Source organism: Centroberyx gerrardi, chromosome 6 (genome assembly GCF_048128805.1).
Source record: "Centroberyx gerrardi isolate f3 chromosome 6, fCenGer3.hap1.cur.20231027, whole genome shotgun sequence".
NCBI classification, from domain to species: domain Eukaryota; kingdom Metazoa; phylum Chordata; class Actinopteri; order Beryciformes; family Berycidae; genus Centroberyx; species Centroberyx gerrardi.
In genome coordinates, this window is record NC_136002.1 from 32,827,482 (window position 1) to 32,945,230 (window position 117,749).

Genomic DNA, 117,749 nt, shown 5'->3' on the forward strand with positions numbered 1-117,749 from the left:
CATTATCCCAACTTTGATAAAGTACTGGGGAGTCTCTTTTAATAGTGATTCTCAATCCTCTATGTACAACTACAATAGGTTCATTGGTGGAATGGCCAGGTCTATCATAGCTTAACCGCACGACGGGTTTCACTTGTCTTCGGGCGGGACGGTTACAACCAGACTCGGCACTACTTTGGGACTGACTAGTAGAGGGGAGCTCTCCCCCTTCTGGACCTGTGTGCACCACAGTGTCCTTTGGCAGTTGCTGAATTTGCTCTGTATCTTGTCCTTCCAAGATTTCATCCACATCCTCCTCAGTATCCACATCAATGTCCTCTTCAACAATGTTATGCTGAGTTAGTGCATTTTCCAGGGGAACATCTACACTCAGGTGATCCGCCAGCAGATCAAGGGCCAGTAAGATGTCCTCCCTCCGGTCAGCAGGTAGGTTCCAATGTTCTTCCTCGTCGTCCGAGGGTTCCTCCTGATTTGGATTTTCAATTGACTGTTTATTTTGATGCGAGCGCGTCTCGGGCCTCTGTGGTAGACGCTTCATCTCCACATCTGAGGGAAACCTGACCAGATACCCTATGGGTAAAAGGTGGTCCCTATGCAGGGTCTTGACCATTCCTCTTCCCTTTTCAGGTTTTACTCTGTACACAGGTAAGTCTGGTAATTTTTCGACAACAACGTAAGGGTCAGAACGCCATTTGTCGCCAAGCTTGTGCTTTCCAGGCAAGCCCAAAGCTCGGACGAGCACGCGATCTCCTTTCTCCAACACTTGGTCTCTCACTCTGTTGTCATAGTACCTCTTGTTTTTGTCATGTGACTTATTAGCAACTGTCACTGCTAACTCATATGCCCTTTTCAGGTCACTTTTCAGCTTGTCAACATACTGTAAGTAGTCACTACAGTTGTCTCCATCGGGAGAAGTTCCAAAACACAGATCAATGGGCAGACGAGCCTCACGCCCAAACATCAAGTAGTATGGAGAGTAACCCGTCGCATCGTTACGGGTACAGTTGTAGGCGTGGACGAGCGAACTGACATACTGGCTCCATTTTTGTTTTTGACTGGGTTGGAGAGTACCGAGCATAGACAAGAGCGTTCGATTGAAACGCTCGGGCTGCGGGTCACCTTGGGGGTGATATGGACTCGTTCTGGATTTTTTGATGCCTAACATTCCCAAGAGCTCTTTGATGAGACGGCTCTCAAAGTCACGCCCTTGGTCAGAATGAATTCTGGACGGCAGGCCATAATGCACGAAAAATTTCTCGACCAGCACCTTGGCGACGGTGGTTGCTCTTTGATCTTTTGTCACATAAGCCTGTGCATATCGGGTAAAGTGGTCTGTTACCACAAGAACGTTGGTCATACCCTTTGAATCAGGCTCTATAGACAGAAAGTCTATACACACCAAGTCGAGGGGACCACTGCTGGTTATCTGTTTCAAAGGTGCGGCCCTGTGAGGTAACGTTTTACGAGCAACACACCGGCCACAGTTTTTGATGTACTGGGAAATGTCAGAGGCCATTTTGGGCCAATAAAATCGATCTTTCACCAGGTCAGTGATGCGGTCAACTCCCAGATGGCCAGAATCATCATGAACAGACTTAAGCACTCTAAGACGGTGTTTACTGGGGAGGACTAGTTGGAAAATCTGGCCGCCCACCGGTCGGGTGGTTTTCCTGTACAACAGGCCTGACTTTATCAGAAGCCTGCTGCTTTCTCGTTGCAGCAAAGCAACATCTGGAGTGTGGCTTTGGGAGGTCGGGGCCCAGACTCCACTTTGTACAGCTTGTTTGGCGACACCGATGTCTGGGTCTCCGTCTTGCGCCTTGCGCAGCTCCTCGTTGCTTAGCTGGTCCAAAGAACTCACCCCGAGCTGAGTGGATAACGCATAAGCAGGGGGGATGGCAGTTGGGGGAACTCCCAATTGGTCTATGAGACGGTTGGGCAGTTTAGATGATTGAGTGACACTAAAGGGGCGACAGAGAGCCTTAACACCTGATTGAGGGATGTGTCTCCATCCATCGTTCTCTTCCATGGCATTCCGGGACAACCAGTCAGCATCCACATTTTCTCTGCCAGGCTTATACTTAATGTCGAAGTCGTAGGTAGTTAAGTTAGCCAACCACCTATGGCCAGTAACGTTCAACTTCGCCGTGGTGAGAACATAGGTGAGCGGGTTGTTGTCGGTTCTCACCGTGAATCTGGCACCATAGAGGTAATCGTGGAACTTATCCACCACGGCCCACTTCAAAGCCAGAAATTCAAGTTGGTGGATAGGGTAGTTTTTCTCGGCTTGACATAGCTTACGGCTAGCAAATGCCACAGGTCGCAACCCTTCAGGGTATTCTTGATTGAGGACCGCCCCAAGCCCGTCCATGCTGGCATCCACATGTAGGATGTAAGGCTTTGTTGCATCGGCAAAAGCCAACACTGGAGCACTGGTAAGACATTGGATGATTTGGCAAAAAGCATCAGCACAGGCTGGGGTCCAGCGCTCGCCAAAGGGCTCAGATGGTCGAAAATAATCATTAACATCGGATTTGGTGGGTTTCTTCCCCTTCCTTACAGGAGGGTATCCCTTCGTTAAGTCAGTAAGAGGGCGAACTATGGCTGAGTAGTTCTTGATGAACTTGCGATAATAACCGCAGAACCCCAGAAATGACTGCAGCGACTTCAAGTGGGTAGGTGGCTGCCACTGGGCTACAGCCTTGATTTTGTCGGGGTCGGTTGCAATACCGGCTGCAGACACTATATGCCCCACGTACTTTACTTCAGGCTGGCAAAACTGGCACTTGTCCAGTGAAAGTTTTAAGCCGACCTCTGCCAGTCGGTCAAGTACGCGCAGAAGACGTTCTTCGTGTTCTTCCAGGGTGCGACCAAACACGATGAGGTCGTCGAGGTAAACGAGACACTGAAGCAGGTTCATATCTCCCACTGCCTTTTCCATCAATCGCTGGAACGTGGCAGGGGCCCCGGTGATGCCCTGGGGCATCCGCTCAAACTGGTAAAACCCAAGCGGGCAGATGAACGCTGTTTTTTCCTTGTCCTCCTCGGACATTGCGATTTGATAATAGCCAGAGCGAAGATCAAGCACAGAAAACCAACGGCTTCCCGTGAGGCTGGCCAAAGCATCATCGATCCGAGGAAGGGTGTATTGGTCAGGTATGGTCTTCAGATTAAGGGTGCGATAATCAATGCACATTCTTATCTTACCATTCTTCTTCCTAGCTATCACTATGGGAGAAGCGTACGGGCTGCGGGATTCTTTGATAATCCCTGCAGCAAGGAGCTCCTGTAGATGTTTGCGGACATCATCGATTTCTGCGGGAGCAAGACGCCTGACTCTCTCTCGAAAGGGGCTAGGGTCTTTCAGCCTAATACAATGCTCCACTCCTTTCGCCAAACCCACATCCCACTCGGACAAAGAGAAAACCTCAGGCCGATCAGCCAATTTTTGAGCCAGTCGGTTTCTCCAGTTCTCTGGAATGGGAGAGTCACCAAAATTAAAGATAGCAGGGTCAAGTGTGCTAGAGGGGGTCTCTACCTGCTGCAGCTGGGTGACAACTTCTGCTTTGTGCACATAAGCGATCACTGTGCCTTTGGGAATGGCTTTTGGTTTGGCAGACTCGTTTTTTAACAACACTGAAAATCTGTTGCAATCCATCTCTGCGGAGAGTAAGACGCAGGGGGGCATTAACACTCCAGCTGGAAGTGCTCCGTTGGAAGGAGTCTCTACCACGAGGATGCTATCTTCGATTTTCTCATTACATAACACTTTACAAATAGCTGAACGCTCACTACCAGGAGGTACAGTAAGAGGTCCAGGTCCACTCCACTTAACTACAGCCAGGGGATCACTACGAGGGAGGTGTGACTTGGACTGGGTAGGTAGCTGTGTAGCTACACGCATGGTTCGAGCTAGCTTGGGGTCACCATGAACCTCACTGGACTGCGGGGCATGACTGAATGCTCGGGCATTGGTGCCAACGATGAGTGGCAGCTTTTCAGGGCCATTACCTTCTGGGCAGACTAAAACAAGCACCACCTTAGGCTCACACTGATCACCATCTTCGAGAAACTGTATCTCAGCTGCAAGGTAGCCTTTATATGGGTAACTAGCCTGACTTAGGCCCCATAGCTCCAGGCTTGAAATGGAGTGAAGCGGTAGATGGGACAAATGCTTGTTATAGTAGTCTTCAAAAACAATTGACACGTTAGAGCCACCATCCATTAAAGCGTCACATGTGTGTCCTTCAATTATGACTTTCCCAATGCTAGATTCACCTACTAAACCTTTAGGGATGTATGCTGGCGTGCTGAGCCCTAGGGAACTGCGGTTGAGTTGGCCTACATGTCCTGTTTGTCCAGGGGAATTGGTTGGGGGACACTTTTGGTTTTGTCTGAGCTTTTGGTTGTTTCTGATTAGCTTGCTTATCACTTTGGAGGGGTTGTCAGGGCCACTGCAGTTTTTGGTGATGTGGCCATCCTCTCCACAGCGGTAACAAAATACACTCTGGCCATCTGTAGTGTTACTGCTTTTCCTAGGTTTAAAGGGGTGTTTTGCTCTAAACCTATGGGGGTCCCTTTCTCTGGGGGTCTCTTGCATGGCTGATTGCTCTCTGAGCTGATTTAACAGCTGCAAACTAGCCACTTGTTCCTTCAGTGACTGCACTTCAGGATCAACATGTAACACTGAGGGTTTCTCTTTGACTGATAGCTGCTGTACTTTAGCTTCTAAAGCTTTTACTTGGCTCTTAAGAACATCTACTTCAGCAGAATGGGCTGTACTGTCCTCTACTGCACGTACTGTGTGCGCGCTTGTGGTGAGATTTCGTCTAGTAACCTTCTGATCTTCCTCTACTCTGATCTCGCTCAGTAACTCCATGAAAGAGGGAGGGTTCCTCAACCTCTCTTTAAGACGCAACTGGAGTAGCAGGATGTCTGATTCTGATGCTGCACCTCTTAATAACTGCTCGGCCCGTGCACGGTCTCTGGACGTAGGAGGAAGGCCTCCTTTCTGAACAGCTTTGGACAACGCCTTTTCTAATCTCCTTAGATAATCTGATAGCCTCTCACCTGACTTTTGTTGCATGGATCTGAACGCAAAATAAAAATCTTCACCAGACTTGGTGATCCCAAATGCATTTTCCAAGGCTGCTAAATAATCTTCTGGACGCGCATCTGCATCATTGTATCGCACAGCCTGGATTATCTCAAATGCTGGACCTTTTACACTCTCAACAATCCTTTTCTTTTTCTCTTTTACAGAACCGTCACACTCATCCAGCATTACCTGTGCCTGCTCAAGCCAGTTTTCAAGGGTCTCCTCTCCTGCAGGTGTGGGCATCACTCCTGAAAAAACACGTAACCTGCGGAAAGCATTGTTTTCTAGTGGGGGTCGCATTGTTTTTTCCAGCAACTCTCCCACAGCACGAATGATGGAGGTTGGGTCTGACTGTGTGGGTGCACTTTGCTCAAATAAGGGTTGGAGATCATTCAGTGATTTACCTTCACGTTGCAGCAAGTTCAGCAACTTCAGGGTGAAGTCATCAGGCTGGGCGGTGGCGCGTGTGAGAAGGGTCACTTTCCATGGGGTTCCACCATTAAGGGGGTAGATCTCAGGGGGAACAGTTTTAGGGTCAACTGGGTTTTGGCACTCACAGAGTATCATGTCTTGCTGTAGCTGTGAGACTGATATTTTAGCTTTATAGCGAACTCGGCCGAGGGCTTTTACAGCTTCCAGTGACTCTGTTATATCAGCTACAACTGCCTCTGTAGGTACATTACTCAGTATCAAAGCATTGGCTGGATCTACTTTTACATCATCACACCATTTCAGTAGCTCAGCTAGTAGCTCGGGGTTGGGTGAGTGAGTCATTATTGTATGTGAGTTTGATCTTGACTACTTAAATTTAGTTACAGTACAGTACAGTATACAGTGAACTAATCCCAGCGGTGCCTCCATTTATGTAACCCCAGTCCCATGTAGCTAGGAAATATTGACTAATTGGGGTGTTGTAGTACAGTGGGACGGGGCCTGAGTTCGTCTAAAGATGGCGCTACCTGTGATAACTGTGATAGTGAAATAAAATAACTTGGCGGTGCCTCCAACAACTTTTAAGAAGTAAACACAAAATTTGGTACTTCCCCTTTAAATAATAAAAGTTCACTTTAACCTAATTTATATTTATCCAAATAGTTTTACCCTTATAATTACAACACAGGATTTAGTTGAAACAATCAGAAATATTTATTACACAGTTAATAATTGGATTTAGAAATTAGTTAACCAGTTCACTGTTGACCTTTAAGTATGCATGTATAACAGTATTCAAAACTCTCATATAATGCACTGGAAGGTTTGATACACAAATGACCACGGTTAAACCCACTGAGAGAATGTAAAATCAAAGTGACCAGGTCAATTCAAATGTCCACAGCCCACACTCACACACACATACACACAGGGCTATTAAATGTAAACGAAAATAAAAACGTTGCAGGCCCGTTCGATGCTTGGGAGCGTGGAGGCCAGAAACGAATGGCCACTTCACTGGGTTTTAACCAGCACAAACAAAAAAGCACGTGCAATGTGTTAGTGTACTCACGAATCCTCACAGTCAGAGATGGAGATGGGGGGAAAAGGGGTAAAGGCAAGGTGCAGTTTCAGCGGCAAGGGGGCGGAGCGTGCAGCAACACGGTGCGGAGAAACCACGCTCAAGTACAGCAGCTACAGTCTCTCTCCACGGTCCAGGGCTCTCCCGGTCCTCACTCTCTCCCTCTTATGGCAAATGTCCGGTCCTGAATCATACAATTCCTCTTAGTAAATAAGCTACAGGCCTATTCATGGCGAAAAACCCCACATAACGTATCACACGAATTAGCAATTGCTAACTACAATGCAGAATAAACAGTGTGAAGGCCTATGAGGAGGCTAAGCTAAAGGCTAGCGGCGATTAGCAACTCGGCTCGTTTATACACGTTACAAATAAACAATAGCACCGAGCACATTAAAACACATGAATTTACCTCTGGCATCTTCACAGAGTTCACACACATCGACCACAGGACGACTCTCCGTCAGTCTTGGAAGTTAGGAGTGTTTTTACTTTTACAGTTTACAGCTATCCAACTCGGACGCCGATAAAAGCAGGCTCTGCTACCGCTAACTTTGCTGCGGCACGTGGGTGACGCTAAGTCCCTCCTACCTGAGCAAGGTGAGGACAGGATTGGCTCTACAGACATACAAAGATGGGAGAATAAAATAAAAGATGCTTCACTACCCCACAACAATCGAGGTCTCCTTGTGCTGACGTTACCCATGAATGATTTTTAAGATAACACCACTCTTTTATCTCTGACTTGTGACTGTATATAACATGACTGTTTAACATTTTATAATTCAACATTTTTAACATATTTACACTTCATGAACTATTATGTATTACCAACACAAACATTTTAATATCTGTATATGAATGAATGAAACTAATAGCCACAGGGCTACAGTTACAACATATATAGAATAGACAGGATTGGTAGAGGTGGGGGTGTTGCCATATATGTCAAGATTTGTTTTAATGTATCTATCCTCTATGCTATTACTATACCTAAATGCTTTGAAGTTATTGCCCTAAATAGAATTTGGGTCTAACAATTCTATTGTGGTGGTAGGGATCTATAGGCCTCCTTCAGCCGACTCTTGCTCCATAGCTAAACTGGAGGACCTCCTCTCTCAATCAGAATCAGAATCAGAATCAGAATCAGGTTTATTGCCAAGTAAAGTTCACAATACAAGGAATTTGCCTTGGTATGTAGGTGCATACAATAAACATGGAGAAAAATAGGAAGTAGAAGTAAAAAGCACAACAAGTACTGTAGTCAAGTCAAGAATATAAATATAAAAAATAAAAAACAAAAAGAGATATTTACAATACAGAATGTGAAAAAAATATATATAATAAAAGAAACATGTGCAATATATCTGCCATTGAAGTGTAATGGAAAATGGGAAAGCTGTACAGTTAGTGCAGGGATGTGCAAAAAATTGGCCAGAGGAATGTTTACTGTACAGAATGTATAAATAAATAATGAACGCATTGAGTCAGATGTGGAGACTGTACGTTTCTGTAGCGTGTAGTGCCTATGGGGGGAGGGGGCGAGGCTCCGTGTCAGTGGGGATCCTGGGCCTTGTTGATGAGGCCAGCTGCGGACGGGAAGAAACTGTTCTTGTGGCGTGAGGTTTTGGTCCTGATGGACCGCAGCCTCCTGCCAGAGGGGAGTTTTTCAAAGAGTTTGTGTCCAGGGTGGGAGGGGTCGTCCACAATCTTTCCTGCTCGCCTCAGGGTCCTGGAGGCGTACAGGTCCTGGAGAGATGGCAGATTGCAGCCAATCACCTTCTCAGCGGAGCGAATGATACGCTGCAGTCTGCTCTTGTCCTTGGCCGTAGCAGCAGCGTACCAGATGGTGATGGAGGAGGTGAGGATGGACTCAACGATGGAGGTGTAGAAGTGCGCCATCATCGTCTTTGGCAGGTTGAACTTCCTCAGCTGCCGCAGGAAGTACATCCTCTGTTGTGCTTTCTTGGTGAGGGAGCTGATATTCAGCTCCCACTTGAGGTCCTGGTTGATGATGGTGCCCAGGAAGCGGATGGACTCCACAGTGTCGACTGGGGAGTCTCTCAGGGTGATGGGGGTGAGTGGGGCCGGGTTCTTCCTGAAGTCCACAACCATCTCCACTGTCTTTACAGCGTTGAGCTCTAGGTTGTTCAGTCCGCACCAGGACACCAGGCAGTCGATCTCCCGCCTGTAGGCTGACTCATCCCCACCAGAGATGAGCCCAATGAGGGTGGTGTCGTCCGCGAACTTCAAGAGCTTGACAGACTGATGACTGGAGGTGCAGCTGTTGGTGTACAGGGAGAAGAGTAGAGGGGAAAGAACGCAGCCTTGAGGGGAACCGGTGCTGATGGTCAGAAAGAAGCTGATGGGGAAAACACGTCAGAGACGTGAAGGCAGAGCTGAAGTCCACAAACAGGATCCTGGCGTAGGTTCCTGAGGAGTCCAGGTGCTGGAGGATGAAGTGGAGGGCCATGTTTACTGCATCGTCTACAGACCTGTTGGCTCTGTAGGCGAACTGCAGGGGGTCCAGGAGAGGGTCAGTGATGTTTTTGAGGTGTGACAGCACAAGGCGCTCAAATGACTTCATCACCACAGATGTCAGGGCGACGGGTCTGTAGTCATTAAGTCCTGTGGTCCTTGGCTTTTTGGGGACGGGGATGATGGTGGAGGTCTTGAAGCAGGCTGGTACGTGGCATGTCTCCAGTGAGGTGTTGAAAATGTCTGTGAACACCGGAGACAGCTGATCAGCACAGTGCTTCAGGGTGGATGGAGAGACAGAGTCTGGCCCGGCTGCTTTGCGGGGGTTCTGTCTCTTGAAAAGCCTGTTAACGTCCTTCTCCAGGATGGAGAGAGTCGTCACTGTGGTAGGGGGGGAGGGGGGCAATGAGGTGGGCAGCTGTGGAGAGGTGTCAGGACTGTCCCATTGTCTTTCAAAGCGGCAGTAAAACTCATTCAGGTCGTTGGCCAGGCGCAAGTCGTTAGCAGAGTGGGGGGCTCTAGGTTTGTAGTTGGTGATCTGTCTGAGCCCTTTCCAGACAGAAGCGGAGTCGTTGGCTGAGAACTGGTGTTGGAGTTTCTCAGAGTACCGTCGTTTAGCTTCTCTCACCGCCTTGCTAAACCTGTACTTTGACTCTTTGAACCTGTCTCTGTCCCCACTCCTAAACGCTTCTTCCTTCTCCGACCTTAGCTGTCTGAGTTTGGCTGTGAACCAGGGTTTGTCATTGTTGTACCTCACCGTGGTACGTGATGATACACAGCTGTCCTCACAGAAGCTGATGTATGACGTCACAGCCTCTGTGTACTCGTCCAGACTGTTGGTAGCAGTCCTGAAAACCTCCCAGTCAGTGCAGTCCAAGCACGCCTGAAGATCCTCCACAGCTTCACTGGTCCACTTTTTTGATGTCCTCACCACAGGTTTGCAGAGCTTTAATTTCTGCCTGTATGCAGGAATCAGGTGGATCATGACGTGGTCAGAGTGTCCCAGTGCAGCGCGGGGGACGGCGTGATAGGCACTGCTTACTGTGGTGTAACAGTGATCCAGAATGTTCTCCTCTCTGGTCGGGCATTTAATAAACTGTCTGTATTTGGGGAGATCATGGGTGAGATTTCCTTTGTTAAAGTCACCGATGACAATAACTAAGGAATCCGGGTTTGTCCGCTCCACACACAGTATCTGGTCGGCGAGCGTGCGCTGTGCCTCCTGCACTTTGGCCTGCGGTGGAATGTAAACACCGACCAAAATGAATGAAACGAACTCACGAGGGGAGTAGAAGGGTTTACAGTTGATGAAAAATGATTCCAGATCAGGAGAACAGTGCTGTAGAATCACTGACACATCCTTACACCATCCGCTGTTAGTATAAAAACAGATACCTCCACCTTTCGTCTTGCCGGAAAGTTCCTTGTGGCGATCCGCTCTGAAGAGTTGGAATCCTGCCAGCTGCAGCGCAGAGTCCGGTATCGATCCACACAGCCACGTCTCCGTGAAGCACAGAACGGAAGATGAAGAAAAGTCTCTGTTCTTCCCCAACAGTAGCTGAAGTTCGTCCAGTTTGTTTCCCAGTGAACGCACGTTAGAGAGAAATATTCCCGGTAACGGTGTGCGAAGTCCGCGTCGGCGGAGACGCACAAGCGCACCGGCGCGTTTTCCTCTCCTCCGGCGTTTCACTGTGTTCACAAAGGTGAGTGCACCTTTGACCAGAATGTCCAGTAATTCCACAGATGGGGCGATGAAAGTGGGAAATAAATCCTCAGATGTTGAATCCCTGATGTTCATGAGCTCTTTTCTGGTGAAAGAGCTCCTGGTGCTATAGCAAAACACTGAATTTACGAACAAAACAAGACAAAACAATGCGCACCAACACACCGAGGCAGCCATCCGCGGCGCCATCTTGGTATCCATCCATGTTAACTCAGAAATTATAATCCTGGGTGACTTTAACCTTGTTTGGTTATCTAACGCTTCTGAACACCTTAAGGAATTGTGCAGCAATTTGAACTTTTCACAGTTGATTACTGACCCTACCAGGCCCAATCCAAAAAAATCAAAGAACTTCCTTGCAGTTGTTGATAAACATGCACCTTTCATATTGGATGGATTTTAGACTTTCTGACAGATAGATCACAGTGTGTGAGAGTTAACGGTGTCTTCTCAAACAAGCTCCACTCATCCACTGGTTCACCCCAAGGATGTGTACTCTCTCCCCTTCTTTATATTCTTTACACAAATAGCTGTCAGAGCAAGTTTGAGAATAGACACATTATAAAGTTCACAGATGATTCGGTTATAGTTAGCCTGCTGAAGGGGAGGGGGGGGGGACAAGATCATGGGCCGGTTGTTAATGACTTTGTGTCATGGTGTAAGGAGTCTTTCCTTGAACTGAATGTGTTTAAAACCAAGGACATGATTATTGATTTTAGGAAGTCAGCACCCATCCCCAAACTCACAGTTATTGAGAGAACTGAGATTGATTTGGTGGATAACTACAAATATTTAGGTACTGTGTTTGATAATAGCTTGTGCTTTCAGGCTAATGCAGATGCCATTTCTAAGAAGGTACAACAACGTCTTTACTTCTTGAGAAAAATGAATTCTTTTAATGTGTGCACCAAAATCATGACTCTGTTCTACAGAACTTTTATTGAGTCAGTGCTGTCTTTTTGTATTGTGGCGTGGTTTGGGAAGCTGAATCTGGCCAATAAGAATAGGCTTGGTCGGCTTGTCAGAGCGGCCAGTAAAGTTATTGGGGTGAACCAAGCACAGCTCTCTGACCTTTACGATCGGCAGGTCGTAAGGAAGGCCTGTGCCATATTGGACTGTCCTGACCTCCCCTGCAGAGGGAGTTTGAGCTTCTACCTTCAGGGAGAAGACATAGAGTTCCAACTCAGAGGACTAAAAAATTCAAAGACTCTTTTGTTTGCACTGCAATTAGAAGGCTGAATTTGCACAAATGATTGTACTAAGCACTTTCTGCACTCAGCAATTTGTTCGTCTTTTGTCTTCACATGAAGTGATCTTGCACTGTACTGTATTGTATTGTTGTCTCTGTGCTCTGTCTGGTATGTTGTCTTTCATGTCCTATTTTATGATGGATTGAATGTGTTTTTAATACCTGGCTACAACTAAATTTATTGACTTGACTTGACTTGACTTGACTCAGTATGCAATTGTTTTAACTGAGTTTTGTTCTCTTTTGATTTGTTTCACTCTGCTTATTTTCTTTTTTAACTTTGTATCTCGACATCATTGCAAATGAGGGAAACCTCAATGATTCTCGAGGCTTAAATAAAGGTTTGAATGAATCTTCATGTGCATTCATCTCCAGTAATTGTATCAAGTGGAACTCCTATGTGCCTCTGTGTCTAACCCTAACCCTAACCCTAACCCTGCTGTTAAAGAAACCAGATAAAGTGCAGGAACTGGAACAGTTGTCTCTGTCTGTCTTGCTTCTTACCCAAGCTACACTGAGAATGAGCAGTAAAACCAGCCTAGTTTGCATCAGTTTTCACACACACTGAAGACCTCCCCCAACTTACCACAAAGACCAGTTAAAACATTAAAAATATGTACCAGGCGGTGGCATTCATAAAAAGCATGTACAACAGTTTCATTACCAACACAGAAAGTCACGTTCACTCCCCATCCCCAGGTTAACCTGGGCTAAAAAATTGGTTGGCAGGGCGCCATGAACGACCCTCCACTGTAAGTCACCAGACCTTTTGGGGAGAGGAAGCTTGTAAAGCACTCTCCACCTAAACCTTCCAGGACTCTGGTCCTCTATCACAGACTCCCACTGGTGTTCCCTGACATCCTGTAAGGCCCTCAGGCTCTTCACCTTAACACAGGCTGCATACAGAGCCTTACCTAAAGAGCCTGCCTGCCTAAACCTCCCCAGGCTCAGAGTGGAAAAACACTGCAGCCTCCCAGTTTCTAACCAGCCCCCATTCTCTACAGACACCTGCAATTCAGGAAAATCAGGAGAGTGTGAGAAAGAGAGAGAGAGAGAGAGAGAGAGAGAGAGAGAGAGCGAGCGAGAGAGAGACTGTAACCACCATAAAGCCTTCATCTGTAAACATCAGAAAACACAGATTGACCTGCTAGAACCTAAACTCAGGTATTCAACTCCCAGCCACAAAATTCAAAGAAACTGACATCTCTAACAAACATTTATGTGATGAGTATTGGCAAAACGAAATTAAAGCAAACAACAAATTACATTGTTATCAAATTCTTAACAAAGATATTGACTTGGCAAAATACTTTATCAATATAGAGCAATTTTACAATAGAAAACCCTTAACCATGTATAGACTGACGGGCCACAGTCTCACCATAGAGGTTGGACGCCACAGAAAAACATGGAGGCTGAAAACACTGTAACTCAGGACAGATAGAGGATGAACGGTATTTCTTACTCTCCTGCTCAAAATACCAACATGTTAGAGACAAATATTTCCCTAAATTGGTTGAGAAAATATCCAGATTCCATGAGCTAACCTCTGAAGAGGAAGTCTGTATCCTATTGGCAAATATAGAAAATATAGAAACATCCCAAATAGCTGCAGACTGTCTCCTCACCTGCCACCAGTTCAGAGAGAAGACAGCTTTTCTATGCCTAAGTCAAGTGTCAATATTGATCTAGGTTCAGTTCTTATTTGTTGAAAGGATAATACCAGAATATTTTTTTCCTGTCTCCATTATCTCTCATGAAAAGTCTAAATCCTCTGATGTATTTCCACAGTCAGAAGCTCCTACTGTCTGTTCTACTGCAGGTTTGAACTCATAGACTCCCATTGTTTTCCAAAATACATTAAAAAGCTCAGAGACAAACTGCTGCCTTGACTAACGTAATACATTATTATGTTAACAGCTCCACTATAGCAGTTAGGGGGGAGCTGCCTTGCTGAAGGGCACCACAGTAAAAGAGGGGGATTTGAACCAGTGAGCTTCCAGCAACAAGCCCACTTCTCTTCCCTTTAGGATGCCATTGTCCTGGATAACTTTACAGTTCAGTCCAATGTAAACCACTGACTGTCACTGTGACAGAGGAAGGAAGAGACTGGAAACATTACTGTCATAGTTGATGTCATTGATGGTGTTACCTGAGCAGGTGATCTGCAGGCTGGAAGAGGAAGAGTCAGACCTTGTTGATACACACTCCATCAGTGTAGACCCAGACTGAAGACAGAAAGGACTGATCATCCATACAGATCTTTCTGAGGAATCCTCTCTCCTGTCTGTTGAAACAGCAGAGCCACAGTCCAGCTGTCTACACACTACAGCTGCTGACTTCAGGCTCCAGTCAGAGAACCAGTCATCCACTGGTTTCCAGTCTCCATGTTGTTTCATCTCCAGTCCACCAGCACAGCGGCTGGCTCCTCCCACCAACCTGACATCATCAGACTCTGAACAGAGACAAGAGAGTAATTATTAAAAGAAGTAATTTGATTTTAAATAGACAGCTGTTTCAGCCAATTCTCCATTTCTGTTTCTTTTCTCTATTTACCTGTTGAATTGTGTTTTTCTTCAGCCTGGAGTCCTGAGCAGAAAAAGCAGAAAATAAATGAGTTTCATGATGTGATGACTTGTTTTTTCATGTCATTGTCATGACTCATTGTCCATGTCACTGTCCAGTCCACTGTTTGTCCCGGCAGCTGTCGCACGCTCAGCCATCCCTCTGGGACTCGGCCCGCCCGAGGTTTCTAACAGTTTTTCCAAGTTTTTCTTGGGAGTTTTTCCTTGTATGCTTCGAGGGTCTAAGGCTGGTGGTGCTGGGTAGGTTAGGATATGTACAATAGGTGGGCTTGCTGTGTCTTGCTCTAACTTGCTATTGTGTGTCTTGTGTTTGTTTTGCTTCCATAAGTTTGTGTTACATCATTTTGTTCTATGATTGATTGTTAAATCTGTTGATCAGTTAGATCTAGGTCGGCTCTTTCTCTGTAAAGTCCTTTGAGACAGGCTTGAGATGAAGGTTATAGAAATAAATGAACTTGAACTGAAATCAGAGCCGTAGACAAACTAAACACTCAAGGAGTACTGGAGGATTTTCCAGCAGCTCTGAGGTTTGAAAACTAAACCATCTCAATTACAATGCACAGAGATTATGGACTGAACTCAGTTGTAAAGGTCACTTAAATCACCTATCCATAATTTGACTAGTTAAATATAAATAATGAAATGAACCGACTGGCCGATGTTCCGGGAAGCAGCTGACGGTGACATCAATGAATATACAGACTCTGTCTCTGGCTATATCTGTAAATGCATCGATGACATCGTCCCGAGAATCAACATACGGACATTCCCCAACCAGAAACCCTGGGCTAATGGTGATGTCCGTGCTAAGCCAAGAGGGACTACAGGGACAAAGTTATGATGTGTTGCACAGGTTGCGCATGTGTCCATGTGTTGTGATGCACTTATGTGTGTTGCTTGTATTTTTACTGTGTATGTCTTTATGTGTTAACTTGTGAAGCACTTTGTGACACTCATCTTGAAAGGTGCTATACAAATAAAAGTTTACTTACTTACTTACTTACTTACAAAGTGGAATCTACCTATCATTGCTCTGACCCCAGACGCATGTGGAGTGGATTACGCTCTATCACGGACTACAAAGGGAGAAGCAACGGTGATGTTCAGCTTTCCACCTCATTAGCAGACGAGCTCAACACCTTCTACGCTCGTTTTGAGGCGAACAACACCACCCCTGCTGTGCGGTCAACTGAGGGCCTGGACCATGGCATGCTAACTGTAACTGTAACCGACTTGAGGATATCACCTCAGATCCAGGGCGCATGCTCATGCGGCGACCGGCAGTGGGTTTTTTCGGCGTCCTATGTTTTATGTTTTTAGTGAGTTTGTGCGTGTTTTTTTATGCTTGAATGCCTATGATCGTCATGAACAAGTGCTTTTAGACATTTTACTATTGATCTGCAGTGATGGAGCTTTTAATTATCGCTGCCTTGTGGACTTTGATCAACTTAACTCTCGTCTGCAGCGGGCTCACACTTCATTCGCCGAGGATACAATATACTAGAGACTTCCTGCTGCAATGGGATACACAGAATCGAATCACCGGGCTAACGCTAGATCTTCAGTTGCCCGACTTCATTCGAAGGGATTACAACAAAACTCCGATCTGTGATCATTTGAGTTGAGTTAAGAAAAGGAAGCGGGGGAAAAGAGGAGGTGTCAGACTAAAGACTAAAGGCCCTGACACACCAGGCCAACGGTCGGCCGTCGGCCAATGTCGGGCCATCGGTAAGCGTCTGTGTCCCTAGTTTTTGCGGTGTGTCCCGCACCGTCGGCACTAGTCGGACCCTGTCGGCGGCTTTTCGGCCGATTGAGCGTGTTGAATCGGCGGCGGAGCCCGTCGGTGAGAGAGATCACTCTGATTGGCACGAGAAGAGAAACGGAAGTGACGAAAGCAAGCAAACGACGATTGCAACTTCTTATCAGACATATTCTCGATTAGAAGTAGTGAAGCCGTCTGTGATGAGCGAGAGTGGTGTGAAAATGGTAAGCAAACGCTGCTTTGTTTACGGTTTGTATATCCGCAGTCCTAGGTCTTCCGGTTTCCCTTTTTGAATGACGAATACAGACTACCGCCACCTGCTGGTATGGAGAGTTATTTCCCCTCACGCAGGCGCAGAACGTACGTGCTAGTTGGCCGTTGGCCGTGTTGGGCCAGGCCATGTGGTCAAACAAAGGAAAGGCCTACATGTAAGATTAAAAGCCTAAAACACCGGCCTAGCAAGGGAATCAGAAACCTGAACTCTAGCCCACCCGCTGGGCTGGGACCTTAAACAAAGGAAAGCAGCGCCAAAATTCCAACAGGCCCTGAAGTTCACACCTAGGTGCGAACTGGCTGAAACCCAACCTCTGGTCTCTCATTGGACGAGACTCAGGCGAGCCCCGGGATGTCCCCATGACGTCACCAAGAGTATAAATTCCAGAGATACCTTTCCTCATGGCCCCTTATTGCGACCCCGTTGCTGAACAAGGTGGTACCTGAAACGTTCGAACTGTTCTTTTGTTTAGCCGAGGCGCAGTCTTCAACTCGCAGGACGAGACCAGACTGTTTAGTGTTAGCTATAATACTGTTGGATCCAGAAGGATTAGACTAGCTGTTTGTGCATCCGGCATTCTAACTCCTCACACGCACTGCCGTGTGTAGCAGACCTGCAGAAGTGGACTGGAAGAGAATACAGCTAAGGACACTCCTTCCCTCCAAGAAGACAACGTAAGGATACGTTTCTTCAATCAGGTCGACTTCTGGCTGACATCTTCGCTGCCTACGAGGAAAGCCGGCTGGCCGTTGTTCCGTGCACGGAGAGATAACGGTCCCGCAGATTCTCCAGGGAAAACCCCTCGGATCGATAAGACGGACTCAACCACACACCAATCACTCGAGAGTGTGTTCAATTGCATGCCGCTGAGCTTGCATCCGTGCTAGTAGCCACCATAGAGAGCCATTATACTGCATTTTACCAGTTCAAAGACCAGTAACCCGGCGTACTATTTCCAAGTCATACCCCGAGTTCCTGTGTGGTAAAAGGCTATTGTTGTGTCTCTGGACGGCGAGTAGAATCTCTAGGTTTACCCTGAGTGTTTCCCCCTTATTCTCCCTCTCTCTCTCTTACTAACCCACACACACACACACACACACACACACACACACACACACACATCCCATTACACATTCATTGCTACCTAAGAATTAGATGGTGTTGGTTTAGCTGCCTAACTCCAACTCCATCTTGGTTCCAAAGCCCCTTTTGTTCAAACTGCGCGGTCACAGCCGCCATCTTGAACTCTCGCGAGACGTTCCACTCATGTGGTCACGTCCGCCATCTTGCCCTCTCTCTCTCTCTCTCTCTCTCTCTCTCTCATCTCTCTCTCTCTCTCTCACACACACACACACACACACACACACGCACGCATCCATATGTGCCATATACTGTTTGTGCCTTTATGCTTGCTAGTTAGACCTATAGTTATAGTTGTATAATAGTTGTTGATTAACTGCAGTGTTATTGATTATTGATTGATATTGCTAAAGTTAAATAAACTCCATTATACTTTTAAAGAGAAGTTGTCTGTGATTCCTTGTGCATATGTGCTGTAATAACGGCTGGTTGTGAGGGCCTGTGTCCGAATTCACCCTTCACTGTTTACTCATAAATGTACAGTGGTACTTAAACACTGTCATTTGGGGGTGAACAGCCATTTTGAGACTGTATTGAAGGTTCGGTTATTGGTCCCTGATTCCAGGGTGGTGCCCCGTTAATATTGACTCCCGTCAATAATTTTATGAATATTAATAATTTCACGATTATTAATTATTAATTGCTATTAACCAAACCTGCCCCTATCAAAGCCCAACAGCCGTTATTCTTTGCGGTGTGTTCAAGTGCAACTTTTTGGACCAGACACAGGCGACGTGAGGCGACGCAACAGTCGGCCTTCGTCGCCGCTGGTTCTTTGATGTCGGTTTGGTGTGTCAGGGCCTTAAGGAAACAGCAGCTCACCCGTATTCCCCTGCCCTCCCTGGTTATAGGAAACATCCAGTCCTTACGGAATAAACTTGATGAGCTACAAGGAAATGTTCGATTCCTCCGGGACTACAGAAACAGTTGCGTCATGGCATTTACGGAGTCTTGGCTTACCGAGCAGGACTCGGATAGCGATCTGTCTATAGATGGATTTGGTACTCCACTTCGCCGGGATCGGAAAGCTGAGGTAACAGGAAAATCTCGTGGAGGGGGCGTGCGCCTCTATGTCAGTAAGCGCTACTGTAGCTCTGTGACTGTCAGAGAAAGACTCTGCTCACCTGATGTTGAACTTCTATCGGTGTCGCTCCGTCCATTCTATTTACCCCATGAATTCTCACAAATATTCATAACAACTGTGTATATTCACCCAAAAGCAAACCCTGCCACTGCCACGAGCACTGTATTTGATGTAGTGCAAAAACTACAGTCCATTTCATCCGAAGCACCAAATCTCATACTTGGAGATTTTAATCATGTGTCCCTAAAAAAGTCTTTGACAAACTTTTACCAATATGTAACTTGTCCAACCAGGCAGAATAAGACGTTACATCTCTGCTATGGTACAGTTAAGGGAGCATATAAATCAATCCCCCTGCCTCCCTTAGGTTCTGCCGACCACAACTGTGTGCTTCTTCTCCCTACATATAAAACTGTCCTAAAGAGAGAAAAAATCCAGACCAAAGAGGTTAAAATCTGGTCTGAGGAATCCACTGCTGCATTCCCACCAAAAAGATTAAGGTTTACCCCAATAATAAACCTTGGATGTCTAAAGCAGTTAAGTCTAGTCTACAGAAGAAGAAGCTGTCCTTCAGTCAAGGAGGAGCTTCTGAAATAGATGCAGCCAAAAGGGAGGTGAAAGTGGAAATCCTAAGGGCTAAACAAAAGTATAAAACTAAAGTAGAGAGCAAACTGGCTGAGAGGAACCTTGCCTCAGCTTGGTCTGGCATGAAAACAATCGCAGGCATACAGCAAAGCAAGAACAGAACCAACATTACTATGGATGGCTTTAGGTCAAATAACGAATTTGCCAACGCTCTTAATAAATTCTACCTGAGATTTGATCAGTTTGACTTTAGAGATGAAGTCGAGGGACTTAGATGTAAACTTAAAGATAATCAGCACTTCGTCCTGGAGCAGAGAGAAGTTGAAAAGTCCTTCCTTTCTCTAAAGATAAACAAGAGCCCTGGTCCTGACAATATCAGTGGCAATTTACTGAAGTCTTGTGCAAGGCAATTAAGTTCTATCTTCTATGATATTTTCAGTATGTCTCTGAACCTACAGTGTGTACCTAACCTGTGGAAGCAGGCTGTGACTTCAGGCCGGTCGCCCTCACTTCTCTTGTAATGAAAACCTTTGAAAAGCTTGTGAAGACAGAGCTTGCAAGGGAAACCGAGCATGCACTATTTACCTATAGGGCACACAGAGGAGTTGAGGATGCTACAACCTCTACTTAACCTTTTGTTTAAACACCTAGAGGGGAATAAAACCCATGCTAGATTGTTATTTATTGACTTTTCTTCAGCCTTTAACACCATCCAACCCCACATTTTAGCCATGAGGCTGACAGAGCATTTTGAGTTGAGTCACAATCTGGTGGGTTGGATATTGGATTTTTTGATAAACAGAACACAAAGAGTGAAGGTAAACGGCATTTTAGCAGATTCATTATGTTCTTCTACTGGCTCACCCCAGGGCTGTGTTCTCTCACCCTTACTTTATATTCTGTACACAAACATGTGCCAAAGTAAGCATGAGAACAGGACCATATTGAAATTTGCAGATGATACAGTCATTGTGAGTCTGCTACACGATAATGAGTCCAGCGATGGCCCAGTCATTGATGAGTTTGTCACTTGGTGTGACAAATCATTCTTGGAGCTAAACATATCCAAAACAAAGGATATGATCATAGATTTCAGAACTCATGCTTCAATTTAAGATACTACGATCATTAAAGACCAGGCTGTGGACTGTGTAGAAAGCTACAAGTATCTTGGGACAGTCATAGACTCTAAATTGACCTTCGAGAAGAATTGTGAGGCAGTGTGTAAAAAGGGACATCAGCGTTTGTTTTGTCTCAGAAAACTGTCCCGTTTTCACATTGATAAAACCATGATGACCCTCTTTTATCGGGCTTTTATTGAATCAATCCCTTGTGTCATGGTTTGGTAACCTGTCTCTGCAAAACAAAAATTCTCTAAACCAAATTGTCAAGTGGGCTAGTAAGCTTACAGGTGAGTCTCAACTCAACCTGTCAGTTCTTTACTCCACACAGCCGCAGCGTAAGGCGAGCTCTATTCTTCCAGACTGTTCCCGTCCTTTACAGAGCGAAGTCCAGCTCCTTCGCTCCGGCCGTCGGTTTGTGGCCCCGAGGTGGAGAACAACAACAACAAAACCATACAGAAATACTTTTGTACCTGCAGCCGTTGCACTACTAAACAAAGCACGAGATGATGCACTTCACCCATGCATGGCACTTTAAGCTTTTGAGGGAGTGTGTGTGTGTGTGTGTGTGTGTGTGTGTGTGTAGAAGCACTTTGTCATGACCTTCTTAGGAGTTTTTATATTTTACTACTATTCTGAAATTATAATGATACTTGTTTTAAAGTATTTGTTTTGATGTCTTATGAATCTGTATTGCTGTGATGTCTTGTTTTTAACTTTGGATTGCTGAATCTCCCGTGTGCACAACAAATTTACCCTTGGGTACTAATAAAGAAACCTTGACCTTGACCTTGACCTCGATATCATTCAAAAAGGTCCGCGGTGAGAATCGGCAATCACACCTCCCCCCCGCTGCCCCCCCAGGGCTGCATGCTGAGCCCCCTCCTCTATTCCCTGTTCACCCACGACTGTGTTGCAAAGCACCGCTCCAGCTGAGCTCTCTTATCACAGAATCTGTCACACACACACTTGTGTGCACACATACACACACACACTCTCTCTCACACACACTCTCTCTCTCGCTCTCTCTCACACACACACACGCACACACACACACACACACACACACATAAATGCATACATGCATACACACATACACATACATATACGCACGCACACACACACACACACACACACACACACACACACACACAGCCTCTCTCTCTAACAGTGAAGTTGGACCAGTTGATAACAGTTTTTTTTTCCAATGGTTACAAGCCTGTCTCAATGCTAGACTCACTTTTTCAAAACTCTTCACACTGTCAGCACAACAGAAGTCTCTGCGGACCAAACTGTGACGACTCTTGCCTCGCTTTAACACAAAATGCATCGGTTTAACACAAAAGACATTCAGCGACCACAGCTTTCCAAATTCTTGAATTCTTTTCTCTCTCAGAGTCGACCAGCAGCAGAAGCATGTGTATCTGCAGCCCGTTCTGCACATGCTCACATACTCTGTTCAAAACTTACATTTACGTTCAAAACCTAACATGCATTCAAGTGGACAGCAATTTGCCATCCCATTCCATTGAAATACATTCAAAATCCTAAAAAAAAAGATGGTTATGGAGACAAATAGTGAAAAATTATTGATTGAAATTATGTAAATGAGACCAACCGCAGAGCAACATGAACAGCATCAATATGGGATCCATATCCAGTCAGTCAGGAGTCTGAACCAGCCTGTCTGACTGAACCAGCCTGTCGGTCTGAACCAGCCTGTCTGACTGAACCAGCCTGTCTGACTGAACCAGCCTGTCGGTCTGAACCAGCCTGTCTGACTGAACCAGCCTGTCTGTCTGAACCAGCCTGTCTGACTGAACCAGCCTGTCTGACTGAACCAGCCTGTCGGTCTGAACCAGCCTGTCTGACTGAACCAGCCTGTCTGTCTGAACCAGCCTGTCGGTCTGAACCAGCCTGTCTGACTGAACCAGCCTGTCTGACTGAACCAGCCTGTCGGTCTGAACCAGCCTGTCTGACTGAACCAGCCTGTCTGTCTGAACCAGCCTGTCTGTCTGAACCAGCCTGTCTGTCTGAACCAGCCTGTCTGACTGAACCAGCCTGTCTGTCTGAACCAGCCTGTCTGACTGAACCAGCCTGTCAGTGTGTCTTCTTATGTAACTCGGTGTCTCTTGGTCTTCTGTCTTTCTGTTTTCCACTCAGCTCTCCTCTGCTAGTCAGATGTGTCGTTTCCTCTCCATCCTTTATCTCCTCATCAGCTTCATGTTTCTCTCTAACATCAGTACGGACAGGAAGCTGCTAGCAGTAACCACAGTGACTTCCTGTAGCTTCATGATGTCTCCAACATCTAAAGTCCACTGTCCATCATTACTGTCCACCCCCCCCCCACCCCCACCACACACACAATGACTATCAAATCATTGAGGATATGTTTTAGAAAATCCAAACTAGTGTCAGACCCCAGTGTAAATCCTTCCATTTATTTGTATTGGGATGTTGAGTGATGCTTATCTTAGTTCCTGCTTTGAGCAACATGAGCTGTTTGTGGTTTGGTTTAGGTAACTCAACTCTACAGCAGTGCCATGATGCTGATGGGGTTTATTCCAGGTTACATTACTGCTGTTTAGTGTTAGAAAAGACCACAGACTGATAGTACTAATGCTACTACTACTATTACTACTCATAATACAGTACAGGTGGTAATGAGATGGGACTGAGATGGGAATCACCTGTGGTTGGTCTCATTTACATCATTTCAATCAATATTTTTTTAGGATTTTGAATGTATTTCAATGGAATGGGGTGGCAAATTGCTGTCCACTTGAATGCATGTTAGGTTTTGAACGTAAATGTAAGTTTTGAACAGAGTATGTGAGCATGTGCAGAACGGGCTGCAGATACACATGCTTCTGCTGCTGGTCGACTCTGAGAGAGAAAAGAATTCAAGAATTTGGAAAGCTGTGGTCGCTGAATGTCTTTTGTGTTAAACCGATGCATTTTGTGTTAAAGCGAGGCAAGAGTCGTCACAGTTTGGTCCGCAGAGACTTCTGTTGTGCTGACAGTGTGAAGAGTTTTGAAAAAGTGAGTCTAGCATTGAGACAGGCTTGTATCCATTGGAAAAAAAAAACTGCAATAATAATAATAATAATAATAATAAGAAGAAGAAGAAGAAGAAGAATCATCATCATCATCACATCATCATTACTCTGGATCAGGAAATACTCCAAATGAAGTACTCATACTTGTACTCTATTTTTACTGTGTGTCTCTATGGCCAGCAGGTGGCGCTGTCTACTCACATTTCTCAGCACCTTAGTCCACTGAGCATCTCTATTTTACAATAGAACAGAACAGAACAGAACAGAACAGAACAGAACAGAACAGAATAGAATAGAATAGAACAGAACAGAACAGAATAGAATAGAATAGAATAGAATAGAATGGAATAGAATAGAACAGAATAGAATAGAATAGAATAGAATAGAACAGAACAGAACAGAATAGAATAGAATAGAACAGAATAGAACAGAATAGAATAGAATAGAATAGAATAGAATAGAACAGAACAGAATAGAATAGAATAGAACAGAACAGAACAGAATAGACAGTTACAGTATACAGTAATATAGTAACACACAAATACTTTATTTCAACACTTGAATGTGTTGGATATGTGAAGTGTTCTACATACAAAACATAATGTAGTAGGATAAAAACAGTTTCTGTAAAAAAAAAAAAAAAAAAAAAATTGAAAAAGGATACAGTAAAAAAAAATGAGGCTGCATCCTGCCTCCTGTTTGGGTCGGACACCTCGTCTACATCACAAGCCAAGACTGGTCGTCTCTCAGTTCTGCAGAAGATCTAAAAACATGATGTGATTGGCACAGGGTACACGAATATTTATATTTTTCAATATGAAATGACACATTACTGTAACATTGGCCAACCATCACTGAGTAGCACAGGCCTACTGATGTGTAGGACTACTACTACTACTACTACTGCTGCTGCTGCTGCTGCTACTACTACTACAGTATACTACTACTACTACTGCTACTACTACTACTACTACTACTACTACTACTACTACTGCTGCTGCTGCTACTACTACTACTACTACTACTGCTGCTACTACTACTACTACTACTGCTACTATTGCTACTACTACTACTACTACTACTACTACTACTACTGCTACTACTACTACTACTACTACTGCTGCTGCTACTGCTGCTGCTACTACTACTACTACTACTACTACTACTACTACTACTACTACTACTACTGCTACTATTGCTACTACTACTACTACTACTACTATTACTACTGCTACTACTACTACTACTACTACTGCTGCTGCTACTGCTGCTGCTACTACTACTACTACTACTACTACTACTACTACTACTACTACTACTACTGCTGCTACTACTACTACTACTACTACTACTACTGCTGCTACTACTACTACTACTACTACTGCTGCTACTACTACTACTACTACTACTACTACTACTACTACTACTACTGCTGCTGCTACTACTGCTACTACTACTACAGTATGCTACTACAGTATGCTACTACAGTATACTACTACAGTATGCCACTACAGTATGCTACTACAGTATACTACTACAGTATACTACAGTATACTACTACAGTATACTACTACAGTATACTACAGTATACTACAGTATACTACTACAGTATACCACTACAGTATGCTACTACAGTATACTACAGTATACTACAGTATACTACAGTATACTACTACAGTATACTACAGTATAAAGAGCAGCAGCATGGTGCAGACAGGAGGCTCCTTGCCTGTTCTCATGTCTGAATGTCTGGATGATGGAAGCAGCAGTGAAGCTCAGGTTGGGCTGGACTCTCTGCCCAGACTCCCTCATGCTCAACCCATGTGGACCACATGGTGGACCGAAGTGACCCGGATCTCATCTGAGATAACTGTTCTCCTTGTCCTCTTTGTCCTCGTCCTCCTCTTCCTCCTCTTAGTGTCACTCCTCTTCCTCTAGCTCTCACTGCAACATTGTTCTCAAAAACAAGAGAGCTCACCTGTGGCCTTTTTTTATAGAGCTAAAGCTCTGATTTCTGAGTGAACAATTCAGATATTAGTGTTTATATGTGTGATGAGTGGATGTGGCCAGTTGGTAAATGAAGTGAAGCATTTGGGACGGGTTCTGAGATTGCAGAGCTGCAGAGCCTCTGCTCTTTGGTTTTCCAGTTTTATTTCAAACCTGGAAACCCAAACACCAAACCTGGAAGGTTTTTTTTCAATTTACAAGTTATGGTCCTCAAGTCTATATTTCCTAAGAATGTTTCTTTCTTTAACTTCATGAATGCGAAGGTATTTGGCCAATTTCATTTGTCTGTTAACTGTGTGATAGTGCTGAAGTTTATTCTGGTTTATTCCACTTATCTGTGTAGCCTGTTTTAAGTGGAGGTCAAGGCACTTTATTGTGTCTCTTGGAGTGTGTTGGTCTCTAGGTGTGTGTTGGAGTGTGTTGGTCTCTAGGTGTGTGTTGGTGTGTGTTGGTCTCTTGGTGTGTCTGTTGGTGTGTGTTGGTCTCTTGGTGTGTCTGTTGGTGTGTGTTGGTCTCTAGGTGTGTGTTGGTGTGTGTTGGTCTCTAGGTGTGTGTTGGTGTGTGTTGGTCTCTGGGTGTGTGTTGGTCTCTAGGTGTGTGTTGGTGTGTGTTGGTCTCTAGGTGTGTGTTGGTCTCTTGGTGTGTGTTGGTCTCTAGGTGTGTGTTGGTCTCTAGGTGTCTGTTGGTGTGTGTTGGTCTCTAGGTGTGTGTTGGTCTCTAGGTGTCTGTTGGTGTGTGTTGGTCTCTAGGTGTCTGTTGGTGTGTGTTGGTCTCTAGGTGTCTGTTGGTGTGTGTTGGTCTCTAGGTGTCTGTTGGTGTGTGTTGGTCTCTAGGTGTCTGTTGGTGTGTGTTGGTCTCTAGGTGTGTGTTGGTGTGTGTTGGTCTCTAGGTGTGTGCTGGTGTGTGTTGGTCTCTAGGTGTGTGTTAGTGTGTGTTGGTCTCTTGGTGTGTGTTGGTCTCTAGGTGTGTGTTGGTCTCTTGGTGTCTGTTGGTGTGTGTTGGTCTCTAGGTGTGTGTTGGAGTGTGTTGGTCTCTTGGTGTGTGCTGGTGTGTGTTGGTCTCTAGGTGTGTGTTGGTGTGTGTTGGTCTCTAGGTGTGTGTTGGTGTGTGTTGGTGTGTGTTGGTCTCTTGGTGTGTGTTGGTCTCTTGGTGTCTGTTGGTGTGTGTTGGTCTCTTAGTGTGTGTTGGTCTCTAGGTGTCTGTTGGTGTGTGTTGGTCTCTTGGTGTGTGTTGGTCTCTAGGTGTCTGTTGGTGTGTGTTGGTCTCTTGGTGTGTGTTGGTCTCTAGGTGTCTGTTGGTGTGTGTTGGTCTCTTGGTGTGTGTTGGTCTCTTGGTGTCTGTTGGTGTGTGTTGGTCTCTTAGTGTGTGTTGGTCTCTAGGTGTCTGTTGGTGTGTGTTGGTCTCTTGGTGTCTGTTGGTGTGTGTTGGTCTCTTAGTGTGTGTTGGTCTCTAGGTGTCTGTTGGTGTGTGTTGGTGTTTTGGTGTGTGTTGGTCTCTAGGTGTCTGTTGGTGTGTGTTGGTCTCTTGGTGTGTGTTGGTCTCTTGGTGTCTGTTGGTGTGTGTTGGTCTCTAGGTGTGTGTTGGAGTGTGTTGGTCTCTAGGTGTGTGTTGGAGTGTGTTGATCTCTAGGTGTGTGTTGGTGTGTGTTGGTCTCTAGGTGTGTGTTGGAGTGTGTTGGTCTCTAGGTGTGTGTTGGAGTGTGTTGGTCTCTAGGTGTCTGTTGGTGTGTGTTGGTCTCTTGGTGTGTGTTGGTGTGTGTTGGTCTCTAGGTGTCTGTTGGTGTGTGTTGGTCTCTAGGTGTCTGTTGGTGTGTGTTGGTCTCTTGGTGTGTGTTGGTGTGTGTTGGTCTCTAGGTGTGTGTTGGAGTGTGTTGGTCTCTTGGTGTGTGTTGGTGTGTGTTGGTCTCTTGGTGTGTGTTGGTGTGTGTTGGTCTCTAGGTGTCTGTTGGTGTGTGTTGGTCTCTAGGTGTGTGTTGGTCTCTTGGTGTGTGTTGGAGTGTGTTGGTCTCTAGGTGTGTGTTGGTGTGTGTTGGTCTCTAGGTGTGTGTTGGTGTGTGTTGGTCTCTTGGTGTGTGTTGGAGTGTGTTGGTCTCTAGGTGTGTGTTGGTGTGTGTTGGTCTCTAGGTGTGTGTTGGAGTGTGTTGGTCTCTAGGTGTGTGTTGGTCTCTTGGTGTGTGTTGGTCTCTTGGTGTGTGTTGGTCTCTTGATGTGTGTTGGAGTGTGTTGGTCTCTAGGTGTGTGTTGGTGTGTGTTGGTCTCTTGGTGTGTGTTGGAGTGTGTTGGTCTCTAGGTGTGTGTTGGTCTCTAGGTGTGTGTTGGAGTGTGTTGGTCTCTAGGTGTGTGTTGGAGTGTGTTGGTCTCTAGGTGTGTGTTGGTCTCTAGGTGTGTGTTGGAGTGTGTTGGTCTCTAGGTGTGTGTTGGAGTGTGTTGGTCTCTAGGTGTGTTGGTGTGTGTTGGTCTCTAGGTGTGTTGGTGTGTGTGTTGGTGTGTGTTGGTGTGTGTCTTGGTGTTGACATGCTGCGGAGGTCTGATACCAGCTGGTTCAGAACCACATTGTAGGGAATGCTGGTTTCAGAGAAGGGCTTGATATTTTAATGACTGCTGGTCTGATTGATTTAAAACATAAAGATAAAAAGGACAGGAGAACAGGATTTTATTTGTTTGCCTATTAATTCAAAGTCATTATTTTGTCATTTTTTCCCTCCGTTACAACTAAACAACAACAGCAGATCCAGAAACTGGTTCTGGATCCAGATAGAATCAGCTACAAAAAAAACATGCATATTAATCATGAAACAACTGTTAGCAGTTTTCAAATGATACCTTTCATCTGAATAAACCTCTTGGACTGTTGGAAAAATAATACAAATCTGTACAAACAAATTTTTAGAGACAGAATTGAGTTCAGTCAGTTTGAGTCTCAGATCAGCAAACAGTCGATGACCGAGAGAGTCCGGTCCAGATCCAGTTTCAGGACCTTTCTGAAGCAGCTGTATGAACTGGGTATCGCTGGAGAGATGAGTCTCACCTTTCAGTTCAGTTCTGTTACATTTCTGTCCAACGACCACAGAAGAAGAGTCTGCTCAGACACAACAGACACCCTCACTCCTCATTCTTGTCCCTTTTTCCTTTTCTTCTTGCTCTTCTTCTGCACACCTTCCTCCTCTTCCTCTGTGGTTTTTCTCTTTGGCTTCCCCTCCTCCACCCGCTCCATGGCGTCCCACACCTCGTCCTCCTCCTCCTTCACCTCCTGCACCTCCCCCTCCTGTCCCGCCCCCCCCTCCTCCTCCTGGTCCAGGCGGCTGGACAGCAGCAGGCAGTTGAGTCTGGACTTCAGGTAGACTTTGTGCAGCAGCGTGCGGTCGTCCAGGCTGTGGATCCTGAGGAAGCGGTCCAGGCCGCAGGAGGCCACCAGGGGGCGGGCGGGGTGGCACTGCAGCGCCCGCACGCCGCCCGCCAGGCCCTTCAGGCAGCCGCACACCGCGCCCCGCCGCAGGTCCAGCATGGCGATCTGGCCCCGCGTGTTTCCCACCACCACGCTGTGGCCGGCGGCGGGCAGCGACAGCGCCGTCAGCGGGTATTCCTCGTACTGGACCTCAAGGACCGGCCGGCGCTGAGGAGATGACGGGTCGTACACACGCACCTGACAGAGGACAGACAGAAAAACAAATATTATACAGGTGTATGATGAAGGATGTTAAAGAGGAGCTAAACCCCAAACCCAAATCTGTGTAACGCCTGACATCTAAAGGTGAAAAACATGCTGCTGAAATGCCATCTGCTATTGGCTGATCTTTGGTGCCAGGTGATGATGTCGCCACCTGTTGTACTCTATAGAGGGCGACATCACCTGGCACCAAAGATCAGCCAATTATTTCATCAAAAGCAACATTTAAGACTTTTGAAGAGCTTTTTAATGCCGTCTTCAACTGAATTTGACTTTATTTTGATTACAAAACAAAATGAAGAAACCAAGCTGTAAAAGCAGCCTGTTTCTGACTGAACAGCTGATGAAAGATCTGAAACTAGAAATGGGCAGAACAACAAAAAGGAGAGCAGGAACTTTAAAGTAAAAAGGGACATGAAGTCCAACTGTGTTTAGTAAAGCAGAAGAGTGGACATGCAGTGCAACGTCATTACATCTCCAATATTAATGTATAAGATGTATGCCGAATGGAAGAGTAGAACCTAAAGACTCCAAAAAGGCCTTAAGTTCCTTTCTACCAAGTGTTTACATTCGCCGATAAGGAAGGAAACTTTAAACTGCTGGATATTTGAATGGAGTCTGGCGTCAGGTTCTCTCCCTACGGGCTGGGCTTGAGTGTAGAAAACCAGAGGAACTTTGATTTAAAGTGGATTTCAGTGAGTGCAGACAGACCTGGTGGTGGCTCGTGCAGGTGACCACCTTGTCGGACCCGGGGATGAAGGCCATGTCTCTGACCCACTCCGGCTGCCGTAGATCCAGCCAGTCGTTCCGCAGATTCTTCGCCGCGAACACCGGCTGCTCCGGCCGCTCCAGGTTCCAGATCTTCAGCCCGTTCTCCTTGCCGCCGGTCGCTACTTTCTGCCGGTAAGCGGGATTCTGCGTCATCCTGCACACGCTCTTCCCGGCGTCCACCTCCGCCACGTGCGAGCTGCTCTCCTCCTTCCACACGCGCAGCTTCCCGGACTCCACGCACGTCACCAGGGCGGACTCGGTGACGGCCAGCCCGGTGAAGCCGCCCTCGGCCGGGTCTCCGCAGCGCCGGGTCTCGGTGAAGACGCCCTTCTCGGTGCTGAAGGTCTTCACGGTGCCGTCCACGGCGCCCAGCAGCAGCTCGCTCTCCGCCGGGTCCGCCCAGCACAGCGTGCGGACCTCCTGGTCGCGGCTCAGGCTGCTCATGTGGCAGAAGTTGAAGGCCTGTTTTCGGGCCAGGCTGACGCCCTTCAGGATGCCGGTCTCCGAGCCGAGCCACACCGAGCAGATCCGGCTCTTATCGGCCATGTCAGACGGCAGATGGCAGGCAGTCGACCCACCTGACATCAAATTCAAGGACTTCTTTGGGGAGATTCCAGGCAGGTTTGGGGTGAGACATCATCACATTGGTCAGAATTAAACATCACATCCTTGTCTCTTTTAAAGCACTTTCAAGGCAACCCATTTGCTTTTCAAAACTGACAAGGATTTTCAGGCCTGTGGAAAACCTGCTACAGTTAAAGAAACGCTGTGTTAAGGCAAAGAATACATGAAAAATAAACTTCAGGAGAACGCTCTACTGCCTGCTGATTTTTTCTTGATTCTAGGGACAGTAAGGTAGCCAGCGTCCTGCGATCGGAGGGCACGAGGGGGAATATAAGGGATGATGAGGTCGCATAGATATGATGGTGCAAGCCCATGTAACGATTTATAAGCTAACAGAAGCACCTTAAAGTCAGATCTGGCTTGAATTGGGAGCCAGTGAAGGGAGGTTAGGATTGGAGTAATGTGGTCAAATTTTCTAGTTCTGGTTAGTATTCTGGCGGCAGCATTTTGCACGAGTTGTAGTTTTTTAATACTGCAGTTAGGTAGGCCAGAGAGTAAGACATTACAATAATCGAGTCTTGATGAAACAAAAGCGTGAATTAAAGTTTCAGCATCCGTCGTATTTAGCAGGGAGCGAATTTTTGAGATATTGCAAAGGTGGAAAAATGCTATCTTTGTGATTTCCTTAATGTGAGCATCGAAAGAGAGAGCTGAGTCAAAAGTAACGCCAAGGTTTTTAACTGTGGGACTCTGGGTAAATCCCCAAAGTTTAGAGAAAGCTCTGCAACAAGAGGCAGATGGGTTTTTGGGCCAACAACTAGCATCTCCGTTTTGTTGGCATTTAGTCGCAAGAAGTTTTGTGACATCCAATTTGTGACAGCGATTAGGCATAATTCTAGGTTTGTAAGTTGTGAACGGTCGTCAGGTCTAATTGGTATGTAAATTTGAGTATCGTCCGCGTAACAGTGAAATTTAATACCGTAGCTGCGGTAAATTTCACCAAGAGGTAGCATGTAAATGGAGAAAAGCAGAGGCCCCAGCACAGAGCCCTGCGGTACGCCAAAGTTAACTTTAGAGTATTCAGATATAGTATTTTTATGTGAGACACAATGCGTTCTATCAGATAGGTAGGAATTTAGCCAGGAAAGCGCAGTCGCGGATGCCAACGTGGCTTGCTAGGCGGTTTAAGAGAATATTATGATCGACTGTATCGAATGCCGCACTCAAATCAAGTAGGATAAGAACAGAAGAAGAGTCGGAATCTGAGGTGAGGAGTAGGTCGTTTACCACTTTTGTGAGAGCAGTCTCAGTGCTATGGAGAGACATAAAGCCAAATTGAAAGGGTTCGAAGAGACTATTACACGAGAGGTAGTCGGTTAGTTGGGTAGAAATTATTCTTTCCAAGACTTTAGAGAGGAAGGGGAGATTGGAGATTGGTCTAAAGTTATTAAGAACATCAGGATCGAGGTTACGCCAGAGGAGAGAGAGGTGTTAATGATATTGAGTAGGGAGGGGCCTAATATTGGGAGAAATCTAAGGAGACAGTCTCAAATTGCAAGAGTACGGCGGTGGTCTCTAATGCGTCTAATGCACGATTAGGAGAGGGATCAACGCCTTCGGTGGGTAAAGAATTGCTAATCTCATCTCTAATACAGTCGATTTTGTGATTGAAGAAATTAAGAAAGTCATTTGCAGTAAATTGAGAGCTCGCTACAGGGGAGGGTTTGCAAGTAAGTTTTGCTACCGTGTCAAATAGAAACTTGGGGTTATCTTTATTAGTGTTAATAAGATCTGAGTAGTAGGAGGCCCTAGCAGCGGAGAGCGTACGCTTGTAAATCATTCGGCTATCGCTCCAAGCTAGCCGAAAAACCTCAAGTTTGGATGAGCGCCATTTGCGTTCCAGCTTTCTACACGCCTGTTTTTATGCACGAGTTTCATCAGTAAACCAAGGCGACGGTTTCTTTAGACGGCGGGTCTTTATGAGTAGGAGCGCAACAGAGTCAAGCGAGTCAGTTAGAATAGAGTTGAAGTTATCCGTGAACTCGTCGAGGGAACCGATTCGTTCTGGGAGAGAGGCAAGAGTTTTAGGTAGGAGATCAGCGAGTTTTGCAGTTGTGGAAGTATCAATACGGCGGATGCTGTAGGTATCAACTAGATTTGAATGTCGACCAGGCAGGACAATTTGAAATTTAATGAGATAATGATCTGATAATGCCGGTGGATACGGCAAAACTACTAAGTCTGAAATGTTAATACCACGAGCGAGGACTAGATCAAGAGTATTGCTGTTAGAATGGGTCTGTTCGTGAACCAACTGCGTAAAGCCAAAGTGTCAATTAGGGACGAAAAAGCTTTGCTAAGTGGATTAGTTTTACAATTTAGATGAATATTGAAATCACCGATAATTAGGATGTTATCCGTACGAATTACAAGGTCAGAGAGAAAATTGGAAAATTCTTCTAAAAAAGATGAATAGGGCCCAGGAGGCAATAAAGGATGATTAGGTAGAAAGGCAGGATACCAGAGTGGTTAAGGCCCATGCTAATTAGAATGGACGGGCGCATAGTGAGCATCTCACAAGATGAGAGTTTATTACTTAGATCTGGTGAAAGGTTCAGACTCGAATTGAAGATTAGGTCAACGCCCCCACCTTTCTTAGATGTCCGAGCGACATGCGAGTTGGTGAAATTAGAGGAGGAAGCTTCATTTAATGGAAGAACATCATTTGGCTTTAGCCAGGTTTCACATAATCCCATTATGTCAATACTATGTTCTTCCGCCAGACTGACTTCCTCCACTGCAGAAAGGCTGGAACACACTCAGCAGGACGGACACTTCCTTTTCCTCAACCACTTTTTGTCTTTATTCAGTTTTTTGAGTTACAAAGAACAAAAATCAAAACAGAGAAAATATAAAAATTCAGCTGTATAACACTGTTCTCTTTAAAAAGCCAATTTTAGTAGAAAAAGTAGAAAAGTTTTAGGTCTGAGCTCTTAAATGGGTTTCTTGGGCCCTGAGCTCATCAAGATCGGACCATGCAAACTTTTAATTCAAGAAAAATCTTCAACTAAAAAAATGAGAAAGTTGAAGTTACACAAGGTGTTTACAGGACAGAAGTGATAAGTAACAAAATGAATAATAACAAAATAAAGCAATACACAAATGAGTGTTGTAGATGTGTTTCGCATTTAGCTGACAGTCTTATCCAGACCTGGGTCGGACCAAAACCACCAGACCGTCTCCTCTCTCCTCTCCTGTGTGGTAAAGTCGGTGGAGGTTCGGACCGTCACAGCCAGTCAGTACAAACACTCATGAAGATGAACGATAGACTCTTTCAAATCTTTTCACAAGTTTGCTTTTCCTTCCCAAGTCTGCTGACTGAAGCTTCACACAACATCACAACACTAAGCTTACACATCTAAATCAATACATTTGAAGCACATAATGATCTATTGTACAGAGATTTAAAAAGAGAAACAAGCTTTCCAGCCTCAGATCTGCAGGCTGGTCTAAAAATCAAAGTTTCTCTGAAGGTAAAAGCCTCTTCTTCTGTTTTCAGTGTCTCTACCAACCAGTGGAAAGCCCTCCAGCTATGAGCTGCCAACATGTTGCTGCTGACCTGTGGAAACCTCTTATCTCCAAAACATCAACTTTTCAGGAATTAAGAAAAGCAGCTTTGTTTTTAGCTTGACCACCATGCAGTTTTGAGTTTATCTAATTGGTTTAGAAAAGGTTTCATAAACTCAATGGTTGTAGAATTTTCTCAACCCATAGAGGAGCATGTGACACTTCAACTAAAATTAAAACAGGAAATACACCAAACTGAGTTAGGAGGTTTTTCCCCAACAGTGACAATATATGTTATATAGGAACAATATTTCAATTTGGCAGCCAAGCGAAATGACTAAATTGCTAAAATGACTTGTTACTTGCAGACGCAGCAAAAATAATTTCCTCAGGATCTTTATCACCAAGATTTGTAGACGAGCTTCTCTCCTCCCAGAGGAATGAATGGAGGCTGTAAACAGAGCAGGACTCCTGCTGTCTGTTGTCAAGCCTTCACCAACTGACATGGAGGTCAGTATATATGGTCTACCAAGGTGATGCACCACTGTTGATATGTTTGTTTTGCTCTGTACTTTCTGTTTTTATTCATTTCTTTATAGAGATTAGTATTTATTTTTCACTCTGCTGCACTTCCTCTTGCACTGTGCAAACTGCAGGAATCAGAGATCTCTACCTCCCCAAATTCAAAACAATATGCGCATGTTTTGAAAACCTCCCAACAACTGAAAAACTCCAATACCTTCTGGTAGAGAAAAAGGAGTTTGGCACTACTGCAGCCCAGTCTGTGTCAGCCTGTCACACTGACCCTGTCACATCTTTATAGAAATTGATCGACTGTTAATTAATTGCTGTGTATTCGTTGATATGTCAGTTGTATATGTAAGTTTGATTACTGTTATTTGAATTTGTTGTCTTCGCTTTGGAAATATGTACTTTTGTATTTCATGCCAATAAAGCACCTTGAATTGGAAAAAATTGGAGAGAGAGAGAGAGAGAGAGAGAGAGAGAGAGAGAGAGAGAGACACAACTACTGCTACTGACTACTGACTACTGACTACTGCTACTGACTCCTCCTGCCTTGCTCGGGGAGAATCCCTCTTCCTGAACTTCCTCATAAACAGGAATGTTGTTGCAGAAACTTCCTCTCTGGGTTTTTCCCATCAGCACACATGAAAATCCTTCTCTATTCATCATTTTAACTCATAAGAGGATTCAGTTCAAATTTGAGAAGGTCCAGTCACACAAATTAGATCCAGATTAATGGCTAAGCTAATAAAGTTATTCATACGTGGATATCATTTGACCATTAAAACATTAAATGAACTGTGTTATGACCCTGGGTCATAATTTGTATTTGAGTGTGTGTTTTTGTTGTTTATCCCTCCCTGCCTGAGGGTGGTGGTGTTCACCCCGTTTGTATGTTCTCCAGTTTGTTGAGTTGCAGGTGGCGGCTGGTGATTGGACGGGAGACTGATGGCGCCTATTTTAAAAAGGGCGTCTGTCCGATGCCGGCTCACTCCTTCTCCTTCCTGGCTCCCAACCGGACCGTGCTGTGCCACATGAATACTGTGTTGACCTAGTGGTGTAGATTGACTTTGTTATTAAGAATGTAAATAACTTTTGGAAGAGCAGTCCCGGTAGCCATAGGGGTGAGAAGCCTTTTTTCTTTGTTTTCTTTTCTCTTGTTTCTGATAGGGAGGCAGGGAAGCTGATTGTACTTTTGTTTTCGTTTGCTTAAGTTAGGTAAGTTAGTTACCTTTTTTTTTCATAGATCGTTTTGTTTGTTATTTTGGCTGTGCTCCCCCCGACGTTTTGCTACCGTATTGAAGAGTGATTAAATAAATCAATTTTGTTTGGACTGCACCTGCTGTGGCACTGGTCATCTTTGGGAGCTGGGAAAGAGGGGAGTCACTTTTATGCTATGCTCGGTTTTCCCCTAGGCCGGGCGTAACATAAATTGGGGGCTCGTCCGTTGTTTTCTCATGTTTCGTCGGGTAGGTTCGGTAGGTATTTTGACCTATTTTTGTTTCATAATTTTGGTTGACACTTTTTTCTTGAGTGGCACTATGGATTTCGATTTGGACAGTTTTGCAAGAAATCCTAGTTTGCAGCAAGTGAATAAATGTAGAAAAGTGGATTTGATGCTCATTGCGAATTTGTTTAATGTGCAAGTGCCGGTAAATGCGAGGAAAGAGGAGCTGAGAGAGCTCGTGGTTGGGAAGCTGGAGGAGGGGGGTTTGCTTGAGGGTTCATCCACTCCAGAGGGAGAAGGGAAAAGTGACGTGGAGCTCCGAGGTCTAGTGCCGCCCGTCACTCCCACTACTCCCACAGATCCTCCTATTACGTCGGGGATGGCGGCTGAGGAGCTCCGGCTGGCTCTCCGCATTAAAGAAATGGAGGTGAGAAATCGGGAGTTGGAGGTGGAGGCTATGCACCTTAGGGTGAAGGCTTTAGAGCTGGAACGCCAGCCTAGTGTTGCTCCCCATTCACCTGTCATGCAGCAAACCCCGTACTCTCCCCGTGGAAGCTTCGATGTGAGCAGGCACATTGCACTGGTTCCACCTTTCAGGGAGTCTGAGGTGGACTCGTATTTCAACGCATTTGAGCGCATTGCAGCCACTTTGAATTGGCCAAAGGATGTTTGGTCATTATTGCTTCAGTGTAAATTGGTAGGGAAAGCTCAGGAGGTGTGTGCCACCCTCACAATTGAACAGAGCTTGGATTACGAGATTGTTAAGGCTACTGTGTTACGTGCATATGAATTGGTGCCTGAAGCATATAGACAAAAATTTAGAAAATGTGAAAAGAGTGTCAACCAGACTTATGTTGAGTTCGCGCGTGAGAAGGGAGTGCTTTTTGATAAATGGTGTCACGCCAGTAAAGCTAAGAATTTCGCGCAGCTGCGAGAGCTTGTGCTTCTGGAGGAGCTTAAAAAGTGTTTGCCAGAGCGCATTGTCGTGTATTTGAACGAACAAAAGGTTGCGTCTCTCGCTGGAGCTGCTGTTCTGGCAGATGAGTTTGCTTTAACTCACAAGAGTGTTTTTCCATCTCTCGTGCGTCGCGAATCCCCGGTACGTGACAATAGAAGAACGCGTTCACCAAGAGTTTCTCGGGGCAACTTTTCCCCCGGGGGTGAAAACCGTGCGTGCTTTTATTGTCATGAACCTGGCCACCTCATTGCAGTTTGTCCTGTGTTACAAAAAAAAGAACAGATGAAGGGTAAAGGGCCCTCTGCTGTTAGTCTGATTCAGTGTGGGCCAGTCGCTAGCCAACCTGAACTTTTGACAGCAACCTTGCCAACAAAAGAAATTGACGATGATTTCAAGCCTTTCGTTACGCAGGGTTTTGTTTCTCTGACTGACAATGAGGTGGACAGGGTTCCCGTTACTATTCTGCGAGATACCGGTGCGAAGTATTCCGTGGCTCGACGTGGTGTCCTGCCTTTTTCCGACCAGTCGTACTGTGGTTCAGACGCGTAAAACTGAGTGTTTTACGCGTGCCGCTTCACACAGTGATTTTCTCCTCCTCCTTTGTGTCTGGTACAGTGCGAGTTGGTGTGCGTGATCAGCTACCTGTTGCAGGAGTAGATTTCATCCTCGGGAATGATTTGGCTGGTGAGAAAGTGTTTCCTACTCCCGAGGTCACTGAAACCCCCACTGCTGATGTGTGTGTTGTTGCTCCCGCTGCGCTCGATTTGCCTCCCGTTTTTCCGGCGTGCGTCGTGACGCGTGCCCAGGCTCGTAAGCTTGGTGATTTAGTGGACCTTTCCGATTGTTTTTTTGAACGCGTCTGATGATCCGGTCAGCCCCTCTTCTGAACCTGAAAGTGTGCCTGTTACTGTGGATGTGTTGCCTAATAATATGGATTTGTGTTTGGCAATAGATAAGGATCAGCTTATCCAGGCTCAGCAGTCAGATGGTACATTGGCTGCATGTTTGTCTGCAGCTCAGGAACAGAGAAATGCTTCACAGCCAGTGTCTTATCTGTTTGATGAAGGTGTGTTGTTGCGTAAATGGTCGCCTGTGTCTGGGATGGAATGTGATGTGGTCTCCCAGGTTGTTGTGCTGAAAGAGTTCCGGCTCCAAGTGTTAAGTTTAGCTCACGATCACAGTCTGTCCGGCCATTTGGGGATCAAGAAAACATATCATCGGGTGCTCCGATATTTTTTCTGGCCAGGGTTAAAATCCGATGTCACCAAATTTTGTCAATCTTGCCATGTTTGCCAAATTACTGGAAAACGAAACCAGGTTATTCCTCCGGCTCCTTTACATCCGATCCCGGTAATTGGCGAACCTTTTGAGCATGTCATAATAGACTGTGTCGGTCCCTTGCCAAAAACCAAGACTGGTCACCAGTACCTGCTTACCATCATGTGCGCAGCCACACGTTTTCCTGAGGCTGTCCCGTTGCGCACGTTGAGGGCTAAAGCAGTGGTGAAAGCCTTGGTTAAGTTCTTTTCCACTTTTGGTTTGCCCAAACGCATTCAAACAGACCAAGGATCTAACTTTATGTCTAAGGTTTTTTCACAGGTGATGACAGAGTTGTCCATTAAGCATCAGATCTCCAGTGCGTACCACCCAGAGAGTCAGGGCGCACTGGAGAGATTTCATCAGACGTTGAAGTCCATGCTTCGAAAGTATGGTGCTGGGTCAAACAGGGAGTGGGATGAGGGTCTGCCACTGCTTCTGTTTGCCATTCGTGAAACCATACAGGAGTCTCTTGGGTTTAGTCCGGCTGAGTTGGTTTTTAGGCACACTGTGCGCGGCCCGCTACGTTTGCTGCGGGAGAGGTGGCTTGCAGACAAACCCAGCCCCGCGCACAGCATTTTGGACTATGTGAGTTTATTCAGGGAGAGGTTGCACACGGCTTGTGAGCTGGCACGCAGTTCCCTTTCCGCTGCACAGTCTAAAATGAAGAAACAGTATGATAAGAAAACACTCAGTCGCAATTTTCAGTCAGGTGACCGTGTTTTGGTTCTGTTACCTATTGTTGGGTCCAGCCTCCAGGCAAAGTTTTGTGGTCCTTACGAGGTTGAGCGCAAATTGAGTGACACAGACTATGTAGTTAGTACGCCGGATAGGAGGAAAAAGTCCCGTGTGTGTCACATCAATATGTTGAAGCCATATTTTGTTCGTGAAACCTCCGAGGTGCCAACTGTGAACTCTGTGCCAGGTGTCTCTCCTGTGGCGACTGTTGTGTCGCCATCCTACAGTCCCGAGGAGGACGGGTTGCGTGGGCAGCCTGTTTCAGTTCCATGTGCGCGATTAGAGAATTCAAAAATTCTGAAAAACCTGGAGGAACATTTGTCGTATTTGTCTGAGCCGGCCATAAGTGATGTTTGCCATCTTATTCGTTGTCACGCACCGTTATTTGGTGATAAGCCCACCCAAACTACAGTCTTGCAGCATGATGTAGATGTTGGTGACCATAAGCCCATTAAACAGCACGCATACCGCGTCAATCCGGTAAAAAGGGCTGCAATGCAAAAGGAGGTTGAGTATCTCCTGGAAAATGGCTTTGCTGTGCCAAGTTCCAGCCCGTGGAGCTCACCCTCGCTTTTGGTTCCGAAATCGGATCAAACGCCTCGTTTTTGTAATGACTTCCGTAAAGTGAATGCCGTTACTAAGCCAGACTCATTTCCTCTGCCACGTATGGATGATTGTATAGATTGTGTCGGGTCAGCCAAGTACGTCACTAAGTTAGACCTATTGAAGGGTTACTGGCAGGTGCCCCTTACACCTTGTGCATCTGAGGTCTCAGCTTTTGTTACTCCTGACCATTTCTTACAGTATACCGTTATGCCATTTGGGTTAAGAAATGCTCCTGCCACTTTCCAACGGTTAATGAATACAGTTCTTTCTGGTGTCAAAAACTGTGAGGCGTACTTGGATGACATTGTGGTGTATTCTTCCACCTGGGCAGAGCATGTAGACAGTTTGCGAGAAGTATTCAGTCGTTTGAAGGGTGCTTCTTTGACTTTGAATCTGGCTAAATGTGAGTTTGGTAAGGCTGTAGTCACTTACTTAGGAAAACAAGTAGGCCAGGGGCAGGTGCGCCCCCTGTTGGCCAAAGTTGCAGGTGGCGGCTGGTGATTGGACGGGAGACTGATGGCGCCTATTTTAAAAAGGGCGTCTGTCCGATGCCGGCTCACTCCTTCTCCTTCCTGGCTCCCAACCGGACCGTGCTGTGCCACATGAATACTGTGTTGACCTAGTGGTGTAGATTGACTTTGTTATTAAGAATGTAAATAACTTTTGGAAGAGTAGTCCCGGTAGCCATAGGGGTGAGAAGCCTTTTTTCTTTGTTTTCTTTTCTCTTGTTTCTGATAGGGAGGCAGGGAAGCTGATTGTACTTTTGTTTTCGTTTGCTTAAGTTAGGTAAGTTAGTTACCTTTTTTTTTCATAGATCGTTTTGTTTGTTATTTTGGCTGTGCTCCCCCCGACGTTTTGCTACCGTATTGAAGAGTGATTAAATAAATCAATTTTGTTTGGACTGCACCTGCTGTGGCACTGGTCATCTTTGGGAGCTGGGAAAGAGGGGAGTCACTTTTATGCTATGCTCGGTTTTCCCCTAGGCCGGGCGTAACAACTGATTGGATTTGCTTCAAAGAATGTTATAATGTGTTTTTTAGTTAATGAACAGTGTGCTTTAAAAAATCTGTGCAGGAAGTTATGGATATTTGCTAAGAATTGTCACAACAAAAAGTGTTAAATATAAGTTTTTTCTGTTTTTACAACAACAACAAAAAGATAATTATGCGTATTTTGACAGCGTTCTCCCTCAGAGGAACAGAAGTGGCTCTGTAAGCGGAGTCATGCATTCAATAAAATAACAATAATCATCATAAAACTAAAGCGCTCATATTTAATCTTCACTTCGCTGCTGCTGCAGGATCAACTCTGATTACCATGACGCATGAGGAAAATAACATGTTGCAGCAAGTTTCTGCTTTGACTTGCAAATTATCACCGCTGTGACCCCATTACAACCACATCAGTGTTTCTGCAGCTCTCTCTCTCTCTCTCTCTCTCTCTCTCTCTCTCTCTCACACACACACACACACCCCTCTGAAGTTCTTCCTTATGTGAAGATTATATAGAAGGAAGCTGCAGAGCGTATAGAGAAGCTTTCTGCAGCCGACTGGCAGACGGACAGACAGGTGAGTGCAGGTGACTGATGATCACTGATCCTACTGCTAACTGCTTACAGTCTGATAATAATATGATGATAATGAACATTTTATTTATTTATTTGTAGCGTAGCTTCATCTACCGGCTCTACCTTTTAAAGTAGGATTCTGCAAAACTTGACTCTTAAGTTTTCAAATGTTCAAGTGTTACTAAGACTTGATTGGACTCATAAACACTGACAGTGTTGATTTGAACACTTTCAGAGTTAAATTAACTGACAGTTTTATTGTGATTATTATTTTTTTGGATTTGTTTCACGAGGTTTGAGTTGTGAATTTAAAAAAATAAGATCTGAGAAAATGCAATCCTGTGATGAAAGTCTCTCTCCTGTAACTATATTAAACATCTAGAAATGAGAAAAATAATTGTGTATCGTTAAATATGTTTCAGAGCAGATTTTTATGTAATTTCATAGAGGGGGACAGCGGGAAATTTAGCAACATGACAGTGTTGCTGTGCAGAAACATCCTAACTGCCTCATTTCACTGATCAGAGTCGAGATGATCTAAACTGGATGTTTTGGATGTTTAGAGGGAATAAAATGCAGTGATGTGACTGAGTTACAGTGCTGGACTGTGTTGAGAATGAAACGCCTGCTGATTAAGTTGTAGATATTTCTTTATAAGTCCTGCTGTGTAATCATACAACCTGTCTGTTGCAGACGGGAATCTGTAAGGAAGTGATTCTGATGAGGAATGAGCGACGCTCCTCCCCTCTTCAGCAGCACTCAGGTTGGACATTTTATTTTTATTTCTGCTTTAAAACAGAAAAACAGGTTGAAAACAGAATCTCTGCCATCTCAGAAATAAAAGGTGAAATGTTACACCGCTGAAAAAAAAAGAAATAAAGTTAAAAAAAACAACAACTCAATGTTGTACCTTGTTTTTGGAGTGAAAAAAGAAAGGCAGTCTCACTTTAACTGAACTGAATTTAATTGAAATGCGTCTTTATCAAGGAAGTTAACAGTGCATTGTAGTGTAAGCTATATTCAGGCTACAGTCCAGACTTTGAAGACCTGAAGGTGTTTAACTAACTTGAGCTTGCTTCACCTCTGTCAGATTACCCAGAAACATGAGCGGTCTGGCGGGAGAGGGCGTGGCCTCGTCCTTCAACCAGTCGTCGGGCGTCAACCGGTCGGACGGCGGCGGTTCGGCCCCCTGCGGGCGGGTCGACACCTCGGCTCACCTCTTCTTTATGCTGGTCTGCAGCCTGGTGTTCCTGGTGCGTTTCAGCGCCTCCGAACCTTCACATCAGACTCACTTCAGTCTGAGATCAGATAGAAGCTTTTTACTCCTCAAACTCAAAGCTCAGCTGTGAGCGTCACATGAATGTTTGACAACTTGTCTAATCAGCGTCAGCTCGCTGATCTGAAGTAACAAAGCAGATAAATCTGTTGAAAATCAAAATGGAGCAGAGAAAGTTAGCGATGTGTCTGCTTGCTGTTGAAGAAGAAGATGAAGAGTCTGTTCTGAAGAGGAGGATGAAGGTTCATGATGTTCTGCCAGAGCTGTGACCAAGTCACCTCTGCTCAAGTCCCAAGTCAGTCTCAAGTCTTGAGGCACAAGTCTCAAGTCAAGTCCCAAGTCTAAATGTAGAACAGCAAGTCAAGTCAGAACAAATCAAGAGTCCAGTATCAATTTAATATCTTAAAGAAAACTAAATATCTAGGACTTTTCAATGCAATATGGTTTTAATAGGATAAAAACTTGGTAAGAGCATCATGAGTTTGATTTCTATAATCAGTTTCAACTTCAATAAATTCAATCATTCCATACAAATTCAGAAAACAGAATTTAAATTCAGTCGTCCGCTGGAACAAATCTCATCACTTTCAATCTAAGTCATTTACACAAACACAAGATCTCAAGTCAAGACTTTAGAAACCTTTTCAAGTCATCAAAGTACAAGTCAGAGTCAAGTCCCAAGTCACCAGAACCCAAGTCAAGTCAAGTCTCAAGTCTTCTCTATGCACAGCCTTCTAACCATCTGGTCGTGACCCATTGTGTTTTAGTGTTTGATGTGATGTATTTTAATTGTTTTTTTGGTGTGATAATGTTAGTGATGTATTTATAATCACTCTTGTATGTTTCTCCTGGCGGGACGATAAAGACTTGAACTTGGTGAATAAAGGCGACTGACGGTAAGTGTTGCCCTGCTGCCTCCCCAGGTGGGTCTGGTCCTGAACGGCTTCACCCTGAAGGTTTACTTCTGCCGCGCCCCTCAGCAGGCGTCCAGCAGCGTGACGGTCTACCTGAAGAACCTGGCGGCCGCCGACTTCCTGCTCAGCCTCTGTCTCCCCCTTCGCATCGCCAACTACGCCAGCAGCTCCGTCCCGGTCCGGCGGGTCTACTGCCACTTCGGCGCCTCGGCCTTCTACCTCAACATGTACGCCAGCATCCTGTTCATGGGATACATCGCCGCTAACAGGTAGGATCAGACGGATCAGGCCGTCCCATAACTGGCCGGTCTCAGGTTTGATCCTGTGTGACACGAGTGACCTGACCTGTTCGGACACTAACCCTGCACTCCAAATAATGAAAATCTCCTCCATGATCTATGGAGAATCACAAAAAAGTTTGTTTATGAGTTTAAATGGGAATACCACTCAATCTAAGAATTCATACAGTATATTATTCCTTTGCATTCAAGTGGTGTCGGATTTGTGACGTAATCGCTCTTTCCAATATGGCTGAACGGAGCGCAGAGTCGTACGTGAAAACGGAAACAAATTCATACAATAAAGCCGAAAATGAACCACAAGTACAAAAAGACATGGATATTCCTTGATAATTATAGTGCTGCGGCATTCAGTTGTTGTCGTCAGCATGTTAGTTTAAAATTGACCAGTTTGTTTAAAACGACCTGCAGCAGATGTTGCTCACTTTTCCTAAGTAGAGTTGATTGCATGAGTGTGAATATAACTGATAATTTGGATTTTCATTACCTTGGACTGCCGACATCAGTCAACACTTCCGCAATTTATGACTCCAAGTGGGAGAAATCAGAGCTGCCAAAAAAATTCCCATAAATCCTAGTTGTAATCTCTAGGAGGTGTCCTCGTATTTACGGTAGATCCGGTGGGACGTTCTCACATAAAAGTTTTGTTTGCTCAGTCTGAACAAAGAAGAGGTTCAGACATCGTTTCTGTTTTTGGTTCTGAGTTCATAAACAAAACCCATGTGGTTGGAAATGTGTGATCTAACAGGATTTTATCTGCCAGGCGTGGCAGACTGGAGTATCGGTGACGTCGTTTTTTCACTTTCCCATGACATTGCTCAACAGTTGAATGGACCCGCTCCCTCATTTCGTCGCTGTATATTTTGAATACTTGAATGTGCTTTTCGGCTCACGTATGAAGAAGATATCTTCGTCTTCTTAGCTCCAGGTTTCTCCTTTGCCGCTCATTTTGACTGACTAGTTACAGTCAACATGACGCAGCCACCAGATTAGGAGATCGTTTTCAGCCAATAAAACGCAGTGTACTTTGGTAAACCTCTTGCGATTGGCTGGAATTGTGACGCCACTGTAAACTAACCAAGACCTCAGTTGTTTTGTCTGATTCAGGCGTATTCTCCTCCCCAAAACAAGATAAACGCTTCAGAGTTTGATTCAACCTCAACACACAAGTCAGAGTGTTAGTCAAAGTCAAATTAATATCGGTGAAAGTAGTGCTGAGCTGCATCTTTAATCCTCGCACATCTCCAATGGAATGTCAGCAGAATACACTTATGCAGAAGTTCAGCAATCACTATCTCAGTTTTTTTTTTGCAACCATATGAAGGAGTTAAACTATGACAAACTGGATGATTACAGAAGACAAAACTGAAACAAACTGTACTTAGAAATCTATACAGAGACGAGCTGTGAATGTGTCTTCTCATCCAGTCGGTCATGTCTGTGGTTTCCTGTTCCAGTCAGCTGAGCTGCTGCACAAAACCATTCAGAGGATTTCTTGTCGATAAGGATGTGAGGTTCTTCTGGTCATGTTTTCTTAAAAAGCAGAAGCGTGTGTTGTGCCGATAGAGACCTACAGTTTGTGGACACCTTCATTTAGCAGATTGGACTTTTAGCTATATAAACATTTCTTGGAAGTAGAGCTGCTGTGAAGGCAGAAATAATCTCATTGGTTGAGTTAAACCTGAACGGGCGGAGAACCTGGACTGTTTCAGGAACTGCAAAAATCTACAAACTCACTCTGCATGTTAGCATTAATGTGACTCTTTAATTTTTTGGACAAAAGCCAAAGCTATGGCTTATTGCCCAGTAAAACAGACAGGATGAGTCATACATGGCTGTTGGCAACAATTTGAAATGTGATTCATGTGACAGTAACTTTACTACTAAAGGTGGTTTTCATGTGGTTTAAAAACCCTTTTGAAGGAAATCCAGGGACATTTCCAGGAGCCGTGCTAGCTGGGGACGAAGCACCAAATCTGTGGACTGTCACTGGAAAACAGGAACGTCTGGTCACCAAGTCAGCAGCTAACTAGCTTACCTAGCTAGCTATAGGCTAGTATGGCTAGTTTGAAGTTGAAGGTCAGCTAACTAGCTAACCTAGCTAACCTAGTATGGTAGATTGTATTGTTGTTAGCAGCAGAGCGCTAGGCTTCATAATATTAGCTTCCTCCTCTCTTACCTCGTCTTTTTCACTGAGCTTCAGTCTAATGTTACCGAGCCAGAAAAAACAACATAATTTCACACAAATAGTGAAATAAACACAAACTCTGATTTACGTGCTGTGGACACGTATTGTGGGAAAATAACGTTTCTCCACCACAAACCGAATTACGTCCCACATGTTGGTTAATGGTTACGTTTAGGCAACTAAAACAACTTGGTTAAGGATTAGGGAAAGGTCTTGGTCATGGTTAAATATGAAAAACATTAGTTAAAAATTAAAATTATTTGGCTCCGCCCAGTGAGGTTTAACTCAACCAATGGGATTATTTCTGCCTCCGAGAAATCTTTGTAGAATTAAACTCGAATCTGCTTTCATTTAAAGCGCTTTACAGCACCTTGAATACATACATTTTCACCTTGAATACATACGTTTTCATATTGGTGGCGTCAGTGGTCTCTGCTTCCTCTTTACGTTTCTCACACATGGGGTCTAAAAATTCAGTGTGAGTTTCAGTGAGAGTGCGGTTTGTACTGCAGGGCCGAATATGTTTTTTTTTAAGCACACACACAGAACAAGACACTGCAAGACGCTCAGTACACAGGAGTCTATACATACCACTCCACTATAGACAGTAGATTATACACATACTCTACATAACACTCATCATACAGTCATCATTCTTTACTACAGCATGTACTTTCAGGCAGTGTGGTATACATTATGGCAGCAGCTGCAAAGGAGGTTTTTGAAATTTTGAAGCTGCAATGAAATAAATGAAAAAAAAAATCTCTAACCATACTTAGCTTAGCATTCAGCATTTCATGGCATGAAGTGAGGATAACGCAACATCCACACCATGGTTGTTAGCAAAATATTTTTAATTCAGTAACGTTAAAATATGTGAGTATTGGCCCACACTTACCTCTTCACTCGGCCCACACACCGCCGTGGACTGATGGCAATGATCCCATCTGAATCCGGCTGCCAGGACACAGCCACAACTCAAGCTGGATGAAACCACTTGGGACACATTTGGCTGCTACGACAAACGTTAAAAGTGTCAGGCTAAACTCGGGCCACTTTTGGCCCACAGTTCACTTGCCATTTCCATAACTCACCCTTAAGTGCCTTAACACAACCATGTTTGGCCCGGAATCGTCTGCTATCATTCTACTTACATCGTTTCACCCATTTTAAGAACAGAACGATTGGAAAACGGAATCCAAAAATCCCATTCATGTTCACCTTGGATCAGAATAGAATCTGAAGCCCAGAAATGACAACGGACTATTAACTATTGATAAGACCACTGAAGTTATCTGCTGACAAATTTAACCCATGCCTGCCTCTCCTTTTCTGTCCTCTCTCCTCCTCTTCTGTCCTCTCCTCTCCTCTCCTCTCTCCTCCTCTCCTCTCTTCCTCTCCTCTCTCCTCTCTTCCTCTCCTCTCTTCCTCTCCTCTCTCCTCTCTTCCTCTCCTCTCTCCTCTCTCCTCTCTTCCTCTCCTCCCTTCCTCTCTCCTCCTCTCCTCTCCTCTCCTCTCTTCCTCTCCTCTCCTCTCTCCTCTTCTGTCCTCTCCTCCTCTCCTCTCCTCTCTCCTCTCCTCTCTCCTCTCCTCTTCTGTCCTCTCTCCTCCTCTTCTGTCCTCTCCTCTCTCCTCTCCTCTCTCCTCCTCTCCTCTCCTCTCTCCTCTCCTCTCTCCTCCTCTCCTCTCTCCAGGTATCTGAAGATTGTCCATCCTTTAGGAACTCACATCCTGCAGCGGGTGCGGGCCGCCTATATCATCTCCACGGTAACCTGGGTGTCCCTCCTGGCCTCGACGGGTGTCTACGTCACCCTGTCGCTCCTCACCCAGCGACCTCTGACCTCTGTCCCAGACGCGGTGAGCTGCGAAGCCCTGCACAGCGCCGAGCTCAGCCTGTTCTACAAGATCATCCACAGCTGCTCCGCCACCGTCTTCTTCTCTGTCCTCGTCTCCCTGGTCTTCTTCTACTCCAGCACCTCCCGCAGGCTGACGCTGGTGCAGCGGAAGCAGCCGGGGCGAGCGTCGTCCTCAGGATCCAAGAAGCTCGCCAAGTCCCGCAGAAACATGCTGGTGCTGGTCACCGTCTTCTGCGTGTGTTTCGTCCCGTACCACCTGGTGCGTCTTCCCTACGCCTTCCTGAGGGGGCGGTGCGCGTGGCGCCAGGCCTTCTTCTACCTGAAGGAGCTGACCGTCATGGTGTCGGCTCTCAACGTCTGCCTGGACCCGCTCATCTACTTCATCTTCTGCAAGGCGTTCCGGGCCCAGCTGAGCCTGCGGAGGGTGTTCAGCGCCACGCAGGGCGCCACGCAGGGCGCCACGCAGGGCGCCACGCAGGGCGCCACGCAGGGCGCCACGCAGGCGCCCGGCGAGGAGAGGAGGACCAGCGATGGCCGTCTGAGCGTCGCCAAGATTGAGAGGAAGGCGTCATTCGGCATTGCAGCGAGGCGAACCAGTGTGCTGTAGGTGCAGGACTTCTGTTGGTAAAGCTGCACTCTGCAACTTTGCACTTTGGAGGCCCCAAGTGGCAGCGAGAGATAACTGTTTGCATTTTTGAAAGTTTGAAGGACTTCATTACCCAGAAATCCTGTGCGGTGAGGAGGGGGGGGGAGGATGGAGCGCTCAGTCGCTGCTGTTCAGGAGACTCTTCTGGATTTCCCTCTTCAGTTTGGATCGGTCTCTTCCTCTGAGGAGGAGATTTCCCACCAGAGAGCAAACTGACAGCAGAATTGAATTTGGACAAACAGGGAAAATCTACAGAGGCTCAGTTAGTGGAGAGAAGACGCATCACTTCCTCTTTACACTGAGGATTTTGATTTGCTTTAAATGCTCTTCGTAGCCCCTCTTTGTAAAGGAAAGAACATTATATCAAGCTCCATTCAGAAATCTAACAGTTGAATGCTTACTGGTAAACATTCACACCTCACGCATGACTAAACATGGGAAATGCCAGAAATGACATACTGAAAATCCTCCAAGCAACACCTTTTTCTTAATAAAATGTCAACTTTTAAAACTAACTGTACTTCTGTCATCACGTCACAGAGAGGAAACAGAAGGATTGATGTTCATTTTGTATATAGATAGATACTGTAGATTATTAATCACATACTCCTAACTTTTTGTATATTCTCAGCTGATATTGAATAAAATAAACAATCTAAATATTTATTCTAAGAGGATGTTTTGTCTGAAACTCTTCACACAAAGGCCACCGTGGCTGAGGGTTTCACCAGACGCTTTCCCTTGTTAACCAGCTGACTTGATTTGTGGAACAGAACCGGACCCCAACAAAGAGTCTGGTTACGAGCCGGACTTCCCAGACACACGTCAGTTTCAGTTTGCAGCATTACGGCGGCGGCTGCTGTTCATTTCCCCCTCTGAAAACCACCTTTTTTATCATTCTGAGAAATCTGACTGATGCAGAGGCGAACGTCTGCGAGGGGAAGCTGCATTTCACTATCAACACTGGAAACCACGCGTCAGTTTTCCCCACACTGCACTTGATCTTGTCGTTTTGACATTTAATCTCGTGTTCTGTCTGGGGAAACATATTTTTCCCAACAAATATCTACAAAGATCTGCCAGTGAGCAAGCTAATGTCACCGGTTTTCAGAGCATTTCTACTCTTCTGCATGAATTTTCTTTAAGTAGAGGACAATACCTTGAAACCAGTGCAGTGATCAGCTTTATTTCAAGGTAATGTCACTTGATTTAAGGATGGAAACAGATGAAATGGATCTCAACCCAATGGCAGATTTTTTTTTTTTTTGTACCATTTTACAGCTGAATACAAGATTTAAAGACTCATTAAGATGTTAAGGGACAAACCTGATTTCACCATATTACCCAGAAACAAATGAAAAGTTCTCTTCTAAAAACATTATATAACCATTTAGGGGGAATATCATTACCTTCAGTTAATCATTCGATATCTGTAAACTCTAGATTATCCAGGCTATAAAAGTGTCTTATTAGGCAACCAAGGACTTTTCAAAAATTTATCTTTTTCCTCTCAATCATTTTATAAGATAAAGTGTCACTTCCTTCGAATGGCAGATCTGTATTATTTTGGAACAAAACTTCTTCATGACATAAATGCTGGGAAGGCGTTAAAGCCGGCGTGTGTCAGACAGAGGGGGCGTGGCCTGTGGTTTTGTTTGACTTTCAAACTGTGGAAAGTTGAGGTTAGATTGACGACAGCAGGTGCCGCGAGGCAGGAAGCGTCTTCGTCTCTCTGAGGCACACGGTCCAAACACACTGCAGGACGTCCAGAAGAGGAGAGGAGAGGAGAGGAGAGGAGAGGAGAGGGGCCCGTCCATCCTGAGGGTCGGAAACACACGACCACGTGGTCTGAGGACCTGCGAGAGGCCTGCACAGCTGCAGTGAGGGGACAGCCGAGGAGGTAAGGACCTTCTCTTCATCTCTTCCTTTAAGTTCAGGGTGGGGTTACACAGATACACAGGTTACGGGGTGAATATAGGCCTTTTGTTAAATATCAGCTATCATCACCTCTGATATGATGGAGGTTCCTCCTGACCACAGCTACAGAAAAACATCTGGAATACCTGACATGATATTTGATTTTCTTCACACATTTAATTTAAATGTTGAATTGATGTATTGGTCAAATGGTCGAATTTAAAGTTCAAGTTCTAGTTTGTTTATTTCTTTATCACATACATGTCTCAAAGGACTTTACACAGAATGAGCCTAACTAGATCTAACTGATCAACAGTCAACCATAGAACAGAATGATAGAGCAAACATCAGGAAGCAGATCAAAGCACGAGACACAGAACAGCACATTTTATCAAGAAGACACAACAGCCACCTATTCTACAGCCTTAGAGCCTCGAAGCATACAAGGAAAAACTCCCAAGAAATGTTCAAGATATCTATTATCAACATGATGTAACCCAAAGGTCACAGGTTTGACCCCTGCAGCAGCCAGTGTGTGTCCATGAAGAGCCGTCCACCCTGCTGAAGTGTCCTGAACCTCCAGAGCTATTTGAACAGGGAGCAGCCCTGTTCAAATAGCTCTGGATAAGAGCGTAAAATAGAAGATGATTTCTACTGTTGGCTGTTTGTAACGGTGTTGATGTAGGAACTGAGTAGAAGTCTCTCTGGATAAGATCACTGAATGACTAAAATGTAAATGTACAGTCTGGGTGTTCAGTGAGTCGGGTATCTGTGAGCCAGCTCTGTGGTTCAGCTCATGGTGAACTGAAACGCTGCACTGACCCTTCACAGCACCACATCCTCCTGGCCTCAAACTCTGTCTCCTTCCTGCTAGATCCACAAAAAAATACACTTTTTTTCTCATTATTTCTTTCTCACTTCTCTATCATCCATCATTCTATGGCCACAAGAATAGTTGTTCCATCTATAGGAGCAACTTGATCTATAGAGGGATGAGGCAACACCCCTCTCTGGCGGCCATCTTGGAGGTCCTCAGCTCTGTGAACAGCTGACTGTGTTTCTGTTGTCTCAACAGAATTGAACAGACGGTTAATTTCTGTCTGTTTCTGACTGAACTGATCATTTCATCACTGATCCATCTGATTGATTTAGTGTTTAGATAATGTCAGCTTGTTAGCTAGCTAACCATAGCATCTGGTCAGCTAACATCACTGTCTTGTTGTTAACACATCTGATTAGCACACTAGCTAACGCGAACATAAAACCGTCTGTGAGTGTTGTCAGTATCTAGTATCTATTTAGTTCCTTTATATCAGAGTAAAACAACAGACAGGAAGCTCCGGGCCTGTTAGTTCCTGCTGCAGAGAGAGTTTATCACCACAAAGTCTGTTTCACATTCTGCATGATGAGTCTTAATAAATCCAAGGCACTCAACTCATGATAAATTAACAAAGCCTTTGTTTTTAACATGAATTTTAACATGAATTTGCCAACTTGTATTTTTTACACTGAGGAGGTGTTAGTCTGTGGTAGTTGCAGCCCCTTTAATAGCAGACACTTTAATAGACTACACTATTTCCTGTTTATTTTCAGACACTAGTGAACATTATGAGAAGACATAGACTAAATGTCTCTTCATGGCCGAGTCAGGCTGGAGGCTGAGCGCAGCAGATACCAGACTCAGATATCATGAGGAAGCATGATCATTTCTAAGTTGAACATTTATCAGCATATAAAAGCTCTGACTGATGTTGTAAAAATTGTCATCTGCTTTCTGCTGGAAAAAAGTTGTCAAAATTGCTGAAATTCCTTCCAACATTTTGCATTTTTGAATGAACAAAGAAGTAGTGAGCCAACCACTCATGTCTGAAAACCTGCATGTACTGCATGTGAGTTCCATCACAGGAAAAATAAAGGTGCCGAAAATGTTTCTTGAGAGTGATAATAATAATAATAATAATAATAATAATAACCTTTATTTGTATAGCACCTTTCAAACACAACATGCAGCTCAGAGTGCTTTACATCAATAAAAGACAGATAAAAAGATAAAATTCATAGAAGAATCATTTCTGGTTCCACAAAGAACATTTCTGCTCACTCCTGCATTGTGTTTTTGTATATAGTCTCATTTGCAATTGCACAATATAAACTATGGAGGGTTTTAGTTATTTTCCACATTTACGCCGTCACCCACCATCCAATAACTAAGAATTAAGAACATTTTAATGTCGCAAAGAACCATATATGATTAAAAGGTTCTTGAAAGGTTCTTTGTGGAACCAGAAATGGTCTTCGAGTTCGCACCTTTATTTTTCTGTGTGCATATAGTTTTCAGTTAACATGTAACATCTGCCGTTTGGTAAAGGCTTTTATTTTTTCCAAGGCTCCTTACAGTGCCATGAGAGAATACATTTTTAATAAGGGTGTCACAGTGGGAATTGAACCCCCAACCCTGCCGGTGTTCGGACGTTTTCACAAGTTCTTTTCGTTTACGCCTAAAGTCTGATGGTGTGAAAGCTGTCGGTCCAGAGAAGCAGACTGAAGAAAGTGTGTGAAAACATCTTAGTGCCTTGCTCCACCCATTGAGCTACAGAGGGAACTGAACCTTTAACCCAGGCAGCATTAACACTCAATATATTTTTTCTTACATGTTCCTAGACATTATAATGCAGTAAAAAGTTTTCTTTTCCTCTTCCTGTTTCCAACCAGACTGTCTGACAGCAGAAGCCAGACGACCAAACCACAACCACAGCACCTGCTCCTCCTGCGGAAGTAAGACTCACACCTACTGTTTGCTTTCTTTGGTCCGAACCGTAGTGTTAAAGTTTGCTTTTTGCACTTTTGTGAGGAGGATTTTATCTTATTAACTGCCAGCAATAATGCTGAAATTTAAAAGTGGGATGGAGGACATGTAGTTGCTTTTTCCCTTAACCGTTTCCACCAAAATCTGTAGTTGTTTTGGAGATCTATCTCTGATTACTATGAGTGGGGTTTGATTTGGGTTTGTTCAGTTCATATAAAGAGGATTTTATTTTTCCTGTTCGTGGATCCTCCTCCCACAGTGTAAAGACGATCATACCGGGTACAAATTGATCATGATTAATTCTGTGAAGCTCTGCTATGGCATTTCTACTCAGCTGTGGGAAGATGGCTCTAGTCGGCTGCTGGTTAGATAGTGAAAGTGGTTCGTGAATTTTGGGACTTATTTGTCACTGAGCAGATGTGGGGACTCGAAAATTGTGACGTGTCGAGTCCAAGTCATGTGACTCACGTCACAATTTGAATTGCAGACTTGAGTTTCAAAAGTTTTGACTTGAGATCTTGTGTTTGTGTAAATGACTTAGATTGAAAGTGATGAGATTTGTTCCAGCAGACGACTGAATTTAAATTCTGTTTTCTGAATTTGTATGGAATGATTGAATTTATTGAAGTTGAAACTGATTATAGAAATCAAACTCATGATGCTCTTACCAAGTTTTTATCTTATTAAAACCATATTGCATTGAAAAGTCCTAGATATTTAGTTTTCTTTAAGATATTAAATTGATACTGGACTCTTGATTTGTTCTGACTTGACTTGCTGTTCTACATTTAGACTTGAGACTTGACATTAATGACATGGACTTGACTTGGTAATCTACATTTAGATATGAGACTTGACTTGAGACTTGTGCCTCAAGACTTGAGCCTGACTTGAGACTCGAGCAGAGTTGACTTGGTGACACCTCTGAGTTTCCTGCTCTGACCGTCAGTGAAGCGCCTGGTTGTCTTTTAAAGCGTGTGTGAGCAGAGAGGATTGTGTTTCAGCTCCGGTCGAGGCCGAGGCTGCAGATGACGCCTCCTTCCTCCAACTCCTCCGGCGCCGGAGGAGCAGAGGAGGAGCGCTGCATCGTCAACGACCAGATGGGAGCCTTCATCGTCCTCTACATCCTCATCTTCATCATTAGTCTGCCTGGCAACCTGCTGTCTCTCTGGGCCTTCATCCACAGCCACAGAGCCAAGGTAGGACTTCTACTGACTTCCATTGAAACAGGAGATGACATGAGATGAAGTGAGATGATGTGAGATGAGGTGAGGTGAGGTGAGATGAGGTGAGGTGAGGTAAAAGAATTTGAGATGAGGATTTGAGCGGATGAGATGAGATGAGAGGATTAGAAATGAGAGGATTTTAGAAGAGATGAGATAAGGAGAGATGAGGTCAGATCAGATGAAAGGATTTGAGATGACAGGATTTGAGCAGAGATGAGGTGAGATGAGATGATTTTAGAGATGAGGTGAGATGAGATGATTTTAGAGATGAGGTGAGATCAGGTGATTTTAGAGGAGAAGAGATGAGATGAGATGAGAGGATTTGAGATGTGTGGATTTTAGAGGAGATGAGATAAGGATAGATGAGGTCAGATCAGATGAAAGGATTTGAAATTAAAGGTTTAGAGATGAGATGAGATGAGATGAGATGAGATGAGATGAGATGAGATGAGATGAGATGAGATGAGAGGATTTTAGTGGTTATGAGGTAAGATGACAGGGGATTAAATGAGATGATAGGATTTGGCCAGAAAAGAAATGAGATGAGAGGAGATGACATGAGATGATACGAGAAGATTTGAACTGAGATGAGAGGATTTGAGCAGAGATTAGATGAGATGAGGGGATTTGAGAGGAGAGGAGGTAAAATGGTTCTAGTTGTGGTTCTAGTTGTGGTTCTAGTTGTGGTTCTGTTGTGGTTCTGCAGCAGAGCATCAGCGTCTACCTGGTCAACCTGCTGGTGTCCGACCTGCTGCTGACGCTCGCTCTGCCCTTCAAGATCCTGAAGGACCTGGGCGTGGCTCCGTGGGGCCTGATGGTGTTCCACTGCCAGGCCAGCGCCGTCACCGTCTACATCAGCCTCTACGCCTCCATCCTCTTCCTCGCCTTCATCACCACCGACCGCTACCTGCAGGTAGGGAAAGAAATTGGGTAAAAAAAATGCAAAAATTCAAATAAATGTTTTGAGTCACTGTAACATGTCACAGAACTGATCACATGATGCGACCCTGCTGATCTGAAGCGACGTGTCGTCTCCCTGCAGGAGTCTCAGAGCCTCCCGTCTCTGCGGCTGCAGGAAGTCGGTTTCGCCCGGCTGCTGTCTCTGATCACCTGGCTGCTGCTGCTGCTGCTCATGCTGCCAAACATGGCTCTACCCATCCAGCAAGTACAGGTTCAGTACTGTGCTACTACTAATACTACTACTACTACTACTACTGTACTACTGATACTACTACTACTACTACTACTGTACTACTACTGCTACTACTACTACTACTACTGCTGCTCCTCATGCTGCCAAACATGGCTCTACCCATCCAGCAAGTACAGGTTCAGTACTGTGCTACTACTGATACTACTACTACTACTACTACTGTACTACTGATACTACTACTACTACTACTACTGTACTGCTACTGCTACTACTGCTGCTTCTCATCATGCTGCCAAACATGGCTCTACCCATCCAGCAAGTACAGATTCAGTACTGTGCTACTACTACTAATACTACTACTACTACTGTACTACTACTACTACTACTACTACTGTACTACTGCTACTACTACTGCTGCTTCTCATCATGCTGCCAAACATGGCTCTACCCATCCAGCAAGTACGGGTTCAGTACTGTGCTACTACTAATACTACTACTACGACTACTACTACTGTACTACTGCTACTACTACTAGTACTGCTGCTTCTCATCATGGTGTCCAACATGGCTCTGTACATTTGATTTTGATATAAAAATTAGAGAAATATATTTTTGGCCTTTATTATTAAAGCAGTGTATGTTATGATATGATGAATTAGTTAAGGTGAAAAAGTATTTTTTTATTTCATTGTGACTGTAAACATAACTGGAAGATGTTATTGTCGTCTCTGCAGCCCCAGCGGTTCCTCAGCTGCTCGGCGCTGAAGGCGGGCGTCAGCCTCCACTGGCACACGCTGACCGTCTTCCTCTGCATGGCGCTGTTCCTCAACGCCTCCGCCGCCGTGCTGCTGTCATGCGGCCTGGCTCTGAAGAGGCTCGTGGGCAGCCGGGACGACCCGCAGCGCCGGGTCGGCGCCAGGCGGGCCGCGGCCAGCGTGGCGGCCTTGGCGGCGGCCTACGTGGTCGCCTTCGTGCCGTACCACGCCGTCCGGACGCCGTACACCTTAGCCCAGGCCAAAGTCATCACGGACTGCCAGACCAAGAGGCGGCTCTTCCTGGCGAAGGAGTGGACGCTCCTGCTGGCCGTGCTGCACCTCTGCTTCGACCCCCTGCTGTGCTGCCGCCTCCTGCCGCCGCTCCGACAGACTGTCAGCGAGGCGCTCCGCTGCCGCACAAACCAGACAGTCAGCGATACTGAGGAACAGGCTGCTGAGGAAACACTGCAACCTGAGACGGCTGCACAACAGGAAGCGGTGCTGTAGTCATGTTATATTCAGATACATGAAGCAAGAGTTCACACACGTTTTCATGCCAAAGACCAAACCTGCACACCAACACCCTGAGTAAAGCAATATTTAAATTATAATGTTTACATGGTTACAAAGTTTCTCCAATAACCTGGTTTACATGGATATATGTCTATAATATGCACTGCAATATGCTGTTTTCTTTGTAAATACTACATCCAGGTCACTGTGTCTGGTGACCTTTGACCTGCACAGTTTGAAAAAAAAAAAAAAGGAGTTTACATGCCCTAATAAATACAAAGATTAAGCAGAAATCTAGCTGTCAACCAGGTTCTGTTACTCTGATTATCACCTTCCTAACATAGTAATAATAATATCAGATAAAGGTTTACAATTTCAATAGATGAGAGAATCATCTAAATGTCTAAATGTCCTTATTTGGTTGCTTGTAATGTGAACTATAGGAAATATTTTTTTGTTTTGTTCCACATTGCAAGTTGCAGATTGGAGTTTTAGTTCGACAAACATTTCTCAGAGACAGAGCTGCTCAGGAGGCAGAAATAATCTGATTGGTTGAGTTAAATCTCAGTGGGCGGAGCCAAAGAGCCACAGGTTTTTGGGGTGGAAGTTTGAGTGCGAAAGAAGGAACTTTAGTCAAATTACCAATGAAAACTATAAATGGCAATAACTTCCTTTTTTCATTCCTTCATTACCATGGCATCATGATGTTGAAGGTCAGCAGCTAGCTAACTAGCTTACCTAGCTAGCTGTAGGCTAGTATGGCTAGTTTGAACTTGAAGGTCAGCTAGCTAACTAGCTAACCTACATAACTTAGTATGGTAGATTGCATTTTTTCAGTTAGCAGCAGAGCGCTAGGCTTCATAATATTAGCTTCCTCCTCTCTTACCTCTTATGTTTTTCACTGAGCTTCACTCTAATGTTACTTAGTAGTTCTTTGGCTCCGCCCACTGAGGTTTAACTCGACCAATCAGATTATTTCTGCCTCCAGAGCAGCTCTGTCTCTGAGAAATGTTTGTAAAACTAAAACTACAATCTGCTTGTAGGTTGAATAACAGTAAATGTCTGAACACAACGCCTCTGACACTTGACAACGCTCGGCTTGAAAACGTTGTCCGTCTTGTTGAAGTGAGTTTTAATGGATGCAGGTTTTGATTTCATTTGCCTAGCTAGGGTTGCCTACTAAGTAAACACAGATTGAATGTTAGACTATAAATTCAAGCAAGTAATGTTGTCCTGTAAATGTCCTCACATGACTCCAGACACCGTCCTCCACCGCTCTTTTTATTTTGTCATGGCGTTTGGCCAAAGATGTTTCAAATACAACGCTGCGACTGACACGACAATAAGTAACTTCTCCATTCTGTCTAGAGGAACAAATGACAGGCGGAACGAGTTTTGTGATGTTTCGTGAATGAACTTAATCAAGCAGACATACACTACTCACCTTACTGATTAACCTTCCCACAATCCTCTGCAAAACTCCTACATGTGCTGTCATTCAAATGAACGGGAGCGTCACGTCACCTGTGAAGCTCCCTTCAGTGGATTTTCACTGTAAGAGAATCAGCCCAATGCAGACAGTGTGAATGGAAAATGTCAAAAACACACCGGCACCAGAGGGGGAAATAAATCAGCTGCTCCAGTTCTTGAACGGCTTTGAAGAAACACTGGTCTGTTGTTTTGGGAGGTTTCTACGTTACGATGCAGCAGCTCTTTAGATACGAGCATCATAGATGTCCTGAGTACTGAGGTATACACTAGGTTTTATTATACCAAATGAGAAATATGGTCAAGTGCAGTTAAAACAGAACAAATCAAGTCAAGTTTATCTGTATAGTCCTTCACAGTTACAGTCTCAAAGGGCGAATAAATAGCCCCCGCACCCACCCACCCACACACACACACACACACACACACACACATATACACATCGGCCAACATTAAGGCTTGTATTAAGGCTTGTAAAATACAGAACCCCCATGTCTAACGTGGGACCTCGGGGAACAAAGCTCATCTCTGAACTGACTTGTTAAATGAAGGTTTTAGAGACAGTAGCCGAGTTTCTGCTCAGCTGATTTCATGAATAAGAACATTTATGAGAAACTTCAGTTTTTGAGCTCCCCAGCACAATTAAAGGTAATCTATGAATGAATTAAAGTAATCCATGTCCGTTATCGACCTCTACTGGCGACCAGTAGGAATTACATCATCAGTGTCAACATCAACTTTTCTCCTCTGTCTCTGCTTCTCCTCTTTTAGATGGAGATGCTGAGGTTTGCTGTATTTGTCCTTACAGCTCTTGTTGTTGTTGCATCTCTTAATGATATGATGATATCTAATATATATCAGTGAGAACAATATATAGAAATAGGGGTACACAAACTAGATCTGTTACGTCTCTTAATAGGAATGAGTTTCCTGCTGCTGGTTGGTGGAAGGTAAACTCACCTACACTCATTTGGGAAATACTTTATTATTTATTATTTTACTTTTTAGTCTGACATCAATTTTTCTGACTTTAATTCATAAGTAAGTAGTATCAAAGCGGAGGTAAGTTATATAAGGATAGGATCTTTTAAGGAGAAATAGGCATACATTAATGTTTTCATGAAAATATAATTACTTTTGTTTTTATTGGTGGCTGTTTACCAATCCATCACTTGTGATACAGTTTTAAAATTATGGCAAGGCATATGTGCACAAACCGCATGTAAGGAACATCTCAAAAGCTCCCAAAGGTATTAAAAAATGCAAAATGATTGGAGGAAAAAAGAAGGCAAGGCTGCTGAACAGACAAAATCATCAGAGTAAAGAAAAATATATATTTACACAGCAATCAAGCTCAGATATTAATAGCATTGACATCAAAACAATCAGTGTCACTTTCTTTTGTTTTTTTATTCAAACTTTTCATAAATTTCAACCCTTTAAATTAATTCACAAATCACATATAAAAGAGTGAAGGAGGGTTTGTTGCCTTTATATATTTGCAAATATTGATAGAATATTTAGCCTACTGATCAGATTAATAGAAGATAACATAAGATACACATAAGATAAACGAGATCAGATAATGCAGCATTTATGACCCATACAGTGTAATCTGGCTACAGTATATGTAGTGGAATACAATGTAATTAATGCTTTTCTAAAAAATATATTTGATTTTTGTTTATATTATATATTATCTGCCTTATTATGATCCCTAACTAGAGGAAACGGTTTCCCCACCTTTTTTTATTTACCAGATATCCTGTTTAATCAATCCAAAACACTGGATACTCATAAATATTCATACCAACGCGGAACAGAGCTGAACTGAGCATGCGCTCTGTGAAACCTGACGGACAACGCGTGCGCCGCTTCAGCACTTCCGGACTACAAACGTTCCCAAAGCTGCAACCCGCTCCGCTGCGACAGAACAGAGCAGCGATTTCCCAGGAGAAGAAGTGCCGGAGACTTCAGAGTTAGTTGGTTGGATATCGGAAAGTTAACATGCGAACAAAACGCCGCAGTTTAAATCGACTTTAACAAAAATGGAAGCTAGCGTTAGCAGCGACGGCGACAGCTTTGAGAGCGACAGCCGGACCGTGGTGGAGGTTTCTGTCCGAGCCACCATCGCCGTGTTGGAGCACGAGTGTCGGAGAGGCGGCGAGGAGGAGCCGGCGGCGACATACCCCCAGATCCTGCAGGACATGGGCAGAGATTTAACCGTTAAAATAAACCAGCTGCACCGGGACAGTTCCTCCAGACTGGCGAGGGAGAACCGGGCTCTGAAGGCGGAGCGGGGGCAGCTGGAGGGCGAGCTGAAGAGCAGCGTCCAGGCCGGGCTGCTGCTGGAGAAGCAGCTCCGCAGCCAGGTGGGCCGGCTGAGGAGGGAGCTGTCCCACCTGGAGAGGGAGGTGAGGAGGGTCAGCGAGAAGGCGGAGAGGAACAGAGAGATCCTGGAGAGGGAGCGGAGGGAGAGGACTCTGACGGGACCGGTGCATGTCCTGCTGCAGAACGGGTCACTGCTGGGTGAGCCGCGGTCATGTTTCCGTCTTTCAGTAACACTTAATTGGAATTCTTAATTGATTGTAGGCACCGTAATTGAAAATGAACTGTAGTAAACAGTGGAGGTAGAAGTGCGCATCAACCACAGTAGACTTGATTGGAGTGCTTAACCAAAAACACTGAACCGTGAGGAAAGCACATCCAAAACTTTTCACTTGAATTTGAAGCATGCTCAGCTCTGATGAAGGCTGTATGGGCCGAAACGCGTCAGCATTAATGTGTGGCAATAAATTAAAGTGGAAAGTGAGCACTCTGCCATACTACTTTTATTTTTGGATGTGCTTTTTCCCTCAAAGATACTACACAAACATCAAAACATAACTATAAAGTATAATATCCTATAGGAGTGTTTTAATGATTCCACAGGAGAGTGAAGTACCATAAAGTACAGTAAGGTCACTATAAACTTACTATTAGTTCCTGTAGGAATATTATAGGATTATTATTATAGCGATACCATAGTAGATAAAATATACCATAATGTATTAGTTCACTGTAAACAACTCACTATTGAGTACCACAGACTCACTATAAGTTCCTATAAGAATATTAAAGTGATACCATAGGACTTAAAAAATAGCATTAAGTATAATAAGGTCACTGTAACTTTCCCCACTGCAAAATCTCCAACCTGCAGGATAACAGGTTAAAACTCTGTCCAATAAACAAGCTACTCGTGAGTCATGTGACTTCAGTTTACAAGCCCTGGTTCACTTTTAATTATTAATAATAATAATAATAAACTTTATTTGTATAACACCTTTCATACATAAAAATGCAGCTCAAAGTGCTTTACATAAAATCAAGACAAAACAGAAAGTGCATTACAATAAAATACATCGGAAAATTGTACAGTAAAAACATCAAGTAAGAACAAATAAAAATATGGTTAACAAACAGTTACAATAAAGGAGGCTAAAACAGAAGGTAAGAAAGATTGAAACAAAAGGCTAAATTAAAAGGTATGTTTTGACCTGTGTTTTAAAAGATGCTAAGGAGGTTGCCTGTCTAATATGTGCTGGGAGATTATTCCAAATAGTTTGTGCATAAAAAAAATAGAAAAGCTGCCTCCCCAAACCTCTTAGATTTAGTTTAAATTTAGTTTGATGACCTGAGTGAGCGAGTAGGTGCATAAAAATACAGACAATCAACAATATATGATGGTGCCATATCATTGAGAGCTTTGTACACCAACAATAACATTTTAAAATTGATTCTAAAAGACGCAGGCAACTGGTGCAGAGATGCAAGTACAGGTGTAATATGTTCTCTGTTCCTGGTTTTAGTTAAAACTCTGGCTGCTGCATTTTGAACAAGTTGTAGTCTGTTTATTGAGTTCTTAGGTATTCCGGTTAAAAGAGCATTACAATAATCAAGCCTTGAGAAAACAAAAGCATGGATTAGTTTCTCAGCGTCCGGCAGAGTGAGATACGGCCTGACCTTCGCTATATTTTTTAAATGAGCAGTGATTGAACCTAAACAAACCAAAAACAGAAATACAACACAGTGAACTTCCCCGCTCTGCAGGTGTGCTCACACCCTGAGACGCTTTACAGAAGAAGCACAGCGTGAGGCGACACATCAACCCTGGACTGCAGCTTTAGAGCGAAAATCCACCGAAACCTGATTCAAATTCACATATCAGTGTTTCGACTTAAAGGATAAGGCCGGTGTTTTTTAATGCATTGCTTACTGTCAACAAATCCTATGAAAATAACAAAATCAGCAATGCGTTTGCTCTCCTCCCGTTACTTTCTGACTTCCCATGTTCCGATTTTAGTCTTCAATCCGGAAGTCACTGGCTTCAATTGTAAGATAAAAACCTTTAAATACAGCTCACAAAGACATAGTTTACATTTTAAAAATCTCTAACTGTTACCATGAAAAGTCAGGCTGTTGTAGTTATTACCAAATCAAATTCAAATGGGAACAAATTCTTCATTATGCCGGGGACTATTTTCTGTGCTACAGAACTACTTTCCTGAGATGGAAAACGTGTTTACGGTCGGCTTATTAAGTCGTTTGAGGAAAAAGTCGTCCGGCCCGGTGCACCGTGATGATGAAATATGCTGCAGAGCAGCAGCATGGCTCTGTGACGGGTTTAATAGTTTTTAATACAATGCAGTTCTATGGCTGCTGGGACATGAGGCTTTACTGCAGCGGCTACATGGACGAGACTTGTTGGCAAAACAAATTCATTGCTGATTTTGTTATTTTCAAAGGATTTGTTGATGGTAAGAAATGCATTAAAAAACACCAACCTTATCCTTTAATTCATTCAGCAGTGTTGTGCCACCACAGCAACAAAACTGTGACATCACTGCTGCATAGAATATGAAATTTACAAAATATAATTTAGTTTTCCTCAAATAGCCGCAGTGTAGCCACAGTGTTTAGAAACAGCTTTTAATCATAGTAGATTATCCATATAAGAATAGTTTTGGTCTTTCAAGCTGCACTAGAACTGTAACATGAATGGATTTATTCTTTTTGAATATCTTTTGGGACCAGAACAACCACAGTCTTCTGCTGTCGGACACTAAGCAGTTGGGGGTTCAGGTGTTCTTCGGTGCCTTGCTCAAGAGCATGTCGACAGTATTTGGTGTTTTTATTCACTTTCACCGCCCAGATGTTTCCAGCTGTCCTGGGGTTCGAGCCGACACCCTTCACCTCACAAGCCTGACTGCAGAGGACACGCTGCACTTTCAGTCAGTTGTCTGAACATGAATAACTCTCTGCCACAGCTGGACTTCAGACCCTGCAGCTGCTTGGACACCAGCCATGTGAACTCACCAGTGAATATTTATGAATTTCCCCCTCATGCATATTTATAGTCGTCATGTTTTGGTCTAATGACCGACTAGACGGAGGAGCTGAGCACCGCACATGTTGACCTGTGGACCCGCCCACTCCTCATGAATATTTATGAACACACTGTCACAATATGACTCAAAATATCAAGCAGACCTATCTTACAGCCTTTGGGTTGAGCATCTTGCTTTGTGTCACTCGAGGGCAATCTGCACTTTTTATTTTGCACCTCAGTTGTCATTTTTCTTTTTTTGTAAATGGAGGATGTCTCATTTTGAAACCAAACTATTTGTGATCCGGTCTGTATTGCAGTGGTGTGTGTCCTGTTCTGACTGTGTAGAATCACTAATGAATGTGTGTGTTTTTCATTGATATTCATAATGCCTGAGCCAGTTGCTCACTCTCTACTTTACATTGGGGCTTGCACACTATGAAAATGTATGAGCATGTCTGCAGATAAGGAATATAATTATAACATCAAGGTGACTAACAGAACTAGCTTGCACCTTTAAGTGGACTTGGCAGTTTAAATGGCAGTAATGTTAAGTGGAAGCAAATTTAAGGTTCAGATGCATTCATTTTCACTGTGTTCTTATAAAAATGCAATAAGGATTTAAACTAGATTTATATAGCACTTATCTACTGCGCAATTTACATAATGCTTTCCAAGAGGGCGTGAAAAAAGGAACAGTAAATCTCTAAGTGCATTAACAGCTCGGTGAATGGGCAGCTGTTAAGAATGCTTAAAGACTCTGAAATAAACGTATTCAAAACATTAACATCCATAAAAAGTTTTTAAGGCTTAGCATTGTCAAAATATTTACCGATGCCTTCTGCAAATGTATTTCTGTGTCTTACTTGATGAATAAGGCCTAATTCTTATTTTTGTGGTGTTTTCACCAACACAGGTAGCCCTGCTGTGTCTCTCTACACCAATCAGACGGTCTCTGACCCTGCAGCCTTGGCCTTGTCCATCCTCAACTCTGCAGCGGCTGCAGGCCAAACCGGCTCTAACCCCTTCGCCCCTCTGCTGGTGACGAGCCAACCCGTCCCCAATCTGACCTCAGTGCCTGTGGATGTAAGTCCAGCTGTCTCTAACCCTGCTGCACCATTACTGGCCGCAAGTCAAGCTGCTGCTAACCCCTTCGTGTCTTTATTGGCTGCCAATCAAGCTGGCACCAACCTGACATCTTTGTCTGTGGCAACAAGTCAGGCAACCCCCAATCCCCAGATGCTCTTGGGGGCTACAGGTCAAGCCATTGGCAATCCTCAAGCGTCATTAGTAACCACTGGAAGTCAAGCCATTGGCAATCCTCAAGCGTCATTAGTAACCACTGGAAGTCAAGCCATTGGCAATCCTCAAGCGTCATTAGTAACCACTGGAAGTCAAGCCATTGGCGATCCCCAAGTCTCGTCGGTCGCCACAAGTCAAGCCGTCACCAGTCCGCAAGCGTCGATGGCAGCTACAAGTCCAGCCGTGGTGAATCTCCAGGCGGCTTTGGTGGCCACAACTAGACCCGTTGCCGATCCCCAAGTCCCTCTGCTCCCTCCAGCTCAGACCCCCCTGAATCCCGCAGCCTTGTCCGTGGCTATCCTGAAGTCTGTGATGGCCGCAGCTCCTTTGGTGCCCGCGTGTCAAATCCTCCCCAACTCCCACGCTCCTCTGCTGGACGTCAGCGGAGTCTTCCCCAGCCTGACGTCCTCGCCCACAGCTGAAGCTCAGAGAACCACCGACCCTGTGGTTACCTCCAAGCCTGAGGTAGGCCTGTTTTAATGTAGTAGGTGTGATTTATTTTTCTCATGAGAATAACCAACACCAATCACAAAAAATGCTTGTTTTACCACACCTGAATCATAAACCTAGATATAAATCTTTAACTTTGAACTCTGTAGTGAATTTTGTCCAAACTTCGTACTTCATTGCAACACTAGCATGAATAAAGTGTTACTGCATGTTTGTAGAGATTTTGTTATTTCATTCACTGAGATGACAAAGTTGACCTTGTTGTCTTTTACAGGAAACAGTGAAAGAGAAGAGTGAAGACAATCCTGGAGGAGCTGGAGGACAGTCGCTGGGTGGAAGAGGTGAATTCAGATTTCAGACTGAGTGTGTAGGGATTTGTTATTCAAAGAGACTTAATAACTGTAACAGTGGAATAATATGTCGTCATTGCAGAAGGGCCATGAACACAACGCTAACAACTACAGGATAGAGGATTTTTATTTATTTTCTTATCAATTTGGGGTTTCATTTTGTTTATGTGGTTGTAAAAAAGGTTGTAAATTACCACAAGTCACCAGTCCAATGCGGGTAAATTGAAGCTGTGGCTGGTAAGGGTTTTCACTCTGTTAGACACTTTTTCAGGTCTGATTGTTTGGGAGTTCTACGTATTTTCTATTAAAAATGCATTTGGCTGGTAAAACAGTGAAAGTGGCGGCTGTCTTTTGTATGAAGACGTTAGTTTCCTGCTTCAATCTGGTAATTTTGCTTTTTTTCTCAACCTCAGACCCCGAGGAGGATAAGAGCAACAATAAACAGCAAGAGAGAAACAGGAGGAGGAAGGAGAAGTATCATCAGAAGCGAGTCTTCTGTGAGCACTGCAGCAAGGGCTTCCACTACCGACATCAGCTGAAGCAGCACATGAACTGTCATGACAAGCCTTTCCTCTGCGACCAGTGTGATAAGAGCTTCCATAAGGAGAAGACTCTCCAGACTCACCTCCTGGCGCACAAAGTAAAAGAAGCCAGAAAGAATAAAACTCAGAACCTCATGCCTTGTAACCAGTGTGACAAAAAATTCAGACTCGAGAAGAATCTTGAAAATCATCTTTTGCGCCACGAAGCACGGAAAAAATCCTTCAAGTGCCCGGTTTGTGAGAAGACGTACAGTAAGATGAGTTTGCTGAAACGACACGAGGTGGTGCACGCTGAAGTCCGGCCCTTCATCTGCGACACCTGCGGGAAGGGCTTCACCGCGAAAAGCATCCTGCAGGAGCACCAGTCCATTCACACCGGTGAGAAACGTTTCGCGTGTGCCACGTGTGGAAAGAGTTTCAGGACGTCCGCTCATCTGTTTTCTCACAAGAGAGTGCACTCGGACGAGCGGCCGTTCAAATGCTCTGAATGCGGCAAGGCGTTCAAGTTGAAGCGGGCGCTGGTGCAGCACCGGATCGTCCACACGGGGGAAAAGCCTTTCGTCTGCCAGACGTGTGGGATCGGGTTCGGCCTCAGGAACAACCTCCAGAGGCACCTGCGCCTGCACACGGGCGAGAAGCCGTTCAGGTGCGAGGAGTGCGGAGAGAAGTTCTCAGGAACCTGGGCGCTGAAGACCCACATGCTCATCCACGGTGCCACCAAGCCGTTTATGTGCGACCTGTGCGGGAAGACGTTTTTCTACAACTGCAAACTGCTGGAACATCAGCAGATGGTACACAGGGACCGGGACAAGGCACGAAGTTGGCAGAGTGACGGAACGGCGGGAGTGAAACCGTTCAGCTGTAAGATCTGTCTGAAAGGTTTCTCCAGCGCCAACTCTTTGAGAATTCACGAAGAAAGCCACGCAGAAGAGAAGGAATTCAGCTGCAGCACCTGCGGAAAGTCTTTCCACCGCAAATGCACGTTTGTTTACCACATGCGACGGCACAGCGAGGAGAGGCACCACGGTTGCGATGTGTGCGGGAAGAGGTTCCTGCTGCTGAGCCGGCTGAAGGACCACATGACGCTCCACACCGGAGAGAAAAGGTACAAATGCGAGCAATGCGGCAAAGCCTTCAGGACTCGCAACAACTTTTACAGACACGCTCGGCTGCACAGAGGCGAGCGGCCGTACGAGTGCCAAGTCTGTGGCAGCAAGTTTAGCCAATCCAACCAGCTGAAGTCCCACATGCAGATCCACACCGGGGTGAAGCTGTACTCCTGCGAGCGCTGCGGACTCGGCTTCTCCGACTCCCGGCAGCTCAAGAAACACAACTGTGCCGACAAGTACCAGAACTCATTTGGTGCCGCCGCCAAACGCAGGAAACAGAAGAGCGCTGTCATGACCTGAGTTATTTTGCTTAAAAAAAGTGTTGTTTGAAAATCTTATTTTTTTCATTTGGGCATTAAAGTGGTCATCCACAAGATACTCATTTTATTTATTCAGTTTTATTTATTTAGTCTCCATCTTTGGTGCTCAGCGCTCACTGCTGTGGTGTTTCCTCACTGTACTTTCCAGAGATCACCTGTCAGTGAAGTTTGAGTTTCTGTAGGTGCCGCTCTTTTCTTTGGAAATCGGAAACGCTAAACGCATCACTTCCTTCTGGTGAGTTTTATGAATATGGGCCTGGGTGTTTAGGATATTTATTTATTTATATTAAAATATAAATAAATAAATAATTTATAAAAAAAATATAAATAAATATCCTATCCTTACTCTGTTTTGTATGGAAGGTAGACCACAACCACCTTCACTCTCGCATAATCTGACCTTTTTATATAAGAACTGACAGAATGTGACAGATGTGAGTTTCGTGGATTCCGAGGCTGTAAAAAGTTTGTTTACAAACCGAAACTGTAAACAATGAATTGTTCATTTACGTTGAATTGTATTGGGCTGAGAAAGTTCTACAAGTCAAAAAGAGCATCCATGAATATACATATTGCTGATTGTATCTTTTAACAAGTTTGAAAACCACTTTGCTCCTGTTGGTTATCTGATAACTATAACTAAAACTATATATATAGTTTAATTTCTGTATCTTTTTCAGCTTTTTTCAATCATTGGTGAATCATAAATAGAACATATTTTTTGAGGGGGGATTTTCTGTTCCTGTCTTTTTAATAAGAGAATAATAAGATAAATAAAGAGTGTAGTAATTAAGTCTTCCATATAAAACAAAATGATTTAAATTTAGGAAAAAACGAGAAAAGTACAGCTAAACATTAAGGTTTATATTTAATATGTGATTATCATTTTGGTGACACTTTGCATTCCGTGGTTCCGTTCCTGCTTTTGTTCCTCCGCGCCGGTCCGGTCCGGTCCGGTCCGGCATGCCACCGCGGCTTTTACTTCTCACAGCCCGGCAGGAAGTTAGCTTAGACAACAAACTGGATTTTCTGCTAAAATGGATTAAAGTCTCCAGAGTGTTGTTATTGTTTTGGTCGCTCAGACTGCCGGAGCAACGTCTCTCATGATGTCTAACACGGCGAGGACCGGGGACATCATCCACCTGAACGTCGGAGGGAAGAGGTGAGAGACCGGAGGATGTTTTGGGAGTGTCGGCTAACCCGGCTAGCTAATGTAAACGCGTCTATGGAAGAGGCGTCCATTATCGGACACGTCCCCGTTCTTTCCCTTTTCTCGCCTATTTGGACGACAGCCCTCCTCAGTCGTGCCACAGCATTATAACGGGATCACCAGTGTATATGTTTGTAATGATACACACATGATTCGGAGCACCAGTCAGTTTGATCTCTACTTAACGTTTCCCAAATCGGACAATCGCGTACGTTACGCCCAAGCTGGACGCTGGGCGGTTCGTTGTGTTTTCCCGGGTGGTAACGTTAACTTATCAGTGTTAGTTCTATACATGGATGTATGGTTCTATATCCCACACCCCCGTTTTTATCCGTAGACAGTTACAGGAGGAAGGGGAAGTGAGGGCCAGTAAAGCAAGTCCAAAACAATGGCTGAAATTTCACCAGAGAGCAAAGTGCGTCCGATAATGGAACTTGGGATAACGTTCTGTAACGTAGCGTTACAGAAGCAGTATTTAGCATCTAGCTATCTCCTTACTTTTTAACGTTAACCAAGTTGAAATGGTTGTTGAAACTTTGCTTACAAGGGAATTGCATGTATCCTCTGTTTAGCTAGCTCAACTATTGTAATAATGTTACCTGGTAAAACGTAGCGTACCTAACGTTAGGTAGTTGCCTACATAGCTAATGCTAACGTTACCTTCTTTTAGTAACGACGTTATCCTTGATGCCTTAACAGTTAAATAGTTAATGTTAATGTGGATTTGTTTTTAGGTTCAGCACCTCCCGACAGACGCTGACCTGGGTTCCTGACTCTTTTTTCTCCAGGTTGGTGGAACAGAGAACCTAACACCGCTACACGCGCACACACAGCACACTCACCCAGTTGGGTATGGACAGAACGGGACGCGAACCTCCGTTCAAAACTCTGGCTATTTAATGCTGCCTTGATCACCGCCACACAAATAAACCTGTTAGAACATCACTTAAGACCTTATACGAATCATTTGGGTCTGCTGGTAAACTCGGCATACAAATATTTCACTGAGAGCACTTTACTTTGCGTCCTCCACAGTGCATTTTGGTGGAGGAAGATTGTTGGAAGGAGGCAAACCAATTCTATAAATTGACAATTTATTGAAATATGTGCTGCTTGGTGTATTGGATGTATGCCGAATTGAAGAGTGGCTTCTCACGATTTGTCACAGGTCTGAAGTTATGTTCTCCAAGATATATATACTGTATATTTGCCAGTAAACAAGACAACCCTAACCCTAACCCTCAGAGATTTTTTAACCTTCTCTCAAGAAAACAGTATGTATCAACACTAACAGAAACAGCTGCCAGATTAGTGTCCAGTAAATTAAGTCTTCTCCACATCAGCTTTGTGAGTCTCATGCATTTCACCAATGCTTATTTCCGCCACAGCTCTCTAGTTTACCAGCCAACTGGCATTTTAACAACACTGATTTGAATGGGAATGTCTGTTTTATTGCCTTGGTTAATTCATAATAGTAACTTCTGGACGGTGGTTTGTGTTTTGTTTTTTAGTCTTTTGAGCGGTCGGATCTCAACCTTGAAGGATGAAACTGGAGCTGTAAGTAGGGTGGCTGTGTGTGTGTGTGTGTGTGTGTGTGTGTGTGTGTGTGTGTGTGTGTGTGTGTATATGTATGTGTGCGGGCGTGCATGCATGCGTGTGTCTGACGTTAATATAATAGAGTTAGACACGTTACCTTACATACATTACATGGTACAGTATATCCTTTCATTGTGTGGTGTGTCTGCCTGTATGTGTGTCTGAATTTATATGTTGTGTAACTGTGCATGTGTTACCTTCTGCTGTCCCTCCTCTCTCTCCGTAGATCTTCATTGACAGAGACCCCTCTCTGTTCGCTCCCATCCTCAACTTCCTGCGGACCAAAGAGCTGCACCCCCGCTCCATCAACGTGCACATGCTCATGCACGAGGCCGAGTTCTACGGCATCACACCGCTGGGTGAGATGCCGCGTGTTGTGACGTGATCCTCTGTTGAGCCGCTTGGCACCACCAATGGGAGAAAATTGTATAGTGCAGATTTTACAGGTCAAATTAATAAGAAATCAGTTTTCACCTGGATTTACCTGCTCAGTCTGAAAGAGCAGCTGGTCTAACTATCTGGTACACGCAATGCATAGTGAGCTGAAGCAGAAGTGCAGGCTGAAGTCTTCCTGTTGACCAGCAGCTAAGTGGCTAACATGATGTTCCATCGACCGCAAAGTATTCTGTCTTCTGTCTTCTGCTGCTAAACAAAGCAACAAATGGAGTTGAGTTCTCCTCTCTCTCTACGCAGCAGAAGCTGTTAGACGATTTGGACTTTTCTGTTATTTTAGGTGTAGAAACTTCCAGAACAGACTTTGTCTGGATGCAGAACTCCAACATGAAGCAGCTGAAGCAGCTGATCCTCCAGCAGCAGCAGACCGTCTCAGCAGGTTTTCACCTGTTCAGATGCAGTCTGGATCCACTAAAGTCTGAGTTCAGCCTCATGAGGATCTGAACACATTTCTCACTGTAGCTGTGAAGCTGCAGCTAGCTAGCTACTGGAGCTTGTTCCCTTTGCGGGAGATGGAACGTTCCAGCTAGCTAAAAGCATGCTGGGTAGTGTAGTTTGGTAACTAATTTTGTCGTAATGTAAATAATATTGAATGGATTTTTGAGATGTGTTGATGCTTCCTACAACATATTTCAAAATCAAAGCCGTATTCTTTTAGATTGCTGATATGAAGAAACCTCCATACTGACAGAGGGGGAAGAAAACCAAAGACTTGACAGAAATGACATCATCATCGGCTTCTTGTTGCATGTTTACTGTTATTGTGCTACGACTCGTTGTTGCTGTTGTCTTATGTAATAACATAACTGTGTTTTGTTGTTCAGTGCGGAAGCTGCAGCTGTGTGACGAGCTGGACCGATCCTCGTGTGGAAACGTTCTGTTCAACGGCTACCTGCCTCCACCAGGTACACCGCCTGCCGGTCAACACTCCTCCCTGTCAGGGCTTTCCTTTCATTCAAAGCTGCAATAAGTGAAATGTTCTGACCACTAGAGGGAGACAGAAACTGACAGCAAAGCGACTCCTCCCTCCCTCCACTGCACTACGGAGGCCAGCCAAGGACAAACAAGCTTTTAAACAGTGAGGGAGAAAAAGAATTGTAAAGCTCCGGGAGGGAGGGGGAGGAGCTTCAGGACCAGAATCTGACAACAAGCTTTAGAAAAGAGGTGAAAACAGTATAGTCAGTGTACTCGCCTTCTCCCAGTGTACTGGGCTTCTCCCAGTATACTCACCTTCTCCCAGTATACTCAGCTCCTCCCAGTATACTTGGCCTCTCCCAGTATACTCACCTTCTCCCAGTATACTCACCTTCTCCCAGTATACTCTGCTCCTCCCAGTATACTCGCCTTCTCCCAGTATACTCCACCTCTCCCAGTATACTCTACCTTCTCCCAGTATACTCGCCTTCTCCCAGTATACTCCACCTCTCCCAGTATACTCTGCTCCTCCCAGTATACTCTGCTCCTCCCAGTATACTCACCTTCTCCTAGTATACTCCGCCTCTCCCAGTATACCCAGCTCCTCCCAGTCCAGTCCTAACGTCCTGTCTGCCCCCCCCCTCCCTGTCTGTCTGCTCCCAGTGTACCCGGCGAAGCGGCGTAACCGCCACAGCGTGGCAGGACCCCAGTTCATGGGCGGCCGGGCCGCGCCTGCAGAGAGAGCGCCGGTCAGACGCAGCAACACCATGCCTCCCAACCTGGGGAATTCTGGGATACTGGGCCGAGCCAACATGGAGGAGAGGCCATGTGGGGGTGAGGACACACACACACACACACAAACACACACACACACAGGGTTTTTTAAAAATACAACCATGGGACATAAAACATCAACAGTCTTGAGTCTTTTTTAAGGACATGATTGTGGCTGCTGCAGGTTCTCTAACACGCGTGTGTGTGTGTGTGTGTGTGTGTGTGTGTGTGTGTGTGTGTGTGTGTGCAGGCCAGTTGTCAGATCCCGGCATGGTCCGGATCATCTGTGGTCATCATAACTGGATCGCCGTGGCCTACGCCCAGTTTGTCGTCTGCTACAGGTACAGACAGTTCAGTTCAGTCACTTTATTGTCAAGTTAAGTCTTGTTATTAGTTGATAAAGCTCTTTATCATGCATACACACACTCTCTCTCTCAATCCACCTGACCTGCATGTCTTTGCACTGTGGGAGGAAACATCCAAACTCCACACAGAAAGGACCGGGGTGGAGATTCAAACCCATTATTTGTCTTGAAGACACATACTATACAATATCTATAAAAGTATTTCAAAGTATATTCATTACCATTCCAAAATAAATTCATACTAAGTAAATTTCTGTGCTTATCTACACCGGCTTGGGTTTGTCAATGAAGGTTTGAATTGTGAAACTTGAATAACTTCTTTTTTCATCTCTCTCTCTCTCTCTCTCTCTCTCTCTCTCTCTCTCTCTCTCTCTCTCTCTCTCTCTCTCTCTCTCTCTCTCTCTCTCTCTCTCTCTCTCTCTCTCTCAGGGTGAAGGAGTCTACCGGCTGGCAGCAGGTCTTCACCTCTCCTCGTCTGGACTGGGTGATTGACAGGGTCGCCCTCAACGCCAAGGTGATGGGCGGCTCGCTGGGCGACAACGACAAGATGGTGGCCGTCGCCTCGGTAACGGAGATCATCCTGTGGGCCATCTGCCCAGACGGCAACGGGAACGAGATCGGTGAGTTTCTACGGCACATAATTAATTCTCACAGCAGTGATAGTTGAGTTGCTACACAGGCTTCAAAAAACCTGGAAAATTCACTTGATAAATTTCAGGTTTTGAAAAGTTTGGGGAATTTGAACAAAAATGGAAGTATTGGAGCAGTGCTTATAAGACATTATGAGGCATTATAAGCACATTGTGAGTTAATGATAATTATGTTTTATTACATAGTTATATTTTATCAGCCATGATCTAATAAAGACAATGTGCAAAACATACAGGGGATCGACTAGTTTATGGGGCAGCTGAATAGTTGATGTAATTATAGAGACTATACACACACATGACACATGAAAATTAGCTTTTTGGCTACTGGCATATTTACATTCTGAGTAATGTTTGTTAATGTGCACTGTCCCTGTTAAAATAAACTAAATAAATGTAATTATATTAAACCAAGTTATTAATTTTCATAATAAACTTTTCATAATAAACTTTATTGGTATAGCTTTTATCTAAAAACAGAATTTACAAAGAGCTTCTCAAAACAAAAACTAAATAAAACATGGGACCGGAAGAAATACAAAGAATAGGAATGACAAAAAAAAAAGAAATTAAGATAAATCAAGGAAGCACGTGAATCTGATTGGCTGATGACGGTGAAAAGTTCAGCCCCGGCGACGAGCTTGTTGAGCGTCCAATCATCAGCTGAGTTTCCTGGTGGCTCATCAGTGGATAAACAGGCTGTTCAATAGCAGCAGCTGAGAGCCAATCACATGTCTCTGGTTCTGAATGTCAACTTCCTGTTTCCTGTGTTCAGGCGTGTTCAGTCTGAACGTGCCGGTGGAGGCTCTCTTCTTCGTCGGTAACCAGCTGATCGCCACCAGCCACACGGGGAAGGTGGGGGTGTGGAACGCCGTCACCAAACACTGGCAGGTCAGGACGGCTCTGTTGTCACCCGCTCTCCCTCGTAAGAGACGAGCTGCTTCTCAGGGGGCCGAGTAAAATAAATATTGGTGTTCAGACAAGAGAAACGAGTAGAAACAAGTCCAGATTTGCAAATATGCATTGTGAGATACTCATATGATCAGGATTACAGATGGAGGGAGAATATGAACAGAAATATGTAGCCAGAGGTGGGCACACACACACACATTTAAATCTGATTTATTTATGCTCACATCACACAGCAGCAGTGAGCGGACAGACTGCACTGTGTGGTGTGATGTCAGAACGACCTTTGACCTCTGCCCGTCCCTCTCGCTCTTCTCTGGCCGCGCTGCATCTTCCTTAAACAAGAGTCTGAGATTTCAACCATTTGGAAATGACTGGCAGCATTTGGACTCGACTTGATGCATGAAGAGAAGACTTGAGACTGGACTTGACTTGGGTTCTGGTGACTTGGGACTTGACTCTGACTTGTACTTTGATGACTTGAAAAGGTTTCTAAAGTCTTGACTTGAGATCTTGTGTTTGTGTAAATGACTTAGATTGAAAGTGATGAGATTTGTTCCAGCGGACGACTGAATTTAAATTCTGTTTTCTGAATTTGTATGGAATGATTGAATTTATTGAAGTTGAAACTGATTATAGAAATCAAACTCATGATGCTCTTACCAAGTTTTTATCCTATTAAAACCATATTGCATTGAAAAGTCCTCGATATTTAGTTTTCTTTAAGATATTAAATTGATACTGGACTCTTGATTTGTTCTGACTTGACTTGCTGTTCTACATTTAGACTTGAGACTTGACATTAATGACTTGGACTTGACTTGGTAATCTACATTTAGACTTGTGCCTCAAGACTTGAGACAGACTTGGGACACGAGCAAAGTTGACTTGGTGATACCTCTGGAAGTAGCACACAGAGAGATGTGTCCAGATGATACATACTGACTCAAGTAGTAAAGTAGAATATTTGTTCTCTGCTGTCTCTTATAGAACCAGGATGTGGTTCCTATCAACAGTTACGACACAGCCGGCTCCTTCCTGATCCTGGGCTGCAACAACGGATCTATCTACTATATCGGTGAGACAGACTGTATATGGATCTACTGTATATGGATCTACTGTATATCTCATTTATTTCATATCGAGATCACAGACCTGCAGGTTCAGTATACATGCTGCTGTGTACTTCTGATGATGAGCTGTTCTGGTGTTTCAACATCACTGACAGGTTGTGATAGTTTAACAGTTGTTTGATTCTTGCTTTATTTGTCCTATCCCTGTTTTAAATTTATGTCTGGCTTTTTGTGTCTTTTATGTAGGCCTATCTGTATTATGTACAGTATGTGTATTGTGATAATTGAGTTAATTATTATAAGTTTATTATCATTAAAGTTGGAAAGGATAGGGCAACTTGTTGTAAAAGTCTCACTACATAGACTATGAATTGACTGTTCCTCTCTGTACAGACTGTGGATTGACTAGTCCTCTGTATAGACTGTGGATTGACTAGTCCTCTCTGTATAGACTGTGGATTGACTAGTCCTCTGTACAGACTGTGGATTGACTAGTCCTCTGTATAGACTGTGGATTGACTAGTCCTCTGTATAGACTGTGGATTGACTAGTCCTCTGTACAGACTGTGGATTGACTAGTCCTCTGTATAGACTGTGGATTGACTAGTCCTCTGTATAGACTGTGGATTGACTAGTCCTCTGTACAGACTGTGGATTGACTAGTCCTCTGTATAGACTGTGGATTGACTAGTCCTCTGTACAGACTGTGGATTGACTAGTCCTCTCTGTATAGACTGTGGATTGACTAGTCCTCTGTATAGACTGTGGATTGACTAGTCCTCTGTACAGACTGTGGATTGACTAGTCCTCTCTGTACAGACTGTGGATTGACTAGTCCTCTGTATAGACTGTGGATTGACTAGTCCTCTGTATAGACTGTGGATTGACTAGTCCTCTGTATAGACTGTGGATTGACTAGTCCTCTCTGTATAGACTGTGGATTGACTAGTCCTCTGTATAGACTGTGGATTGACTAGTCCTCTCTGTATAGACTGTGGATTGACTAGTCCTCTCTGTATAGACTGTGGATTGACTAGTCCTCTCTGTATAGACTGTGGATTGACTAGTCCTCTCTGTACAGACTGTGGATTGACTAGTCCTCTGTATAGACTGTGGATTGACTAGTCCTCTGTATAGACTGTGGATTGACTAGTCCTCTCTGTATAGACTGTGGATTGACTAGTCCTCTGTACAGACTGTGGATTGACTAGTCCTCTCTGTACAGACTGTGGATTGACTAGTCCTCTGTACAGACTGTGGATTGACTAGTCCTCTGTATAGACTGTGGATTGACTAGTCCTCTGTATAGACTGTGGATTGACTAGTCCTCTGTATAGACTGTGGATTGACTAGTCCTCTGTACAGACTGTGGATTGACTAGTCCTCTGTATAGACTGTGGATTGACTAGTCCTCTGTACAGACTGTGGATTGACTAGTCCTCTCTGTATAGACTGTGGATTGACTAGTCCTCTGTATAGACTGTGGATTGACTAGTCCTCTGTACAGACTGTGGATTGACTAGTCCTCTCTGTACAGACTGTGGATTGACTAGTCCTCTGTATAGACTGTGGATTGACTAGTCCTCTGTATAGACTGTGGATTGACTAGTCCTCTGTATAGACTGTGGATTGACTAGTCCTCTGTATAGACTGTGGATTGACTAGTCCTCTGTATAGACTGTGGATTGACTAGTCCTCTCTGTACAGACTGTGGATTGACTAGTCCTCTCTGTATAGACTGTGGATTGACTAGTCCTCTCTGTATAGACTGTGGATTGACTAGTCCTCTGTATAGACTGTGGATTGACTAGTCCTCTCTGTATAGACTGTGGATTGACTAGTCCTCTGTATAGACTGTGGATTGACTAGTCCTCTCTGTACAGACTGTGGATTGACTAGTCCTCTCTGTATAGACTGTGGATTGACTAGTCCTCTGTATAGACTGTGGATTGACTAGTCCTCTGTATAGACTGTGGATTGACTAGTCCTCTGTATAGACTGTGGATTGACTAGTCCTCTGTATAGACTGTGGATTGACTAGTCCTCTGTATAGACTGTGGATTGACTAGTCCTCTCTGTATAGACTGTGGATTGACTAGTCCTCTCTGTACAGACTGTGGATTGACTAGTCCTCTCTGTATAGACTGTGGATTGACTAGTCCTCTCTGTATAGACTGTGGATTGACTAGTCCTCTGTATAGACTGTGGATTGACTAGTCCTCTGTACAGACTGTGGATTGACTAGTCCTCTGTATAGACTGTGGATTGACTAGTCCTCTGTATAGACTGTGGATTGACTAGTCCTCTGTACAGACTGTGGATTGACTAGTCCTCTCTGTATAGACTGTGGATTGACTAGTCCTCTGTACAGACTCCATATTAACTCGTCCCTGTTTGTCCGTCCAGATGTGCAGAAGTTTCCTCTGAGGATGAAGGATAATGACCTGCTGGTGACGGAGCTGTACAGAGACCCGACTGAAGACGCCATCACTGCCCTCAGTGTCTACCTCACTCCCAAAACTAGTATGACTATTACAATACTACTACTACTACTACTACTAGTACTACTACTGCCAGTACCACTACTACTTATGCTACTGCTACTACTACTGAGTATTATAATGTAATCCCATCACTGCCCTCAGTGTCTACCTTGTGCCAAAATCTAGTGTGGCTACTATCACTATTACTACTACCAACACTACTGCTACTACTACTTCTACTGCTACTAGTAGTACTACTTCTGCCAGTACTACTACCACCACTACTATTACTACCACTGCCCTCAAAGTCTACTTCATGCCCAAAACTAATGCGACTGCAGAAGTGACCCGTACGAGCCGCCCGCTGAAGTGTGGTTGTGCTGCTCCTCAGGTGACAGTGGGAACTGGATAGAGATTGCGTATGGGACCAGTTCTGGGACGGTGCGGGTCATCGTTCAGCACCCGGAGACCGTCGGCTCCGGACCGCAGCTCTTCCAGACCTTCTCCGTCCACCGCAGCCCCGTCACCAAGATCATGCTGTCCGAAAAACACCTCATATCAGGTACGTATAAATCTAAATGTCCGGCCAGTCTGTTACTTCCCACTACTTGTTGCTGTTTTTCTGTCTACTGAACACTGACCAAAACCTTCAAATCCAGTGAAGAAATTGTAGTTTAAAAGAAATTTTTAAATGGAAAATGTGTTGGAACACCGTACACTGTACCACTGATCTGGACTGTGTGTTTACTTATTGTTTGTGTGTTTGTTTGTGTGTGTGTGTCAGTGTGCGCGGACAACAACCACGTGCGCACCTGGACAGTGACTCGGTTCAGAGGGATGATCTCCACCCAGCCTGGATCCACTCCGCTCACCTCCTTCAAGATCCTCTCCCTGGACGATGTGGACGGACACGGAGGCTGCAGCGCCGGGACGGAGATCGGTAACACACACACACACACACACACACACTTTAAGGAGTTAGGGGTCAGAGGTCAGATCCAGCAGTAACTGTGTTTTACCTGTATCAGGACCGTATGGAGAGAGAGACGAGCAGCAGGTGTTTATCCAGAGAGTCGTACCAGACACCGATAAACTCTACGTCCGACTGTCCTCCAATGGAAAGAGGTGAGAGAGAGAGAGAGAGAGAGTGTGTGTGTGTGTGTGTGTGTGTGTGTGTGTGCGCGCGCACTCTTGTGTATTAGAGAAATAAAGTGAGAGTGTGTGGTTTAGCATTTCTTTGCCGCTTGGCCACTTTTTGACTGTAGTGTAGAAGAGAGCAAGAGTGGGATTAAGCCGTGTGTGTGTGTGTGTGTGTGTGTGTGTGTGTGTGTGTGTGTGTGTGTGTGTGTGTGTGTGTGTGTGTGTGTGTGTGTGTGTGTGTGTGTGTGTAGGGTGTGTGAGGTGCGCTCGGTGGACGGAACCTCCATCACGTCCTTCATGGTCCATGAGTGCGAGGGTTCGAGCCGGATCGGCTCGCGGCCGCGGCGCTACCTGTTCAGCGGCCACGGCAACGGCAGCATCCAGATGTGGGACCTGACCACCGCCATGGAGATCGCCGGGAAGGTCGACATCAGAGGTGCATAACTTTATTGTTCAGTAGAGGTTGACATCAGATTCTTGGAAAAAAAAACTTTATTGTTAACTAGAGCCTGACATCAGATTTAAAAAAAAAAAAAAAAAAAAACCTAATTGTTAATTAGAGGTTGATGTCAGACTCTTGAAAAACAAAACTTTATTGTTCATTAGAGGTCAACATGCTGTGATTGGTTGTTGCCTCAGTCAGTGTCTGATGTGTGCTGTTGTGATTGGTTGTCTGGCAGCGCTGGGCGGGCCGACGGAGGAGGAGCTTCTGGAGCTGCTGGACCAGTGTGACTTGGCTTTAACCAGAACACCTGACAGCACACCCAGAGCCTCCACCTGCAGGTACACACACACACACACACACACACACACACACTCTGATACCACACCCAGAGCCTCCACCTGCAGGTACACACACACACACACACACACACACACTCTGATACCACACCCAGAGCCTCCACCTGCAGGTACACACACACACACACACACACACACACACACACACTCTGATACCACACCCAGAGCCTCCACCTGCAGGTACACACACACACACACACACACACACACACACACACACACTCTGATACCACACCCAGAGCCTCCACCTGCAGGTACACACACACACACACACACACACACACACACACACACACACTCTGATACCACACCCAGAGCCTCCACCTGCAGGTACACACACACACACACACACACACACACACACACACACACACACTCTGATACCACACCCAGAGCCTCCACCTGCAGGTACACACACACACTCTCTCTCTCTCGCTCTCTCTCTCTCTCTCTCTCTCTCTCTCTCTCTCTCTCTCTCTCTCGCTCTCTCTCACACACACACTCTGATACCACACCCAGAGCCTCCACCTGCAGGTACACACACACACACACACCCCTTTTCTTTTGGTAAGTTTTAGATTGGCAAAATTATTTTGTAATGCAACACATCAGCATTAAAGTTGCTCCGTTTATAATTTTTAACCATCAATATGTCTTATCCAATTAATATTCCTATAATGACTGTAAACCAGTGAGAGCCTGTTGGAGCTGATCGTTCTCCTCTGTCTCACTCCAGTAGTATTGTTAGTTCTAGTGTTTCTCCACATTAAGACTACATTTCCCATCAGCCCCGTTGCTTCCTGCCCCCCCTCCCCCTCCCTGAAGAGGATCAACATGTTGGAAGTGATTTCTCCATCTTCCTTTCCCTCCTTCCACCATCTGCTGCCAGAAACTCTTTCAGCTTTATCTCCGTTTGCTCTGGAAGAACAGAAGAAGAACCTCTTCCTGTTTTGTGCCGTAAAGATCCAGCAGATTTCCCTCCAGATCCACCAGGTGGAGAAACTATGGAGGATGTTTACTGTCATACTGATGACTCTAAACTAATGTCATTTTTCTTGATCCCTCTTTGTCCTCCCCAGCCTGCTCTCCCAGCTGAGTGAAACCTTCAGGACTGAGCGTCTCCACGGCGGAGGAGGAAGAGGGGGTTCGATGTGCGGTAGCCTCCCTCGACAGGCTCCGCCCCCGGTTCCCCTCGCCAAACCTCTCCGGGACCCGGGCCTCTCGGCCGGGCCCGGAGCCGGACCGCCGCCCCCCGCTGGCCTGGGCGCAGCCTACTGCCACAGTTCTAACCCCAGTCCTAGTCCTGGTCCCGGTCCCGGTCTCACTCAGGTCCTCAGCCAGGCCTCCCTCGCTCACAGTGGCAGCCCCCGCCCCTCTAGAAACCTGGACAGAGAGAGGGACGGGATGGGGTCGGTTCGGAGAGGAAGCTTCGTGGAGCGCTGCCAGGAGCTGGCCAAGGGTTCGGAGGCAGCGGGGGCGGGGCCAGAGGGCGGGAGGCGGAGCCTAGCGGTGTGTAGCGAATTAGAGGCCAGATTAGGCCTCAGAACGGCCACAGCGTTCTCCAGCGGACGCCTCGCTGTCGGAACGCCTTCATCTTCGTCGTCGTCGTTGTCCTCGTCGTCGTCTTCCTCACACCGCAGGGCCGCGCCCACGTCCCAGTTAAGCCCCGCCCCCGCAGTTGTCAGCCCGACCCGGTCGCAGACGCCCGTCTCCCCTCGCCGCGGGACCGGGTCGTCTCCCGCCGACGTCCCGCCTTCCCCCGAGAGCCCGGCCAATCCGGACAGCCCCGCCGCCGCCGCCGGCCCGCCCACCAGCCCCAAACCTCCTATGAATGAGACCAGCTTCTGATTGGCTGGCAGGCTGACCGGGGGTCTGACTGAGCGTGTGCGAAGGGAAGCGCTTCATTGATGTCACGACTCCAATCTGCAGCCATTCCTGCATTTATCCAGTTTAAACCACTGGGAATCTAACAGCTAAGTGTAAAGATTTAGAATTATACGTTCTTCTTTTTTACATTTCCACTGGATTGTTAATCTCAGGCACACTGGAACAGACAGTATTGATCTTGCTAAGTTTGAGTGCTAATAAAAACTTTGCATATTTACAACATGTCAGCAGTGAGTGGCAGCAGCTGCAGGTCTCGTTTCCCTGAGTCAGGACTTAAAGGCCTTTGGCTGCTAGTTAGTTTCTCACTGGCAGTTTATTACATTCGGCTGCAGCAGCAGTCGTTCATGCGGCCCCGAGATGATTGGTCGATTAACTGTTATTGAGTAGCCAATTAACGATCAAATACAGCTCTGTCGCCGTGGTTACCACATGCTCCAGCTTGCTGACTGGAATAAGCCACCTGTTCAGTTGACGCGATCGCTAGAATGTCAGATTGGTAAATGAAATTTGTATTTCAGGAGCAAAACAAAAACTGTTAGCGTAAAGTCTGTAACCTCGTCTCTTTTAAAGCAGCCGAATGCCTTCACTAACTGTTCAGTTGTTACTAAGGATTGTAACTTAAGTCGTTCAGTTTTTTGTATTTTTCTAAGGCGTAAATCAGGACTTAGCTGTTGTTACCACTTACAGGGGAAATTACTACCAGGCCAAATGCTGGTAACTTTTGGCTCTTGCTAGTAGGTTTTGTCTACTCCACCAGCCAGTTTAACAGAGTCCTTTTCTAAGTGGCTGGTGATTTTTGGGATTTACCAGCTGTTGTCCAGACAGCAAATCAGTAAATTTCCAGCCCTGATTTGAAGCATCCTGCTGCTGTCTGCTGTCTCTTCCTCTCTGACAGTCTTCCACTGAGCTGCAGACCTGCTGTCACTGTGACCAACGCTTTACCATTCAATATGAAGGCAGAGAAAAGAAATTCCTATTCAAATAAACATTCCCGACTGGACATTCGGACGGTCCAGTTAAGATGGAAGAACTTTTTAGATATAGCTTTTGTTATGGAAATGAACTTCATGGCACATAAAACTCAGGAAGGTGTGAATATGGAGAAGAAAAAACATTTGAACATCTTCCATACACTGTCCACAAAACAACATGACGTTAGCTTGGTAAGGACTGTAGTTCTGTGGCAGCTGTCTTACATGTAAAGAAGATTGCCATGATATGCCACAAAAGGGTCTTTTATATTCTTTCGTATTCATCGCAGTGTGATGATCCTGCCGGAAAAAGTTCATTTTTCTGGAATGAGGAAAATAATCCTTATGTTCTCACTGATGCCCGTGTATTTATGAAATTCTACGCAGGTTTCAGCAGGTTTCAGAGGCCTGAGTGTGCGTTCACGCTGTGAGAAATCAATCGTTCCAGAGCTCAGCGACCGGGGAAATGTGTCGACGCTTCCTTGTTTCCCAACTGATGTGATTTAGTTTCATGATCAAAGTGGAGAAGTTGATTCCAGCCATTCAAAGCTTCCCAGTTCTCTACAACTTTTATGTGAAAGACGACAGGAAGAAATGTCTCAGAAACGAAGCTTGGAGAACGGTTGATCCGTAATTGGAGTCGATGGGAAGCTCTGTGTTAGATTTTTTCTGTTTATTTTCAATTAATGCTGCCTAATTAGCAGAAGCTAGCTGTATTATCTCATCAAAACGATATAACGTTATGAAAGGCAATACGAAAGCAGCAAGTACATGAATTGCCTGTCTAACACTGAAGCGTCAGACAGATGTGATCAGAGCCTCTGGCCCCGCCCACAACCTGTCAGAGCCGAGGGACGCGTCGACCGAGCCGCTCCGTCTGAACGCACAGCCGGGGTCATGAAACTCAACACAGTAATGAACATGGGAACTTTACGTTCAAATACAAAATAGAAATTGCACTCATGACAAAAATTGGTGGTGAGCGAGTTTACCTTCACCACATTTTGCAGCATTTTTCCACGAAGCAAAACCAAAGTGGATTTGGATGTGGAGGTGTTGGAGAGACTGCAGAGAGACCGGTGCTGTTTGTCTGTAAACAGGAACTGGCCGGAGGCGCGCTGCTGTTTCCTGATTGGCTTCAGAAGGTCGGATCCTTTCCACAGCTGTAGCTCCCACTTTGCAGACGCCATTTTGCGTCCCTCCCTGTGTTGGGTCAGCTTGACTCGGGACGCAGAATGGTGCGGGTGGGAGCCGCCTGCTGCTCTGTGTGCCTTGTGTCTCTGGAGGCGTTTCAAGAACCAGAACTATTCAGCTAGCCAGATAACAGAAAGTCACCATGAAATTGTTTATAATGATAATCAACAGCTAGCTATAGTTACTATAGCTGAGACATCCAGTAGATGTGTAATTATCCATGTGTAATTTTACTAATTATTCAAAAGAAGTTGCATATAATTCATTTTCACAGTTATCAATTACATAATCATGATTTTAGTTTCTGCAAAATTTCGGCAGTATTGAAAATTTCCACCCGCTGTCAAAATGTTGATGCCAGCGGTGCAGTGAAATAACCTGAGATAAATAACCAGGTCACACTGTCTAGAAAAATCAATATTCTCATTATTAGCATTTTATCCAGAATGACGCAGCTCTACCATCTGACTGACTGATTCATCTGGCTGTTAAAAAAACCTCCAGGTCAAACATCTGCTGCAGAACAGAGGCTGCGTTACACCGGCAACAAACATCTGCTTTTAACTCCTTTACGCACATCTGGCTTCCTCACGTCAGATCCCTCCTTATCTCTCACTTTAAAGTCTCAATGAAACGGCATTCTGAGAGCATCTCGCGTCCGTAATGTGATGTATTTCCTGTTGAAACAGGATGTTGGGGCGGGACGTAACGCAGGGAGGGATCATTGGAAAGTCTGAACCGGTGGGATTCAGTCATTCAGTTTTAGTTTGTACCAAGAGTGAAACCGCAGACCTGTCCCTGTGTGGATGCAGCCTTTGTAACCTTGACACTGTTCTTCTTTTGATTGACACTGGTTTAATACTGAATTAATTTACGTTTTATGTTTTCCTCTGTACTGATGATTACTGTGGTTATAAATGCAAAGTCCAAAACATGCTACCTGCTGTAGTTTGGACCATAAAGTTCACCAACTTCTTGCTTAATCACAGTTTTCTTCTTCTTCTTCTTGTTTAATTTAGATTTTCATTTCAATTATCACAAGTTTTGTCATAGATGTAGCAGTTTTCAGCATTAAAAAACCTCCATGTGTATACTATGTCTGTCTCCTAGTGGTGTAACTGATCTGTGATCTGTAATGTGGCTGTTCAGAGCCAGATCTAGGAGTCAACACCTGGATTCAGCCAACGTTTTTTCTTCGTTCATCGCAACTAAAAAGGACGAGACGTTCTGCTTCGTGTCGGACGGCATTTCAAACTTGTAGCAGAGGAGATCGCTAGAATATAACTACCATGGTTTCTACAATAAATGACACTGTGTGAACAACCTGCTTCAATATTTATTCACTGTTTATCAGCTGGTTAAGTAGCTAACTAGTGGGAGCGTATCTATGTTCCCAGGGTCCTATGTTCCCCAAATTTATATGGCACATAATGGGAACATGGGGATCTTTTTCAGGTTCCCATTATGTGCTATATAGAGCTGGGGAACATAGGACCTTGGAATATAGGACCCTGGGAACATAGGACCCTGGGAACATAGGAATGACTCCCTAACTAGCTACTTAACCTGCGACTGGTTCTTTACTATGTGGTTAGCGAGCTAACATATCTAAGTTGCAATCAATCGACTGATGCTATGCTGTGTGTTGAGCAAGCTAACGTTAGCTGTAAGCTACAACAGGAAAACCATGAATGTACCGTCTGTATTATATAATATGGATTCCTCCATGTTGGATTTTTTTTTCCTCAGGTCAACACTGCCGACCAACTGTTTCTATTGGCCGGCTCCACAAATTTGCAGGTCAAAGTTCACCAAATTTGAACTCCGCATGAAGGCAAAGTGCGAAATTGATTCGCAACCCGAAGCGTTTATTTTTAGTCGTCCTTTATAAGTAAAGTGACTTCCTGTTTGTGCCGGTGTGGCCGCGCCTGCATGCTGCCTTCCGTTTCAGTTCGGGAGTCGTGAGTTCCCCGGCGGCGGGTCGTCAGTCCAGCCTCCTTCAGTTCCAGCGGTCCGGTTCGGCAAAGTCCCGTTCCCTGTGCTGCAGCTGATCTGATGTCAGTGATATTTGCCAACATTAGCTAGCTAGTTAGCATAGAGCATGAGCGACTGTAGACGCAACTTTACATTTTCCACACAGGGGTGTTGATAGATTTAAAGTCGAGATGAAATGAAAAATGCCTTTTTAACCCTTTCAGATCACATCCCCGGTCATACTGTGCACCTATTTAACAATATATGCCAAAAAAAATACAAAAAATAAATTTCTTTGTATTCTTTTATCAAAATTCAATTCAAATTCTTCCTGTAAAGCAAAATATGCCGTGTGCTTACGTAAGCATGCCTCAACCAATTTCAACCAATAATATCATGACATCCACCCGTCAATCAATCTTCAACTTTTAGCGCACAGAGCTAAGATTCATTAGTTAGCTAGCTAGCAGCAGCACGGTACTTCGGCGTGTCTTCGGGTGTTATGACACGCCCACTTTTCAACGTTCAAATCAAATTCCTCCCAACGTTACGTCCCGCCTGTCTTTCCTGTTTCACTCGGAAATACGTCACGATACGGAAGTTAGATGCTCTCGAAATGCCGTTTCATCTCGACTTTAAGGTCATGTGATGCTGAGAAAAACTTCAGTGTATTTTGAGGATTATAAACATGTTAAAAAGTACAAAATGTTTTGCCGCCATGTTGAGATAGACCGCTGCAGCTCAGGAACTTTGTGGAGTTTCCTACTTGGATTTCAGATTTGATCCGATCCGTCGCATTCAAAGGAAGTCCGAGTTCAGACTTAAATCTAGTTTTAGGATGTTTGTGGACTCTCCCTGGTCTGTCTGATATATGTCTGAAACTGATATATGTGGCTCTGGGCTGTTGTGTTCGCTCATAGTCTGAATATTGTCAATTTTTTGTGTTTTGTCCATTTTAATTTTCAGTTTATTTTTCAGTTGCTCAGTATTTAACATCATTGTCATGTTATGTAAATGTATCATTCAGAATGTGGTGAAGAAACACCTGAGGAGTTTTTCCATATTCTTATCTGAATGCCACCTGAGCACCGTGTGTGTGTGTGTGTGTGTGTGTGATCAGATGTTTCTGTATGACTGCTTTTCTAACACCGTCTTTGTAAAAAAAAAAATAAACAACTAATGCCAGCCAACTTTGATTTTTTTTGCTTTCTTTTTAAATCAAGCACACACACACACACACACACACACACTCAGGTTTCATTCCAAAAGCCTTTAATTAACCGACATACAAACTAATGTAAGAGCAGCTGACTTTTCCATGAAATAAATTAGACATAAATACATAAATCAATCAATAAATAAATAAATAGATGGCATCCTGACCTACAGTATGTTCTGACATCACAGCTTGTTGTAAGGCAGGTCGACCGGTTGAAATGGGAGAACTGGGACTGGACTGGTTTCTTTGGCAGACCGCTCACAGTAACATGAACCATGTGAACACTTACAGCAGGAACACCTGAGGAGACGTCATGTACTGTGCTGTGAGAGCGGTAATCCTCCAGTTCCTGATGTTCCTTCATTTCAGTCTCCGTCTTTAGTCTCCGTCCACATCCATCCAATCACACGGTGTGGGCGGAGCTTGGATTTCCTGTTGCTGCAGTTTGAGTTTCTCTCTTCTCTGTCTGTTCAGCCATGGTGGCTATCGCTGCTCATGCTAACTACCCAGTTCTTCTTCTGCTGTTTATTCCAAATTTATATGAAAACGTTGCAGATTACTCCTTTAAGCACCATAACCCAGCATCCAGCGTCCTCTCAGGTGTTGTGAACAAAACATCTGTACTGACTTCAGTTCAATACAGTGAACATACAGTAGTGTACATAAGAATAAAGCGACATAGCAACCAATAAAATATCAGTACAGCTGGAACGTCTCTGACCGGTTCGCTGTATTTTGTGTGATCATTTCCTGTATGGATCCGTGTTGTCACGGTAACGGTGCTGCACAGCATTATGGGACAATGTAGATAGGTGATACTGTTGATTAGCGACAAAACCACTGGCTAAAATAACATCAAATTTAATCAAATAAAAAAATTGTGATATTGGAAACTGTTCAGAGTTTTCTTTTTTTTTATCATTAACATTAAAACAAACACACACAAACAGCAGCCGTCAGTCAAACTGTGGAACACGGAGCTGTGGTCCATCACAGTTCAGTGTCCGCCATGTTGGCTCCACCCTCCGGCTCCCTGACTGGGTGTTGCCATAGTAACCAGCTCATCTTTAAAGTGTCAGCCAGACTCTGCTGTCAGCTGATCCTCACCAAGCATTTTATAAAACCAACTCACACACCAATCATCCTCTGAAACGTCATCGTCACACAAAATATATCTTTTTTTTTTTTTTTTTTTTTACAAAAATAGATTACAAATCTAAACTAGTTCAGGTTCAGTCAGCATCCACGGATATGAAGAGTTAGGATTCATTCAAAACAACTATGAACAGAACCAAAACCACATACAGTTTATCAAGTATTGTGGTGTGTGTGTGTGTGTGTGTGTGTGTGTGTGTGTGTGTGTGTACATCATATTCATGTCTTGAAGGATGCAGTTTCAGTTCTCAGCAGTGAACTCCAGGCTGTCTGACGTCTCCATAGGGGAGGTTTGTTTTCTGCTGCCTGCAGTACCAGGCGGGTGGAGTTCAACCACAACCTCCGCTCCAGTCTGATGTGACGATGCAGTTTGATTGATTCCATATTGATTGTAGAATTGATGAACACTACGCTGGTTGTGTATGGGAAGACCTGAACCTGAACTGATTCTACTGATCATAGAAAATTAGTAGCATCATCCTGGGTTTCAGTGGAGAGTTTTAGTGTCCCATGATGCTCTATATGTTTCAGAAGTTTTTCCATCCTGATGAGAAGAAAACTCTGGAGGGAACTGAATACTATTTTTTTTGGCAAGAAAATAGTCAAATTTAAAGAATACCAGCACTAAATTTGGTCGAACCCTGAAAATTCAGAAAAAGTTGGTCTCTGAGTGATCACACGCCAGGAATAAGCGGATAAGTGACGGCGGCCATGTTGTGCGGCGCTCGGGCGCTTCAGGCCTTGGCGTCCAGCATCTCCAGCAGCAGTTTGTGCAGCGGGACGCGGCGCAGGCGGTGCAGGCGGAGCAGAGCCTGCACCGCCCGGCCGGCCGTCTGCCGCAGCAGAGGCAGGCTCATCAGCAGCCGGCCGGCCCGCCGCGCGTCCTGCTGCCACGACTCGTACTCCTGCAGCGCCTCGTGAAGACCGTCCTGGAACCGCTGCACCGAGTCAGGACAGTCCACCGGGTCGGCATCTGGGGGGGGGAGGGGGGGAGGGGGGGAGAGAGAGAGAGAGAGAGAGAGAGAGAGAGAGAGGAAGGGTTAGTACTGGAGACACAAACTGTGTCCTTGCAGTGGGACTTTACAGTGTGTTTGTTGTCCCGGTGTTTCCCACAGTGTCTCCTGAGCAACGCCTCATTATAGAAATATATTTTTCTTTATATGATCCTAACAAATCAAACTACAAATGTAGATTTAGATTTCATAAGTTATTCACATATTGTTGGTGTTTTTTTCTTACTTAATTCTGCATAAATACATTCTTCACTGGATATGTTTGTAATTATTTGACTCAAAACTGTATTGCTGTTGTTGCTCATATAACGCTGACACTGTCATTCATGTCAAATGTCAATAAAACATTTTTAATTTGAATTAGAGAGAGAGAGAGAGAGAGAGAGAGAGAGAATAAATGAAACTACCAGTTGTACTTGGAGAGGAAGAGAAGAGTGTTTGAAACGATGGTTGACTTAATTCTTTTACGTGTTTATGTTTACATTTCATTATCACTCCCATGGATGTTTTCCTATTTATATAAACAATATGTAACTCAGCCATTTTTCATTCTGTATTTTGTTTTCTGCATTGTATATTCATTGCATTGTTTATTTATTTGCTTTGGCAACATGTACAACATGTATTATCATTTTAAATTGAATTAAAATTGAATTGAGAGAGAGAGAGAGAGTGAGAGAGAGAGAGAGAGAGTGAGAGAGAGAGAGAGAGAGAGAGAGTCATGCCATAATCTAAGAACACATCAATTCTGTAATCTCTTCTTTAAGTTTGCTTAGTAAGCACAAGCACAAAGTTTTGTAATCATCACTGTTATTGTTGTTACTGTCCCTGAAATATTCTATGTGATGAATCTATGTATTTAATATGCAGTTTATTTCATTTTATTTTACTTTATTTCTATCTCATTTATGTTTGAATGTATGCTTTGGCAACATGTGCACATGTACATCATGACAATAAAGAGAGAGAGGAGAGCGAGAGAGAGGGGGGGGAGAGAGAGAGAGAGAGAGAGAGAGAGAGGGGGAGAGAGAGAGAGAGAGAGAGAGAGAGGAGATAGAGAGAGGGCGGAGAAAGAGAGAGGGAGAGAGAGGGGGGAGAGAGAGAGAGAGAGAGAGGGAGGGAGAGAGAGAGGGGGGGAGAAAGAGAGAGAGAGAGGGCGGGAGAGAGAGAGAGGGGGGGGGGAGAAAGAGATAGAGAGAGAGAGGGAGACAGAGAGAGAGTATGGGACAGTCAAGTGGGCTGCATGAAAAGGTCAAGGTCAGCCTCTGGGTGTTTGTACACACTCACACACACACACATTGACAAAGTGTCCTTGAGTGTCTCTTTCCTCCAAGGCAGACAGACAGTTAACAGTCTATAGATCTGCAGCAGTCTATCAATACAGTGTATTGATCTGAGGCGCAGACAGTGGGAGACTGGCCAGACTTCAGCTGGACGCACCCATCAGTCTCCCATCATGCACTGCAGCAACAACATCCAACAGTATCATTTAACACCGCTCCATCCATCCGGCCACAGCTCCACTGTGACAGATGTTACTGATGAAGCCTTCACAGGCTTTTCCTGCTGTTCCCCTGCGTTAGCATTGTTAGCATTGTTAGCATTCCTCATTGAAAACAACTTAGACAGTTAGCCAGCTCTAGCATTAGCATTAAAAATACTCTCTCAAGATTTCAAATGTTAAACCTTTGAAGGGCATCAATTTAAAGGAGCCCTATCAGAGGAATTCATCATCATCATCATCATCATCATCATCATCATCATCATCATCATCATCATCATCATTTCCCTCTGTTTCTATACATGTCTGATCAGAGATGTTTCATGAAGACTTTGTTAAAATTCGATTTTGTTTGATGGTTAAATTTAAAGTTATTACATTTTCAAAACTCCATAATTTTCCCCAGTCAGTTTCAGTCTAACTAGAATGAGTGAAATCCGTCCAATCAGGGTCCAGTCTGCAGCATCTGAACTGGAAAGCCTCCACTCAGCTAATCAATACTCTGACCGTCTCCCTGCTTCAGCTCCCAGCCACCAATCAATATCAATAACCACTCCTCTGGGATCAATACGTTCAGACCCCCATCTACTGCACAAATGCTCCTCTTCTACCCCCCCCCCCCACACACACACACACACACACACACACACGCTCTTCCTCCTCCTCTATTTCCAGAGTGTAAATCATCATCAGTTCTGCTGCTGTGTGTGTGTGTGTGTGTGTGTGTGTGTGTGTGTGTGTGTGTGTGTGTGTGTGTGTGTGTGTGTGTGGACCCACCAGAGTTAGCCAGAGCCATGGCCTTCAGCGTCACCACCTCCTCCTGGCTCAGATTCATGGATTGGTACTTGCAGGTCAGGTGACGCAGCGCCACGTACAGATCAGCCAATCCCGCGGCGCGACACTGAGCCTCGTCCAATCGCAGGTTCCCGGCGAACACCAGCTCCTCCCCCGCGCACTGGGAGCGCCAGGCCACGCCCACCAGCAGCGCCTCCATCCAGCCGCTCTGCAGCAGGGACATCTGGTCCACCAATGAGAGCGCAGAGAAGCCTGGAGAGGGGGCGGGGCAAAGCAGGTGTCAATCAGCTGTGACAGTGAAGAAGTTCTGCTGCGTTCAGGTAAAATGGGAAAAAACTTGTTTGTAAGTCAAGGCGCCATGATTGAAGTTTTCAGTAGACTCTGGTTGATCCTGATCAAATTTTTCACACTTAAAGGAAAAATCTGGCTCCACTTAATAGTTTATTGTATTTTTTGTTGTATTTTTCTTCTTTGATGTTTTAGCGATCTAAAACATCGTCCCTCAGAATCGAAGAGCGAGGGCTTCTTTCTACAGCCGCCGACGCTCGCTCCGCACTTTTATAGTTCTATAGTTCTCCAACAGTTTTAAAATGCATTTTTCCCAGTTCTTAAATATCTTATGCCATCAACAGACCTAAATCACATCCATTTCATATTTCCATATTTCCTTCCCTGTATTTTGCGTTCTGTGTTCCTGTCTGTGCTCCAGGGTTTGAACTCTACAGAGGCTAAAACAGCGTCCTGACTCAGAGTTTTTCCTGCTCACTGATCTGAACCAGTCGTCCGGCCTCAGTGTTTACCTGGGATGTGTTTGGCCCAGCCAATCAGGAGCAGCAGCTCCCTGTTCAGCAGGTCGCACAGGGTCAGCAGGGTCCGCAGGCTGCTGTCATTGGTTGAATCGTCCTGACTGGCAGCCAGGGGGGCGGGCTCTGTCATCAGCAAATGGGAGATGACCTTGTTTCCTAGGAGACGGAAAAAACAACAACAAATACAGACATTTTGTTTTAAATAGATTGTAAAAATGAGTCCTAAATGAATGAATAAGTGCATAAGTGTGTGTGTGTGTGTGTGTATACTCACTGTTGCTGACAGGGTGTGTGTATGGGGTTTTGACATATAATCCCAGTCCAGCCTCCGCTCTCCTCTTGTATTTCTGCCGGCCGCCTCTCACTCGGTCCATACGAACACCTGAGACACAGAGGCTTCGTTAGCTAGCAGGCTAATGTAGCAAACACTGATGTTAATGTGAACATGCTAACGCTAGCTGCTACTAGATACGTTAGCTAGTGTGCTAATCAGATGTGTTAACAACAAGACAGTGATGTTAGCTGACCAGATACTATGGTTAGCTAGCTAACAAGCTGACATTATCTAAACACTAAATCAATCAGATGGATCAGTGATGAAATGATCAGTTCAGTCAGAAACAGACAGAAATTAACCGTCTGTTCAATTCTGTTGAGACGACAGAAACACAGTCAGCTGTTCACAGAGCTGAGGACCTCCAAGATGGCCGCCAGAGGGGGGTGACATCACCTGAAAGCCCTGATTGGTTGCTTGCAATTTTGGTGATCTAGGAATTTAAACTTATTCTACTGTTGAGTCAGTGGAAGTCAGTCTGGATAACAGTCACACACATTTTGAAATATGAAAATAAGAGTATCTGGTATAATTAAGATGGATGTAAGGGGAAACAGGGAATGGATGGATGGACGGATGGATGGATGGATGGATGGATGGATGGATGGATGATGGCTGGATGGATGGATGGATGATGGATGGATGGATGGATGGATGATGGATGGATGGATGATGGATGATGGATGGATGATGGATGATGGATGGATGGATGGATGGATGGATGGATGATGGATGGATGATGGATGGATGATGGATGGATGATGGATGATGGATGGATGGATGGATGGACACTGACCCTCCCTCATCATGCCGGCCTGCAGACACTTCTGGAAGCGGCAGGCCTGGCAGGCTTTCCTCCTCCGCTTGGTGATCTCACACTCGTTCATCACCGGACAGCTGTACTCGATGTTGCCTAGGTAACCACAAACAGGAAGTGACAGGCGGGTCAGTGGAAGTAGTGACATCACAGCTGGCAGCAGCAGTAGCAGAATTAGCTCCCTACAGTTCAACTGTGATCTGTTGCCAGCTCAGTGAGAACAGAGAGAGCAGATCAGAGGTTTGACACTTGAAGCTGTTATTGATTCTTCAGTCTGCTCTGCTGTGTTTCTATTGTCTCTACTGCAGGGAGCCGACCGCTGCCATGAACAGCAGGAGCTCAGCGTGTGTGTGTGTGTGTGTGTGTGTGTGTGTGTGTGGGGGGGGGGGGGGGCAGGGCATCAAGTTCACTCGTCCCTCTAAGCTCTCTCTCTCTCTCTCTCTCTCCATCCTCATCCTCACAGTGTTTTCTTTCTCTCAATTTTTCGCACTCCCATCCCTCCATCCATGTTGGCATCCTGTCTTTTCTCACAGAAATCCATAGACAACCCCCCCCGACACACACACACACACACACACACACACACACACATACACACACCAAAAGTGTCAAAGGGGGCTTAAAAGACAACAACTCCCGTTAATAAGATATTGATGAGCATATAGATTGAAAGAGAGAGAGAAAGAGAGAGAGAGAGAGATAGAGAGAGATAGACAGAACAAAATACAGAGACAGACAGACTCAATTCACCAACCACCATTAACCTGTATACTGGGTTTGGTGATATTAGTGAAGAGTTTTAACTTGATGTTTCACACGTGTTGAAGAGTTTTAACTTGATGTTTCACACGTGTTGAAGTTTTAACTTGATGTTTCACACGTGTTGAAGAGTTTTAACTTGATGTTTCACACGTGTTGAAGAGTTTTAACTTGATGTTTCAGACGTGTTGAAGAGTTTTAACTTGATGTTTCAGACGCGTTGAAGTGTTTTAACTTGATGTTTCAGACGTGTTGAAGAGTTTTAACTTGATGTTTCACACGTGTTGAAGAGTTTTAACTTGATGTTTCACACGTGTTGAAGAGTTTTAACTTGATGTTTCACACGTGTTGAAGAGTTTTAACTTGATGTTTCAGACGTGTTGAAGAGCTTCAGGAGGATTTGGGACAGACAGACTGATGTTTGGAGGACCAGCAGCTTCAGGCTCCCTCTCGGCTGTAAGCCCGGAGAATTAAAGAGTCTCGCCCCGAAATGAGAGAAGATCCACTGTGTGAAAACTCATTTCCTCCTCTTGGGTTGAGGATGTTCTACCAGCCCTGGGTTTATGAAACCTTTTCAAAACCAATTAGATAAACTCCAAAACACATGGAGGTCAAACTGAAAACAGGCTGTTTCTCTTTGTTCCTGACAAGTTGATAATTTTGAGATAAAAGGTTTTCACCTGGCAGCATTATGTTTGCCTCAGTTAGTCTGTCTGTCTGCCTGTCTGTCTGTCTGCCTGTCTGTCTGTCTGTCTGTCTGTCTGTCTGTCTGTCTGTCTCTCTGTCTGTCTGTCTGCCTGTCTGTCTGTCTGTCTGTCTGTCTGTCTGTCCTGTCTCTCTGTCTGTCTGTCTGTCTGTCTCTCTGTCTGTCTGCCTGTCTGTCTGTCTGTCTGCAGGATTTCTCCAAAATAGACATTTTGAACAGTGGGTGGGAAACTCTACCTCGAAGACTTTAGGGGTGAATTAATGTAAATTTAAGGGTGTTTTAAGGGATTACTGGCTCATAGAGAGAGCTCAGGTAGTTTCCCACCCAAAATGGCCGCCGTGTGAATAAGGTCAATAGGAGTTGAAGCTTCTTCTTCGTCTCTCCGGATAACAGCGCCGGCTGAACGACTAAACTGTGTTCGCCACATCAGAATATGTGCAGATGACAGAATTGATCAGCCGTCACCAATCAATAGTGTGAAGCGGCTCATACAGAGAAACATCAGCTAGCTGCTGAGGCAGATTCCCTGTGAAAAATAATAAGCTGATCAATCAGCCGATAAGAAGCACATGAGGCTTCACACACTAATCAATGCTGCATGTGCTAACAGGCTGCAGCATCAGCACTATTGATCAGCTCTGTCTATTAATTCACATTATAATCCACAACCAGTCTGGAAACACTGTGTGTGTGTGTGTGTGTGTGTGTGTGTGTGTGTGTGTCTTAATCTCCCCTCCTCTCTCTGTATGTGTTTTTTCCTCTCTCTTTCTCTCTCCCTCCCTCAATCTCTCTCCCTCTCTTCCTCTCTCTCTCTCTCTCTCTCTCTTCCCCTCTCTCTCTCTCTCTCTCTCTCTCCCTCTCTCTCTCTCTCTCCCTCCCTCTCTCTCTCTCTCTCTCTCTCTCGCTCTCCTCTCTCTCTCTCTCTCCCTCTCTCTCTCGCTTTCTCTCTCCCTCTCTCTCTCTCTCCCCTCTCTCCCTCTCTCTCTCTCTCTCTCTCTCTCTCTCTCTCTCTCTCTCTCCCCCTCTCTCTCTCTCTCTCTCTCTCTCACCTTGTATGGTCCTCTTGAAGAAAGCCTTGCAGGCCTCGCAGGATGCCACTCCGTAGTGATAACCGGAGGCGAAGTCTCCGCACACCAGGCAGAGCCTCTTGTGCCCTGCAGCACCCATGGGTGCCAGGTAGTCTCCCCTCAGGATGGAGTCCACCTGCGGAGACAAAACAAGGTACAGACCGTCACACTCAGCTCTGTGTCACTGCTGCGTACCAGACACTCATCATACACACATTTAGCATGTGAAGAAAAGAAAAGTCTGATTCCTGTTTCAACGCTCCCAAAAAAGGAAATTTGAAAGTCAAACTGTGACAATAAATATTTCAAGTGAACACGGTCTTCATCAGATTCCTCTTTTCTTCTTTTATTGCTGTTTTTGTCCGGCTCCTGCAGTATTTTGGATGTGAATAAAACCTTTCCAGTTGTCCTTAAACATTTATCATTTCACAGATTCTGCAGTGAAAAACATGTTGGAAACAAATGGAGCTGAAGAATCTGGAGGTTCACATCTTAAGGTTTGTATTTGTCCCACTAAAGCTAGCTACCAGGATCTAGCCTAGGTAGCTAGCTTGCAGCTAACTAGCTAGCAAGGTGTTCCTGCTGATTTGATAACTGTTGGTCTATCCATTGGTCCTCATTTATGTGTTGAATTACCTCAAGTTTTTACATGTTGACACTAGTTTTATATTGTCAGGTAGAGTTTCCCACAAGTTTACAGCTTTAAAAATGTGATTTAGGGCTCTATCTCCTGTATCCACGTTTTAGAGCAAAACAGGCAGAAGTGACCCTCTGCTAATTTTAAAGCAGAGCAAAAACAAAACTTTTGTTCCTACTTTTCCAGATATTTTCATTCAGAAAACTCTATTCTATAAAAGGCATTTAAGTTTCATTTTAATTTGCTTTATGTCTACAAATATAGTGTTTTGACCATCAGATAGAGCTGAACAAGAGCTTTCCAATCATATAGAATACATCAGCCAATATTGTCAGCCAAATGTGATAATTTAGGACATATCAGTTCATCAGTGTGTGTACAGTGCTGCAAAATCTAGAAAAACAGCTGATGACAGACACAAATTAATATGAAATATACTGAATGTTACACAACAAACCACTAATCTCTTAAAATAACCCTACATTTACATTAATTGACCCCTTATAATGCAAAATCCACTTAAAATGAGTTATGGGAGTTATTAATTGAGGAGGAGGGTGCATTAACTTTACAGTCATTTTTGAGACTCCCTTAAACACTCCCTTAATGTTTGACTCCTTACTTTCTAATATAATGAAAAATTCAGGGAGACAGGAACTTTCCATTAATAACTGTAAACCTGCACAAAAGGCATAAAAAATCCCTTAATTAGGCCTACTAGAATAAATCCCTTTAAAACCCATAATACTAACCCTATATTATTTTTAATGGATAATTCATGCTGATGTAATGGAGAAGTTAAGGACATCTGAGGGATAAAGTTAAGGGGTTTGGTTTCGTACCTGCGCTGAAAACGAGTCGGCCTGCGACGCTGAAAAACGCGCCGAAGGGTCGGACACCGCAACGCTTCCTCTGCCGATGCTTCTGCCGCTGGAACTAGATCCGGTCGGGGAGTCGGGGTCCGGAGCTCCGGAGTGGAGGCTGTATGAGGAAGAGGAGGAGGAGGAGGAGGAGGAGGAGGAAGAGGAGGCCGGGCTGGGGAGGAGGAAGGCCGGGTGGGAGGGGCTAAAGGTCGAGGTGGAGTCCAGAGGGAAGGAGGGGCTGAGGGGGGAGGAGTGCAGGTACGAAGGTGGAGAGGGAGCTTCATCAGCGGGGGAGGAGGAGTCCAGGAGGCTGAGGAGGAGAGGAGGAGGAGATGAGAGGAGAGGAAGAGGAGAGAGGACAGGAGGAGAAAAGAGGAGACGGGGAGAGGAGAGGAGAAAAGAGGAAAGGAGGAGGGGAGGAGAGGAGAGGAAGAGATGAGAGGAGGAGAGGAAGAGAGGAGAGAGGACAGGAGGAGAAAAGAGGAGTTGAGGAGAGGAGAGGAGAAAAGAAGAGAGGAGAGGAGGAGAGGAAAAGAGGAGGAGAGGAGGAGAGGAGAGGAGAGGAGGAGAATCAAATCATTACTAATTAGCAGATGTAGCTGACTGCTCATAATAAAAGCTGGTGGATCATCATAACTCTGACTGATGTACACACCAGCTGCAGACAGACAGCTCAGTGTGACTGATGGAGCAACGACTCAACTAAACTGAACTGAACTCTTCAGCAGGTTTTCCTCAGTCTGATAAAACTCCAGTGAGAGAAAGTCTGCAGCAGCTGGTTCCTCCTGCCTGTCTGAACCACACGGGATCTGCTTCATCCTGTTTACATGACGAACTCCAACACAACACAAACTACAAATACAGCATACAGTAATGCTAAGATGAGAAAATAGTAAAATACTAAAGAACTGTGCAGTGACCCGGTGGACAGACTAGTTAGTTAGCATCACATCACATTTGCCAATACAGCAAACCACCAACGTTTCTAAATCAGTTTTATTGTTCTGTACCTGTGTGATGAGGTTTGTTGTTCTTTTGCTACTACTATTAGGCTACTACTACTACTACTAATGCTGCTACTACTACTACTACAACTGCCAGTACTACTACTACTACTAATAGACTATTTAAATTGTACTTTTTTAATTGCATCTAAAAGCAGAGCTTACAACATACTTCACTGCCTAAAAACAAGAACAGTAAAATATATAGAGAATATAAAAAGAGATAAAAGGCAGAATGAATCATCCTTACCGGTGTGAACTGAGGAAATGGTGAAACGAGTCGTCCGTCAAACAGAAATCCTTCAGGTCCATTCTGATCTGGGATCAGCTTCAGCTTCAGTCCTTCAGACTTCAGACTTGCTGTAGAAAAACAATCAAATGCCCTGAAACAGTATCAGCTGACTGCCAAGTCCTCAGCGGTGCGTTCACACGCCCTCAGTGAAGATTTGGAGAGTTTTCAAAGTCTGTAGAAGTGTTTTCTGATGATGCTTCAGAGTCCAAGAAGAGCCAGGAAATTACAGAACCGGCAGAGAAAAATGAAAAACTTCCATAAGAGACGAGAAGTTTCCTTAACTTCCTGCCTTCCTCCTCCAGGGGAACGAGAGACAGAGAGAGGAGGGGGAGACAGATGGATGGATGGATGGATGGAGGGATGGATGGATGGATGGATGGATAGATGGAGGGATGGATGGATGGATGGATGGATAGATGATGGAGAGAGAGGAAGAGAAAGCTTCGGTCTGAGTGCTGGACAGAGACAGCTGCAGGTCTGAGTCTCAGCAGGTTTATTTATCTGATCGTCTCTGTCATCAGAGGGGAGGGGAGGGGGGCGGGACCTAGGGGATCAGCCAATCACCGATCTGACAGCCTCTATCATCTCTATTGATCTGGACAGTGACAGATGTAGGGCAGAGTCGTCAGTCTGTTATTATTCATGTTCCCACACTGCTGGGAAACCTGGACAAGTCGTGGAATCTTTAAAAAAGTATTTGAAAATAAAGTAAGTTATGAAAACTGATATGAGGGAGACCAGTTGTGGAAAAGTCATGACATTTTATTAGCAAAGTTAATGATTTGTTTTCTTGAATACTGTCAAATGGCTGCAGGGAAATGCTGACAGAGTTAAAATAATATCATAATCCTTGATTTTAAAGTCAAAACAAACGAATTCTTCAAGTTAGTGTAGTTGATGGTGAATTATTAATTCAGTCTCATTCAAATCTGGTTATAGAAATGTAAAAAGGAGTCATGGAGAAGTGCTGGAAAAGTTTTGAATTTCATCAGTGAAATGGTGGAAACCTGCAAATCTCCATGAACCAGTGTTCAGGGAGACAGGAACGTTCCCTTAATAACTCATTAATAACCTGTAAACCTGCACAGAAAGCTGTATTTTCTTGTCATCTTTCAGTGTATTTTTTGATTAGACTTCTTGACTACACAGTCACTGGTTTGAATTCCCCCCCCCCCCCCCATCTCTTCTTCTCTGTTGTTATTAAACCTCCTCCACTACACTTCCTCTGTTTGCTATAAACACACAGAGCCACAGTGAAACCAGAGAACATGGGAACACACACACACAGAGAGAGAGAGAGAGAGAGAGAGATAAGGGATGCAGATCTAGACAAAACAGTGCTACACTCTTAAAAAGGATTTGACATTTTGACACATCTGTGGAACAACACACAGCTGTTACGTTTCAACACAACAATGTTGTTACTGTGTTGAAAAGAAACATGTCAAATGTCAAATCCTTGTGAGAGACTGTTTTATATGGTGCTTTTTAAACATTTTTAACATGTGTATGCTATGCATTAGCCAATAAATAATAAAGGCTTTTTACTGTTTGTATGGGAAGAGTGCCTTGGATTCATTATTTCTGCTGAAACAGAAACTTAACCAGTCTTTGGACAAAACATGTAAAACCTGCAGTAAACTCTCTTTGGATCCAGTGGAAGATCCAGATCCAAGACTACAGACACTGGACTGATGTTGGTCCATGATGTTAGCTAACGTTAGCAGTCAGCTACGTTATATTTATCTCTTAATCTACAAGTAATTGTGTCAGTTGTAGCTGACAGCTGGTTTTAACAGTAGTAGTTTTTACTAGCTGTTAGTCACCTAATGTTAGCATCAGCTAGCAGACAGCTAACAGTTTTACAGTCAAACTCCACAAAGGATACGAGGCTTGTTGTTAGCATGTTACTAATACTAGAGATAAAGGCTGTTAGGGAAGTGAACCTCGTTGGTCAGCAGTTATATAATGCTAAACATAAACATGAACCACAGATTTGCTCCAAAAACACCTGGTCATCTTAGAATAAAGCATCATATCTTTTAAATAAGGAAAATGTATTTGTTTTGTGTGAGAGTCCAAACCTACATTAGATTAGATTGTGATAAACTTCAGTGACTCCCACTGGTAAACTGTGTTGTTACAGCAAAGACAAAACTGGATATAAATAAGAACAAAACACAACTCCAAGTAACACCTCCAGAACATGCTGAGTGAGATACACTGCATGTGCAAAATATGAACATCTTCCTCATATTGAGCTGCAGCCTGTTTCACACAAAACACATCTGAACTGTCTCTGAGCTTCAGACGCCTTCTGCTCACCTGCTCCTCTTCATCTGCATCTCCCCCTTTGTGACTGATATATATTTAATAAGAGAAATAAATGAGGGATAATTGTTTTCACCTGGATTCACCTCATCAGTGGACTGAAAGAGGAAAAGAGGAAGAGTTCCTAATATTTTGAACATTCAGTGTATGTGCATGAAAAGTATGAAAATACATAAATTACAGCATATTTGTAGTGTGTGCAAATGAATGAAAAATATTTGATGTTTGTGCAGGTTGGTGAGGGAGAGAGAGAGAGGATGTAGAGCAGAGAGAGAGAGGATTAACAGCCATCTGATGCCAGTGTGTGTGTGTGTGTGTGTGTGTGTGTGTGTGTTCACAGGGAGGGGAGGGTGCTGAAGCAGCACTTTCTGACACAGCAAGATATGAGAACCGAAGACACACACACACACACACACACACACACACACACTCGGCTCTAATCTCAGCATGAGACGGACAGGCAGCACCGTCTCAGACCAGTCTCACCTACATCTGCTGTTTCATAAGAGCTGGAAACTGGGCCTGGGTCAGCATCTGAAAGGAAGGGACAGCAGGGGGGGCGGGGCTAACAAGGCGATCAATGATCGATGATCATATTGAGTCTTAAAACAACTTCTTTCTCTTCAAGTGAGTGATAAATTCACAGCCAGCATGTGACGGATGGTGAAGTGCAGCAGTCCAGCTGCCGAGGTTCACATGATGTGCAGGTCCAACATCGACCCAAACCTGCACAGTATATTCACAATATGATGTTCTGTCACGGTAAAATATCATATTTAAACAGCTTTGGAAACTGTTTTGAAACGATATCAGAAAGATGTTTAGGTCTTGATTTCCCCAGACAGGCAGCAGCTGGATGTGTTTCCACTGGTTTTCAGCGCTGCTGCGACTGGCCGATCATTCACTGGTCAAATGTTTGCTGGCCAGTCTTGAAACTGGAGAGAGATCATTCCACTTGTTTCAGGAACATTAAAGAAATCAAGTGTCAGTATCTTGAAACAGGGCAGATCACTGACCTGGGATCAGATAAAGACACTTCAGTAATGATTCCAGACAATTCTCAAAACAGTATTGAAGGAAGTGGAATTGTTGTACATGCACGCCTCTGCCCAGTGCTTGCATTGGCTGGACACTGTGTCCCACAGCGCTCTGAGGTTTGTCACAGGCTGCAAAGCTCTCACTCACCATTGCACCCTGTATGCCAGAGTTCAGTGGCCTTCATTGGCCTTGCGCAGACTTACTCATTGGTACATATTTATTTATAAGTCCATCCTTGGTCTGCTCCCCTCTTACCTTTGTGGGTATATCTCACTCAAAACTAGTAATTATTGTTTGCGCTCAAATGACACCCTCTTACTGTCCGTCCCTAAGGTTCCCACTGAATTTGGCAAACGGGCCTTTATGTTCCCCGCCCCTGCAGCCTGGAACCACTTGCAGACAGATTTGCAGCTAGATGAGCTGATCCCGATTAGGGCATTCAAAAATGTAGTGAAGGGTTTGGAGGCAAATTCAATTGGAATTTGTAATTGCTTCCTTAGCTAGACCCGTTTCCTCCTGTCTGTCTTTTAGGCGTACGACTCTGTGAGTTGCTACTGTAAGTTTTGTTTTATGTGCTTTTAATGTTTGCTTGTATGTTGTTTGAAATTCTGTATTGCTGCTATCTTGGCCAGGGCTCCCTCGAAAAAGAGATCTTGTAATCTCAATGGGACTCACCTGGTTAAATAAAGGTTTAATTAAAAAAAAAAAAGAAATTTCATCCCAACATATTTTTTTCACTTGTTTTCATTAAAATAAGACTGTAAGACTCAACACTGTAGATTAAATGACTTGTTAAGATGGCGTCACTGCAAGTGATTTCATGTTGTATGCAGACTGACCCAGCTGATTCCAGGATAGTTTTAGTTTTTATGTCACTGCAATGGAAGAATTTTATTGGTTTCTAAGAAATTTAATTTGATTCATGTTCATTTGATTCAAATACAAGATTTCACTTTTTAAGATTATTTGGGGCATTTTTGGGCTTATCTGACAGTTGACAGTGAAGACGGACAGGGAGACGACACCCGGACGCTGCCTCAGCCTCCTGAGGCACCAGGTGCCAAACACAGTTTCACTTTTAAATTCTTGAAGCAGGTCACATTGTGGAAAAAAAAAGTCTAATTTACTGAATCATTGATGTGATTTGACAACACAGAGTAAACCAACAGTGATGTCGGGCGACTCTTCTCTGAGTTCAACTTTTTCTACTGGAGGCGTTCAGGCGCAGCTTCACTCACACTGAAAACAACAAGAACTGTCTGCTGCTAACCTGTTACCAGGCTTTATTCAGCTGTAACTGCTGTTGTAATAACAGAACCGCAGCCAGTTTCTGGAGTGTTTCTGTTCCTGGAGTGTTTCTGGAGTGTTTCTGCAGTGTTCCTGGAGTGTTTCTGGAGTGTTTCTGGAGTGTTTCTGTTTCTGCAGTGTTCCTGGAGTGTTTCTGGAGTGTTTCTGGAGTGTTTCTGCAGTGTTCCTGGAGTGTTTCTGTTCCTGCAATGTTTCTGGAGTGTTTCTGCAGTGTTCCTGGAGTGTTTCTGCAGTGTTTCTGTTTCTGCAGTGTTCCTGGAGTGTTTCTGCAGTGTTCCTGGAGTGTTTCTGCAGTGTTTCTGTTTCTGCAGTGTTTCTGCAGTGTTACTGGAGTGTTTCTGCAGTGTTTCTGTTTCTGCAGTGTTCCTGGAGTGTTTCTGCAATGTTCCTGGAGTGTTTCTGTTTCTGCAGTGTTCCTGGAGTGTTTCTGCAGTGTTCCTGGAGTGTTTCTGTTTCTGCAATGTTCCTGGAGTGTTTCTGTTTCTGCAGTGTTACTGGAGTGTTTCTGCAGTGTTTCTGTTTCTGCAGTGTTTCTGCAGTGTTTCTGTTTCTGCAGTGTTTCTGCAGTGTTTCTGCAGTGTTTCTGTTTCTGCAGTGTTTCTGCAGTGTTTCTGTTTCTGCAGTGTTTCTGCAGTGTTTCTGTTTCTGCAGTGTTTCTGGAGTGTTTCTGCAGTGTTTCTGTTTCTGCAGTGTTTCTGTTTCTGCAGTGTTTCTGGAGTGATTCTGTTCCTGGAATGTTTCTGTAGTGTTCCTGGAGTGTTTCTGCAGTGTTTCTGTTTCTGCAGTGTTCCTGTAGTGTTCCTGGAGTGTTTCTGCAGTGTTTCTGTTTCTGCAGTGTTACTGGAGTGTTTCTGCAGTGTTGCTGGAGTGTTTCTGCAGTGTTTCTGTTTCTGCAGTGTTCCTGTAGTGTTCCTGGAGTGTTTCTGCAGTGTTTCTGTTTCTGCAGTGTTACTGGAGTGTTTCTGCAGTGTTGCTGGAGTGTTTCTGCAGTGTTACTGGAGTGTTTCTGCAGTGTTTCTGTTTCTGCAGTGTTTCTGGAGTGTTTCTGCAGTGTTTCTGCAGTGTTTCTGCAGTGTTTCTGTTTCTGCAGTGTTCCTGGAGTGTTTCTGCAGTGTTTCTGTTTCTGCAGTGTTTCTGTTTCTGCAGTGTTTCTGCAGTGTTTCTGTTTCTGCAGTGTTTCTGCAGTGTTTCTGGAGTGTTTCTGCAGTGTTTCTGTTTCTGCAGCGTTTCTGCAGTGTTTCTGCAGTGTTTCTGGAGTGTTTCTGCAGTGTTTCTGTTTCTGCAGTGTTTCTGTTTCTGCAGTGTTGCTGGAGTGTTTCTGCAGTGTTACTGGAGTGTTTCTGCAGTGTTACTGGAGTGTTTCTGCAGTGTTTCTGTTTCTGCAGTGTTTCTGGAGTGTTTCTGCAGTGTTTCTGCAGTGTTTCTGTTTCTGCAGTGTTCCTGGAGTGTTTCTGCAGTGTTTCTGTTTCTGCAGTGTTTCTGTTTCTGCAGTGTTTCTGCAGTGTTTCTGTTTCTGCAGTGTTTCTGCAGTGTTTCTGCAGTGTTTCTGCAGTGTTTCTGGAGTGTTTCTGCAGTGTTTCTGTTTCTGCAGTGTTTCTGCAGTGTTTCTGCAGTGTTTCTGTTTCTGCAGTGTTTCTGTTTCTGCAGTGTTTCTGCAGTGTTTCTGTTTCTGCAGCGTTTCTGGAGTGTCTCTGCAGTGTTTCTGTTTCTGCAGTGTTCCTGGAGTGTTCCTGGAGTGTTTCTGCAGTGTTTCTGTTTCTGCAGTGTTTCTGGAGTGATTCTGTTCCTGGAATGTTTCTGTAGTGTTCCTGGAGTGTTTCTGCAGTGTTTCTGTTTCTGCAGTGTTCCTGTAGTGTTCCTGGCGTGTTTCTGCAGTGTTTCTGTTTCTGCAGTGTTACTGGAGTGTTTCTGCAGTGTTGCTGGAGTGTTTCTGCAGTGTTACTGGAGTGTTTCTGCAGTGTTACTGGAGTGTTTCTGCAGTGTTTCTGTTTCTGCAGTGTTCCTGGAGTGTTTCTGCAGTGTTTCTGTTTCTGCAGTGTTTCTGCAGTGTTACTGGAGTGTTTCTGCAGTGTTTCTGTTTCTGCAGTGTTCCTGGAGTGTTTCTGCAGTGTTTCTGTTTCTGCAGTGTTTCTGCAGTGTTTCTGGAGTGCTTCTGCAGTGTTTCTGGAGTGTTTCTGTTTCTGCAGTGTTCCTGTAGTGTTCCCGGAGTGTTTCTGCAGTGTTTCTGTTTCTGCAGTGTTACTGGAGTGTTTCTGCAGTGTTTCTGGAGTGTTTCTGCAGTGTTACTGGAGTGTTTCTGCAGTGTTTCGGTTTCTGCAGTGTTCCTGAAGTGTTTCTGCAGTGTTTCTGTTTCTGCAGTGTTTCTGTTTCTGCAGTGTTTCTGCAGTGTTTCTGTTTCTGCAGTGTTTCTGCAGTGTTTCTGTTTCTGCAGTGTTTCTGCAGTGTTTCTGTTTCTGCAGTGTTTCTGCAGTGTTTCTGTTTCTGCAGTGTTTCTGCAGTGTTTCTGCAGTGTTTCTGCAGTGTTTCTATTTCTGCAGTGTCCCTGAAGTGTTTCTGCAGTGTTTCTGGAGTGTTTCTGATCCTGGAATGTTTCTGCAGTGTTCCTGGAGTGTTTCTGCAGTGTTTCTGAAGTGTTTCTGTTCCTGGAATGTTTCTGCAGTGTTTCTGGAGTGTTTCTGTTCCTGGAATGTTTCTGCAGTGTTTCTGGAGTGTTTCTGTTCCTGGAGTGTTCCTGGAGTGTTTCTGTTCCTGGAGTGTTTCTGCAATGTTTCTGCAGTGTTTCTAGAGTGTTTCTGTTTCTGCAGTGTTTCTGCAGCGCCTGCAGCTCTGTGGTGATGATCAGTGTTCAGATATAACAGAGATAACCTGACCTACTGGCCCACTGTAATCCTGCACACACCGAATCAGCACACACACCTACACAGGCACACTGCTGACCACAACAATGTATCAACACAGACAGTCATACCGGTAATTAGCTTCTCTCTGTCTCCAGTACAAACACTACAACACACACACACACGCACACATGCACACGCACACACACACATACACACACAAACAAACACAGCATTTAGTCGAAGGGACACTAAAACTCTCCATTGAAACCAATACAGTAATATTGAAATTAACAGCATTTTCACCATGGTGGCTCACCTGAGTGAGTATCTGCAACTGCAACTAAAATGTGTGTATGTATTAACTTGCAAACATACCTGCACACACACACACACACACACACACACACACACACACACACACACTGACCTGTTCCACTAACCCAACAACCCCCACCCCCCCCTCCTCTTGGTTCATCTGAGGTGAGCAGGACAGATCATCCTCACCTGTTCAAACTCTCACCTCAGCTCTCTTCCCTTCAGGCTCACTGAGCTGATACAAACTTTCACACAGTCGCTGTAATGCTCTCGCTCTTCAATCTGGTTTCATGTAGATAAACCAATTCATCTGATGTTTAAAACTTCACTCTGAGTGCCTTTAAAGACCTCATGAAACGGCATCTTCACTTCCTTGATTTGAAGTATTTCATTTCATGGGGACTTTAAATTTCGAGCTGTGATGGCAGTGAAGGATTCTCTCTCTGCCGGCTCTCAACAGATTTGCACGTTTGCAGTTCTCTTTATTAGTTTTTCATTATTAGATCCCCATTAGCTATTAGAATTTAGCTTTCACTGCACCTCACTGTTTCTGCACAGTATGTTTCACTACATTGCTTTGTGCTGATTTGTGCAGAACAGGCTGGTCAGTCCGTAGAGAAAGGAGAGAGGGGACAAAAGAAAAAATTAAATCTCACAATCGACAAAAAGGTGAAATAAAAAAGAAAGAAAATGGAGAAAAAGAATGCTTCTGGTATGATTCTAGTTTTGTCTAATCCTAACCCCTTGGATTCCTTGCGAACAATTATTGTCTTTATTAGGATTTATTATTAAGTAACCAGTCTGTTTTCTGTGCCTTTATTAGACAGTTGAAAGTAGAGAGAAACTGGAAAGACAGGAGAGAGGGGGATGACATGATGGGACCCGACAAAGCCAAAGAGCAGCAAGTGTGTGAATATGACAGAAAAATGACAGAAAAATGGACTGAATATCATTTAGTCACATGTACGGGTTGAATTTTTGTTGTTCTTAATTTAAAATGTTTAAATAAATGTGATTATTGTCTTTGTAGGGGAGAAATTTGCATATCAGTTGTTGGCTGTTAAGATAATGAAATAGTTGGATATTGACATGTGGGATGAAGTGATTGGTTGGATGTTGGGGTTAGGGTTAGGGTTAGGGTTAGGGTGTCCAGTGTCTGTGTTGAATAACAGACACATTGAAGCCTGGGGGTGTTCCAGTGATCTGCGTCTATAAACAGCGCTGGTTCTGTGAAAGTGAAAGCTGATATTCCGCTGGCCCAGAGTTTCACTTCAGTACTGGGTGAACCTCTTTAATCTCATTAATACTATCTAAGTGGCTTAGAGCCTTGGATCTACACAAACAGTGCAGGCATTAAGGTTATGGATCCAGGTGGAGGATTACAGCAGGCAGCACGCGAGCATCACCCGAGATGACGAGGCAACAGAGTTAATGGGTCTCGCGAGAGTTGAGTTGTTGCAGGAAGTTACACACAGACCGGATCACTTTTAGTGGACGTACATTGACGGTGTGATTTGCCCCGTCGGATTACATTGCAGCTCGTTTCGCGGCTGCCGGCTGAAGCGATCTCGCTCAATACTGGACCAATTTCAAAAATTGTTGTCCCCTTTACTCACTTAGACACAAAAAGATGGGAAAATAGGGTCCAGATTGAAAAATACAGAAGTTACCCTTTAATACACAAGGCTAGCTGCTAGCAACATGCTACTGCAGACTCCCATCAGTGTGCAGCAGACAACACAATACATAATGCTGAGGGTCAGAAACCTCCAAGAAAAAACATAAAAATAGAAAACCTGTAGAGGGATGCTCACATGGTAAATTAGAATGGGAGACAATGGGAATTTACCTTAGCATTATATATTTGAATGGGAGTTTATGGTCATTTTACTTCAGTATGATAAATTAGAATGGGAGTCAATGGCATTTTTTCCTTAACATGATAAATTGGAATGGGAGTCAATGGAAATTCTACCTTAACATGATAAATTAGAACAGGAGTCTATAGGAATACTACCTCAACATGGTGAATTTGAATGGGAGTCAATGGAAATTCTAGCTTAACATGATAAATTGGAATGGGGAGTCTATGGTAATTTTACCTTAACATGACACATTGGAATGGAAGTCTATAGGAATATTACCTTAACATGGCAAATTTGGTAAATGGGAATTTTACTTTAACATGGTAAATTGGAATGGGAGTCTATGGGAATACTACCAGATGTGTAGTTGACACACCCTGGATTCAAATTTCACCCACTGGACCAGCAGTGTTGTTGTTGTTGTTGTTGTTGTTGTTGTTGTTGTGTAGCAGCTGTGTGACTAATCAGACAGGCAGCGTTCACCTGAGCTGACCAGGCAGCAGTGGACGAGGTCAAGGGGCCAGAATGAGGCCAGTCACTGATTAGGGTTGGCCCTGACCTCCTGTTTCCTTGTAACACTTCCTTACCTCCTACACTGTTTCCTTCTAATGCATCCTTACCTCCTACACTGTTTCCTTCTAACACATCCTTACCTCCTACACTGTTTCCTTGTAACACATCCTTACCTCCTACACTGTTTCCTTCCAACACATCTTTACCTCCTACACTGTTTCCTTCTAACACCTCCTTACCTCCTTCACTGTTTCCTTCTAACACATCCTTACCTCCTACACTGTTTCCTTCTAACACCTCCTTACCTCCTTCACTGTTTCCTTCCAACACATCCTTACCTCCTACACTGTTTCCTTCTAACACATCCTTACCTCCTACACTGTTTCCTTCTAACACATCCTTACCTCCTACACTGTTTCCTTCCAACACATCCTTACCTCCTACACTGTTTCCTTCTAACACCTCCTTACCTCCTTCACTGTTTCCTTCCAACACCTCCTTACCTCCTTCACTGTTTCCTTCCAACACATCCTTACCTCCTACACTGTTTCCTTCTAACACATCCTTACCTCCTACACTGTTTCCTTCCAACACATCCTTACCTCCTACACTGTTTCCTTCCAACACATCCTTACCTCCTACACTGTTTCCTTCTAACACATCCTTACCTCCTACACTGTTTCCTTCTAACACATCCTTACCTCCTTCACTGTTTCCTTCCAACACATCCTTACCTCCTTCACTGTTTCCTTGTAACACTTCCTTACCTCCTTCCTTCTAATGTTTATTCTGTTTCCATGGTACAGATCAGACAACAACAACAAAAAACACAAGACAACACAAGGAATTTTCAATAAAGTGTGTGCAAATATATTTTCATTTTTTGTCATACAAACAATACTGATAAAAAAGAGAATCATTGACCAAAAAAGAACAATTTATCAAGTACCAGAGACAAACATTTTAACAATGTACAAAATATTCTGTGTGAACACAAGAGCTTGGTCTCTGGCAGATACAGTGCATGTTATACATCAACTTTAGGTGCTGAGGAGGAAAGAGAAAAATAAAGTCAGCATGTTAACTACATCAGAAAGTGATAAAAACACAATAAACTGAAACAGCTTCATTTAGTTCAGCTTCATTCATTTGGTAAAAAAAAGAATATTTTGTAAAAATGTGAATTATTATGTACATGATATAGGAGTCAAGCTTTCTCTCTCAGCTTCTGGTACATTCAGCTGTGGAAGCTAAAGTCTCCATTTTGTTTTATTTCAAACAGACAATAAAGTTCTGAAAACAAAGCTCTTATCTGGCTACATTTGCCATAAGAATAAATGTACAGACACATCAGTGATTCATAACTTCTTTGAAAAATCACATTCAGTATTTCCATAAAAGTCACCAGAGTAAGTCAACAAAAGGTAACTGACAAAAAAACATAAATTAATAGAAGAAGCCTCTATCAGCGAACATCGATGTCTTACTAAAATAAATGCGACTCACTGAAGTTGTTTGCTGAATTTGGTTTAGTGAAGTTAAATTGTGATGTTACATTACATCACATTACGACCACGCAGAGCATCAGCTGTTATATTTTCTTCCAATCTGCGTCAGTTCATCAGCATGTACATGTTAACGGTAGAATGCTTGTGTTGTGTTTACGCCCGATCTGTCGAAATTAGATCGAGATTTTGATTTAATCGTACATTTTTTACTTCAAAATGATGTCTAAAATCAACAATGCTTTCTTCCTTTCTTTGAAGGATGGCGTCCTCCTTCAAATCTTAGCCTTACTGGAACAGCTCAGTGTCATGGAAATAAAGAACTAGATGCTGATTTCATATTTCCTGCTGTAAAAATCATTGTAATCATAATCATAATCTCTTACATATATCACACAAATACTGTTTACACACCTGAGCTCATAAAGTGAACTCAAGTCTGGCTTACATTAAGATCTATGAGGCAACGTTATCTCTCCATTTACTTGACCTTAGTCAGACTATGGATGAGTTATCAAGATGAAAAGAAGCGAGATGTTTCCCAGCTGATCTGAGCACAGCGTGTCGCTGCAGGATCAGCAGTCAGCTGTCACCCAGCAGAGCCGGGGTAAAACTATAAACCTGTAACTCTTCATTCTTCTTCCCCAAAACTTCATATAGTCTCAGAACACTTTTCTCTTATTAAAAATAACCCACCAAACTTAAAAAAACAAACAAAACAAATAAAATGAATGTTGTCTCATGGATGTATGAGTGTTATTGAGTATTTCAGTACGATCTCAAAAACACACTGATGTACTTTGGGCATGAATAGTGCGGTTCCCACTACAGAGCTAGCCTGGTTCCCTTCACAGGGCCAAACTGAGCTAGCCTGGTTCCCTTCACAGGGCCAAACTGAGCTAGCCTGGTTGCCAGTTAAACTAAGATATCAGAAGCTGAAGCAAAGCTTGGCTAATGCGGCTCAGCTAATTCAAGCTATTCTAATCTAGTCTGAACTACAGCATAACTAGTCTAAATGAAGCTAATCTCAGGTGTTCAATAGCACATCTAAACTAAACCAATCTTGTTTATGGCACTAATCTACAACCTAAATTAAACTATACGCTAAACTAGGTTAGTTTAGCCTAGCTAAAATGGACTGATTGAAGAAATGCTATATGGCAGCTAAGCTAATGGGATCTTGATATCTGAAGGCTAGCTGGAACAACAAGCGGTCGAGGTCTTAGGGATGTGACAGTCACTGAGGTGAAACAGGTTTTACCTTGGGTTATGATATCTCACTGAACCTGGTTCTAGTCCCTGCATAACAACAAAACTAGTATGTTTTAGTGAAACCTGGTTCTAAATTTAACTCAGTTTGGGTACCAGGCTGAAAAAGGTTTAAAAACCTCTGTTCTAGATGGCTGGTGTTTAAACTAGACTAAACTAAGCTTGGTTAGTTGGATCTAGTCTGGTTAAAATTAGTCCGGTCAAGTTTATTCTATTCTAGTCTACTCCAGTGCAGTCTAGTCTAAACCCATTCTGCCTAATTTAGTTTAGTCCCGTCCAGTTAAGTCTTGTCTAGTCTAGTTTAGTTTTGTCTAGTCTTGTGTAATCTTATCTAGATCATATGATCCAGTTCAGTCTAGTCTATATCCTAGCCTACTCTGGTCCGGTCTAGTGTAGTCAACTCTCGTCTCAGCCCAGTCTAGTCTTGCCAAGTCTTGTCCAGTGTAGTCCTGTCTAATCTAGTCTATCCTCATCTAGCCCAGTCTAGCCTTGCCCTGTCTAGTGCAATCCAGTGTAGTTAAATCCAGTCCAGTCCAGTCTAGTCTAGCCTAGCCTAGCCTAGTCTAGTCTAGTCAAGTCAACTCTATTCTGGTCCAATCTAATCTGGTCCAATCTAATCTATTTTAGTCTAGTCCAGTCTATTCTTGTCCATTCTAGTCTAGCCCAGTCCAATCTAGCCAGTCTAGTTCAGTCCAGTCTAGTCTACTCTAGTCAAAACTAGCCTATAGTCTAGCCCAGTCTAGTTTAGTCTTGTCTCATCTAGTCCTTGTTAGTCTAGCCCAGTCCAATCTAGACTAGTCTAGTCTAGTCCATTCTACTCTAGTCAAGTCTAGCCTACTCTAGTCCAGTCCAATCTAGTCTTGTCTAGTCTAGTTTAGTCTAGTCTAATCCAGTCTAGTCCTAGTCCGTCCCGGTCCGGTCCGGTCCGGTCCGGTCTAAGCAGCCACACAGTGGTTTGGTCTGCGCGACATGACGTATCCTCTCCTGCAGACGCAGCGGAACGAGCCGTCGGTGTTCACGCAGCGAGCGTTCACACACTGGAACTCCACCCCCACTCCGTCCTCACACTCATTTATATCTGCAACACACACACACAACACAGTTGACCTGTAATTAGAGCACCCCCCTTGGGCCAATTAGTGTAAAGTTGAAAAATATAGGAAAAAACAGTGAGTGAGATGCATCATTTCACCAAGTTTCGTCAAAATCCACTCAGCAGTGTCTGACATATCATACGTGACACATGGACCAATAATGTAACGCCCCCTTCAGGCCAATCAGTGCAATGTTTTGGTGAGATGCATCATTTCCCGAAGTTTCATCAAAAATTGATCAGTGGTGTCTGGAACATTGTGTGTGACACATGAATGAATGAACAATGTAGCGCCCCCTGTGGAGCAATCAGTGTAATTTTGAAAATAGCAGAGCACAGTGGTCAGATGCATCATTTCCCAAAGTTTCTTCAAAAAAATGATCAGTGGTGTCCTATGGACAAGTAAATGAACAATGTAGCGCCCCCTTTGGGCCAATGCCTATAACTTTGGGTTGAGATGAATCATTCCCGTATGTTTTGTCCAATCTCTCGTGTCTGGAATATTGTGTGTAACACATGGACAAATAAACAAACTAACAACATAGCGCCCCCCGTGGACCAATCAGTGCAATTTTGAAAATAGCAGAGTGCAGTGGTGAGATGCATCATGTCCCCTAAGTTTCATCAAAACTCGATCAGTGGTGCCTGAGATAATGCCTGTGACACACGGATGAATAAATGAACAATGTTTTGCCCCCCTTGAGCCACTCAGTGTAATTTAATATATGCCACAACGGAGTGGTGAGATGCATCATTTCCCCAATATTTGTCAAAATCTGATCAGATGTGTTGGATGGACAAACCAACAAACAACAGGGACTGATCCATAGTCCTAATAAAAAAAGAAAGAAATGGCAAACAGTGTGATCAAGGTGTGAGTGTAGCTGACCAATCAAATCTCTGTACCTATGCAGGTCATGGAGGTCATGTCCAGTTCGTATCCTTGGTAACAGTCACAGGTGTAACCTTCAGCAACGCGAATACACCTGCCGTTCTCACAGCCGTGCAGTATCCCACAATCCTCTGCTGCGCTCAGCCCCGCGTAGGAGTCGTAACGCCCTGAGCGAGAGAGGATGAGCAGAGAGAGGACTGTACCTTCTGACATATAGGCTGCCGATTTATTTCATCATTCACAGATAACATGAAGATCTAACATAAGCATTCATAGTATACAAGTTATACAAATATGAAAAAGTTTCAAGTCTGTTATATAAAATGCATTTTATATAACAGACTTGAAACTTTTTGCAAGGCCATTTGCTTTGACTGGAGGTCTTTTTTAGGTAGACAGGAGGTTTTAAGTTGCCTTGTTTTTTGCTAGCTAGCTAACTAGCCAGCAAGCTAACTTAGCAAAGTAACTAACCTTAACATTATCATGCAACTTCTAGCCACCACTAGGTACCAGCTACCTAATGTTAGCTAGTGTGCTAATCAGATGTGTTAACAACAAGACAGTGATGGTTAGCTGACCAGATGCTATGGTCAGAGGTCAGAGGTCGTCAGCGATCACACCTCTGTGTACGTTTTCCTGTGACAACAGTGTCCTTTGAAACAAATTTTAACACTCCATGTTGTTAACAATTCATGAGTGCTCCTAAACTAAATCACTGATTCTCAACCTTTTTCATATCAAGGACCCTAATTTAATCCACATTAGAGCCACGGACCCCATTTGTTGAGATTTTGTCTCTCGGACCCAAATCTGAGAATATTTTTATTGTTTATTTTATTTTGTCCAGAATCCCATGACTATCTGTATTGTAGGTAGAGAAATAACAGAGAAACTATGATCAAAACAGTCATATTTCTACACTCTACATCAGTTTACTGTGGACCCCCTGGAACCCCCTCAAGGACCCCTGGTGGTCCCCGGACCCCACGTTGAGAACCACTGATCTAAATGACTGTATGTACAGTATGTCAGAACTTTAGATATAGATGACTTCCCATTCAAAGAGATAGGAGTCTTGTCTTGCTGCCTGGGGGGCGGGACCAAGATGGAGCCCAGTGAACCCACTTTAAAGTGCTGTGCTGCGGTTAGCTAGCTAACAGGCTGACGTTATCTAAACACTAAATCAATCAGATGGAGAGACTTCCAATATGGCTGCCAGAGGGTGTGTGACATCACCTGAAATCCCTCTATTATAAATGACCATGACTCACTCTCATACAGCCTGCGTGGCGCTGTTCCTCCTCCTCCTCCTCCTCCTCCTCCTCCTCCTCTCCTGTCAGTGAAGGGGGGGAATGGCGGTCCCGGCCTCCACGCCTCCTCCTCCTCCTCCTCCTCCTGCTCCTCGTACGGCGCTCCGGGCAGCGGGGCCAGGCTGAGCGGCAGGCCCTCCGGCAGGGAGGGAGGGGGAGGCCGGGCCCCGAAGGCCCTCTCGGAGCGGGGGTCCGGGGCCAGGCGGAACGAGGGGGGTCTGGGGGGGGCGCCGTCGGGGGGGCCGTAGTCTCCTTCGCTATAGTAACCACCAGTGCTGAGAGAGAGAGAGAGAGAGAGAGAGAGAGAGCGAGGGAGAGAGAGAGAATGAGAGAGAAAGAGTGTAACTGTGGACAATGCAAGTGACACACATATATTTACATGCATATATACATATATATATGTGTGTGTGTGTGTGTGTGTGTGTGTGTGTTTTGTGTATGTATGTGTGTATGTGTGTGTGTCTCTCACCCATATCCAGGCCTCCTGTAGGTTCCAGTTCTCCCCCTGAAACCAGATCTGCTGCCCCCTGCTGGGGAGTAATCCTCATAGTCTGGACGACTGTAGTCCGGACTGTAGGGGGCGCTGTAGGGAGGAGCTGAGGAGAGGAGGAGAGGAGGAGAGAGGAGAGGAGAGGAGAGGAGGAGAGGAGGGGAGAGGAGAGGAGGAGAGGAGGAGAGAGGAGAGGAGAGAGGAGAGGAGAGGAGGAGAGAGGAGAGGAGACGAGAGGAGAGGAGAGGAGGAGAGGAGGGAGGAGAGGAAAGGAGAGGAGGAGAGGAGAGGAGGAGAGGAGGAGAGAGGAGAGGAGAGGGGAGGAGGAGAGGAGGAGAGAGGAGAGGAGAGGAGAGGAGGAGAGGAGGAGAGGAGGAGAGAGGAGAGGAGAGGGGAGGAGGAGAGGAGAGGAGGAGAAGAGAGGAGAGGAGGAGAGAGAGGAAGAGGAGAGGAGGAGAGGAGGGAGGAGAGGAGGAGAGGGGAGGAGGAGAGGAGGAGAGAGGAGAGGAGAGGGGAGGAGGAGAGGAGAGGAGGAGAAGAGAGGAGAGGAGGAGAGAGGAGAGGAGAGGAGGAGAGGAGGGAGGAGAGGAGAGGAGAGGAGGAGAGGAGGAGAGAGGAGAGGAGAGGGGAGGAGGAGAGGAGAGGAGGAGAAGAGAGGAGAGGAGGAGAGAGGAGAGGAGAGGAGGAGAGGAGGGAGGAGAGGAGAGGAGAGGAGGAGAGGAGGGAGGCAGAGGAGAGGAGAGGAGACGAGAGGTAGAGGAGAGGAGAGACTTGAGACTTGACCTGACTTGGGTTCTGGTGACTTGGGACTTGACTCTGACTTGTACTTTGATGACTTGAAAAGGTTTCTAAAGTCTTGACTTGAGATCTTGTGTTTGTGTAAATGACTCAGATTGAAAGTGATGAGATTTGTTCCAGCGGACGACTGAATTTAAATTCTGTTTTCTGAATTTGTATGGAATGATTGAATTTATTGAAGTTGAAACTGATTATAGAAATCAAACTCATGATGCTCTTACCAAGTTTTTATCCTATTAAAACCATATTGCATTGAAAAGTCCTAGATATTTAGTTATCATCATCATCATCTTACCCCCTCCTCCTCCTCCTCCTCCTCCTCCTCTTCCTCTGCCCGCTCCCAGCCTCGCTCCTGCTTCTGGTGCGTAAGAATCTGGTAACTTTCAGAGAACGGAGGAGGAAGAAGAACTGAGCTGCAGAGACTAGCATAGTCCTCTGGAGAGAGGGAGGAGTGAGGGAGAGGAGAGAGAGAGAGAGAGAAGTGAGAGAGAGAGAGAGAGAGAGAGAGAGATAGAGACAGAGAGAGAGAGAGAGAGAGAGTGGGGGGGGGGAGAGAGAGAGAGAGAGAGAGAAGTGAGACAGAGAGAGAGAGCGGGGGGGGAAGAGAGAGAGAGGGAGAGAGAGAGATTTTAGGTGAGATAATAAATTGATTGGCTCGTTCCAGCAGTAGATAATAGGATGAGGAAATAAATAACAGGATATGAATTAGAATAGAGCAAATGGAGAGTATCAAAATTAACACAACTGATAATCACGACACTGAATGAATAAAACCGACGGATGAGAAGTCTGAAAATAAACTGTATACAGAACATACTGAGGCAAGGAAAAACCCTATTACAAATATTTATGATATTGTATATAAATATACAAAACATATGAAAATATATATTTAAAATGCTTGAAGTGTTTAAAGCGACCCATGCTCAGTCACCCC

General features: G+C 44.5%; 7 protein-coding genes across 12 annotated transcripts in view; 4 read left to right on the forward strand and 3 right to left on the reverse strand.

Moving 5' to 3' along the window:
• Positions 1-28,215: 28,215 nt before the first annotated feature.
• LOC144539400 (WD repeat-containing protein 74-like) lies at positions 28,216-30,661 on the reverse strand. The gene is made up of 2 exons (XM_078284170.1): positions 30,056-30,661; positions 28,216-29,320 (listed from the first exon to the last, which is right to left on the reverse strand). Exons 1-2 carry the CDS (start codon positions 30,659-30,661, stop codon positions 28,787-28,789), a joined length of 1,140 nt encoding a protein of 379 aa, XP_078140296.1. The 3' UTR covers positions 28,216-28,786.
• A 10,674-nt stretch (positions 30,662-41,335) lies between these two features.
• On the forward strand, positions 41,336-49,245 carry LOC139926764 (P2Y purinoceptor 14). 4 transcript variants are annotated; one of them, XM_071918570.2, is made up of 5 exons: positions 41,336-41,405; positions 42,098-42,167; positions 42,495-42,657; positions 43,604-43,863; positions 47,776-49,245. In XM_071918570.2, the coding sequence occupies exons 3-5, from the start codon at positions 42,508-42,510 to the stop codon at positions 48,542-48,544; spliced, it is 1,179 nt and encodes a 392-aa protein (XP_071774671.2). In that variant the 5' UTR covers positions 41,336-41,405; positions 42,098-42,167; positions 42,495-42,507; the 3' UTR covers positions 48,545-49,245. The 4 variants fall into 4 exon arrangements, with proteins under 4 accessions (XP_071774671.2, XP_078140293.1, XP_078140291.1 ...); XM_078284167.1 differs by having other exon boundaries at positions 43,604-43,821; XM_078284165.1 differs by having other exon boundaries at positions 41,371-41,415.
• A 1,116-nt stretch (positions 49,246-50,361) lies between these two features.
• Positions 50,362-57,246, forward strand: gpr171 (G protein-coupled receptor 171). 3 transcript variants are annotated; one of them, XM_078284172.1, is made up of 6 exons: positions 50,362-50,483; positions 53,213-53,275; positions 54,281-54,505; positions 55,239-55,445; positions 55,575-55,703; positions 56,420-57,246. In XM_078284172.1, exons 3-6 carry the CDS (start codon positions 54,335-54,337, stop codon positions 56,945-56,947), a joined length of 1,035 nt encoding a protein of 344 aa, XP_078140298.1. In that variant the 5' UTR covers positions 50,362-50,483; positions 53,213-53,275; positions 54,281-54,334; the 3' UTR covers positions 56,948-57,246. The 3 variants fall into 3 exon arrangements, with proteins under 3 accessions (XP_078140298.1, XP_071774672.2, XP_078140299.1); XM_071918571.2 differs by having other exon boundaries at positions 54,311-54,505; XM_078284173.1 differs by lacking the exon at positions 55,575-55,703 and having other exon boundaries at positions 54,311-54,505.
• Positions 57,247-60,489: 3,243 nt separating this feature from the next.
• LOC139926766 (uncharacterized) lies at positions 60,490-67,938 on the forward strand. The gene is made up of 4 exons (XM_071918572.2): positions 60,490-60,970; positions 64,726-65,576; positions 65,836-65,902; positions 66,325-67,938. Exons 1-4 carry the CDS (start codon positions 60,490-60,492, stop codon positions 67,860-67,862), a joined length of 2,937 nt encoding a protein of 978 aa, XP_071774673.2. The 3' UTR covers positions 67,863-67,938.
• A 950-nt stretch (positions 67,939-68,888) lies between these two features.
• shkbp1 (SH3KBP1 binding protein 1) lies at positions 68,889-85,618 on the forward strand. The gene is made up of 17 exons (XM_071918567.2): positions 68,889-69,044; positions 69,827-69,880; positions 70,604-70,649; positions 70,915-71,047; positions 71,966-72,046; positions 72,720-72,890; positions 73,081-73,171; positions 73,625-73,815; positions 74,621-74,736; positions 75,745-75,832; positions 78,234-78,350; positions 78,702-78,872; positions 79,095-79,250; positions 79,339-79,435; positions 79,702-79,886; positions 80,131-80,233; positions 81,331-85,618. Exons 1-17 carry the CDS (start codon positions 68,986-68,988, stop codon positions 82,097-82,099), a joined length of 2,628 nt encoding a protein of 875 aa, XP_071774668.2. The 5' UTR covers positions 68,889-68,985; the 3' UTR covers positions 82,100-85,618.
• Positions 85,619-89,385: 3,767 nt separating this feature from the next.
• Positions 89,386-96,579, reverse strand: esrrd (estrogen-related receptor delta). The gene is made up of 6 exons (XM_078284176.1): positions 96,432-96,579; positions 93,897-94,013; positions 93,041-93,148; positions 92,761-92,922; positions 91,943-92,212; positions 89,386-89,624 (listed from the first exon to the last, which is right to left on the reverse strand). The coding sequence occupies exons 1-6, from the start codon at positions 96,547-96,549 to the stop codon at positions 89,386-89,388; spliced, it is 1,014 nt and encodes a 337-aa protein (XP_078140302.1). The 5' UTR covers positions 96,550-96,579.
• Positions 96,580-110,299: 13,720 nt separating this feature from the next.
• Positions 110,300-117,749, reverse strand: part of LOC139910962 (uncharacterized) — a gene marked incomplete at its 5' end in the record, with an annotated part of 78,444 nt that continues 70,994 nt past the window's right edge. Inside the window, 4 exons of the mRNA XM_078284219.1 lie at positions 110,300-113,307; positions 114,229-114,381; positions 115,486-115,799; positions 115,994-116,124. Of these exons, the coding sequence (XP_078140345.1) occupies positions 113,165-113,307; positions 114,229-114,381; positions 115,486-115,799; positions 115,994-116,124 (741 nt within the window). The remainder of the gene's footprint in view (positions 113,308-114,228; positions 114,382-115,485; positions 115,800-115,993; positions 116,125-117,749) is intronic.

Bases quoted from the DNA above. Each gene is read 5' to 3' on its own strand.
- LOC144539400 (XM_078284170.1), bottom strand. From the start codon at position 30,661: ATGGCCGATAAGAGCCGGATCTGCTCGGTGTGGCTCGGCTCGGAGACC. The intron at 29,321-30,055 runs GTCTGTCTGCAC...GTCCTCTGTCAG, and splicing joins CCTGCACGAGCCACCACCAG to GTGCGTGTGTACGACCCGTC.
- LOC139926764 (XM_071918570.2), top strand. From the start codon at position 42,508: ATGAGCGGTCTGGCGGGAGAGGGCGTGGCCTCGTCCTTCAACCAGTCG. The intron at 42,658-43,603 runs GTGCGTTTCAGC...CTGCCTCCCCAG, and splicing joins TCTGCAGCCTGGTGTTCCTG to GTGGGTCTGGTCCTGAACGG. The intron at 43,864-47,775 runs GTAGGATCAGAC...TCCTCTCTCCAG, and splicing joins GGATACATCGCCGCTAACAG to GTATCTGAAGATTGTCCATC.
- gpr171 (XM_078284172.1), top strand. From the start codon at position 54,335: ATGACGCCTCCTTCCTCCAACTCCTCCGGCGCCGGAGGAGCAGAGGAG. The intron at 54,506-55,238 runs GTAGGACTTCTA...GTGGTTCTGCAG, and splicing joins TCCACAGCCACAGAGCCAAG to CAGAGCATCAGCGTCTACCT. The intron at 55,446-55,574 runs GTAGGGAAAGAA...GTCTCCCTGCAG, and splicing joins CCACCGACCGCTACCTGCAG to GAGTCTCAGAGCCTCCCGTC.
- LOC139926766 (XM_071918572.2), top strand. From the start codon at position 60,490: ATGGAAGCTAGCGTTAGCAGCGACGGCGACAGCTTTGAGAGCGACAGC. The intron at 65,577-65,835 runs GTAGGCCTGTTT...TGTCTTTTACAG, and splicing joins TGGTTACCTCCAAGCCTGAG to GAAACAGTGAAAGAGAAGAG. The intron at 65,903-66,324 runs GTGAATTCAGAT...TCTCAACCTCAG, and splicing joins ACAGTCGCTGGGTGGAAGAG to ACCCCGAGGAGGATAAGAGC.
- shkbp1 (XM_071918567.2), top strand. From the start codon at position 68,986: ATGATGTCTAACACGGCGAGGACCGGGGACATCATCCACCTGAACGTC. The intron at 69,045-69,826 runs GTGAGAGACCGG...ATTTGTTTTTAG, and splicing joins CTGAACGTCGGAGGGAAGAG to GTTCAGCACCTCCCGACAGA. The intron at 72,047-72,719 runs GTACACCGCCTG...GTCTGCTCCCAG, and splicing joins CGGCTACCTGCCTCCACCAG to TGTACCCGGCGAAGCGGCGT.
- esrrd (XM_078284176.1), bottom strand. From the start codon at position 96,549: ATGGGTGCTGCAGGGCACAAGAGGCTCTGCCTGGTGTGCGGAGACTTC. The intron at 94,014-96,431 runs GTGAGAGAGAGA...GTGGTTACCTAG, and splicing joins CTTCAAGAGGACCATACAAG to GCAACATCGAGTACAGCTGT. The intron at 92,213-92,760 runs GTAAACACTGAG...CCCCCTCTCCAG, and splicing joins CTGGGCCAAACACATCCCAG to GCTTCTCTGCGCTCTCATTG.